At 39.8% G+C, this 144,179-nt stretch overlaps 5 protein-coding genes across 7 annotated transcripts; 3 read left to right on the plus strand and 2 right to left on the minus strand.

Annotated features, from left to right (window-relative positions):
* Positions 1 to 2,523: 2,523 nt before the first annotated feature.
* On the minus strand, positions 2,524 to 41,451 carry LOC146315195 (striatin-like). Of its 2 annotated transcripts, XM_084735335.1 has the most exons (17): positions 41,105 to 41,450; positions 25,135 to 25,238; positions 20,724 to 20,797; positions 16,436 to 16,514; positions 14,746 to 14,916; positions 13,881 to 14,016; positions 13,618 to 13,780; positions 11,480 to 11,590; positions 9,312 to 9,455; positions 9,073 to 9,209; positions 7,843 to 8,018; positions 6,986 to 7,033; positions 6,773 to 6,894; positions 6,511 to 6,678; positions 6,272 to 6,412; positions 4,755 to 4,943; positions 2,524 to 4,183 (listed from the first exon to the last, which is right to left on the minus strand). In XM_084735335.1, exons 1-17 carry the CDS (start codon positions 41,315 to 41,317, stop codon positions 4,014 to 4,016), a joined length of 2,346 nt encoding a protein of 781 aa, XP_084591461.1. In that variant the 5' UTR covers positions 41,318 to 41,450; the 3' UTR covers positions 2,524 to 4,013. The 2 variants fall into 2 exon arrangements, with proteins under 2 accessions (XP_084591461.1, XP_084591462.1); XM_084735336.1 differs by lacking the exon at positions 11,480 to 11,590 and having other exon boundaries at positions 41,105 to 41,451.
* Positions 41,452 to 43,078: 1,627 nt separating this feature from the next.
* On the minus strand, positions 43,079 to 73,558 carry heatr5b (HEAT repeat containing 5B). Of its 2 annotated transcripts, none has more exons than XM_084735471.1 (35): positions 73,370 to 73,558; positions 73,069 to 73,280; positions 71,577 to 71,685; positions 70,851 to 71,000; positions 69,453 to 69,624; positions 68,700 to 68,857; positions 68,358 to 68,607; positions 65,246 to 65,401; positions 64,773 to 65,023; positions 63,802 to 63,913; positions 63,543 to 63,695; positions 62,856 to 62,955; positions 61,646 to 61,755; positions 61,388 to 61,551; positions 60,944 to 61,119; positions 60,417 to 60,522; positions 60,118 to 60,308; positions 59,695 to 59,854; positions 59,269 to 59,458; positions 58,911 to 59,080; positions 58,589 to 58,733; positions 57,781 to 57,960; positions 57,286 to 57,537; positions 54,681 to 54,862; positions 54,513 to 54,581; positions 52,948 to 53,127; positions 52,372 to 52,612; positions 50,513 to 50,749; positions 50,104 to 50,231; positions 48,446 to 48,590; positions 47,358 to 47,630; positions 46,679 to 46,903; positions 46,440 to 46,591; positions 44,919 to 45,132; positions 43,079 to 43,696 (listed from the first exon to the last, which is right to left on the minus strand). In XM_084735471.1, the coding sequence occupies exons 1-35, from the start codon at positions 73,493 to 73,495 to the stop codon at positions 43,389 to 43,391; spliced, it is 6,147 nt and encodes a 2,048-aa protein (XP_084591597.1). In that variant the 5' UTR covers positions 73,496 to 73,558; the 3' UTR covers positions 43,079 to 43,388. The 2 variants fall into 2 exon arrangements, with proteins under 2 accessions (XP_084591597.1, XP_084591596.1); XM_084735470.1 differs by having other exon boundaries at positions 68,313 to 68,607.
* A 1,349-nt stretch (positions 73,559 to 74,907) lies between these two features.
* Positions 74,908 to 78,167, plus strand: gpatch11 (G patch domain containing 11). Its single transcript, XM_084735879.1, has 8 exons — positions 74,908 to 75,046; positions 75,259 to 75,485; positions 75,636 to 75,677; positions 75,783 to 75,903; positions 76,201 to 76,291; positions 76,487 to 76,609; positions 77,897 to 77,978; positions 78,086 to 78,167. The coding sequence occupies exons 1-8, from the start codon at positions 74,997 to 74,999 to the stop codon at positions 78,139 to 78,141; spliced, it is 792 nt and encodes a 263-aa protein (XP_084592005.1). The 5' UTR covers positions 74,908 to 74,996; the 3' UTR covers positions 78,142 to 78,167.
* Positions 78,168 to 79,073: 906 nt separating this feature from the next.
* Positions 79,074 to 114,030, plus strand: LOC146315198 (uncharacterized). Its single transcript, XM_084736537.1, is given in 52 exon segments — positions 79,074 to 79,290; positions 80,558 to 80,935; positions 81,019 to 81,142; positions 82,092 to 82,162; positions 82,248 to 82,397; positions 82,481 to 82,613; positions 82,862 to 82,920; positions 83,005 to 83,095; positions 83,524 to 83,555; positions 83,648 to 83,690; positions 83,774 to 83,850; positions 83,961 to 84,080; positions 84,185 to 84,313; positions 84,417 to 84,633; positions 84,719 to 84,871; positions 86,040 to 86,094; positions 88,637 to 88,772; positions 89,796 to 89,934; positions 90,108 to 90,181; positions 90,259 to 90,417; positions 90,526 to 90,658; positions 91,081 to 91,136; positions 97,506 to 97,697; positions 99,946 to 100,069; positions 101,208 to 101,281; positions 101,361 to 101,507; positions 101,628 to 101,760; positions 102,203 to 102,270; positions 102,359 to 102,449; positions 102,897 to 102,940; positions 103,046 to 103,133; positions 103,231 to 103,271; positions 103,426 to 103,545; positions 103,633 to 103,761; positions 103,852 to 104,053; positions 104,664 to 104,792; positions 105,272 to 105,373; positions 106,530 to 106,592; positions 107,272 to 107,397; positions 109,366 to 109,469; positions 110,476 to 110,608; positions 110,708 to 110,854; positions 111,139 to 111,170; positions 111,280 to 111,322; positions 111,416 to 111,486; positions 111,580 to 111,699; positions 111,808 to 111,942; positions 112,025 to 112,235; positions 112,317 to 112,454; positions 112,765 to 112,866; positions 113,040 to 113,102; positions 113,533 to 114,030. Coding segments are annotated over 52 exon segments (6,000 nt in total). The 5' UTR covers positions 79,074 to 79,183; the 3' UTR covers positions 113,725 to 114,030.
* Positions 91,339 to 95,831, plus strand: LOC146315199 (interferon-induced, double-stranded RNA-activated protein kinase-like). The gene is made up of 10 exons (XM_084735633.1): positions 91,339 to 91,487; positions 91,575 to 91,665; positions 92,096 to 92,154; positions 92,243 to 92,371; positions 92,466 to 92,594; positions 92,684 to 92,882; positions 94,149 to 94,292; positions 94,495 to 94,596; positions 94,923 to 94,985; positions 95,193 to 95,831. Exons 1-10 carry the CDS (start codon positions 91,468 to 91,470, stop codon positions 95,304 to 95,306), a joined length of 1,050 nt encoding a protein of 349 aa, XP_084591759.1. The 5' UTR covers positions 91,339 to 91,467; the 3' UTR covers positions 95,307 to 95,831.
* Positions 114,031 to 144,179: the final 30,149 nt, after the last annotated feature.

Raw genomic sequence — 144,179 nt, forward strand, 5'->3', positions numbered from 1 at the left:
ATCCACAACTGCAGTGTGTTCTGTGCCCCACTGTATCAAATGTACGCTATTTTAAGTGGAAGCATTAAAATGGAGCACAGATGATTAAAATCTAATGAATGCTTTGAGACACTATGCCCCAGATCAGTGGTTCCCAACCTTTTTCCTTAAGGGACCTCATTTCTATCATTAGATGAACTGATGACCGCTGACTAAGTGACATATTTTATGACTATTTCATATTATATTCAGTGCATCACAGTAACAGTACAGAAGAGCTGATAAACAACAGTTAAATTACAATAGTGAACACAATAACTGCAGGAAGTTTGTGTAAAATGAGACATAAGCTTTCCTGATATTTTTGGGAACTTTTTATACAATTCTCTGCCAGTATTATGTCCAACTGTTTTTCCCCCCGATTTCTAACAATCATAAATACTGGATGAGCTTCTTTTTAGATATAAACTTTTAAAAAAAGAAAAGTAAACAGTTAAAAGAACCAAAGAGATAATAAAGCAATGGCCAAGTGACTAGGGAGAAGAAAATTCTGACTTTGTCAAAAAAAAAAAAAAAAAAAGAAGCCTACTGAGTATTTATGATTGTGAAATAAATACATGATAAAGGCAGAATTGTATGTAAAGTTCCTTCAAATATCATGAAACTCATCTTAATGATAGAAACGGGACCTTGATATTGTTAATCCCCTTGGAGCAGATCTCTCAAATGCAACATCTGGACAAACCTTACGTGTTTATTAACTGAAGATTTGAACTTTTTGAACTTCCAGTAGTCGCTGGGATTTTTCATAATGTGGGAACCCTTCAATAAAGCATGGGTAAATTATTTATTATCATTAATAAAACTCTTAAGTACACATTGTAGAAGCTTTATAAAGGCTCACTTATTAGGAAGTGGTATCAAAATGATGAACAAACATAAAGCTACCTTACTGGGATGTGGTGCTTGCAGAGAAATGTAGATTTAAAGCATGCCTAGCACTTCCTCTTATGGCTTAACATACTTCATAAGCTTAATAATACGGTGCTTTTTATACAATTCTCTGTAAAGAGGATACACTTTCTTAGTATTGGTGCATTTTGATCTTCTTAATAGGAGAGATTTGATCGTAGGGACATTGTTAAAGTTCCTCTCAAAGACTATGGTGCTGATAACGGAGTGGCGGGTGAAAATGAGGCTCATGTGCAACCAGCAACAGGCGGACGTGAAAGGCAGATCAACGACGTGGAAGCGAGGAAAGAGGAGCTCGTGTATCTTCAGAGTGATGGTAGATCATAAAATTTGCTTCTCTGGAATGAAAGCATCATCTCATCACTCTTTGTTTTCTAATAGTGTGGTTGCTTCTAACATTGCAGGCATTTCTCAGTTTTGTTGAAAGAGTATTTATGATTTTCTCCCTGTTATGTCCTATTTGTACATATGCATATTAAAAGCCTTTCGCTAATAATGTTCAGATAATTGATCAATATTTTTTTTTTTTTTTTTTTGCAATTTTTAATAAAATAAAGAAAATGAAGAGAATTAAGGCAGATTTCTCCTGAGTCTTTTGTTGAAACAGTTGCTGTAATTTGTGTCAAAATTGCACTTCGATCCTTAACTCTTATCTGATTGGTCAATTCAAAGGTCTGTGATTCATGAAGAGCAGGCCGTAACAATGAGCACGGATCTGATCATAGACTCTGAAGGAGCAATAAAATAATTATTTCAATAAAACAATGTTAAACTGATGTTTTGAGGAGGCATGGTGGTGCAGTGGTTATCACAGTCGCCTCACAGCGAGTGTTTTATTTTTAGTTAGTAGCCTTGTAATAAGCAGGATAATGAACAGTAAGTGGGTTATAATTGCAAAAGAAAAACAAGATAAATAGCATATTATAACAAGAAAAGTTTCTTGTTATAATATGCATGAAAATATCTTGATGTAACAAACTATGACGTTACACCGATCCATGTTTTTCCTTTTTTTGGTGTAGAAGCAATAAGCTGCTGCAAGAACTTGCCTGAAAATAATCAAATTTTTAATATTTCTTCAGTATCAAAATGATCCAGTGATAGTTGTCCGTACGTCCACAGGGACACTGCAAACAGGAACTACTAATAGCCAATTCGGCATAACTTTCATGGTGCCAATTTGCCAAAATGTAAACAATTCTAGAAAAACAAAACAAAACAAAACTCAAGCTCAAGTTGTCGCCCATAGAGTAATTTACTGAATCTAAAAAATATATATATATGATTTTTTGGCCTTCTTGTAAATTCAGCAAGTGTGACACATGAATGACACATTATGTCTTTCTTTGTTCTTTTGTTCAAGCGAACCGCTGTTTAAAAACAAAAACACATTTTTATACAGTGCGAGGAAATAAAACAGCTTCACGAATTCTTAATCAGCTTTGCCTTCTTGTAAATTCAGCATTAAGTGCAAAACATTAAGTTTTTTCTATACTTGTAAAAACACATTGTAATTTCTGTAAAATGCAAACATCTTTCACGTCTGTCAAATGACCAACATCGGAGCCCAGCAAAGATTTTACAGCAGGTTTTATTTTGAACATACTTTCATATACAAACCAGTGACTGAGAAAATGGCTCATTTGAAGCTGTACTCTACATGTACAACATCTTGATTGATTTGTTTAGTTTTTTTTTCTTACCCCAGATCACAGTTTACAGTAAACTGGAATTTGCAGGACATTTGTCTTCCCTCAGTGTTGGATGATTAACTTATTTCAAACAGCCCTACAGTACTGCACTAATTTCCTGCTAAACACTGGACTACTGTAAATATCTGGACATGATACATCACATTGTAGTCGTTGAGCATGTCCACACAACTGGGGAAAACTACATACAGTACAAGCCATTCAATTCAAACAAGAGCAAACTGGCCAAAATCAATTAGTTACTCCTAAAATGGACATCTAGGACCAAGTTTGAATTGCAATTATATAACCAAGATGGTTTACTTTGGACACTTATGTTTGTAATCTTACTTCTGAAGTGTACAATAACTTGAATCTAACGGACAGGCATTATATTAATGGTCTGTATCACTCTACCAGCTTTGCCCTGAAATGCACAAAATTGATTCCCCAACCACACTTATCAAAAAGGAGCACTCAAACTCACGCTGCACAGTAAATTTTAAGACTGAATATATATTTTTGTTTATTATAAGCATTTGTAATTTTACATCCAATGTTAAAATCGACAATATTGTGACAACCAGCTCCGTTTCTCCGCCGTCCCCACCCTCCCCCTCCCTGTTCCCCAAAAACAAGCTTGTTAAAATAACATTTTTCAAGACCTTTTTAAAGCAAAGGCACATTTGTCAATACGTGTTTTTAAAAAGGAAAAATAAAGGCAGGCCAGCAAGCAGAGTCAGTCTGGGAAGCAGAGAAGAAGAAGAAGAAGAAGAAGAAGTGAGAGGCTTCCGCGACAGCTCCAGCGAGCCTTCAGTACCCCGACGTTTCTGGAACAACACAACACAAAACCTGACTTGGAGTAAAGGGCCCGGACCTGTTTTTTTTTTTTTGTTTTGTTTTTTTGTTTTCGTTGTCTGAGCAGGAAGGTCGAGGGCCAGAGGAGGTTTGGGATGAGCGTGAAGTCACAGGGGCAGAAGACCGGCTTGAAACCTCATTTCTCCACTCCACACTCTTTAACACTTGTCCTGAGCCTCCTAGCTACGGAGGTTGAGTTTGAGTCAGTCTGGAGGGGTGGGGGTGAGGGGGGGAGGGCGCTGTGGCCCGTCACACCCAGGCCTGCCTGGATGGTAGATGGGCGACTGGAGAGCAGTTCTCCTCCGGACTGCCCTCCCTGCCGACCCTTTCTATGGAGAGCCCGTTTGAGGCTAGCGGCTACATAGTCTACCAGTCCGACATGAAACCAGTGGGCTGTGAGAGGCGGGACTGGACCCCTGCCTGAAGGTCCTTCCCCTCCCGGGTCTCTATTGGTCCCTGATGACGGGAGGCTGAGTCAGAGAGCGGGGCTGCAGGGAGAGACGCAGTTCCGCGTCATACAAACACTTTGGCGAGAGCGTCCGCCCCGGCGCTGGCGATGTAGCATTTAGACGGATGAAACGCCACATCGTGGATCGACTCCTCAAACTTCTTTCTGTGGGCCGTGAACTCCTGGATGCAGGTTTTACTCTCCAGGTTCCACAGGCGGATCGAGCAGTCGTGACCTGCAGAGGAGACGAAGAGTTACAGCGGTGACTCAGCAAATGATTTCTATAAGTAACTGTGAGCATGAACCAGTTTCTCCTAAAACATGGATTTGACACTTGAGACTTACAGGGATAGTTCAGATTATTTTAAGTGGAGTTGCATGAGGTCCACAGTCAGTTTATTACCTACAGTAGATGGTGGTTTGCACGCCCCCAGTTTGGAGAAGAAGAGAGGAGAACCAGCACGGAAGCTAAGCAATAAACTGCTGTGGACGGGGTCAGCTACAAAAGGTATTTTAGCCACAAATATCACTCTCTTCAAGCCATACCATAGGTAATAGACTGAAAAATGATTAGTACCTCATACAACCCAACATTAAATAATGCAAAGTATGCCTTTAAAGGAGTAATGTGTAAAATACGGCCACCTGACAGCGTCATTGTTGAGAAAGATTTTCACATATCCACTGACACCTTTACTGTCACTGCCAGAAAGGGTCTGAGGCAAACTATCAATGAGCTCATGTATAAAGGAGAAGTTCTGCAGACGTCCTGTAGCAGAAGGAGACGGTGGTTCAGAGGTACTTACTGCCTGACATGAGATAAAGTCCATTAGGATCTACTGCTAAGCTCGTGACAGCATCCAGATGAGCCACCATGGAGTGAATCAGCTTCCCGCTGTTGTTGTCAAAGAACTTGATGTGTCGGTCCTCCTGCGCGGTGATGGTGATGGGGAGAGTCGGGTGGCTCAGGACCTTGTTGATCTGACAGGGAGTGCCTGATTAAAAACAGACGCCACACAGCAGGAGAGGGACGTTAGGTCGACAGTCAATGTGAATGAAAACGCTTCTGATCTGTGAAAATATTAGACTTTCTGGGTAGATGTTTTGAATGTTCACAAGTATTGTTGGTAAAAAAAAACACTGGACATGATTTTATTATAATATTATGATACGCACCATTAGCCTTAAACAGAGTGTAGATATGTATCATCTGAATTAAAGACTTTAATGCCACAGTTTAATTAAAGTTAAGGCTATTTTTAAATAAAGCTAAACATCAAATGTGAAATTGAAGGCATACTCTTATGAATAAATACATATATTGTCAGTTCATAATTTTAAGTGAGGCAAAATGACATACAAATACTTTTATTTTACTTTTATTTTATTATTGAAAAATACATATTTGTCTTAAATGATATTAATCATAAGAGTCTGACTGATTATTTTTGATTGATTAATTAAGAGTTTTTAAATAAAAAATGTCAAAAGTTTCTGATTTTAGCTTCTTAAATGTGACCATTTCCTGGTTTCCTTAGTCCTTTGGTCCACAATAAACTGAATATCTTCTGGTTGTGGACAAAACAAGACATTTCTTGGTCTATAGGAAGCACCGTTTGACCATTTTCTGACATTTTAACAGAGCAAACAACTAATTGATTAAGAAAATAATCAAGACATTAATCGATCATTAGTTGCAGCCCTGATATCAGAGCAGAGTTTGAATTTCTATGCTCAAAGTCTCTGATATCACCAAAGATTAAATGTACAGGCGTTTTGCACTTGAATTTGAGACAGTTTCAGCTTTCAATAAATAAATATTTAAGACATTTTAAGAGATTCTAACTGGCAGCAAATTTGGAATTTGTAAATAAAATCACAACACGGAAGTAATGATGGGTGAGAACATGTTTCCAACAGCTGCCACTAGATGTCACTCAAGAGCCATATTTTCACTCAGCACTTCACTGACTGTATAAAGCTGCCTTCAACATGTGCTGAACTTCATTGTGTTTTATTATTATCAGACGGGAAATTAGTGGAGAGTCAGTTTCTTTTATTTATTCATATATTTTTTGTATCATTAATATTGCCATCTTGTTGTTGGGGCTGTCTAATTTACTGTGGTTCTTATACTTTATATACGTTTGTATTTATCAGGCATTTTGTATGGAGGGTGGGTCTGTTTACAACTGTTTATTGTTAATTGAGTGGTTGCATCTTGCTTTACTGTGATCTCGTGGGTTTGGAGAAAATAAAAGAAAAATAAATTATTGGAGAGTTTTACTGCTCGGATGTCTAAACGCTGCGTTTCAGTTCCTACCTGGCTTCAAATTGGACTCCAGACTGAGGACCAGCTGACGGGTCTCCATGTTAAAGAGGCCAATCTGCCCGTTTGTGAAGGACGTGACCAGGTGGGCCGGTTCACTGCACACCAGGTCTACTGAGGAGGGAACTCCCAGCTCTTTTACACAGAAAGACAGATACATTTATGTTAATTTATTCACTTAAAGCAAAGATTTAGTAAGAAGAAAAGTCATGACAGAAGCTTGAAGTCAGTACTTTTGTCTTCGTTGAATACTGCGAGGGCGGGGGAGGTGGTGTTGGCGTCCCACAGTCTCACGGTCCCGTCTGCAGAGCAGGAGAGGAGGCGCTGGTGTGCGCTGCTGTACACCAAACCCCAGACGGAGTCGGTGTGTCCGCACAACGCTCCGCGCAGCATTGATGGGTCTGCAGACAGAAAAACACGAGACAACACGAGTCAGTTACCTTCACCTGATTTGATATTCTTCAAGATTCAGAAGAAATGCACGGCGTTGGTTACCGTAGGAGTCGTAGGGGTCGATGTTGGGGTTGGGGGTGTTCCAGCACTGTATAGTCCCGTCGACCCCTCCGCTGAAACACTGCTCTCCTGTACTGCTCATCACCACGCTCAGAACAGCCCCCCTGTGGTTCAAATAATCACAAATGATCAAGACTTCTTGTCTATTAAACCAACGCTGACACAGAAAAATATTTTTTTATCTGTTTATTTTACCTGTGGGCCCTGAAAGTGTAGATCGGTTCCACATCTAAAGACGCACTCCTGTGGACAAACAATGTGTATTAATGTAGCGTACAAAACCAAATAACAGTGCCAACTTAACCTGATCAATGGTAGACAATACTCTCTTTCAGATCATATGATCGTATCTCAAATTAATCTTCAGGTTCCCAGCTTATAGATGATGTATAACACTTTTAAGTGGAATATACTGTGAACCTGCTATTTCTCCCAAAGATCTCCTGTCCCCCCCTGAACAAAAATTGGTCTACAGTAAGTAGAGAAGGAGAGGAAGAGGTTAACGTGTGTTGACGATTAGGTAAAAAGCTATAAATGGATGTACAATTTGCTGCTATACCAGCGATCTATTAGTTATCGTCTTATTCACAATAGCCTCGACTCTAAGATGATTTCAGCCTCTAAAAATAAACACATCACATTACTACAGCCTGCATGTGGGCTGCAGAGTTGTGACGTGACATAATGAGTCTTGTGGAGCAGAGTGTTGTCAGTTCTTTGTCACATGGGGACAGTTTCCTGTAGCTGAATCGTGTGACAGTGCAGCAACAAAGACAGACACTCCTCCTTATGGGACCGTAATCAGCAGCAGAGCTTTTCTGTGTGACGATGCTCAGTCTGCTGCCTCTGATGCACAGCGACTGAACCAAACACACTGCTGTCTGAGTATTAGAGACTCTAATGACCAGATAATGGAGGAATGGACAGCTAATCCATACAAAAAGTGAATTTAAAGCTGCTCATTTTGCTCCTTTTGGCTGAGAAACGTAAGAATCAATGACATATTTCTTTGGGTTGTACTGGAAAAGCATTGTGGAGGGAGACGTTCTTACTTTTTGGCAGGAGCGGTCTTCTGCAGGTTCCACATCTTGAGCGTGTGGTCCTCCGAGGCAGTGACGAGGACGGGCTCCACAGGGTGAAAGGCCAGAGCTCGAATCCCATCAAAATGGCTGCGCAGAGTGAATTTGGGGTTCCATGTTTTTCTCATGGCGTCCTTGTTGTTGCCAATCTGAGGAGAAGACATCCAATCAGAACATTTACTTAATAATCAGCAGTCCTACAATGAGCTGCTGTTGAAGCAGCTTTGTAGAATTAAATTACCTTAATAACTAAAAAATAGAGTGTTCTCTTTTTTTAAAAAATGTTTATACTCCATTTATCAATTTATAGTCCTTTACAGTATTTACATCTCTGAGGTATCAAACAACTTTGTAACAGCTACTGTATATCCCCTCCTCCCTATAATCACAGCAAATAATAATCATAACAAAGGAAGAACAATAATATCAACAGTAATAGTGAATAAGAAATCTGAATAATGGAAAAGAAAGGAAAATAAAAAAAAGGGAATAATTAAATAAGAAAATATAAGACAGCATAAAATATGCATTGAAATAAAATAGAATATGTTTGGCTCAGAGAATATCTTAATATTAAAGTCTAATATTTATTTTCTGTATCTGCTTCCATTTCACATCAGTTTAGTTCAATTCCCTCTCCTCTGATTTATTTTCTCCCTTATTGTCTTTTTGTTTCTGTTATTTTGGGGTGCAGTCGGGCTACTCTAAATAACATTTTTTTGTGATGAAAAATAACTTTTTATGATTCTTTTTAATTCCATTTTTAAAAAATTTATGCCAATTCTACGTATGTCTTATGAACACTCACTTACCCACTTTTTCTTTAAAATCCTGCCATCACACTAAAATCAGCCAAGCTTAGAAAAGCATGTTACAACCTTAAGCTGCAATGATTAATCGATTATTAGTCTCTTATTAAACTAATCGCCAACTATTTTGATTGAGTGATAAATTGTTTTGAGTAATTTTCTAAGACAACATCCTATATTTCCCAGTATCACAGTTTCAAAGCAGCATCTATAAAAATAGCTGTTTAAGACACAAAAGGCAAGTTTTCAGCGTGTGATGTGACTGTAAATCTCCTGCAGATTAGAGGAAGAAGGTGGGCTCTGTTTGGCTCCAATGATAACACAAACAGAGACAGTTCTCCCCAGAGAAACAGTCCCCTGGCTCTTAAAATCTGCTCTGCCTCCTAATACTCACATCATATGCCAGACTGTCGGCCTCGTTGGCCACGGTGAGTCCAGCAAGCTCCCCAAGGCCCAGCTCGCTCTCCATGGCATCGTCTGTGCCCATAATGAACGACTTTCCCGAGGTGGGAGGGAAAGTCATCGCCTCGACTGCGAGAAATAACAAATGAATTAATAAAAATACAACCTCTCCAGTCTGACAAAGACATAACAAGTCATTGGTGAAATCTACAGGTGATTCTGCTCGAGCACCTTCATCTGTTCGGTTCGCATCGTGCTCGTTGAACCGGACCGCGTTGGGCCGGGACTGAGGTGTGGATGGAGGCTGCATGTGGGACAAGTCCTCTGCATCTCTCAGGTTTGCCAGCATGTCCTGCAGCTTGGACCGGTTTGGCCCTGTTTAACGAGTCAGGTCAAAGGTGTTACCAAACAGACAAACAGGGATGGAGAATGGAGGGGAAGGAAAAGAGGCAAAAAAAAAAAGAAAAGAAAATGTTTTATTAAACAAAAGTGTGAGTACAAGCTGAAAAAGAGAACACAGGATGAATGTGGAAGGAAAGCAGCACTGAAAGTGAAGATAATAAATGAATAAGTGATGCAAAAGAAGAGAAAATGAAGGGAAGTCAGCACCAGAGTCTTTGTTAGATGAAGTGAAGAGATAGAAAAGGTGTTGAGGCACGTTCATCTTTAAGTGTGGCTGTGTGAAGGCAGAATCTTTTACTCATTCATTATGTAGGCTTTTTTTTGATTATGAGCGTTAATACGTGTAGGTCCTTACACTGCTTCCTAACACACAGCAACCAAGCGAACTCAAGCGTAATAAGGTTGGAAAATGTCCAAATTGTCCAGCGCAGTGGCACTGCTTGTGATTCGTCCCTCTGCAGGTGAGTCAGTTAAAGGTCCAGTGTGTAAAATGTACAAGGATTTGTTGGCAGAATACAGCAGACATTCAATATAATATTGATAAATATGTTTTCATTTCACATTATTACATAAAATGCATGCATTTTTGTTTCTTGTCTTTAACATTTGTCTCTTCTGTAATGTTGTAAATGCTACTGTGACGCAAAAAAAAATTAATATCATCATCATTAGTGTATAACCACCGGAAAAGAAGAATTATCGAGTTTCACAGCTACAATAGTTTCTCCTACACGCTCAGCAGGCAAGTTGGTTGCAGAAGTTGCAGACTGCAACTTCAGCACTAAATGCCACTAAATCCTGCACACTATTTATTTGTTTTGAGGATACTCCTTCAAAAAGGATGCTGGGGATCATATCTATCTGTTGATTTTGACCGAAGAAAATAGGCTAGAGGTGAAGCAAGTGCACAAAACAAGTATTTGACTCTGCAGATTAGGACATTGTCACTGGAGGAAACTGAAACAATGTGATGTTTGTTCACTCGTTCACATTGCTTCCAGTTAGGAAGAGGTGCTGGAGTAAAATCTCAACCCTGCTGCAGAGAAATACAGTATACCAAAGGTACAATTGCAAGAAAAAAAAATCCCTAACAGAAAGAAATCCCTGACAGATCTCCTGCTGATCCTCTCCACACACCCACAGAAGTGATAACGTACCGATGCGGCGTGAAGAGCAAAAATAGAAAGCCAAGTGTAAAAAGTGATGATGCAATCAAACGAAGGAGAAAGTGAGAAGAACTGAGTTACTGAACTCATGATTCAGTAAAAAAAACAAAACAAAAAAAAGAAAAACAGCAGCGATGTAGAGTTTTGGCCCCATAAATGTAAAATCTAAGAGCTCTCAGCCTCTGAATGATGTTTCATCTGAAGTGGGCTGTTATTCTGAGAGCAGTAGTATTCAGCTGAGTCACTTCACTGAAAAAGCCCTTAATTGCCACCAATTTACAACTGCAGCAAAATGACTTATTACTGTTGTATTAACATGGCTGACAGATGAGGACGAAGATAATTATGATATTATGACTGGAGAAGATACTGATGTAGGACAACGATGACTGTGGAGACTAACGCTGGCCCAGATGGGACATGGACAGATGACTAACTGTCACATTAATGTCTGACAAATTAGACAAGATGATGATGTGAATATAAATTAAAACATTAAAACAAGACAGAAACACATGCATCAAGCATTACAGTTTGAAAATAAAAGTGATCAATTTTGCATGTTCGTGTTTTACTAGAAGACAGAGGAGACATTCGGTATGAAATGACAGACAAAAGGACAGAGCAATGCCAAGTAAACGGCATAATAAAGGAGCAGCTAAAGAAGGAGATGAGAGAAAACAGCCAAGATGTTTCTGTTTTTGATTTGAGGCGTTTTTTTTGGCTGAACTCAGGAAAGTCAGGCTCTACAAAGAAAGGAGGAAGAGGTGGAGGAGGAGGAGGAGGAGGAAGAGGAGGAGGAGGGAGGCAGCAACGCCTGACAGGACTTACTCTTCACCCCCTTTTTCCCCTTGCGCTCCTTTTTGTACTGCTCCTTGAGTTTGGTTATCAGGCCCGGGTCCACGTCCCAGGCCTCAGAAATGGGACCTTGCTCGTCCTTCTCTACACAGGGGGAACAAAACCAGACCGAGAGGCTGTTGAGGAACTGCCCTGGTCGAGGTGCAGAGACCTCTCTCAGACCCGTACTCTCCTGGAGGTTTGTCGAGTCTCCAGGAGAGTAGGAGGCCTGTAGGAGCTGAGATGAGCATCTTTTCTTTAAGCAGGTCACTACCACCTCAGTGAAATTAGACTCGCTGTAATTGGGAGCAGGATTCATCTTGTTTAATATTTTTAGGATTTCTATTGGAAGAAGTGGGAGGGAAGTTAATGCCATGTGGGGAGTTATTTCATTTGAACTCTGAGTCATAACCAATCTAATCATAAAACCTTCACTGTGAAATCAAATTATTGTATGACTCAAACCCACGTTCAAATACAAAGAAACACCTCAGCATGACATCAAGCCCATTTTTTTCTGCCTTTTTTCATGGTCTTAAGGACCAGAGAGACTCAAAGGGAATCGGGTTGAATTGACGACACACAGGAGTGGAAGAGACATTGTGGTCACAGGCTGGCTATGGGAACACACAGTGGAAAAGATCACAAACTATGGGTTAAACAGAGAAACTCCAAACATCATGATTTATGACCACAGCATGATATGTGAATGACGAGTACTCCATGAACAGTCATCAAACTATGAGAAGAAGTCAAATTTAGAAAAACAGGCAAATTATAGGATTACAGCATAAAATAATTAGCGATATTATCAGTTCTTCTGAAACTTGCTTATTACTGTGCAAGAGAAAACAAACATTTTGATACTGGTGGTACTATAACTGTATCTGTGGTGTCTAGATAGGAGGGATGTCACAAGAACTAGGGATGTGTGTGATTAGTCGACTATATGACTAAACATTGCTCCTCTCACTATTCAGCACTGGAAATACTAGTTGATAAAACTATTTATTAATATTTTATTAATCTACAACACCAGCTAACTGTTGCCTCCAAGATATATACATCTATCTAAGATAACGCTGCGACGCTGTGATCCTGCTCGGTCTGAAAAGATAAAACATTTGAGTGAGTTGTTGTCACACTTTGAAGAATAATGCGCAATATTCAGAATGCAACAGTCTAAAGTTTCAGCAGCATTTAAATTTCTACTGTGTGTTTTCTTACCTGTACACAAGTCAGATAGTTCAAATTGAAGTTTCCAGTTAACTGACAGGGAAATTTGTTGCAAGGAACATCCCTGATGAAAACATATTCTGAAAAAGTGACAGAACTTGTTTTTGTTTGTTTTTTTAACAGTACCATTGATCCAATTATTCAGGACCTGTCAGGTGCAGAATATACACCTACACACTCTAAAGTGTTCTAGTCTGTTCTGGTAATGCCAGTGGAAGCAGGAAAAAACGCCAACCAGCACAGAAGAACAGCAAGTTGTTGTTCTGGTAGGCGGTGTTGTCAACAGCATTATGAAGGTGGTGATAAATGCAGCTGCGACAGCTCCGCCTCAACTCATAGAAAGGAAAAACAGTAAAAATAGTCATGCATGGAGATACTTTGCATCCGAGGCGGATCATCGGGGTTTAATAATAAATTTGGAAAAACCGGTATGCAAACAGTGCTATCGAACTTTTCACATGAAAGGAGAAAATACTTCCAACTTAGAGAAGCAGTTCAGAGAGTTTCGCTTCATGTCAACGTTTCATTAACAGCTTATCCAAAGTGTTTTCCTTCTTATCCTTCCTGAAATACACATTAACATTATTTTTGTTTGGGAGAGCTGGCATTACTGTGTAGCCAAACATGTTCCACGTTTGCAATGTCTAAACCTAATGGCTTGCATGTTTAAGATATTGTAATGTGACCACAGCTCGTAGCAGTAGGCTACCATCCTAACATTCTGCTTCATCATTCATCAAAATATGTATATGGGATTTATTATTTTGTTTTTTTCCATGGTATAAAGACTCATGGAATCTCACTGTTACTGGTATTGACAGTTACATTTCTGGTGTTGTGACATCCCCACTAGATCATTCAACCCCTGCTCTGTTCTCCACTGATCCATGACTCACCCCAGTCTGTGCCGTCCCCGTTGCCTCTGGACTCCGGCGAGGTGTCCATCTCGTCTGGACTGGACAGGAAGTCAAAGCCCTTCAGTGCCTCCTCTGTGTCAGGGTCCTCACTGGTGTCCATACTGGCCGGCGACAATGACGATGAGGGCTTCTTCCTCAGGATCTGGGTGGGGAAAGGGAATATTAAGGTTATTAACAGTACGGGGACAACTTATATTTAACTTAGTGTGAGTGCAGAAGGTGAAGGCGGACTGTTTTCTCACCGTCCTGGATTCCACATTAGTCCTGTCCCTCCCCTCGCTGTCCTCCTCCTCATCTTCATCACTGAACTCAGCTGCTGCATTCTCAATGAACTTGAAGGCCTCGAGTACGGCGCTCGTCTCAGAGAGCTCAGCTTTCCTGTTTAGGAACAATGATGCATTAACACACAGTTGCACTAACAACGATCACTACAACGCTTACATTCTCAAGTTGTGTGTAGGAGTTGTGTCTGCACACAGCACAGTATGCATCAATTAAAAAAGAAAAAAAAAGTATATAGTATCTGTATAGTACAGTAGCATGAAGGAACTACAACTTTCATTTTGTTATTAAACCCTGTGTTGTATGCTGATGTTAAATTACATTGATATCTTGTGCTGATTCACTCTAAAGTGCAACGGGCTTGTAGTAAATGTTGGTTTGTTTCCCTTTAAGGGCACTTTACACTGTGTGATTTTCGGCTGTCCCAGACACAAGTAGACTAATCAATCGTCGGATCAATCAGGCGATTATCTGGCATTTTGAGGTAATTGGAATTGGCTGATGCCTGTGCTCATAAGGCAGAAGACAAAAATCGTCTGCAGACAAAATCACTGTTATCACGATAAGTAAAATTCGAAACAGTAACACCGATCATCAGGAATGAGTACGACACAGTGATGATGTGTTCTGTCATCTTTCATCTTTCATCGTAGCACATCAGTTTCAGATTGACTTTCACTGCACAATGTGACATGCCTCATAACTGATACTTACTTCTTAGACAAATTGAAACCAAGACACCCCCTCCTGCACACTGTTACAATGAACCTGTTATTGTTTGTTGTTATCTCTCAGTCTATAGTAGCACTGGAGGAGAACACTTACCCTCTGGTGCCCATGCCCTTTGCTGATGTGTCCGTCCCATTGACCAAAGGCTCAGTACCGGTCCGTTCACCCGCCTTCCCGCCTCCGTCCCCGGCTAGTCCTAGCAGCGCTCGGACCCGCTGGGACTTAACATCCAAGATGGTGTCTGTGTAGCCCACCTCCTGCAGGTACCTGGAACAAGGTAAATGAACTTAAGCCTGGTTGCATTTGGTTAACAGTGAATTTAACCTGTTCAACTCCACATGGACGTCCACGGCCAACATTACTCTCTTTCAGAGCCTGTAGTGCCTTCTTGAAAAGCCAAAAGTTTTCGATACACAATAGCAGCAGGGTTTTTTCTGCTGTGTTCCTCAAAGTCTTGGTGTCTTAATGTGGAATTCTGGAAGGACTTTTGGTCATTTTCTCTCAACACTTCAGTCATAATGTTCTAAGCTCTTCTACAATCTAAACTTTCTAAATTTAAATGGCCACCTAAAAACACAATGATTATTACAGGTTTATGACTAGCGAAACTTGACAGGTTCCCAGCCCACCTGTTAACCTCCCATCTCCCCCCAAAACTGGTCTATGGTGGGGCTGAAATAAGTTAAATGTGTGTTAAACATAGTTTATGTTCTTCTTAAAGACCACACTCTCTTTTTTATTTGCTTATATTTTGTTGCTTGTGTTATGATTTTATCAAGTTGATTTATATATACACACATTCGTATTTAAGTCTGTAGTTTTACTCATCACTCCTGTGTTTTTATTTGTTTCCTGCCCGAGTTTCACTTTGTAATCTCTTTGTAAAGCAGTTTGGTAACAGTCTGTTGTTTTTACACATCCTCTATAAATAAACTTGACTATTATGAGAGGAACACAAACCTATGTGTAGTGTAGTATGGAGGAAGTTTGGATAAGAGGATGCAGAGACAGTGTAAATAAGGCTTTTATGCATCAAAGACTCATTTAATGAAGTGTTCCGTATAAATACGAGCGACAATAAGTTAATTTACAACAAAGACTTCAATATGATGAGAGATGAGAAGGAGTCGAGTACTTGTTACTGTCAAAAGTGACAGGTCCTCTGGCAGTTGTCTAGTTGACGGTATCAGCTCTGCGAGGCAAGAAGAGCTACTCATCAAATATTACACCCACCCTGTAGGGATGCAGAAGGAGCTCGAGCAGTTTGAGCACGGGCGACTGACTGAAAGGGAGGGGGTGTCTTAGCACATTATTGATCTGTCCCTTGACACAGAGTCAGGAATAAATTGGCTCCCTCGTCAGTCAGCATGTTGAGGCAGATGATGCGTGAGGCCGCCTGATGGCGTCTGGGATAAAGGCCGCAGCCCGATTTATTTACACAGAATATCTGGAGAGAGGGACGATATGATAACCAAACTTTCCCGAGCCAGCTGGGTACACCAGAGAAAAAACAAAGCAAACCACAGAGCAGGTAATGACTGCTGCTGCCCATGTGAGGGAGCTCTTCCCCTCGCTTTTTTGGTGCCCTAGCACTTCTAGCACAGTCATACACTTCACAAAAGCTCTTAAGTCTGACACAAGTGGCTAAATACTAAAATACTAGAGCAGAGAAAGTCAACCCGTGGCCAGTCAACATCCTGGTACTTTAGCACAGTTAATTTTAGCGCAGTGATTTTGCTTTCTGGGTTGAAGGCTGTCACAGAAGGATTAAATCATGTGCACTTACTGTCTGAGGAGCTGACGGCCTTGTTTCCAGGACAGCTGATTGTTGAGCGATCCAGACGACTCGTTCTCGTTGGCCTCATCTGGAGGAGAAGAGAAGAACACAAATTAGGCCTCCACAAACAGCACGGCCTCTGACATTATTTCCACTCTGTAAACACGACCAGAACATTCCTGCATCACAGCATCCTGGCAACTACATGCATCCGGCACATAGCTGCTTTCAGTAAGTCAACACGGGGTCACTACATTCACTCTTTAAACAAGAGTGAAACAACAACAACTTTTTAATCACTTTAGTTTGATTGTCGTTAAGTTCACAACTAATAAAGTTTGCTGTGTTATCTGCTTATTATAGCATCAACTGAACTGCATCTCAACTGAATCCATTTTTCCCATTTTCTGTTAACCACATCTTTCATTCTGAGAGAATACGTCATAAGGGGTCAACAATAAGGCTTGCCCAATTGCCCTGGGCAGATAAAATGCCATATAAATCTGGCAACTCACTTGCCCAACCAGGCCAGTGATAAAAAAAAATTGATAATCAATGAATCATTAAAGCAATTTTTCATGCAAAATGGCAGATAACGCTTCTTTCAACCTTTCAAATATGGAGCAAACATTTTTCACAGTTTTCTGGTATTTTTTAGTCATTGCAGCCCTGGATTAAATAAAATAATAACTTTAAGTCTTTGTTATTATTTGATTATCTCTAATAACTTTGCACAGGGGCAGGTACAGGTATCCTGGACAGGACGTGACTTAAGGGTTTATTTCAACCAAACCAGAGCTGTTGATCATTGGAACAGTTGAAAGAAAAACCAAAACGTTTCGGGTGAGTTTTATTTAGTATCTGTCTAGTCTTAATGAAGCTAATGATGATGTTTTGTAAGGAGTCTGGTTCAGTTTGGCCAGAGCAAATAATTAGATTTTTTCTGGTTAAACAAACATTTAAACAGACATTTAGGATTACAATCCGAGCCTGTCAGTGGTAATAATAAGCACAAGTGTCACCTGCCCCGTGTGCTCTGGTGTTATCACCTATTACTGTATCTGCTTCCGGCAGAGTTAGCTTTGTGGTTTGTGGTGATTTAGAGACTTAGTTTGTAAAGTTTACAGCTTGTCATTCTGTTTCATTGCTCTGAGCACAATGACAGCTAAAAAGCAAGAGATGAAACTTCTTTACCAACTAACTCTCTCACCAGTTAAACACCAGCGCAGAATGCTCTTTGATAAGGGCGTCAGCTAATACAAAAATAAATTTAGGATTCCCTTTAATTCCTCATCGAAATGTTTTCCCTGTTCATTTTTGTGACTGCTGTTGTTTTATCCTGTAACTGTATTGCACGCAGACTGAGGGGTCTCCAAATTAAGTCAAATCTTCAGGGGGACGACCTGTGTCGGTGTTAATACTCAAACCCTGTCACCTTTTACGGTATTTCATGGTTGGATTTGGACCAGAATTATTATCCTCAACATCCTCACCTCAATCCAAATATTTACATCCCAGTAGGTGATTGTTGCCTTCTTAAAACTGTGTACACAACAACCCCAGCAGTAGAAACAGAGATTTAAAATCCATTAGCGACAGCTTGTTCTATGATGCTAAAACAAGACATTTGGTATTTAATGATGCATTCTGACACCTTCAAAATGGCTGGTCTCTGCTCCAACCACATCTCATGACATAATAGAAAGAGCAGTGGTGTGTGTGTGTGTGTGTGTGTGTGTGTGTGTGTGTGTGTGTACCCACAGCATCCAGAACAACACACACTCTCTATGGGTCAAACAAAACAAACAATGATGAGATTCAAAGCTCACTTTGATATTCAACTACGTCAGCACTCCATTCGCGAGTCAGCTGGGAATTTGGTATGGAGCAGAGAGACGTGTTAATAAGATTTAGATGGGGCAAGTGTGTGTGTGTGTGTTGAAGGGGTTGATTTGGCGGGGCAGACAGACGAGGGTGCCTCAAAAAGTGGGTCATGCCTAATTCAGGAGGGTGAGGAGCGGGCAGGTGCGCCACCATACGAGCAACACCTCCCAACCCTTGTGTCTCCCCCTCTTCCATCCCCTCCACCTAACACCTCTCCCCTTCACCTCCCCTCCCCTCATTCATCAACACTTCAAGGGCTCGGCTGCTTTGAACGGCCCTCATGAATAGAGATGAGGAGAGGGGAGAGGAAATGTCGCAATCTGACTTAATGATGGCAGAGGATTTGAACATGAGAGGCCAATTAAACTACAAAAATATGACAGAAACAGGTAGTGCACCAATACAGGAGTAATAACACTGTAAAACAAAAGGTGAGAGGTGAAATAGTTTCAGCTTCATTTATGGAGGCTGTGTGCAAGCAGAGAGTTTAGCTTTTATTATTCCAAATTTTTAACGTTTGATCAAGAGCACTGTGCTCAAAATCTCACTAAGTTGATAAAACAACTGGAGACACACTAATAATTTACTTCCTGGCGACACACAAAAACTCTTTGTGGACAGAGAGGGGTGTTTATAATTTAAGTGACAAATTTAATTTGAAACAACATCTTAAAGGTATGTGAGGTGATTTTGTGGAACGGACTGGAGTAAATAAAAAAAATCAAACAAATTACATATATCAGACAGATGAAAAAGATGCACAAGGAAAGTATTTTAGCGAGGCACAGAAATGAGGAAGGGGAATATAACACACTTTTAGGGTGATATTGTTATAGTTGGATTTTTTTTCTCTTTTCACATTCTTTATTATGAAATATTGTTGATTAAGTATAAAGAGGACAAACAGTCATGTAATTGTGAGGATGGATGCAGAGGAGGAGAGTGGATTTCTGAAACTGATTGACTTGTATTGTATTAGTACAGAATAGGGGGGAGGACTAGACAAACATGTTGCTCCTTCCTACCCCTTTTTGGACATGAAATGCTAATTTATGTCATCATTTATAGTTTTTTACCCCTATACATACATTTTTTAAATATTTGAAATAAATAAAAAATCAAATCTAACCACAACATCCATTTAGCTTTCCTGGAGCTTTCTAATCAAATCACACAAACGTCATCTGCAGGTGTAGCCGTCATTGCATTGTAGATGCTCAAATTTCCAATATTTGTAAGCTCTTAAGGATTTCATTTGTAGTGCTCACAGCGTTAAAAAAAATTACATTCACGTCTGAAACCAGGAATTACTTTCATTACAAATAAGTAGATTTAGTAAGTAGATTAATCGGACTTTATATTGTCAGAAGATGGTGAAAAACAATTTCCCACAGTCCAAACTGATGTCCTTAAACTGCCAAAAGCCCAAAGAGATGAGGTCTGCACAACATGAGGTAAATCTGAATCACAAATTTGAGACTTGCTTTACTTTGACTAAACTTACTTTTAACTCACAGTGTTTTAAATTAAGCTGAAAAGCTGTATTGTCCACCTTTGTAATTGCAGATGGAAATTTGGCATCAGCTTGAAAAATTAAGTCAGACAAAAATATAAAGTTAAGCATCACAGTGAAAACACTGAGCAACAAATCAATATTGGATATTAACTTTACACTGTTCAAGTTACAAATCATCACAAAAAGCCCCTATGTTACCGAGATTGTATTACATGACTTGTACAGTCATTTATCACTTGCAATATCAGTGGGAGAAAAGTGCCCTGACCTCGCTCTGTGTGTGTGTGTGTGTGTGTGTGTGTGTGTGTGTGTGTGTGTGTGTGTGTGTGTGTGTGTGTGTGTGTGTGTACAGAGGAGCTGTCCCAACACAGAAAGAGAGGGGAGCTTCCTGGTAATAAACTGCACCAAAACATTAAAAAATAGCAATAAAAGAACTGAACTTCAGAGCTTATCGATACTACAGTTCAGTTTAATGGCGGGTTTTGTTGCCTGAGTCACATGTCATGGCAGGCTTCATATTGGGCGTCTCAGCTTTATTGAGTTTCTTCATAAGAAATAAAACTGAAATAATAATTATTCCAGACTTTTCTTTCTTACATGTACCATCATGAATCCTATCAATCTATATTATATTTATAAAGCGCCTTGGTCACATTTATGGTTCACTGACTCTTTAAGTAGCTCAGTACTTGTTCAGTACATCCGCAAGAACAATAGCAACTCTTTCAGAATTCAAGAAAGGACACTGAGAAGAAAGCTATCGAGGCAAACAAGATTCAACATGAGTGCGGCCTTCACATGCGTACCAGTCCCGTCACTTGAGGTATGTGAACTCAACAATCACAGTGATTTAGTATGAAGAGGTGGAGTTGGCTGTTTGAGCCACCGTAGACTTACCAGAGTCGTAGCTCGGAGGCTTCATGTCACCTTGATTTAACTCCGTCCCATATTTTAACTTGTGGTACTTTGCTCTGGAAGTGAAAAGAGAGAGAAAGAGGAAAAAAAAGAGAAGGCAGACAGGGCTGATCAAAAAGGTCTGAAAAGAAGCTATTTAAAAAACTCATTATGCGTGGCATCTGCATAAGCTTTGAAAGTCGTCCCAACAGCAACTTGCTCTACTTCCCACAAACATGTTCGCTTGTTAGACAGATTCACGTCTATGTGCGGCTGTCAGGTAGTGTGGAGGAAATTATTATCACAAGATTACAAGGAATATGTTTTAAATAGCAATATGTATCATGGTAAAACTAACAATTATTTTTGTTATTGTTTGATTACTTTGGTCTAGTCAGAAAACAGTGACAACGCTGATCATAATTTCTCTGTTCAAAGATGTTGTTCTGTCTGATTTTCAGATGAGATGTTAAATTTACAGATCACAGGAGATTTAAAAAACAGCAAATATTCCCATTTCAGTAGTTTGAACCAGTGAATATTTGCCTTTTTTAAATAAATTACTTACACAACTAATGTTCTTTTGATGGAATGATCAATTAATCAACAAAACCTTTCAATAGTTTTCAGAAATGTGTGCAGAATCCCATTTATGAAGCAACAAACTCAGGACTGAACACAAACTTTTAAAAGTGGTTGCCACTGAAGGCAACCAGAGGCCAAGAAGTGATTGCCAATTTCTTAAAATGGTTGACACTTAGAATTGACAGTTACAAATGTTGTGCCTTTTACTTAACCAATAGCTGAAAACATGAACAACTGATTCATCATTAATATTTAATAAGATAAAAAATGCAAATTTTTTCCCTAATTTTCTTTTTTCTCATTTTCTGCCAATTACTGTCACTTCAAGACTATCAATTAATTATCAATTAATTCATGTTTAATCAGTTAAATTCTTAAGGGCAAGTAAATGATCAATAATTAATCATAAACATTGTGATACCAGAACTGCGACACATGAGCAGAAAAGGTCACTGAAACTGCCACATTTCAAGAAGAGCAATAAAGACTGAACTTAAGTAAAGTCCTGAATGAGGACTTTGATAATTTTTTAATAGCTTCGGTACTTTTGATACAATGAAATGTAAGTATTGCATTGTTTTTAAATACATAGTATTGAAAAAGTATATTAGATTCTTTGAGAATTTGGACAACATTATTGCTAACTATTACTGCTGAGCCCTGAACGAATTTCATCACTGTTCTCACATGTAAAACAAAAATGTGAATTCAAATGTGAGTCCACTGAAAAATGATTCATATTGCATTAAAAAATTGCTATAAAACGGCTTACAAGACACAGAAAATAGCGATGTATAGCTTTCATCTGTTTCTGCCCTTGCAGAACTGAGAGGCATTTTCTTCAATTGACTGCACACACACATCCATATAAGAGGTTAAGAGTCAATACAAGGAGCGCTCTCACTCCCCTTAGTTCACACAGCCAGCCCCCCCCCCCCCCCCCCCCCCACCACTACTCCGCCTGTGAAACAACCCCCATCCAAATCAAATTCATTTTAAATTGGGTACATCCTACATTCAGAAAGCCATTTCTAATATTGCTTTCAGATACCCTCGGAGACATGACCTGTTGCTTAGCAACCGGGGAAAGTGATAGTAATCCTGGGTTAAGTGTTGCTCCTGAGGCAGAGTCTACAGCGATCTCACTGGAGAAAAGTAGATAAATATACACTACAAACAGCCAGAGGATGATTCCATGCTTAGCGAACTTAATGATGATGTTCCTCACTCAGCAGCACAGGTAGGCAAAATGTCTGTAACCTCTGAGCTGACTGGAGGGATGACCTAACTAACCCATTCTGACACCTGTCTAACTCAGTTGTGTTCAGGCTCTCATTAGTCTAGACAGTCTCCCACCTCACGAATCAAATTAAGATACCTGCAGCCAGTCCATTCATTTGCTTCTCATCCTGGTTTACATCTTTCTATTCGTAACCTTCACTTATCCACGGAGGACTTTGCCGCATTTCACAACTGCTTTTCTTTGCATTCATAGAATTCCCATCATTCCCAGCTTATAGTCGTCACAACCAGTGTCTTCGACTGTCGACCACAGAGCGGTTTTGTTGTTCCTCTGTGGTTATACTGCTGAGGGAGGAGACGGTGACCGGATTGCCAGCAGCTGCACGCTGACAGCATTACATCACACCTGCATGGGAGCGGTCAAAATGTGATGTGTGATTAATTTGATTAATGTTAGAAGGGTAATTCTGGCTTATTACAACTTAAGTCTGACGGGGCAAGAAACACAAGCTGTCAGACAGGTTGTAAACAGGAAAACCACTTCATTCAGAGGTAAAACTGACAGGGAAAAGCACCTTGAATGTCAATGATAATCCCTCATTACACAGGAAAATGTACTAAGGTACCTGCGGTAGGTGTAGTGGTGAAAATTGGACAAGGCTGTCAGTCCGTACCCTGTGATGGATGTTTATAACAAACAGTTTGGGTAAAAATTTAACCTCTTGGTTTAAAAATGGTCTGATTGTCTGACTGCTTGTATTTCTTGCTCAGTTTTCAGTAATTACATTGTTGGGATAAAACAATTATCAATTAACCAATAAACCATGATAAGATTCCTGACAATTAGCATTATTGGTACAATTTTTAATTATCGTGATGACTGTGTTTGATTCCTGAGCTTTGATAACTCATGCTAAACACAGTCCAGCATCAACTAAAGTTAGCAACGGTCTCCTGGACACAGCAGCAACAAACATTACAAAGGACATGATGCCATTTCAAAGCATTCAGAGGTTTTCAAAATAGAAGTTGATGAAAGTATTCAAGTGTGTGAATCAGTACTTTTTGAACATTTTTAGTAGACTGTAACAATGGTAATTGCAACAGTGATAGTGATTTTGGTCACTACAATTGCTGTGAAAATCAGCAGAAGAACTTTAAGATGAAAGGGAAAATTTTTTATAAGAACAAAAACTGCTGTAAAAATCCGGTTTATTATTTAATCAAATACATTTTTGCAAGTTGTCTTTTTTTTTGTTAGTATAAAAATAAATGTCATGTCATATCTATTTGTCGTGTGCTATTGTACCTTGAGTTTTTGGAATTGTTACATCTCTACTGAGCTGACCCTGACCTATACTGATAGAAACACTTCTCATAAATTTTCAGTTCTGTATAGTTATTCTTAATGATGGCCACCAGGTTGGATTCTCCTGAAATCAAGCATGTGTTTACATTCTCCCAGGCAAAGTTACAGTGAGTGGTTTGTCAGCCAGGTAAAAGGAAGAAGGCAGGGGGGGATTTATATTTAGATCATTTTATTTTTGGTGTTATATTTTGTGGTTAGGGTGGTGGAAACAGTATAGCCTTGTAGTAGCTTTAGCAGAGATGTGCTGAAGTCACACATGTATCTCTGTTCCAGAGTGCAGCCATGCGTCAAGGTGGAAGGGAAATGCAAAATGTATCACCGCTGCTACCACAAGGACCTTGTGTGTGACAGTGACGGGCTAATGTACATGAGCATGAAAACAATGCAATTCTTCAGGTTTACTAGAGAAAAAAAAACAAAAAATGCTGCGGCGGTGAGCTCATCTTAGCCAGAGAGAGAATTCCTCTCTCGTTCTTTACATCCCGTCCTAGTGAGGACGGTGCAGAGTCATCACCATCCGACAGCAAACAAAGCCTTCATGCCAACACATGCTCGTGTCCAGAGACATCACACCAGCTGGACTCGGGGGAATCTCTCTGGCACTCACACTCCCTCACTGCTTCTGCTGACACCAGCTGAGACATCGGACTGGTACATGTAGAATATAAACAAGAGGAAGCTGGGAAGTCTTTTAAAAGGCATAATATGTGACATTTATCCCCCCAAAAACCAATACACAGATCCCTTTCAGTCATCACTTAGATGAGACGTGTGTAGTGGTGCTGTATCTGCAGAGCTCCTACTCTCTGCCGGTATTTCTCATTATTTTCCTGTGCACGGGACGATTTACCAACCCAAAGCGTCTGTATTTGACATCCCGAGAATGAGACACAACAACCACCTATCTTGCTGGCGCATTTACAAACAGCTTGGACAAATCCTAGTGGTTCTACTTTTAATAATCCTTTTTACACATTCTCAGATGTGCAGAGATCTGCACTCTGGTGGTGCTCGCTCTGTGCAGGTGCAGCAGACGCTGATCTGTTGGCCAGTGCGAATGTCACGCCGCCATGTTCTCCTTTTCCGTATCTCTCCAAGGCAGGTATTTATTTTTAGGGGCGTACAAGACATGGAAACACTGCAGTTGCTGCAGACTAGCTGAGGTATTTGTGTGTGTTGTGGGTGGGCTGAAGCAGCAGTGGGAGGTAAGGCACTCACCTCTCTTGCTTCAGCGCGTACTCCAGCATTTTGATCCTCCTCACAAGGTCTTTCTTCAAGTTCTCCTGGCCTTTCCTCTCCCCCTGTAGGAAGGCGATTTGGGCCTGAAAACACAAAAATAGGATTGTCAGGTCACATTTTACAAGAATGAAGAGATTTACAGTAGTTGCTTTTATAAATAGTCTCTGTTTCCGGTGTTTTGGCATATTAGAAATGAGCTAACTAACAACAAAGACTTAACTTCAAAGACAACATCTGAGAACAACTACTTCTGACAGGACTGAAATAGGACGATGTCAAATCAATATGCGTGGCATGATGGGAAATAAAGAGCCAATCTGTACTATTCTATTTTAATCTAACCTATTCACTCTCCCACACACAACCCCCCTCGTCTCCCCCCTCCTCTAAAATCCCTTCCCTCTGCACACCACTGTCTCTCTTCAGTAACAGGCAGCAGCTGTTGACGCACTCAGTCTGAGTCAGCATTACATTACATTGCTGGGTACCACACACACACACACATACACACACACATGCATCCGTGTGTGTGCACATGCTCACTTGTAACGAGAGTGGCAGAGGCTAGCTGACAGTGAGGCATGCAGTCCGGTCCACGAGCAGCAGCAGATAAATCTAACAGGGCAGATCACACACTGAGCAAAGCTGAATCAATCTTACAGCAGGATCAGACACTGTTTGATTGTAATCTTCACAATATATTCCCATCACAAGTATTCTGCTTTATGAAGGGTAAAAAAAAAAAAAGCTAAAAAGGACTACTTTATTGCTGGTGAGATTCTCTGGCAATTCAATTCAAATTATTACTGTCACAATTTGATTCAGAATCAATACTAGATTCAAAACGATTCTTGATTAAATAAAAGGAAAGTGAAACCCTGTATTTTGACTCCACTCCCCTGTTTGCCAAACCGCTGACTCACAATCTCAGAGCTGCAAATGAAACATAACTGACAGTTTACTACAGAGCAGGGATACAATGATTAGTTGATTCATCGATTAGTTGTCAACTATTGAATCAACAACTTTTTTTTTAATGGATGAACAGTTTTGAGGGATTTTTCTTTAAAGTAAAAATGTCCAAATTCTATGATTTCAGCTTCTCAGATGTGATGTTTTGTGGTCTTAATTCAATTACCAAATATGCAATTTCTGCTATTTGGCATTACTACTATGAATGTGTCTAAATTCTGGTTATATGTGGTTGGTGTTCAAGAACAATCACCTAATAATTAATAGGCTGGTTATGAATTATTTATTTTCATACATTTCTATGTTGCACAAAAGAAAAACAAACTTTGTTCTCCTTAAAGCTCAGTGTATGTTGCATCCTTATGACATTACTTTCTTTCTACAGTACAAATAGTCTGAGCAGCATAAAAAAAAAAAAAAATGCAATAGAATCTGTCCACACAGTCCATCCAGTATTTCAGGGGTTATAGCGAGGTGAACACTGCTAAATGACTGTAGAGGCTGCTGAAGTCTTTACAGGCTCTGCTGTTTACAGAAAGAAGGATAAGCACAATGTTGTTTCCACTTCAGCACTTCATCACGATTACACTCTCCTTCAGAGTCCATCTCTGTTGTTGAGTATCACCAGCAAGACAACGAGAATAAGAGGTGCATTTAAGTGCTACTGTGTAGTTAGGAGAAGATGGCAGATTCATTTGAGTGCAATACTTTCGATTAACACGAACGGCAAACAAAATCTGAGACACAGAGGTGCAGCAGCCGGGTGGCAAACAAGGATGAAGAAAAGCACCACGAGCCAGGCTGCTCCTGTCTAACTCGAAAAAGCAACTTCCAGTCTTCTCTTGGGAATGACTCAAATTCCAAACATATTAAAGGGGATGGATATTGACTCGATTGCCTGCATTTCACTCTGCATGCAGAGGATGGTGCGAGTTTGAGTGGGCTGGATCACAGTTTCACACGGAGAGCAAGTAGTGCTGCTGCTGCCTGCAACAATGAGTCATGACAGCACTTCAATCTGCCTCGTATTAATAACAGCATTTCTTAGCATCCACAGTTCTCCGCAGAGGAACTCATAACAACCTGCCCGCTGGAGCTCCAGTGCCCTCAGGATTTAGGGTTCTCAGTTTGACAGAGTAAACAGCACAGAGTTTAGCTGGCAACAGTCGCATGCTAACAGTCTGATGCCAACAATTGATGCTCTTGAAAGGTGGGTCAGCACAGCACATAAATCATTCTACCTATTACATCTAAAGAGTCTCCGATTCCTTATTAACCCTGTTTGATCCTTCTTCCCTCAGCTGGATCTATACTAATGCATTCAGGATTGACAACAATGTTAACAGCGCTTAGTATGCATCTGACTTTCCACATCCTTGAGCCAGTATCACTGAGCACTAAAACCAGGAAGACAAAGCAAGAAAGAAAGGCAGAGATGTTCCAATACAATTTTTCCCTTTCTGATACTGATTATGATACCTGAACGTTGTGTACTGGTCGATGCTGAGTACCAATCTGATATCAGCAGGGCTCAGCAATGAGGCTTGCCCACTTGCCTGAGACAAGTAAAATGGGCATGTAAATATGGCAACTCACTTGCCTGACCAGGAAACTGATAAAAAAAAATAAACATATATATAAATATGTTGATAATCAATTAATTTATTATATTAATGCAAAATGTTGTTTTCAGCCTCTCAAATATGGAGATTTCCAGCTTTTTTTCATTGATCAACATATTAAACTGAATATCTTTTGGTTTTAGATGGACAAAACAAGACATTTAAAACATTTCAAACCAAATCAGGAAATAAATGTACTGTATATACATATTTCAATAACAGTGTCTGTATTAGCAGATCAGTAACAGAGATTATGAACAATATATACAGATACTCATGGTACCAGTCATCAGTCAGTCAGTAACTTACTCAGTCAGATTTGCAGCGTCAGACACAGGAAACTTCAGGAGAAATTACAACTAGGAAATACACAGACTCCTGAGACCCGATTTCCTCAGCCAGGCTACAATAGCGTGGACTTTGCGTCACGATCTGGTGCTGAGATAAAGCTGGTGTTTCTCTCCTTCACTGACCATAAAGTTTGACATACCAGACACTGCTTGGAGGAAACAGGCTGGTAAATTGTGTGATATCAAGGGCTGCAACAATGATAATATCAAGATCAGTGCAGCTTACCAGCTATTCTATCAAACTTAATACAATAAAGGCTATCCTTCAAAGAAGAATTTAATGTAAATGACAGTTGTCAGGGCATATAAATGATCTGTTGATCTTTACATAATACTTCTGCATGTTATTTCTAAATTATATCAGCCACAGTGCACTGAGTGACTCTACCTGATAGAGTCACACATATTGTAAAGATTTACTGCTGCTTCTCTGACACGGTGTCAATTAGTTTGGAGCCATATTAATGTTCAGTAAAACAGCCTGTCACTCAGAAATAAAATGCATCAGGTCTGCACGAACGTCCTTCCCCCAACAATGATGGATTATCAAGAGCCTTTCCTTTTATTATCACTGTCAGCAACTGTCTGACCAATGAGAATTTGGTCAGACAAGATCACAACAACCAACCAAACAAAGGTGTCAGCCCTAAAAACAGGGAACAACCCTGAAGAGAGGTAGCTCCAAAAAAAAAAAAAGGTTCAACTTCACAAAATGCCTCAGTGACAGTAACATGGAGCACAGCAGACAATGACTAGAGAAAAAGCCATTCATTTCTTGCTTGTTGAAAAATATTTGTCCCGGTAGGTGGATTGAAAAGGTTTTCGGATATGCAGTGCAGATGACAACTTGCTCACACTCGATAAAGCAGGGATCACTTTGTGCTGTCTTTGGAGGATGGAGGGAGAAGAGGCACACAAAAGGGGCACAAATAAGGCATTAGGAAAATATTGCATATGGAAAATTATTACTGTTTGGACTGGGCCAGACTGTGCGGCTCCCAAAATAACTTACTCTGGCTAAAGTGGCTCAAATCCAAATATCAGTGAGGACCACTGCCTCGGGGCATTGAATCTGTATCACATGCAACTAGGCCGCAAACCTACAAATACCTCATTAGGCTAATTGCAGAGCTATTTTCCATTAAATGTCTCTTGATGTCCAGCTGAATGTGGTCGATCTTTCTGGCTCAAATGCTAAAACAACAAACTGGCAGGATTTCATCAACACAGAAAACATCTCACTTATTTCAACAATGAGAACTAAAGCAAACACAAACAGCTTGGTAGGTTGTTCATTTGGACGCACTCATGTGCTAACTGACACATCAAAAACTGACTTTTCACTGTGGATACAACTGTACATCTGGACTGATTGATATAGCGAGCAGGCCTTCACTTCCTTGTCCAAAAGAAGCGCTGGCCCAGGGACCCCTGGCGTTCTGCGGTGCCAGAGATAGAGAAGAGTGCAGCTCTGTGAATCTCTGGCTCGCCATCTCTCCTCCATCAAACATTAACCTTGGGAGGAATGCAATGAGTCAACTTGGGCCATAAAGAAGACACAGGAAGCATTTAATTCCCAGCCTCACACTGCCTGCATTATTGGGCTGCTGGATAAGGGCTCCTTAGTCTGTCTGAGTAAGAGACATGTAGCATGGGGCATCCATCTAGAGCGCAGGGCTTTTCAGAGACAGGAAAAGGAGGCAGAGGAGATAGTCAAATAGCTCGGGTGGAAAATAAACACCAGCCACTGGGTAAATCCTGGTCAGCTAAGGTAAAAAAAAAGTTAGTCACAATACCTTCGGCTTTGGCAAACAATCAATCCTAGTTGGGTCTAAATTTTCTTGTCTTAATTAAATTCGTAAAAGAAGGAAAAATGGACGGATATCAGCTTCTAGTTCAACTTCATCAAAATTGGAGACACATTTAAGAGATAAAACTGTGCAAACAAGCAGATATTCAAAAGATATATATTACAACTCTATTCACTTATGGTAAGTTTTAAACATTTTTCAGAATCATTTAGGTTGAGGTCATTTGAGTTTGTCTAAGCTCGTTGCTGTACTACCAGTTTAAATCTGAGCAGGAAAGTGGTTTTATTTCTTAATTTCTCTAGTTGCTAGGGCTGCAAATAATGATTATTTTCATTGTTGATTAATTTGTCAATTTATTTTCATTATCAAAAATGTTCTTCAGCCCAAAATTATATCCTCAAATATCTTATTCCATCACCAACCCAAAGAAATTCAGTTTAATTTCAAAGAAGAAGCGAGAAAATATTCACATTTAAAAAACTGGAATCAGAGAAATCTTTTTCTCCTTAAAATGTTGCTCAAACAAATTAACCGATTATCAACTGAGTTGGAGATTTTTTTAATAGTTGACAACTACTACGTTGGATATTTAAGTAGATATTTATCCTTACATTGTTGGCAGTGGATTACACAGACAACAGGAGCAAGAGGAAAACAATTCCACCTAATTTTAGATCTTCTTTTCAACTTAATTTTCAGTCAGTGAATGTGGGATGACTACAAATGATATCCTCTTAAAGACCTTTAATCTTCTAAGTGAATTCCAGACATCTTTTCTCCCAGACTTGTTCTGCGTCATCGCCAAAGACATCCACAACACAATGAGGCCATTTAATCTAGACAGAGTGAACACTGTGAAAAGTCCAGTAGATCTCAGCGAGCGGCAAGACTGAGCTCACTCCATTTGTAACAGAAATTGAGTGGAAGGATACTCATCCAGCCACTGGGCTTACTCACAAACAAAATGGTCACACTTGCTGGCCCTTCGTCCGCGGTCACAGCTGAAGAAGGCAAAAGGGGGGCTGCAGCAAATCCCACATTTACAATGCAAACAACCTTTCTTTCACAGAACACCAGGTTTACTCTCACAGTTACCACAAACCAATGAGCATCATGATGGCTGACCTGATGACGAGCCAAGTACATTCCACACATGCCATTACACTAGTAGCAAGAGGAAAAAAGGCAGCAAAACAACTGAAGCAAGACAGAGGTGCTGGAGACTACTGTAACATGGCTGCAACAGTGCGTTTTCTATTTGTTCTTAGAAAACTTTCTCACAGATCAGCAACAGCTCACTTCAGGCAGGCTCAATCTTGCCCAGAAAACATTTGTCAGTCCTAAGCATTTAAAAAAATGTATGTACACATCACTTTAAAAAATTATATTTACTTTTTACTTTACTTTACAATTATTAAAAGTTTTCTGGCAGATTCAGATAAATGATGTCGCGACTTTCTCTCTTCAAAAGCTAATGCTAGCCACTGAAGCTACAACAAGGATGATAAAATGATGATGAAGATTACATTACAATGAGCGAGACGAAAGATGTAGTTCATTAAGCAATTTCACACAAAACTAAACTAAACTGCAACAAACCTACCACAACTTGCAATTTTCGTGTCTTGTAAAATTATCCCCACCTGCAGGCCTGTCAAGCTTTGCATTTCTCTACACAGTGAAGCGGTGTGCATGAGGCTGTGAGAAGAGCGATACTTGACGTTTCATGAGTCTGGACGGTGGCATCTTTTTTCTGTCTCTCAAAGATGTGAAACACAAATGCACACGTGGGAAATGGATTAAACTCTGTCTTCATCTGCTCTAACATAAACTGCAAACGTTAGCACGTCTGGCTGTCCAACACTGGCTTACTAGCTGCAGTAACTTTACCTCCAGCCAACCTTGTGTTAGATACCACTGCATCCGCAGTTGTTATGTGGGGGATTTGGGGAGGATGATGTGGGCTGATGCAGAATCAAAGTGGGCCAATGACCATGCATCTCAGTCTGGCTCTGTCTAAGCCGGGTTAGCTTAGCTCTTATCCCAACTCTCTTCTGCAATCGCGGTCCGGCTGGTCTGACTGGTTGACCGTCTCAAGGTCTGCTGCACTAATCTAATCCCTGCGCTTCATTTTCCCACGTTAATGAGTGCATTTCCGTCATCTATCATGTAGATATACCTATTTTATCATCTGACCAATGTTTGCAGAGATATAAGCTAGTTTTAGCCTCAGTCTTTTAGCATTAATGTTAGATCATATACACAGGAGAAGGACTTCTCAGCCTCAAAGAGATAGCAGTAGCTTACATCAGCCAGTAAGGAGTAAGATTTTATGGGACACAACCGAAAAAACTTCACCTCTCTATAAAATACCTGACAAATCAAAGTTCATCACTGTACTAATGCAAAACTCATAAAAATCCAATACTGCCATAAATCCGACCTACTCATTGACATCCAGGGATATTAAAGAGACGGCAACTATATAAGGCGAATTTAAACTGTCTCACAGTATAAAACATCATTCCACTCTCACTTTGGTCAGCTGGATGGATCATCCCTTTGCCTCCTAAAAGAACTTCAGTAACTGCTAACTCTAGTTTCACATCCAGTTGTTTCTTCAGCTCCTTCATCAAAAACAGATTCTCTTTCCACAACCACGTTCAGTCTTGGACAGCATCTGTAAGAAGACCAGACACTGACTGTATGTAGATGCATTAGCCAATCATTGGACTGACTGACGGGTGTGGGTATCAAACAAACTGCTTAGCTTAATCCACTGCTCCATTTGGCTGCTCCTGCGCCTCCTGCAAGTTAAATTGTGGAACACTGAGGACTGGTGATCATGGCTGGAGCTCACAGAGACCCTGCACATCGATCCACTCTGCTCATGTCTGCCGGCAAGGAGTCAGGGTTGCTCTGAGGGTCAGAGTGAGACAGTGAGCTGCTCAAACTGGGATTTAATACACATTTCTGTTCTGCTATCTGGAATGATGCACGCTGTCATTCACGTCTAGTACAATACCCATAAAACAACAGACAATCCTCACACTCCCTGTTTTCTCGCAGACAAAAATACTTCTCTACTCTCCTAACCCCTCACACAGACACAGATTTGTTGTTTTCATCTCATCACGAGTTGCCACTTGAGCTTCGGTTTACACTTTGCCGTCACACAGCTCACGTCAAGTTGTCACTGCAGTGCTACCTCACAGGGCGCAAACAAAGGCAGCAGCATGTTGGGCATCATGAGGAAGAGGGTGCTGCATCCCATGTTGCTGCATTAATATTACATAAGGCTCATGGCGCACATGCACCATACTTGCATGCAGGCTAAAAGGGCTACATTTTTCAACATCAGCATTTTCTCTAACAAATGGGTTGTGTGACTGGAAGGTGCGGCCCTGGCAGAACCGCGTTGAAAACGACATTTACAACAGCTTCAAAGTCAAGAGAGTAGAGATAAACTGCAGAGCTAAGATGATTTGCAGTGGGAGAAAATCATTTAACAAAAGACGCTTATGTGGTGAAAAGCCTTCAAATTGTAGGCCAGACTACAGTTTATTTTAAACATGTGATATGAAAAAGTATTGAAATACTGATAATTTTGATAACCTTAGTCACTGTAAACAAAAACAGTATGACTGACATGTTTTTGAGGAAAAGGTTCCCAGCTGTACCCAGCCACGACAGGTTAACATATGAAAAAGAAAATTAAAAAAAAAAACACTGCCAAAGATGTCAGAGAAGTCCGTATTTCATTTTAACACGTTTCCTTAGCCTCTGACATATCGGACTGATTTATTACAGTAAATATATTGCAGATTTTTCCTTTAAAGCTGGAAAACACTAATGTGCCACCAAAAACAGGGAAAACAACAACATCATTTTCACCATTTGACCTGGTGAGTACATCAGTTTTACAACTCTGACAGATCAGCCACCTCAGATTTACTGTAAAACAGGGGGAGGTTAGCAACTCTGTGGCACAGCCAGGCAGCTGTCCTGCACACCCACGTAGACACAGATGATGGCTGTAAGTGTGAATGGAGGAAGGAGAAGGGAATTAACAGGCCGACAAGGCAGCTTTACAGCACAGAGAAAAGCTCTGGTGTGCGTCCAACAGGGACAGTGGAGCAAAGCTCAGAGGACCAGGCTTTAGTTAATAAACAAGGGTCCCTTCAGGCTCTCCATCAGGAACAACACAAACCCTTTTACACCGTTAGCTTACTGTGAATATTTCATATATACTGCAGAGACTGTCTCTGTGCTGCTTCTGCTCAATATTACCACCATCTGTCTTTAACACACAAACCTTAAAGGGTTCTTCAGCCTCCTCCCATTGGAGAACCCTTTCTGGTTCCTGGTAGGGCCTTTTACAAAGGTTTCACCTGGAACCCTTTCAGAATGTTTGTACCAAGAACCAAACATAAAGGGTTATACCTACAGCAATCTGTAATAGGTTTCACCCAGAACCCTCCATTCTACAGAGAACTCTTCTGTGGTGTAACAGTTCCACACAGAACCATCTCTCGGGGTTCTATCTGGAACCGTTCCATTTTCTAGTGCTAATAAGAACCCACCCAAGGGGTACTATTAAGAACTTTTGTATATTTTAAGGGTTTCATCTAGAACAGACCACACTCAGGGGGTTCTACTGAGAATCTTTGTATATTCTAAGGATTTTATATAGAACACACTCTGGGGATTCTACCAAGAACCTTTTAATATTTCAAGGGTTTTATCTAGAACAAACCCCAAGGGTTCAATCAAGAACCTTTGTGTATTCTAATGGTTTTATCTAGAACACACTCAGGGGGTTCTACTGAGAACATTTGTATATATTAAGGGTTTTATCTAGAACACTGTCAGGAGGTTCCACAGAGAACCTTTTTATATTCCAAGAGTTTTATCTAGAACACTCAGGGAGTTTGACAGAGAACCTTTTTATATTTCAAGAACCTTCCCCAGGAGTTCTACCAAGAACCTTTGCGTATTCGAAGGTTTTATCTAGAACAGACTCTGTAGAACCCACTCAGCGTACTAGATAAAACTCTTAGGGGTCAAAAATCTTTCTTCAAGGATTTCAACAATCTTTGAAGAACTCTTTTCTTCCAAAAGGGTTTTTTGGATGTAAAGGGTCCTTAATGGAGCACACAGTCTTACAATGAACCCTTTCTTCAAAAAAGGGTTCTTCAGAAGCACATGGTTCTGACTACAATCTAAGCCTGACATGAAGAACTCTTTTGGACCCTTTATTTCTAAGAGTTCATGACTGAGGGCGTAGATGTTTCTTTGTGGTGCGGAAAGAACATCTGTAGAGCCTGAAGGTTCTACGTTAATATCTGAGAGGAACACCATTGAGAGAACAGTCCATATATTCTTGGTGAGGCAGCGTGTACTGTTTTTTTGTACTTTCCCACTCTGAGGCACTCACTGAGAGGGCAAACAAAAATAACTGCAGCTTGGGGGTGGACGCAGTTTTGACTGAGGAATGACGGCGACACCCATTTCTGAATGTCCCTGCATACGCATGTGTACGTTTGTGCATGGTTCAGTCATTCTCATTGCCGCACCATTGAGCTAAATACGCCTCGGGCTTTACCATTAGTAAAAGTAAACATGAGATCACAGTAATAAGTCATCTAACTGAGGCAGGCTAATTCTAGGCTGCTCCACCGTTCGCTGTGGTCTTCTCCGACATGGAGATAAGTAACTGAATAACACGAGCCACATAATCTCGCTTTTCCTTCAGAAATACAAGAGACGCTTCTATCCAGTGAAGATACCAGGGTCCACGTTTCAATCTGCACCGACACAGAGCCACCTTACACCATGAGTCACCTTCAACCTTCTCCTGGTGTCAAATTCTGGGTGCTGACAGATACTTCTGGCAAGGAGATACCCTCTGGAACAGGGATTTCCCCATAACTGGAGGGCTGATGAAGCACCGCCTCGCCTGTTCAGGGCGTAACTCGACTCAACCTCAGTCAGTTATAACTCATAAGGCCTGGAAAAGACCTGCGCTGATCAGTACGGCAGGGTGATGTTAGTTAAATCAATACCACAATATGGCAATGCTATAGACAATTACTTAAAATAAATAAATCTTAATTATCATAAATCTGCAAATGAAAAACTCATTTTGTTCTTGAAATTATTTGCACATTAACATAAACACAATGCAGTTCCAGTGATAACTGATTACACTGATTTATCATCCTGCCCAACTAAACAATGTTTTAAAGTCAGTGGCAGCATGCTGTGTATGCACTGCTAATTAAAAATAAACACACTTGACTGCTGGTGTGTGCTACTAATCTAACTTGAAACTCACACAAAACGGGGCTAACCCATCATCCTGTTTCAGTGACAAAATAAAGTGCTCAAATGATTAGCGAAGTAACTGTTCATACATTCAACGGGAAATAAATCAATGGTCATTTAGTTAACAGGGCTCAAAAATAAGGATTGCCTCAGGCAAAATGGTAAAATACCATGTCAGGCAAGTAATTCTAGCAACTCTCTTGCCTGGCCGGGCAAGTCTTAAAAAAAGAAATTGAAAAAAATGCTAACAATCAATTAATCATTCTATTTTTTTTTCTTCTTATTTTAAGTCTCCTTGTTGAACAAATGCCTCCACCAGACAAAATGACAAATAAGGCACAATCACTGCCATTTCTGGACCATTGATTAATTAGATTAATACATTTTGAATCGGTTAAATTCTTAACAGCAATTAATCAATTAATGATTCACCATTACCATCCCTATTTTCTATCATAAATGACAAAGAAAAGCAGCAAATCCTCACATCTAAGAAGCTGGAACCAGCAAACGTTTGACATTTTTGCTTGAAAAATGATGAAACAATTAATTATCAAAATTAGCTGGCAAATAGTTCTCTTTCAATCAACTAATCAATTAATTATTCCAGCTCTATCAACAACTATTTTAACATTCAAGTATGCCTAATCATCAAGGTCTATTTTGATGTTTAATAGATTAAACAATAAACCATTTAATTGTCTATTTTATTACCAAGAACACACTATAGAACGACTAGAGCTGTAACCTATCACTAACCAAGCAAATCAGCTTGATTGAGTCAATCAACTGATAATCAATGACCAGCCAACCGGAGTCTAATCATGAATGACAGCAGGCTGTGTGCATTGGGCAGAAAGCAGGACAAGTCGGCCATGTACAGTACAGTTTCTGTGCTGCTCCAGAGGAGAGGAGTGGCTCTTCGAGCATGACCTAACAGGCTGGCTGGACGACATTCCTACAAGCCCTGGGGTTCGCCTTCCTCCCAGACAGCGACGTAACACACAGCTTCAACTGTCTCCCATTCAATGTCGACACAACCGACAAGACAGGAAAAAAATCCGAGGAGGAGAGCATTCACTGAGTTGTGAAATCGCTTTGTGTACATTCTTACTGGGATTTCATCTGAAGGAACCTTCTGAAAACACGTAAGATAACATGTCCGATTTAATTCTGAATCAAACACAAGCAGAGCTGCAATGTTTAATCAATTGATTGTCAACTATTAAATTGATTGCCAACTAATTTGATAACTGATTCACTGTTTTGAGTCAGAATAAGTGTCCACATTCTCTTATTTCAGCTTCTCAAATGTGAATATTTTCTTCTTTCTTTACTCCTCACTGACAGGCCGTGGACAAAACAAGACATCTGAGAACATCATCCTGGGCTTTGGGAAACACTGATCAACATTTATCAGTATAGGGAACCAAACTGAAATTCTCTGGATAATGGTTTAAAATGGCGCGTAAAAATTAAGAACATCTATAGAGAGCTGAGTCACATTTATGTTTAGATGAATGTCAATAGTTTTTGAGTATGGCTGAATCTTTTAAGTGACTGTAATTGTCTGTGTTTATGTTATCTTATGTTATTACAAAGAAAGGGGCAGGTCATGTAAGATTTATTTTCCTCCTGCTCCTTGTTTAACCACGGAATGTGTATGATTTGTATTTGTGTACTATCTGTTTTGTGACTGAAATGAGCAAAATAAACAAAATTAAACTAAACTAAGCTGGTTACATTTCTAACTCACTTGTTTCCTACTTGCCTTCAAGAACACTGCGATCGTCTGCAGCTGGTACAACTCTATTTTGCTTCACACTTATGTACTGCTTAACTTATTTTAAAATGCTGTATCTTCCTTGATTTTACACATACTATATACTCTATTTTTTATTTCATTTCATTATGATTATTACCTCAGTGGGTTGAATTTTTCATCTTATGTTATGCATTCTCTTCTTATCTTACTTTTTCTGGTATCATCAAGTGGATGCATTCTGTTCTTGTCTTTACATGTGGGTTTTATTTCTTATTTTATTTTACATAAATTAAGGCATTATATTTCTGTTTTTATGTTCATTCTATGTCTTTTTTTAGGTGAAGCACTTGATGCATGTGATTTCATTGTTGTAAAGCACTTTGTGTTGCATTTCTTGTAAGAAAGGTGCTACACAAACAAAGTTTATTATTTAATTTTCCACATTTTCTGTCATTTCATACACCAAACAACTAAGCAACTAACAAAGACAAAAATTGACAGATTAATTGATATTGAGAATAATTATTAGTTGCAGCACTAAACACAAGTGTGTGGACAAGATGATGAACATTATGAACAATGTGCTGCAGAAGGATTAACATACAGATGTTGTACGGCATCATATCTTCCAAGACCTTGTATTTTTCATTATTCATTGTCAATTTACATTAATTTAAATGACTTTCTGTCTTTTCTTCCTCACGTCGGTACCTTCATTGAATGTTAATAAAATAATACTCTCTATGGGTAAAAGAGCTGTAGATGTTTACAATATGTACACATTCCTCAAGGACACAACAAGGTTACATCCATGTACCATATCCATCCAATACTTGAGTCATCATTATTGCTCCAGTATAGCAGTACTCAGTACTGTCACAGAGATATTAAAATAAACGGTCTGTCAAAACAGAGAATGAAAACATCTATTCAGAAAGGTACTGTGTGTGCCACAGTGATTAGAGTACAATTATGAGTAAGCCTGAAGTTTTAAGTGTCTGCTGCAGGTCAGATTGTGCTCATCAACCAGCCTCTCATTTGAGTTGTTAGGTGCAAGAAAAACAAGAACTCAAATTAAGCGCGCACTGTTTTGCCGCCACAAACAAACCACCCAGTATAAGCCATTTAGCAACCTCACTGTGCTTTGCCGCAGTTGCTGCTGCTGCTGCTTCGCTGATAAGCTTGCTTCATGACAGCAGACAGGAAGCTTAATACACGGGCCAGATGAGTCAAAACCCTACTACAGTGAGCAGGGGATACGTCACCGATCTAAAAACAATGCAGTGTCTCCCTCTCGGCTCTTTGTTAGCTGAGGTCAGTCTGTCGATGGAGCTGCCGGCTGTCAAACCCTGAAAGTCAGTGTTGGCTCACCTCTGTGGTCCAACAACGACGGCCACACAACCAGGTCAAAATGATGGAAAGAAGAAAACATTTTCTTCCAAACACTGGTCATGGAGAGTCAGGTTGAACAGTAACAAGTTGCAACAATGCCTTCTCAATTCCTGGATCAAAGAATAATTTGGCACATGATGTCCAGAGTCATGCTTCCCTACTGCAGATACTTAAATTATGAGGAGTTGATCCCATTGGCTGCAACTAATGATTATTTTCACTGTCAGTTAATCATTTTATTATCTGGTCTATAAATGTCAGAAAATGGTGAATGGTGTCAGTGTTTCCCAAAGCCTGAGATGACATCCTCAAATGTCTTCTTTAGTCCATAACCAAAAGATACTCAGTTTGTCATAAAGAAGTAAAGACACTAGGAAGTATTCATATTTAACAAGCTAGAATCAGTTGATGATTAATTTAATAGCTGACAACTAATCCTTTAACCTTGCAGCTCCACTCCATACTTTCATAAGTGCAAGCAAACATGGAGAAAAATTAAGGTTATACAAAGTAGGGCTGCAACTACGGATTATTTTCACTGCCAATAAATCTGTTGATTATCGTGTTAATAATATGATTTGTTTCATCTGTTTCCCAAGGCCCAAGATGACGTCCTCAATGTCTTGTTAGAAACCACAACATATTCACGTTTAAGAAACTGGAATCAGAAAAAAAAACGTTGCTTTTTTTCTTGAAAATGTACTCAAATCAATTGAATATCACAATAGTTGACAATTAATTTAATAGCTGACAACTAATCAATTAATCATTGGAGCTCTAAAACAAAATAACCTCAATGGATAGATAGTTAAAATTCCAGTTTGACCAGACATCGGAACAAAACAAAGATTTCAGAATGAACTTGGGTAACTGAAAGGCATTAGCTCCTAGTTTAAACAAAATAAATATTAAACCTCCCAGTGTCTGTCAGATTCCCCAGTGGAAAACCTACTGCCTTCATATATCTTACAAACAGCTGAATATTTGAGTTGTTTGGCCATCAGGAAAGGGTCATACACACTTTTAAAAGAGTGGACCAATTAGTAAGCCCAATTAAGAGGCACTGTGACCTTTTCCAGAGACAGACACAACACTCATTTTTGATTTTCCCTTAGAGGAGTGGCAGTGACATGGCAGCTAGCTTATGATAAGATTCATAAACAAGACATAATGTTACTGACTCCACAGTGTCTTAAGTGTTAGGTGCTGCCTGTCAGCACTGACAGATCTTAGGAGATCAAACACTTAAGAAAACCACTACCACTCCTTTATGCCATTTCTTAATGGGTTTAGAAGTAAAAAGCAATAAAAATCAAGGCGGGGTGCTATACAATTAGCTATAAGAAGGCAGGTAGCAAGGTTTAAGCACAACACACTAAGTAGTCTCATAGTAAATGCAGCTATCAGTTGGTCGTTTAAATTGATCTAATTTACTATAAGCCTACTTTAAACACGGTCTTCCTCCTCTTACAGGCGTAAGGAAAGTTTAGTGGTTTAAGTCTCAGGAAAGAGGTTGCAAACAGTCGTCGTGCATCGGGTCAGGGGGGCGCTGCAGCTGCTTTAGCTACTGAGCTAATGCTAACAAGCTAGCCTGCTAACCAGAACAATCAAACACATAAACTCAACGCGACTTACAAGACAGGAGCAGCGCTAAGCCCCGGTACCGCCACCAATATGTGGCCGTGTACATATGAAATTTAGTGGTTTTACCTGTAATTCTGCCCGCTCCACCTCCCATTGTGCTCTCTCCACTTCGAAACGGGCCCATTCGTGCTGCAGGAAGTGCAAGATCCCCGGGATACTGTACTGCGCTCGAGCCGCCTCCCCAGCGTCGCCATCGGGCAGCGGTCCTTTCCCTCCGCCGGGTAAAACAGAGTTGTTATTGTTGTTGAAGAACACGCCGGGCCCCGCCTGTTCGTCCATGGCCGGGCTCGGTGGAAACCTCTGTCCGTTGTGTCGCTGATTCGAGCTGCTAGATACCAACGGAAGGGCAAAAACCTGTCGACTGACTGCGCTCTGTCTGCCTGCTCGGCTCCGGGGAATGAACTCACTTTCTGACAGCTAGCTGTCATTGAATGACGTTAGTCACAACGGCCACGCCCACAGCGTGCCGGCTCGATTCGCTCACCCAGACTCCCCGGAGGGTCATTTTACCACAAAGGTAACTACTATGTGTATGTGTATATAAATATATATATATAAAATAGTATTTGTTAAAGGGACAGTTCAACCATGGCTTTTCCCAAAGATTCTTCAACTCGAAACCTAATTACATCTTATCTTATTAAGGCAAAACCTTGGAGTCAAACTGTTTACATGATTTACAAAGCAACAAGCTTTCCCTATTTTATTTAACTTTCTTGTTATATTTTATTAGCTGTTTTAGTAGTACAATAGTTTGCCTGTTTAGTTTTTTTATATTTGTTTTTGTGATGTTTTGTATTCACCTGTTCCCATGTAATGCAATGATCTTGGTGCAAAGTTTGTACAAATGAAAACGTTTTTTAAATTTCCGCCAATGTCAAGGATTAAAAAAAAAAGGATCCTGTGAGTCATTATAATAAGAAACCTTCTCAAAAGTGAGTTGGTGTCTCATTATTTTGAGACAGTTTCTCATTATTTTTACATACCAACTCATCACTTTGAGATGCTCACAAAAATGGGAAGAGGAATCAGTGTGACTAAGAAGTGTTCTGCTTTCTTAACTCCCTCTATAATTATATTCAAGTACAATTGTCCTGGTATTTGTTATTACTTCATTGTTAATTTCACTCAGTGTAAATCTGCAGCACACCTCTGACTGTTTTCATATTTTTACTGTACTTTATTTTTGTATGTCTGTTGTATTTCTATGTTCAGCACCTCGGGAAGACTAGATGCTTCTAATGGGGATCATTAAATAAACGCAAAAATAAACATATTTTGAGATGGTAACTCATTATCTTGAGAAAAGTTTCTTATTATAATGATTTACAGCATCTTCTATTTTTTTCATCACGTTGACTGAAATTGGCTTTCATAGTATTTATTCTGTAGTATTATGAAAAAATGTGTAACCAAATACATGCAACAGCACAACGCCACGAGGTCAAAGCAACTTTATTCTCATTTCAAAGAAATGAGGGTGGAATATTACACAGGGCCAACACATCTGCAGCTGATGCACACCTGTTCATGTAGCTCTTTCACGCAGACAGATATGAATCAAAAATCAGCTCTAAGCAACACAACAGACTGTATGATATGCAGCTCATACATTTAATAATGTACTCGCCCCCCATTTATCTGCTGACCGTCTCTGTGAGAATTACAATTTCTGCCTAAAAACAATTTGAAAGCACAATGCATTTAATTCAAATGATTCTAATAAAAACTAATTCTGGGATCAAAACAGTGATCAAAAGTAAAGTTATGTTTAAGAGCATGTAGTAGGAATGTTTACAACAAAATCTAATTTAAGGAACAAAAAAAAAATCCACACTCATCAGTAACAATCAGCAGATCCTCGGGTCGCACACTGAACCAGATCAATGAAACAAACATGATTAGAATTTAAAGGGATAAAATAACTGTTGTGTTCATGGTGATGCAAAAAATGGCACGGTACACACGTCAACTTTTGGATTGTGAGGGACGACAACCAGACAACATCAGGAGAGAAGAACCTACTGAAAAATAGAAATGTAACTTGTATCCCTTTATAAATGAGCATCAGGTCTGAAGATGATACATTCACACAATCAAAATTTCCTACAGATTTTAAAGTGAGCTTTTTTTTTTAAGTGAACATTCAAAGGCTTTTTAATGATATTTACACATTTGCCTTCTTGACTTCAAGAAGAGTTCCCATCCGTCAAAAACAAAGATGAGATGGAGAATAAATAAATACACTTAGTTGATACAGACATGACGTGTGGTACTGCTCTGATGACAGAAAACAAAATGGACAACATTAAATTAGGCTTCGTGAGAGTGCAGTGCATTTTTGGAGAGTTCAGAAGAAGCTCGTCTTGAGTTTGATGGTGGGTGCAGCTTGCACAGTCGGCTGAGCTTGCCTGGCTGCAGCTTTAGCTCTGCTGCTGGCCTGGTTGGCCCGAATAGCAGATTCCAGACGGACTTTAAGCTCAGGTGCCGCGCCAATTACTATCTTAAAGGCAGCTGGATAGAGGGGACCAATCCGCATTAAGTTCTGAAGGGCAAAATCATGCAGGCCTTTGGAGACTTGGGGTGCAGAGGAGATGGCGTTTTCATCCAGAAGGTAGGAGATGAGAGTTGGTACAAGAAGAGCCAGCAGCTGTACACCTATTAAACACATAAAAACAATGAGACAACGATAATCACTGACAGAAAAAAAACTAATTAGAGCAGTTCAACACAGTTTAACTGAACTGAACACAAATAGACAACAAATCCAGCCTGATACTCCTGGACTAGACATATGGGACAGTGGTTATCAAAAGGCTCAGCGGATAAATTCACCACACTGTCCACACCACACTGAAAGTCTGTGAGAGAATCTCTAAAACATCTGTGTGACTACACATTTTGCGCTTTTATTTGTTTTAAAATCAAGAATTTGTTATTTTATTGCCATTTTATCTGCTTTATATGAAACCATCATCTGATTTGTACTGTAAGAAATTATTTCTTTGTCACATTTTACTTATTTATATATGAAGTCATTTCTTGTATTCTGAACTTGCACTTCCATCTGTTTATGTACAGGTTCAGTGCTGCTTCATTATGCAATCTGTTCCTAATTTACCACATAGAGGGGTATTGGGGGGCTTACATGGGTCTCTGATTTTAATTTCTGTTCTGTAAATCCTTTAATCTGTGAAGCACTTTGGGCTTAATCTTTAAATGTGCTATATAAATAAAATCATTATTGTTGTTGTTATCATTACTATCGTTTTTGTTAATGTTGCCGCCATAATTATTCTTATTATTATTGTTATAATTATTATTGTTATTCTTGTTGTTCTCATTATTGATATTGTCATTGTCGTTATCATTATTATCGATGTTGTGGTTGTTACTATTATTGTTGAGGTGTTAAATGTCGTAAAAAAAAAAAAAAAAAGAACAAGCGTTGTTTGGGATTTTGCACAGGAATAATGTCACGAAAGAGCCATCAACTTCTCTTGCAAAAATGATTCTCTGGGTATCTCTCACCTAATTGAATTGATTAGAGGGAAGCCCCCAATAAATATATATGATGGGGATAAAAACAAGGGAAATAAAAACAAGAGGAAGAATAATACTAACACAATACAAAATTTATAAATATGAATAAATAATATAGAATATATAATAGTGTATGGCATAAAGCTGGAATCAATAGTAAAACTGACAGTAAACTAGTGCAGGGATTCTAAATTTAGCATTTAATGCTCTGATCTTTGACAGCACACATCCAAAGGCGCTGAGCTAAATACTTTAAGAGACCCACTTTAATGGAGCTAAACACTTTAATGGAACAAATACGGTACTGCAGTGGTCCATTAGGCAGAGGCACACTTACGGTTCTGCTCTTCACCCATGCCGACCAGATTCTCCAGGACCCTGATGCCCTCCTGCACCGCCTGCAGCTCGGCAGCGGTCTTTGGCCGACTGCGCTCCACCGCCTTCAGCTTCTCCACCATGAGAGGAGCCAGTGCGTGGATGTACGGCGTAGACAGGGCACGGCTTGAGTGCTGGAACACTGATAACAGCAGCTGGTAACACCGTGCCTGAACCTGTGGCAAAAAAAAAAAGTCACTTATCACACAGCAAAGCAGGGTTTCTGCAGGTTTTTGACATGTTAAGGAGCTAAGACCTTTTTAAGACAACTACACAAATACAATTCAACCTATTTCATGTCCATACTGGCAAAAATAAGAATATGATTTTATGACTGATGTTTAGCTACAGTGTGTAAAGTCCAGAGCTTGTATGCTTTTAATGTTGGCGTAGATCCAAACACTGTCCAGATGTTGCTTACCGGGGTGGCAGGAGTTAAAGTTATTAGTGCAGAGTGGGTCATTAAACCACAAATCCAAACGTAAACGTTTTCTTGCACACGGTGCAGTCTAAATCAAATTTGTTAATTTCAAAAGGCTTTAGCTTCTAAAAGCTCTGTGCTCGAGCCAGATTTCACTGAAGTTGCACTTACACATATCTAATATGGGAGGTAACATTAACACAACCAGTGTTAACTTATTAGTTTTAGAAGCATAATTTTTTTTTATGAGGACCTTATTGATCCGATGAGTTTCCAAATAGCGAGTTGGAGCCATAGATTGTTTATTAAATAGGCTGAAGTTGAAGTGAGTCATTTCCCCCTGCACCCCCTCCCCCCCAGACTCAGGGAAGCTCAGGCAGGCTGCAGGAGCACTGTAGGAGTGCAATATATGTTCAACATTGTAAACTGACAATGACAAGCGACGAGGAGTCCTCCACTTTAAGTTGATCAGCTGTTTATAACTGTCACTTGTCTGTCAATGTAAAGCTAAGACTGTTACCCTGAAAAAAAAAAGCCCATTGCTCTGAAAATACACATTTTGGAGTTTAACCTCAGTGGCTGCCCGTCAGCCTCCATTAACATATTGCTCAATTTAACTGTTATAAACATCTACTCCTCCTACAAGATTATTAATAATTTCTTTTGACAGACACTTATGACTCAATTTAATCGGCCGGTTTGAACTCTAGTTAATATGAAACGGGCATTCTACAACATTTATTCCAGTGATTTAGAGTTTTTGTGCCTTTATTATAATAGGACAGCCCTGGGGAAGACAGAAAAGGGGGAAAGAGGGGCGAGGGGGATGACACGCAGCAGAGAGCCCCAGGCTGACTGAACCCACAGATGCTGCAGAGGACCGATGGCCTCAGGACACAGGGCACATGTTCTACCAGCTGAGCTGCAGGGGCAGTCTGGATCTTAGACTTTTTAAATCCCCCTGGACACCCTGAGGAAGTCTAATAAACCTTTTGATTGGGCAGTCAATCCTTGTCCAGGTTGGGATTGTCATGCTTCAGATGTCTTTGTGTGGGTACTTACCCAGGGATCACTGGAGTTGAGGGCGTTTCGGAAGCGGTCCATGCAGCCTTTCTGTAGGACAGTTACTCCAACAAGTTCGTTGCTGGCAGACAGCAGGAAGAGCGTGATTGCTGTCAACATACTGACCTCATCCATGTCAGGCCTGGACTCATCTACAGAAATGCACAAACAAACATAACATCATCATTTCCCCCTCCACAGAGAAGCCAAGATTCACATGTGGGTGCGCACTTGCTTACCTGGCTGTGAGTGCTCAAGTACAGACGCCAGGCTGCTCCTCACGAGGCCGGTCCACTGCGTCTGCGTGCTCTCCACCCGGGCCAGAGGGGAGGTGATGATGGTCTTGATGCCCTGCAGGGCAGCTGACACTGGCGCAGGCACGGAGTTGTCAGTGGTCTTCAATGCAGTTTCCCTCAACACCCCCGTGATTAGGAAGAGCACCGTAGGTAGGATGGTCATGCCTCCTGCACAGATGAAAAGGAGGGCAAGATTTGAAAAATACAAGTGCCAAGGACATCTGACATGTAAAGTCAGGAATTTGAACTCAATCTCCCAGATTCCCTCTGCTTAACCAGCCTGAGTTAAATCTTTTAAACAACAGACATAACCAATGAGTGGGGTAATTACCCTACTAATAAAATGATTATCCAATAAACAAGGTCATAAACAATCATGATGATAAGGTTTAATTATTTATAAATGATATAGGGCCTGATTAAGGTTGCTAAAGGGTCAGACGGCCAAGCAGTTGAAAAGGTCTGGCATAACCTGAGCTATGCAGGCCGTGGAGGCTATAAAGGTTTTAAGTAAAACTTCAAATTTGGATCAGAGACTTGCTGTCAACACAGATTTGCTTTTGTATGCGTCTTTTTTCATATTTTGCATGGTGCGTGTGTTACACTTTGCCGCGGGCCTCACCAGCAGGCGAGCAGAGCGAGGGCAGCTCTGCCAGGATGGAAACTGTGTTCGCCACCAGGCGTGCACTCTCTTCAGGCAGTCGCTGAGGCCGGACTGGCACATGGCTGGGTGACTCTTTCACACGCGTGTTCAGCTGCGGTAAGTGACGGACCAGGATGAAGACGAGCAGCTCCATGGCTGCAAACACCAGAGACTTGCCAGGGACGAGCTCCCCTGTGTCCCCTCCTTCCCCGAGGCTGGTCTGGGAGTCTTTCTCGCCCTCTTCCTCTTTGCCTGAACAGAATAACAGTGACCTAGATCACTCAAACAACTAAAAAGACTTGACACATCAATCATTACATCCCGTTTAAACTACTGTAACTTGTTGTATTCCCGTCTCACTGAATCCAAACTTCAAGCAGTTCAAAATGCTGCAGCAAAACTTATAAAATCCAATAGAAGAGTCCACATAACACCTATACATACCATAACACATAACACATTTTTTTGTTGTATTTATTTAGTTAGGTATGTTACGAGAACTGATACTTCAGTAGCAAGTCAATGCCAAAAAACTGAAAATGTGACAAAACTTCTTTTTTACAGTGTCGTAGGTACCAGAGATGCACTTTTTCTGGACATGGCAGAAACAGCATAAATACGTTTAAGAGCTGTAGTCTGCTGATAAATGCCAGAGCAAGGACAAGAACCCCAACCAGGACTGAACAACAACTACATGTGTAAGATAGCGATATGTGCAGCTGCCTGAATGAACAGTGGCTGAATTGTATTCTTGTTTTTGTTTTGTTCCTTGGTATCAAATTAGGTATTGAGAACCGTGGAAATTCATTAGTATTGGTATCGACTATTAAATTTTTGGTATCGTGACATCCCTTGTTTTAGTAAGAAGCACCTCAGTTCTACCTAATATGTAATTTCTTTTTGTTGTTTGCCTTCGTAAAGCACTTTGTAATCTGTTTTGATAAGTGCTATGTAAATTAAGTTATTATTTTCCACATGAAGCGAAACAACACTGTGGTTTTTGTGTTTAAGTGTAAAGTCATGTGATGTAAACACGGCCGAGGCTGTCGGATGTGTTAGTTCCTGACCCTTGCTGCTCCTCTGTCGCTGCAGATGGTCCTGTGCAGCCCTGATGGTCTCCTGTACGACAGCAGTGACCTGGAGCTGCACGGCAGGAGGATCCCGGGTCAGCAGCAGTCTGTGGAGCACGTTCAGGAGCTCCACCGCCAACAGCTACAACAAAAACAAGATATGTATGTTCATAATGTCATCTGTTCTGGCTCACTGCCCACAGCTCCACATTAAGTTGTTTTTTATCAGAGTAGTAAATGAGGGAGGTTGTATAGAGTTTCCCAAAACTAAGGAGATTTAAATGGTTATGAGACAGTCTCAATTTAAAAACGATGCCTCTATATGACCTTCATAAGCAAACAAGACCACCTAGGAGAGGACCGGCTATATCTGTATAGTTGTTCTTAATGGCTGCTACTGGGTCAGATTCTCCTTGAAATCAGATGAAACAGATGTGTTTACATTTTTCCAGGCAAAGTTGCAGTGAGTAGTACAGTAGCCAGTTAAAAAGAAGTAGGAGGACATTTTTATTTGGATACTTTTATTTTTGATGTTATATTTTATGTTTATGGTGGTGGAAACACTCCAAAATCTGCTCCAAAAAGTTTCAACAAGTTTAAAAAAAAACAACAAAAACCTTCAAAAACCCATCTACAAATAACTTTCATTTTTTTTTCCTTCTTTCTTTGTTTTGGGGACTTCTGATGGAAACCCAAGAATTTCATTCCCAGCTAAAGTAAACAGGAAAATGTTTTCAAGACAACACAAGATTTTCTGGAACATCTTACTGTTTCACTCATTTTTCATATGTCTTCCACGTTCAACAGTTATCCAAGTTTTACAAGATGCCTGTGAACCCTGATACGTAAAACAGGCTAAAAACGAGAATGATCTCCCACACAAACACTAACATAGCATCTGGTTCTAGTGTGTGACAGAAGACTGTAATAACAGTGTAGCAGCAGCAGAGAGACACATGCTGTGTCCTAATTTAAGGGGCTGGATTCACACTTGCGTCACAGGGCTGGTGAAGACCTGTCCCATTTCAAATCCAGGCGAGAAACACAACCTGCTTTTTTGTGAATTTGTAGGACGTAACCTGTATGCATCCTTTGAAGCCCTCCGGATCCTATTATCCATCATGTGGCAGTAAGTCGTTTAATGGTGCAGTGGAGTAACGCCTGTCAACTCGTAAAGTCAGTAAACATCACGTGAATCTGTCGGATTTACCAGATATTTGCACCAAGGTGCCAATCAGTTGAACTAATCCAATGAAATAACAACTGCAAGATTCAAATAACAGAGACCATAAATAAAATTTCCTATCTGTGGTCAACAAAGCCGGTGTTAATGGAACTTGTACTTCCATTAACACCATGCCCCCCCCCCCCTTCAAAACCTGTAATCCCACCCAGAAATTTTCAATTGATCATTAATTAAAGATCGAGCTGTGACTGTTTTTTTTTTTTTGCAGAGAGAAAGAGGGAGACAAGCTTACAGCGCTGACACAGAGCTGTATGCAATAAATGGTTGTTCCCTGCTGTACCCGCCCCTAATTTTTGTTTTTATTTCAAAAGCTGTACTGAAGGTGCAAACCAAATTCTAGGATAGTGGTACACATCTTCTACTATAACTCTCTTCTTTACAGGAGTAATTTCTGCACTCGTGTCTTTACCTGGTCCCCTGCGATGTGGGCCTTTGCACATGGAGATTCTAGCAGAGTGAACAGGGCCTGCAGGCAGGACATCACATGTTCAATGGGCTCCTCGGGTCGGGGGAAGCAAAGAAACTCTATACTGACACCTGAGAGACACAACACAGAAGAAAGGCACTTAGGGTGTGTTCATGATATTCTCTTTTTCTAACCGCCACCATCCTTTCAGTGTCGGCACATGAGGTGGATTCATGGCTGTAAGGTAAACAAAAAGCAGGTGCTGTGAAAAACTGCATTATTTGCATCTTTTAGGACAATCAGATGATTTGTGAAGAAGAAAAAAAACTACATCAGGTTTTCTTATTGAAGTGTTCATGAGGAACAAAAACACACTAACATGAATATTATTCACCACAAACTGTGTGTTTACCCAGCATTAGATGCATCCTGTCTTCCACCGACTCCTCAAAGGTCTTTGCGGGGAAGGAGGCTCCTTGAGGGAGGGCAGGAGCCTTGGAAGGTGCCGAGGGGGCCTCCTCTTTCTCCTCACTAGCTCCGAAGCCGGTGCTGCTCAGCCACAGGGCCACAGCGTGCAGGACGGGGGCCCACGAACTGCGATAGTGGAGCCTGGCTGTGTCTATCGTCTCTGGAGTATAAAACGCCCCACCTGAACATGGACACACAATAATTGGAGTTTTGGAAATGGTGTTCTGTGAGGTACTTATCAATAGTCAGTGTATTTGCTACAGTAGATGGTGGTCGGTATGCTCCCAGTTTAGAAACAAAAATGGAAATATTAAAAGGAAAAGACCTGTCGAGCAGATCAGCTTACAAAAGCTCAGCTGCAAAAAATCCAAAGAACTCCGCTTGCAAGAATACCAGTGGCCTAAATGCCGTCTCAGCCTAGAGACCCTCTAAAATGAATGTCTAAAACCATCTAAACGTCAGCATCACTTAAAACAAAAGCACTCTACAGAGGCCAAAAAAATGACTTTTTTTGGGACAACTTCCAAAAGGGGGGACCAGCCATAAGCTAATGCTATTTGGCAGCCTTGGCATGGAAAAGTTTGGGAACCTCTGAGCTAAGACATCAAGGCAGCAGTAGATATTTGGTGTTTTGTGAGGCAAAATGACTGATTTCTCCTATGGAGTTTTATTGATTTAGAGAGAGCTACACAACAGCGTATAGAACAGCGGTATCCCATCAGAAAAGGCTGTTTGACGGCAAAGCAAAGTGGCGAAAATATTCTAAATACAGCATACACTTGAAATGTGGTTCTGATTTTTTTAGGTGGACCTATCTGAAGTGGCTAAATACCCTCAGTTTGCTAACCTTGCCCACAGCAGTTCATTGCTTAACTTCCATGCTGGTGCTCCTCCCTGCTTCTCCAAACTGGTGGTGTGCCGACCACAATCTACTGTAGGTAAAACACTGACTGCTGGTAAGTACCTCATCAAGGTAAATCGTCATAAGGTAAATCCCACATCAAATAATCTGAACTATCCCTTTAAAGCACACTCATAGACATGTAGATATGAATCATTTTTTACATTTCACCTGCTGATAAATGACAAAATGATTCTAATTTAAGTGGTCAAAGACAGCCCCAAAACTGTGCTGGAACATCTCTTCCAATCAGAACAACTATTTGACAGTAATCTAAGAGATGTTTTTGTTGATGATTTTATCAAAAAGAACTCTCCCAATCACAGTCAAAGTTTTTTTTTAAACAGAGTTGCTCTCTGGAGAATTAAATCACGTCTTTTATGGGACCAAAACTGGAGCAAAGAACTCAAAAACTAGTGCTTGAAGTGGGCTTAATATCCCATGTACTATTAGAAACACTGCAGGTCTACATTGTGTCCTTGCACATTTGATCCAGACTTGACTACAGGCATTAAGTAAAAGAGGGGAAAAGTAGAAAATATAGCATACCAAACAGGGGTGTTACAAGATAGTGGTACTGACGATTACTGTGGTATTTTATCACATAATAATACTGTGTAAATAATCCAGCACCTCCACACACTGTATGCTCTTAAATTATATCCATTTCTTTCTGGTATTGTTTTGTCTCCCTCCCACAACACTACCTACACACACCTTTTCACTGTCTAGTAAGTGTAATTGCACTTTTTTTATGCCTTTGTACAGTCATGGTTACAGACTATCTTTCCACCTCCCTTTGAGTGCAATTCATTTGCTAAAAAGCACAACAAAACAAGGTTAAAGGTGATGTTTTTTCTCTGACGGCCCTAAACAGAAATAAAACAAATTCTGTCTTGTACCGTCAGGAGGCAGCTGACTGGAAAACTCGGCAGGCAGAGTGAGCAGAGCGTAGTCCCGCAGCATGGCCAGCCACAGGCGGCTCAGCGAGGGCAGCTCTGGCTGCACCAGAGTGATGAGGCTGTCGGGCGGAAGCACGTCGGCGCCCAGGTCCTCCTCTTCATCGTCGTCGTCAGCGTTTCGGACTGGTTTGGCAGGCTTGGACTCAGCCTCTTTCTTGATCTTCATCGACACCACGTACACCTGAGGGAAAAAAAGCCAGTGTAGAGTCAGATTTTAAGAAAAAGAACGTACTTTATTAAGCCTCCTTTAGGAGAAATCCATTTTAATCACTCCACTGTTAATTATTTACACATATGTAGGCTTGTATACAGACATGCACATGCAATTTCTTTTCACAACACTCAGTAAGTGAGCGTTCCATGACTTTCCTAGTCTCCTGTTGCCCTTTTTGTTCTGTATTCAATTGAATACAAGTTGAAAAGTAAATGCAAATTGCTGCATTCTGTTTTTATTTACGTTTTACAAAAACATCTCAACTTTTTTGCAGTTGGGTTGCACATCATCTGCGCTCTCACCTCGGCCCACGCCTTCAGCACGGCCAGTTTCTCCATCGTGGTGGCACTCTCACTGTACAGCTGACTGGATGAGCCCTTCCCAGCCTGCACCTTGTCCAGCGACGACACAAGCAGGTTGTGGACTCGCCGCAGGTCGTTGAGGTCGCTCACCACCCCGCTGCCAATCCACGTACTACACACCTGTGGTCACATAGAGGTAATAAATGGTAAAACTAATTGAACATTTACAGCGCTCCATGCATGAAGGAAAATTAAAAACCTTCATTACATGAGTGTGACCAAGGTTGATTAGCTCACACGTGTCATTAAAGAGGGCGGGGGTGTCAAAGAACAGTTATTAATAAATAGCAGTGACCTGTTGGGGCTGCACAAGCGGAGCAGACATTTATATGATTACATCCTTCTGAGGGCAACTGCTATTAGAGAGTCAGGCAGCCAAGGACAGGTGTCTGAAGAGACTTTAGGGGATTTACAAATGAGTTATGATGCAAATGTTCTTAGAGAGACACCTTGTTACCTGTTTGCTTATTCAAACTATAGTTAAATTTCTCTGTGGGGCAGAGGACAGTTCCACAGGTATGTATTTAATGCCATTTTAAATGTACTACAAGGAATTTTTAATTGGCTATGAGTCTCAATTTAATACTGATGCCTCTATATGACCCACATAAGCAAACAAGAACATCAGCAAGAAGATCAGCTATTTCTATATAGTTATTCTTCATGCCTCCTTGAAATCAGATGAAAAAATTTACAGCATGCAGACCAGAAGCAGAACTGCAAAAATTACATTAGCCAGTTAAAAAGAGATTTTGCTTTAGATAATTTTATCTCTATGCAATTTAAAATAGTACATAGATTACACATTTCCAAATAACAGATTAAAAAATGATTCCTTTCCGTTTCCTCTCTGTGAGATAAGAGTCAATCTAATGAAGCTGCTCTTGTGTAATGTTAATCTCTCTTTCTTTCTACTGCGTTAAGTCTGAGCAGATTGCTAATTTAAACAAGGAAAGTTCCTATTTTGTGTGCCTTTGCTGCAGTACCAAAGAGTTATTGCTTTTTAATACTGCTAATTGTTAAAAGTTAAAATTTCTGGTATTGTGACAGCTCTACAAGGTATTATGGATATTTGTTTTTTGTTTTGTTTTTTTTGGTTGTTGTTGTTAATCATTCTATTTAGAGAGGAGAACACTGAGTTCAAGCCCTTCAGAAAGAACAGAGGGCAAAAACCCTGAGCAAAAGACACAGAGGGGAATGTCAAAGAGAAAAGGTTTTTTTTTAAGAATAGTGCTGACAGGCACGCTTGTTATTCTCCACTGTCATTCATTCTTCACATCAGTCATATAAGTCAAAGGGCATTACAACAGAAAATCTGACTGGGTTCTAAAGGGATGATGACTCACTGTGTAGCGGCAATTAGCATGGCTAGAAAAGCTTCTAATGTCATCAAAATATATAAATATATGTTGAGTAGAATGAATGTTACAGTACAAACAGAGCTGGCTGTTCAGTGCTGATAACATCTCTGCAGGGCACACCTCAAACAAAGCAGGGACTCTCACCTGGCAAGCTTTAGCTGTTATATCAGATGGTGTATCAGGTGAGAACGCAGGTCTGAGTGCAGCTCCAACCTAAACACACACAGAATCAGTACAAGGTTCACTTCCTCAATTCATTTGCTGTGTCATTATTAATCCAGCATGATGCACTTTAATGTGTTTTCGACTCACGTTGGCCTGGTACTGCTCCAGGATAACGTGCCCTGGGAACTCGGGCTCTGGTACGGACGCAAACTTTTTAATGATGTCCTCCAGCGCCTGCAGGCCGGCCATCCTCAGCTGGTTACTGTGGTCCGTGGCCGCCATGAAGGCCATGCGGATGAGGTCAGACAAATGGAGCACTAACTGATCTCCTGGATGGACAGACATGGGAAGAAAAACAACAAGGACTGTCAGTCATTCTTCTTTTGTTGGTGCCCACTGATTTCTAAGATTCATAAGATTTGGTTTTCTTAACTTTGCTCAAAATCAATCTTACCAAGATGTTTATATACAATAATTGGTTAGGATCATAATTAAAACATGTATAATTGTATAATAATAAAAAAAATATCATGTGATTCATCTAGGGGGGGGCACCTTTAATTGTCAACAGTGTTTTACGAGTCTTCCCACATCTACTTCCTGCTTCACAAATTTGCTGCTTTTATCTAATTTATATCATCTTATGTTCAATATTTTGGGGGTTTTAGACTGTTGGTCAGACAAAACAAGTGATTTAAAGACGTCTATGCAGCCCATAAACTGACATGATGTAATAAAAAGTCAATCAAGTCATTTATCAGTCAACATATTTAAACCACAAAAAGAAATCTAAATCTTTTCCTTTAAACTCTGATCAGTTGGTAAAAAATAACAAGATGTGTTTGCTTTCCTTTACCACAAACAATTTAATAAAAAAAAACAACTAAACTTTAATTAATTGTAAGTCTTATTCTTTAACTCTGTCATTCTCTTCCTTCAGTCACTTTGTGCCCCTCTGCTGCCACAGCACCACAATATGTGGTTTTTCACTACTGCACTTCCTCTGTACTTCTACTCTACTTCTTCTTCTTCTTCTTCTTACAACATGTTGTAGAGGGCGTTACCTCTGCACATCACAAACAATTTGATGATCAAGTGGGATTCATCGTTCAGCTCACCTTGGTAAGAGCAGATTTGGATGGTTAAGAACATTTGGGGCATCTTTTTTATTTTTTTCTCAAAATATTAAGAGAAAACATATGAGACAAATTAAGAGAATGTTGCTGCATGAGGCCCTTTATGTCTTATTTTCTTTAGTAATCCTCTGATGGTGGGTTGTACGTCAGCATCAAGGTACAATTGTTGCCTTCTTCAAGGTTTCTCTGTTTGCTTTTTTTAACACCCTTCTCTTCATGAGAATGAATTGAGGATTAAATATAGATGAACATAACAAACCAGTTTTTAAAGTTTGAGAGTGTCTGTTGCAGCGACTCAAAAAAAAAATCATATATCAACCTTGAGGCTGCAATTTAATTTAGTTTTAGCTGAATTGCACCTTTCAGGAGATTAGTTGGTCTCACCAACATGCAGGCCAACCATCCACTCAATCCCAGTCACTAAATTCTGACTGAGCTGCAAAATCACAACACTGTGCTCTTATTTGTGTAGCCTGTAGGATGCTTCCTTAATTCAGAGGAGTGTATATAAATACCAGCTGCTGTATCTGTCACAATGAAAAAAAAGAAAATCCCTCCCACTTTTGCTTACTCATCTGTAGCTTTGTTCCATTTTGTCTTAAAAAAAAGCACATGAATGAGCTTTTTTCAGCAGCAGATGCTTGAACTGCCTGGAGGTCTCAAAAAAAAAAAAAAAAAAAAAAAAAATATATATATATATATATATATATATATATATATATATATATATATATATATGTATATATATAAATATATATATACACATGTATATACATACACCAAAAAAGCTCATTTACATTTAATTGTCTAGCAACCACAACAGTCTGTGCTAAACAAACAGCTGGACTATTGGTTCTTAGAAAAAAACAACTTTACAAATTCAATCTGAAGCCCTGACCAGAGATCAAGGTTATTACAGTTACCTAAAACTGAACTAAAAACTAAAAGTAGATGTGAAGAAACATTTTACTTAAAGCTGCTACGAGGAACTTGAATATTTTGTTGATTTTGGAGGCCCATGTGGACAAAAGCGGTAATGTTCCCACTATAATAATCACAAAATATAATTTAAAAATTAAAATTATCAAGATAAAAATCTCTTCCTGTTTTGTCTGGCTAACATATAACCCACAGTAACTGTTTCATAACCAGTGAAAAACTCTTTGAAGTAGCTTTAACTGACATTAAAATAAAAACTAGACTTTAGACTATCTGAATCTAACTGAAATAATAATGTGCACAGTGCTTACACCATTAAAATTAGAGCTGCAACAATTAATTGATCATAAATCAACTACAACTATTTTGATAATCAATTAATCATTCTGAGTCACCAAGTAGAAAAACACGTCCAAATTCTCTGATTTCAGCTTCACAAATGCGAATATTTTCAGTTTTCTTTCCTCTCATGTGACAGTAATCTGATTAGCTTTGGTTTGTGGACAAAACAAGACATTTGAGGACGTCAACTTGGGTTTCGGAAAACAGACGTCGAGATTTTTCATCATTTTGACATTTTATAGAATTTTACAGAAACTGGACTGAATTGAAAAAAATTAAATGAAATTGAAAAAACTACTGAATACTGCAAAACTATAATAACATAGAAACGGTACCTTTAGGGTTCTTGGCTTGTGCCGAGCGGGCAGCTGCCAGGTCAAAGTGCGCTTTGTCATTCTCACACAGCAGGATGATGCGACACAAGCAGTCCGCCGCAAACACCCGTGTCACCCAGCGCGGCGCCACAGAGGGCTTGGACTTGTCATCCTCGCCCAGTCCTGTGAACATGGTGTCGTCGTCCATCTCGTCTTTCTTCTCAGAGTCCTCCTCGTCCTTCTCCACCTCGAACACAACCGCTCCTCCTACATCTGAAAGGAGACGGACACATCCATGATTACAAGGATTTAAAAGAGCAGATTCAGTCCACCGTGTCAAGTATCATCCACTTCATTGTTAGCGCTTGTTTGCGCCGTTGTCAGACAGCCTGTAAGGCTCACATTTAAACTGATACAAACTTCAACTGATTTCTATGAGATACTTTTGTTCTGGCCTTAATTTCCTTAGAGACAGGAAATGGTGAAGTGTCATGTTTTGTAATTTTGTTGATTTACCTGTAGTTGCTGCCAAGACATCCTTGCAGAGTTTCAGCCAATGAGAGAGCTTCTCCACAGCGAGAGACGACAGCATGTGACCCAGTGTATCGTGGATGTCAGAACACAGTTTCCTGTCTGTCTCCCGATCCAGCATGCCAAACAGGACGCCCTCCAGACCGGTCTCTGTGATGTTCAGGTCTAAACCAGGGACAAAGACAACACAGAGTCACGGCATCTCACTGAGGTATATAAGTACTATATAAGAGGTAGAGTATGAAATACACCTCTGATTTATTATTGTTTTACAATTTCTTTAATGTTTTTGGTGATATGGTTATGTCACTGTTTTACTATTTGTGCTTATGCGCTTTCTGTATGTTGTTATGTGCATTAAAAATACAAATAAGGGTATATACTTTTTAATATTTTTTACATGCCACCAAACTGCTTTTGTTTTTGCTAACGTGCTTTTTGAGCTGCAACCATTAAATTGATTATTAACAGACTTAAATTAATAATTACTTGACAACTAGTTAGACTAGTTAGACAAACTCTAACTTGACCTTTGGCAAACAGTGATCAACATTTTCCACCATTTTATGACATTTTTCTGAAATTTTATGGACACAACTAATCTATTAATCGAGAAAAGTCTTGTTAAAGTAATCGGTAACTATATATTTTGTTTGCTTTGACTTTTTAGTGTATTTCTATGCTCCTGTAAGCACTTTGCCTCGTGTCTGAACGGTGGTATATAAATAAACTCCCCTTGCGTTGCCTATTGAGTAAACAGAATGCTCTCCTCAGGTCCACAATTTGTACTCACTGATTGTTGTGTCTTTGCTGTCTCCTGCTCTCTTCGCCAGGCTCATGGCGTACTCGCAGACCTCTGCAGCCTCTCGCTGAGCGAGCTGTCTCAGGCAGGCCACGGCAGCACGACGCAGCAGCAGGTGAGAGCTGCACAGGTGCACCTGCATCCCACAGTACAGTAGGAAATTAGGATTAAAGTTAAAGGGATAGTTCAGATTAATTGATGTAAGGTACTTATTGATCGTCAGTGTACAAGCTACAGGAAACGTAACGATTTTAAAAAATCCAAACTATCCATTTAAGACGGTACTTGTAGTCTGAAACTCATCATGTCTTACACAGAGACAGGGCACCAGGCTGGACAGGTTGACGTGGCGTGGAGCAAACATGTGCAGCTGCTGCAAGCATGAGATGGCAGCTGCCTGCACAAGGGAGTCAGAGTGGTCCTGCATTATGGCACAACCGACCAGGCAGGACGAGCGGATGGTAGAGATAGTGGCTCCATTACCTAACAAACCCAATGAAAGACATAAAAACCAGCAGTTTTAGCAGTTAAAGAACACACAGGATGTCTTCAAGTCTGCTTCAGTAGACTTTAGTGAGTTCAAATTGATTACACTGCCACCTGCTGGCTGGGAAACAGTATATTAGAACAGCTTTTAAAGAAACGAGCGTCACAATCACAGCCACAGTTACCCTGTAATTCTGGTCCCACAGTGGTGATGAGAGCCCCCAGGCAGCGGCCCAAACACTGGTGCACCTCTGTGTGAGACGGGGGCACAGTGAGGAGCAGGGTGAGCACCAGGGACAGCGTCGGCTCCACATAGCCTCGGTACATGGGACCGCTGGAGTCAACGATCAGAGCCAGAGAGTGCAGAGCCCACGTCTGATAAAGACAAAGGTAGAATATCTGAATTAGTCATGTGCAACAAGTATGAATGACGAAACAAAGATTTGTTTTCTGTACGATGAAACGAAATGAAAAAATCAACAAGTTCATCTGAGTAAACCAGTAAAACTATAATCCAGTTTAGTTGAAAAAAAAAACAACTCTAACACTCCTGTTCACATTCAACTGTGAGCAAATTTTTATATCTATTCCTCCTGAGTAATTCACTGTACCTGGACCTCGTGAGACGACCCGTCCTGGGCCAGAGCCAACAGGATGCTGACGCTGGTCTTTAAGTGCTGCCCTGAGCCAATTCCTCCAACGTATCGATGCAGACAGCCGAGAGCCAGTGAATGGCCTGTCCTTGATACGACATCACGGGCCGACTTCAGTCTGGAAATAAGAAGAGAGATATAAATCACATGATTTAAGCCAAGGATAGAGAGGTGAGCTAGATTCATTTCAAGATAGATTATAAGGACAATCAAAGACTGAAACATTTATCATTCTGAAAATGTCTCTGACCTACAATAAAATGTTCAAACTGTAACTGATTATAATGGAGCCTTGATCTTAACAGGAGAAAAAGAATGAAAGAATAAAGAGACACTAGAGAAAAAAAATGAGCACAGATGATACAGATATGAGCTGCTTACTTATCGAAGCTTGTCTGTGCCATTCTGGCGATGAAGGTGGCCTCTCCCACCACCTGAGCCATCCTGCCCAGAGCCTCTCCAGCAGCACAGCGCAGGATGGGGTTGGGATTGTCCAGCGCTCCCATCACCAGAGCCAGGGCCGACTTACGCACCTCCTCAGGACCCAGAGTGCTCTTGTTCTCGGCCAAACCCTTCAGTCAGAGAGGCAGAAGGAGATTAATTATTCCTCTTTTTATATACTTCAAATACTGAACCTTGATATTCTTTTCTTCAGGAGATAATGAAACAAGTTTTCTCACCTTGAGGGCACTAAGCACTGCAGTGAAGATGTTCAGTTGGACCGCCTGCTGTCGAACTCCTTTAGCCTGCTTTATACACTCTGCAAAGTGGTCTAACATCTGCAGCCTGCAGACAGAATTTATTACAAACAAGCATGTCACAAAGAACTTAACGACAGAACAAGGTTATTATAGCTGGCTAAAACTAAACTAAAACATTTCAGTTGACTGAAATAAAACTAGAGTTTAGGGGGTAAAAAAGGAAAAATAACTGAAACAATATTGTGACTACTTTTACTAAAATAAAGTAAAATAAAACTGGGATGTCTGCATGACTCAATGTGTCACTAAATTTGCCAACTGCCCTCACAATTGAAAAAAAAAATTAAATAACATTAAAACAAAAATTTAAAAAATGAAATAAACACTAATGAAAAATACAAAACTATAATTAAACTCTGCAGGAAATTTACACCAACAAGAGAATAAGCAGATGTTGACATGTTGCAAATATTACAGTCACTTGTAAAAACAGCTAAACGTCTCACCTGTGTTTGAAGGACACGTGGGGGAAAACCACACCGAACAGCGCCACTGAAGCGTCGATGACTGACACGCCCAAAGGGAGAGGCCCTGGGATGGCCTCGCCTACAGGGACCCGCAGGTAGATGGAGGAGGGATCGTGTTCAAGAGCTCCGCTGCCAGACGCACTGTTGGGCTGCAGCTGTTAAAGAACAAACGCACAATATTTTTATTTTCAGTACTAAAGTGATACAATACAGAGACTGACAGTAAGTTTACGACATATAATTATCTTGTAGAATTAACCATATATCTGTATTCCTCCTTAAAGAAATAACTTTAAATCATATCTTTTCCAATAGATGTACAAGTACAAAACATAATGAGAATCCAAACCAACCACACATTCGTATTTTTATTCTAATCGTATTATATTTTGGGTTTGTCATATCATTTATGATTCTACTGACCTGATCCTCTATGGACTTGTGGTCAGTCTCCTGTAGCCACGACCCCATGAGCACACTGTCGTCATAGTGACAGAGAGAGCGCAGCAAAGAGGTGGTGGTGTTGGCCGAGTTGTCGGTCAAAGTGAACTCTGCCACCAGCTCCCTGAGGAGGGCGTTGAAGCTGCCTGCAGAAGAACAAGATTACAGCTTTTAAAACACCATTAAGGTTCTTAACTTTTGTGAGGAAAAAATAAATAAATGCAGAAGTGACGGTGTTACCTTCGTAGGTTTTAGGAGGCAGCAGAGCGAGGATGTCGTACAACCTGAGCCTCACCATCGCGGCACTTGCTTTCAGGTGAGCACCGTGGACCTTAATGATGGCAGGGACACTGACAGAAGGAGAAAACATCACAATCGTAAGACAGAAAAATGAAAGAAACACAAGAAATAGCAAGCACACCAATACATAACTAAATATAGCTGCAAGTGGCAATGCAGCAGGTTGAAGCCCTTTTTCACTCAAGCAGAGCAATTGGTCAAAACTAAAGCTGCAAACAGCAACGAGCATCTATCAGGCTTCAGAAAGCCAAGCAAAGTCAGTTTAGCAAGTTTCATTCTGTTTAAAGGAGCGAGACCAATCACACACTTGTTTTCTCATCACAAAGTCTGCAGCCATTTGCATCCCTTTCATCGGATTTTGAAAGAAACCTGGTGTGTCCGTTCAGCAGATGGGTCTATAAGCAAATATATGATAGGCCACATCCACTTGCACCAATCAACATGGCACGTAAGATTTTAGTCAATACCCCTACCACACCAAAATTTGTGAAACTCCAGTTTGTAGTATTTGTCAAATCTCCTATGGGCGGGGCTCAAAAAGTAGAACTATTCCCAATAACGGCCTGAAGTCGTGTGTTTAGTTTTATGTTTATTGGACAAATGTTTAATGAATTCATTCCAATAAGCCCAGCCCTTTGCAAATACATTTTGACTTGTGGCAGCCATGCTTTTTGTCTGATTTTGCTAATTTACAACAGAAATATGTATCTCAGTTCAACGATGTTGTGTACCCAATTAAGTGTTAATAGAGTCGAAATAAAAAGGAGATGTCACCTTCCTGTTTTCCAGTTCATGCTAATTAGCATGACTTACATTGTGAGGGGTGTGGCCTTCCCAGATTTGCATTATTTTGCATTAATTATAGGGTCACCTTGTAGCCAACTGGCCTCCTACATCACGGCAACCAAATGCACATGATTTCTGGTGACTGGCCAGAGTTCCATGTTTCAGTCTCATTCCAGCTCAAGGCAATTTGAGTCGTGGCTTAAGATAAATACTAATAATAAACTGTCATGAACTCAACAGGGGTCTAACCCTTTGGGCTTGAAGCCTAACAAACTGTCTGTGTGAAATCCTGCAACAAATTTCAGAAAACCTCTGTATCTTTATACTGTCAAAGGGAAATCATACTTAAAAGCATCACACTCACTGAGACATCATAGTCATGGCACATTCGATGGGAGTCATCAGTCGACGGATCACGTCCTCTGTAAGCAGCTCAGGACAGTGGGCCACGAAGCTGCGCATGGCTGCAGAGGAAAGGAACAAAGTCATGTATAAAACAAGAAATAATTTACTTCCTAGCAACATACAAAAAATGTTTACGGACAGAGGGGGGAGGGTTTAACTTAATTCAATTTAAAACAAACTGTTTTTGCACCAGTCTTAAAAGCGTGTGCATATCATTTGATGAAATCAGATTAAAAACATCAGTTTAAAAACGTGTACAAAAAATTATTTTTGCAAGGCACAGAAGTGAGGAAGAGGAATGTAAAGCACATCAGTGGTGATACTATTGTTCGAGCTTAAAGTGCTGTTGATTATCGGAGGAACACGCTGGTTTTGTTGTAGGGATGGATGCTGGGAAGGACAGAGGGTTTACATGATTTATAAATGCATTGGTATGCATGGCTAGAGGGGTAGGACTACACATGCATGCTGCTTCTAACAACTCTTTTTCAAACATGATACGTTGATTTGTATTTCTCACTTTTTATTTTTTTAATGTTTGAAGCAAATCAAATCAAAATCAAACAGGAACATTGGTCAAACTTGTGTCTGCTAACACTACACTACATTAGCATGCGTTGGTGTAGAGGGAGGTGTGTTTCTTTACCACACAGAGCTCCAGCTCGGCCCTCCAGGGTGACCTGCCAGGTGAAGGAGTCTCCTCTGGCCTTCTCTGCCTCCAGCTCCTTCTGGGAGCGAGGGAACACGTTCCTCCACAGCAGCAGCATCTTGGGAAGGTGATAGCGCACAAGGGAGGGACCTGCACAGGAAACGTGTTGTCAGTGTTGTCAGGAAGAGGAAGACAGTGTTGTTGACAAACCAAAGATAAGAGATAAGAGAGAGAGAGAGATGTCTGGGAGACTCACCCAGAGTCATGAGGGCACCCAGCAGCAGCCATCCAGCCTGTGTGCGCTGCAGGGACAGACGACTGTTCTGAGCAGCTGTCCTCAGGAGGTCTTCAGCTATACTCACCACCAACTACAAGAAAACAACAATCTTTAATTCCATACAGGGAAATCATGTGGAATATCGATAATTCACCTGTGCAATGGTGTAAATTCAACTGTTTACTGTTTATTTTGTATATACTGCTCCTATATTTATGTTTCCTCTTGTGCATATTGTACCTTGTACTTGTTAATATTGTTTGTTTACTTATTCATTATTTTATTGCTGCTTTGTTCTATTTTTGTTATCCAATTTGCTTCTGTAACACTGCAGATTTCCCTGTTGTGGGACTAATTAAGGATCTTATCATTAAGGCTGGTAAAGAAAGTCAAGACATTACAGGGTGTCTACATGTACCACCAAGTTAAATATAGTTTTTTTTAATGAGACTGTTTAATTAAATTTAAGGCCATTTTTGTAATAAAACTATACTCTTCTGAGTAAATACATATATTGTAAGTTCAAAATGATAAAAAAATCAAAATGACAATAACTGGTTGAGCTAAATAATATTGAAATTATTGAGATTCTCTATTTTATATTATTTATTTTTTTATTTTTTTATTTTATTCTATTTACATATGGATTTTAAATAAATAGGTAAATGCTATCATGTCTCATTAAGCTGACAGACAGCCTGTTGTCATAGTAATTCTAGTCAACTTCCTTGTGCAGATTGGACAGGTGATTGCTCCATTTTTTTTACAGCTCATCTTTTTGCCAAAACATTTACTGAATTCCAGCGATCAACAAACATATAAGACACTCCAGAACACAATTTAAGACCATTTAATTTAATATTAAATGTGAATTGTGATATTTTAAGAGGTCTTCAGGACCTGTAGCCGCCCTGAGGGAACCAGTAAGATTATATTCTGAGGCTGCACACCTTGCCCTTGGAGTGAGGGATACCCAGTGGACACTGGTGCACGCCTCCCAGCAGAGCAGCCATGGCAAAGCTGTAGCCGCTCACTGCCTCAGGTGAACTCTTCAGGTTGTTGATTCTCTCTGCACAGCGGTCCAGCAGTGGGGTCAACTGATAGGGCAGCGCCACGGCAACGCAGCGCAAGCACCACGCAGCCGCCAAACGAGCCGCCATGCTCGGGTGCAGCAGCACCGAGGTCACGGTTTCAAGGAGGCCTGAGGAAGAGGACGTGGAGTATGTGAAACGAGTAATCGAGTATTTAGAGTAATATGAAACAACTGCATACACAGTGAGTTCTTTATTTATTTTAGTCAGTGAAAGAAATGGATTTAAGATGTTTGTTTGGGTAAAAACATGAAAGTTCCATAAAAAGGTTGTTTGTTATCAGGCTGAGAGGACTGCATCGAGCCTCCCAGCTAACATGCTGTGTGTCTCACCTATAGAAGGCTCCTGGATGAGCGGTGAAGCTGTGGCACTCAGGCTCTGAACAAGACTGCCGAGCTCTTTCAGCGCACACACCATCACGTGCTGACTGGCCGAGACATCAGCTGCTCCTGCCTTGTTCTCTCCACTGATGTCATTCACGACAGCCTCTGGAAAGAAAAACACGTGGCAGAGACAGAGAAGCAAACAAGGAGGGTTTGTCAGAATAAAATGCAGAAATGCTCGAGTCAGACAGGATCAAAAATCCTTAAAAACATGATTATATACTAATATAGAACGGGTGCAGCATTAATGGATAAGGTGGTCTGCACTGAACTGCAATTTAGGATTGAGATTTTTTCTCATAAACAAGGCACTTCTTGTTAGATTTACAAAGTTAATTCTAATCGCCAGACATGTTACAGAAAAATACACTGTAATAACTGGCCGGCCACATTAGTCCATGTACATGCTGTCACACATCTTTCAACTACAGAACTAGGATCTACAATCAAAATACTGAGGAACACCACGCTGCTATATGCCACAAACACAGAGCTCTGAGGATTTTTTTCAAACAAGGAAGATACAATGCCAAGAAAAAATGAGTATGTTTGTATTAAAGGATCGATGTGACTGACAAAGAAAGACTAAGACTGGGTTTACATGGTCAAACTTTCACACAATTTGTGGCAAATTGCGTGAAACTTAATTTCCGTGCAACCTGAAGTTTACGCGATGCACTTGAAAAGTCATCATGGTGTTATGCAACAACACGCAAAAGTAAATTTCACTAAATTTAGCTGGCTATATTGTTTTTTTTTTCATCTGTTCTATTGCCTTCTTGCTTGATTGTATCAAGTACTTTAGCATCTTTGTTCTTATTTTGTATAATTTTCTTTATTTCTATCGTTAGTTGCAGCCCTAGTTGACAGCACTAACACCCTGTATAAAGTCTACAACGATCATCTCCTTAAAAAACCATCTTATTATTTTGGTAATAATAAGCTGCCAAGTTTAAATTAATCAGTTGAAATGAGTTGGAATCACTCTGCATCATACCTTGATATCATCATTCAGATAATCAATACTTTGATTGACTGTTGCGTAAAACTAGTTTCACAAAGTTGAGAGTTTTGCAACTTTTGCAGCCGAGGTTCAGACAAGTTTCAGGTGTGTTGCACTGAGATTTACAGCATGTAACTCAGTTGCAATTTAATTCCACCTAAGCTTCAATCAGCTAAAGCTGCGTCAAAGTTTCACTGTGTAAAGCCAGACTAAAACTTCATCTGAATTCAGGTAGCTCGCTGGTAAGCCTGTCTGATGGTAATTTATCAAGAACTTAAATCCTCAGAGCTCTAAAGAGGAGACAGACAAGACAGATCACACACAAGGAGAAAGTCAATTTAATGACTTCAGGAAGAGATTTAAAGCTGCTTCTTGAACTGTGGCAGTCATGTTGTTTCATTAAACTTAACAAGATAGAATATACTCATAAGGGGATCCCACAGCCATAATGGCTCCAGGACACATTTTACAAGTCACTTTTTGCATAAATATTCCACAAAGTCTAATTTCAAGAAGTCTCACAGATCCAGCTGGTTGGAAAAGCTACAAGCAGAAAGTACAGTGAAGAGCCCAGGACCACATTCAACATCTTTTTCAAAATCAGTTTCAACATCAATATCAACAAAAGACCATATGTTTCACACAGTTTACAAAAACCCAATTCCAAAGAAGTTGGGACCCCAAGTAAAACCTAAATAAAAATAGAATGCAATGATTTACAAAAACTTTTTGACCTATAATCAACCGAAAAAACAAACTGTGTTTGTCGACAACAGTTTTCTTAAGTGTTCCCAAGCACATGTAGTAATATCTTTTATAGAATAATGCCGGTTTTTGATGCCGTGCTGCCTGAGGGGTCAAGAGTCATGGCCATTAAATATTGTTTTTCATCCCTGCCACTTAGATGCAGAGATTTCTCTGAATTGTCTGAATCTTTTAATGATATTATGGACTGTAGTTCCTGCAGTTTCGTGTTGAGAAAGGCACTTCTTAAACAGTTTTTCACAAAGTGATGAACCTCATCTCGTCCACGAGCCTCTCGAGGATGCCCCTTTAACACCCGATCGTGATACTATCACCTGTTACCAATTAACCTCTTTACCTTTTGAATGTTCCCAACAGGTGTTTTTTGTGCATTCAACAATTTTCCCAGTCTTTTGTTGCTCCTGTCCCAACTTTTCTTCAATGTGTTGCTGGCATCAAATTCAGAATGAGTGCATATTAACAAAAACAATAAAGTTTTGGTTTGAACATTAAATATTTTGTCGTTGTACCATATTCAGCTGAATAAAAGTTGAAAAGTTTTTTGAATATCATTGCATTCTGTTTTCATTACCATTTTATACAATGTCCCAACTTTTTTGGAATTGGTGTTCGTACATCAGTTTAAAGGTTGCAAAGCAAATCAGAGTAAGAATCATCCTTTGTGAATGACGTAAAGGTGATTATAAAAATGATTGATGTGTTGTTGTAAGGCTGAAAAAAAAGGAAATTTGGATGAACTGAAATCAATAAAACTGAATGATGGACAAACTTGCAAATATTACATCTTGTTGCTGTGGGGGGAAATGGCTTGTTCCTACTTTGTGTCAGTGAATTTAGTGGCACATGCAGTTTTTCCGATGGTGTAAGCCTGATGTCAACAGTCAGAAAGAGTTATGTTATCTGCTCTTTAGGGACTGTAATGCAATAACAGAATGTGAATTCACAGGCAAACAGCCACGGAAGGCGATGCAATAATGCAAGTGCGAGTAGCTCGAATGCTGAGCCGGCAGTGGATAATGTTACTGACATGATGATGCTGCTTGTGGTTAAAGAAAGAGCAGAGTGATCCAAAAGAAGCAAAGGCAGAAAGCAAGAGGGAAAGCAGAAATAGGGAAAGCCATCTCCGCACACAACAAAAGGCAGAAAAGAAAAACCATCTCCATATGCAACACAAGCGCAAACCATGCAAGAATTTTAGAGACTGAATGAAGGGTGAATTAAAAGTGGTAATAATGGATGAGTACTTACTCTGTAATGCTCTGAACCGTGATATTTCCCCCCCATCCTCCTTACCCACAGCCCTCATTTGCTTGCTGATGGCTTGGCAGATTTCTTTGCCGGCTGCAATTTGCGCTTTCTCTCCGAGCAAGCCCCCCAGGGTGGCACGCAGCATGAAGGAGACACAGCGACGTGAATACACCGCCTCAACATGTGTCTGCGTGGCCCGTGGGTGAGACACCAGGTCCAAAACGTGGGACAGGAATGTGGCAAAGTTGCGCTCCAGCCACTGACCACCAAGCGTAGTCACAAACACGACATAGGCCTGCGGAGGATGAAGAAAGTTCTTGTGTGAAATGGTTGAATCAGACAACGTGGGCTCAGATTCTTGTTCTTGTTCTCCAGATTTCACCTCACCTGTGTGACGCCCACCCGCACCTCCCTGCTGACAGAGCCTCCACCCTTCAACATCTCCCCTCCGCTCTTCAGGAAACCAGATCCACCACGCAGAAAGCCCGTGGCCATCAGCTCCAGCACCTCCTCCAGAGTGGCCCGCTTCACGTTCTGACGCATCACTGAGGAAAAAAGTATCAAGATCATGAAGAAACTGAAATAGAAAGAAAGTGGTGAGTCTACTTAACGGAATATTTCACCCCAAAATCCAAAATACATATTTTTCTTCGGGCTTGTAGTGCTGTTTATCCATCTAGATAGTTTTGTTGTGAGTTGATGAGATATCAGCCAAAGAGTGGCTGCCATAATGGAAACAGATGGCACCCAAAAACTCAACAGTAATGTCTCTTTCCAGAAATCATGACGCAGTTACTCAAGATAATCCACAGACCTTGTTGTGAGCAGCTTCATGTGGGAACTACTTTCTTTCTCCAGTAAAATCTACTGGGACTCTTTCAACTAAATACAACTGCTCACAACAAGGTCTGTGGACTATTATTTCCCTATTCTTTGGCACTTTAAGCACCACAAGCTAAGTGACATCTAGTTCCATTATATTTGAGAGAAGGCAGACATCTCAGCAGCTGATATCTCTAAAACTTGGCACACCAAAATAATCTAGATGCATAAACAGCTACAGATACAGAAAACCATACAGATAAGAAAAACATGAAAGAAGCCAAACATACTACACCAACCAACTCTTTTTTTTCTTACCGGCTGCTTGTTTGGGCATCAAGGCAGTGGCCATGACCGTCCCCAGCAGTTTGGCGACTGCCACCCGAACACCGTAGTTGGATCCTTCCAAGGCTTTGAAACACAACGTGGCCACGTTCTCCAGTTCTGTGGTCCACATGAATACGGCCTCGTTCTGCAGCTCCAACAGGCACTGAGCAGACAAGAAGAAGAAGGATGGAGTCCTGTTATTAACATCCACATTATGCATGTACAGGAAACAACTAATAATTATTTTAATTATCAATAAAATCTGGCGATTATTTTCGCAGTTAATCGATTAGTTGCTTGGTTGATAAAATAAAAATCTGAGAATTTAGTCATTTTTTCTTAAAAAATGACCCAAAACCTTTTATCAATTACAATGAATTTGTTGTTTGTTGTTCCTGAATCATATGTTTTGCTTCTGGATGCGTCTTCTTGAGGGTTCAGGACATGGGTTTTGAGCTTTGACATGGTCCGATCTTAAGTCCTGTGTGTGTTGACTAATTTAAAAATAATGACTCACAACCTGATACATGTATTTTTAGGCACTGACCAAACTGGCACCCAAAGCAACCACGGTCATACCATTACAACATGACATACTGGACACACAACCTTTGCAAAATCTATAGTACAATTGTCATTGTTTCAAAACAGGAAATCATCTTTCGCAACTGTCAGGAGATTTGAGCAACGCATTTGAGCTTGATTAACATAAATGACATCGCAAGTGTGTGCAAATGTTTTTTTTTTTTCTAATGGTGGAAAGTTGTTCTACTGTCATGGCATTGCTTTACTCATTTCTTATAGGGAAAAATCAAACTGTTTCCAAAACAATGGTCGCAGAGGGCTTTAAAGTCAGTTCTATTGAGGCTTATGGGAGATGCAGTGTCAGTCATGCTATTTGAAGTTATTCTCTGAAGTGTCTTCTTTCATTTTTAGAGGCATTTCTTCATCAAAGGTTATACAATGTAAATATGGTGAGTTTTAGCGAGTTTCTTCCATAGGTTTCAAAAGAGCTGGTACCAAAGTCTGGCACCATGCAGAGCACAGATTGTTCCATAGTGATGTAACGTCCCTTCTTTCTCTTTTAGTTTCCTTGAACAGAAGCAGGAAGTGCAGCCTTGAATGTTGCTGGAAGATCCCACAAAAGGCCTCAACAAAAGCTGCTAATATTTGGAGAAACGTTTGTTTTGGGGTGAAAACATTTGAACATTATCTTACAGTGGTGTCAGGTCTTTGTAGGAATCCTCCGCCAGTGAAAGCAACCTTCACAAACATTCAGCAGGCTGCAACATAATAATAATACTTCCTTTTGTTTGACCACATCTACTAAATCTAATATACTTTTGTTCACTCCTTCACAGCTACATTAGGCATTTTTCTGAGACCAACCTTTGCTACCGCACAGCGTACAGCCATGGACCTGTCTGTGAGCAGAGAGCGGGCATTCTTGTAGATATCTCTGTGACATGAAGCTGCAGCTCCACCCAGTCCGCTGAGCACCTTCTGCAGACTGAGAAGAATCTCCCCTCTGCCTTGGGACTAGATCAACAAAGTAAAGGTGAAAGCATGAGGATTAAAATAAATGTCCCGTCTAGAGATGTAACAATGGAAAAACTTGATACAACAGGATATTTATTTAAAAAAATGTCCTTTATAAAATAATAAATCTGCATTTTCGTTTGTATTACATTTGCTTTTCCTTTTAATTTAAGGTGCATTTTGCTTTCCTTCTTTAATAAAATAAAAAATAAAAGTTGCAGCCATGACCTAAGCACGTGCAAAAAAGTGGCATGAATTATTAGTGGCTCAAATTATGTTTATACAATTGCAAAACAAAAACAATGCAGCAGTGAGTAAAATCTAAATAAATAAATCAAATAAAGTCAAATTAAAATGATAAGATAAAATAATTAACCCTGTAATATCACAGTAGATATTGTATTTAGACGTTTTTAGCGATATTGCAATGTTGGATATATTTTTACATCCTTAGTCACATCAGATTCTTAATAATAAACCTCTCTAGATATGCATTATTGCTCCTATATTCCAATATACATTTAGACCAAATATATTCCTGCTATAAGAAAATGGAAAACTGCATTCTGGTCATACCTCTGCACTCTTTAATGCCTTCAAAAGATTATTAATGGTGTCTGGAAAGGAGCTTCCCAGCATCCTGCCCATCTTCTCATAGAAAGCTCCAACACAGGCCACTGCAGCACTGCAAGAAAAGTTATTGTATGCATCAAAATGAAAGTATACATTAGAGTTTAATAAACAATGCAGTGCAAGAAAAGAAGAAGTTGAGAACTCAGAACAGGTTAAATGATGATGTAACATGAGTTATGTTTAACCTCAAAGTTCCAGACTCATTCTTATTGATACTAAAATAATGCAGGGAGTAGCACAGTGGCTTCGGGGTTAGCAAGGAGTTCTTGACCCTCATGTGCCCCACATCCAAAATGAATGGGGACAAAAATAAGCAGCTATAAAAGAATGATGAATAAAACCCTGCAGGACATCACTGATGCAGCTGCAACTACTGTTTCCATTAACACAACAAGAATCACAACAAAATATCTGCTCATGGATACTTAATCCGCCATTTTAAATGTGAAATGTCATCTGCAGATTAACATTTGGCTTAACTGCTAATACCCTTGAAGGTGGACCTATAGTATGTGACTGAAATATTGAAAGCGGTTCTTAGCAGCTTACTGTGTACGTTAATGCCAGTGATTACTTACATTACATTACATTTCCTTCATTAAATGTAGTCGGGTAACTTTTTTGAGAAATTCTATTTATCTGAGTAGTTTTAATGCAGCATGCTTTTTACCCTTACTTGATCAGTTTTTTTTTTTTAAAGAGAAAAATCATCACTTTTACTGTTAGAAATAAAGGGGATAACTAGAACCATAAAGGGTTCTTCAGCTTGTCCCCATAAGAGAATCCTATTGGCTCCTCGATCTGTGAGTTTGTTTGTGTTATTGTGTGACGTTGGTGTTTAAAAAGGAAAGTTCAGATTCACAAAAGTCACACAATTACACAAACAAATTAACTGATTGAGGCAACAGTAGACCAGCACCTCCTGTGTTCTGTGAGGTAAAATTACTGATTTTGCATATGGAATTTGGTTGATTTGGAAAGAGCGATATTTGGCTTACATAAGGGCAGTTTCTGTCAGAAAGGACTGTGGTGAAAATATTCTAAATATTGTGTACATAATGCGATATTCTGGGATCGCACTTAAGAGATACAGACTGGGGATAATTTCCTGCTGTATATGTGGCAGATTATTTGTCACTTCACCACAAATAAATGCAGTCATGTTTACTTATTTACCTTTACCAGAGGGAGACCATATGTGGGTGAAATAATTTATTTCCACATCAGATAAAAAGACTTGGGGAAGATAACAGTGGAGTATCTATGTTTTTTGTCGCAACTCAAGTTTAGTAAATACTTTCGTACTCTAACTAGAGTACTTATTTCGAGGACTACTTTTACTTCTACAGGAGTACCAGAGTACTATCAAGCAGATTATGTATATACACTGTGACTGTTACGTAGCACAGTGTGAAGTGATTAAATGGGATCTCACAGTTTTGTTGGCAGGTATGCAGGTGTGTCATCTTTGCTTTTGATGATCTCGTTGCATTTATCCAGAGTCTGGAAAACAGTGAAGGTGTCGCCGATGCTGTAGAGGGTAGCGAGGTTTTTGGCCAGCAGTTTTCTCGTCGGTGGTCCAGGGGCACTGCTGATCAGTCCTGTCAGCTGCTCCACCAGCTTTTTCTGCTTCTCCTTCACATCCACCTGCCAATCAAGCACACAGTAAAGTCACGAGCTGCTTTTTTTATGGAAACCTACTCAGAAAAACAATGCCTCTGAATCTGAATATTCACCCTGTTTGCTGCCACAAGCACTTTATCCAAGAAGCGGAGCCATTCAAAGATGAAGACAGGCCTTTTTGCTTCGGTGATCTGGGCCAAGGCATCTTCATTGAGCAGCAGACTGTGAGCCAGCTCCATGGCGAGGTCCTTCTAACACTGTTCACCCTCGCCTCTGCAATTATGTATCAAAATATATATTATAGCAGAGTATCTGACTACCATGACTGATGAAACTCTGAGAAAGAAACAAATTTGTTTGTTTTGGAGATGCAATGATAAATTGATTATCAATTAGCTACTAAATTATAGTGATAGTTAATTAACCGTCATGTCAAAATTCTCAGATTTTTTTACTGCTTAATGTTGCTATTGGCCTCAAAAAATCCAATATCAATCAGGTCCTATTGGTTTGCTTGTTGATTGATTGTAATATTTTAGATCCAATGTCTTATTTATTAGGATTTGTGATTGTACACATATGCATGCATTTATTATTGTTGTTCTTGCTCTTAGAATTCTTAATGTTTATTTCCTTTGGCAATAGAAGCACTGTCTTTTCATGTCAATAAAGCATGAAAATTTAAATTGAAATATTAGGTGTGCCTTGTCAGTCTGTCCCCTAATATTTAGCCAATCAGATTATGACCTAAAAAGCATCATAACTGCACTTTATGAGTCACTTAAGATTTGTAGACATTTATCGTCCTTACAATGACTTTATTATGTTTTAAGTATGCATAGAGTTATGGGAGCTGTCACTCATTTAAACGTTTTTAAATCTGTCCAAATTTGTTGTACAAAATGTATTGAAGTAAGATAACAAAGCTGAGAATCGCTAACACTTTGTTGTTCTGTGTTGACAGCTGCCTCCTGCCTCCAGCTGTTGATAAGCGACTGTTAGCATGCTAAGCTAGCTGGATCCTACGAGGAACCAGCTAAACTCCGGCGGTTACACACTGTCGCCCAAACTGAACGATAGCTTAGATATCTGTCGACATCTTTCTAAAACATTCAGCTGTTCAAAACCACCTAAGCAATGACACCTTTATGAAATAAGAGACGTTTTTGACCAAATTGTTCATCCTACCTGTGTTTCGGGAGCCCAGGATGAATGACGTGACGACGGAGTATCGGTGGTGTCGCATTAATGTTCATCCGGCGTGAAACAAATCTAACGTTATGTTGGAGCTGGCAAAATCTACTTATTATTCAACAGGATATTGTGAGAATCCTCCCAAAATAAATTAGACATATTACAAGACAACGTCAGTCGTTCACTCATAGTTTTTATAATCGTCTTTTTCTTTAATTGAACAAACTGCATATGTCAAATATTCTGACAATAAAGAAAACATATGTACGGTACGGTTCAAAACAATAGGCACACAATCAATACATTTATAACATATACCTTTGCGTCACGTTTTCTGTCATAGTTATTCACTCAAAATAAACACCTTTTTTTGCATTATTTGTCAAAGGTGCCGGAACTGAATACTTCGTTTTTCCTTGTAGCTACCCGGAAGATATTTTTGAACGAACCAAAACATCAGTGGAGCAAATACAAACGCGTAACTAGATAACAAATTAAGCGCTGTAGCGGTTGTTTTTGACATTTTTTCGTTTTTGCGCGGTTATAATGTCTGACGAGGAGGAGGATTACATGTCTGATGCTTTTCTCAGTAAACTGTAAGCGTTTAGTGTTTCTATTGTTTGTCTTAAAACCTGGCTTTGTCAACATTGTTACTTTAGGAACCACAATGTAGTTCATTGCCCTGTGGAGGCCGTACTATTAAAGTTAACTTGAGGGTTTTCAGTTGTCATTTGTGAAAATTAATCAAATAAATAGCTACCACACTGTCACGCTGTTATCTTAATAACTTTATTCTCCTGTCTATCAGACAAGATGTGAAACCAGGTATCAGCATGGTGAGGCGGGTGAAAGAAGCGATGAAGAAGGAGGAAAAGCAAAAGGAGAAGAATATCAAGAACCGTCAGAAGACCCTCAAGGAGCAGGAGAAAGAAAGCAGAGAAACAGCTTTACAAAACACCATCAGCAATGAGAACAAGGGATTTGCACTCTTGCAAAAAATGGGCTACAAAGCTGGTCAAGGTCTCGGGAAGGAGGGTAAATTTCTTCATCTTACATTTTAAAATACCTTATTTTTTCCAAAACTGTTTTCATATATGCGTCGTATCTGCTTTCAAATGTACAGTTCTTAGTGACTTCATTTGTATTTGTTGCGCATCTTAATGCTCATCTCTGTTCCCGCTTCAGGAGCAGGGAGGGTGGACCCAATTCCTCTAAATATCAAAACTGGTAGGTAATACATCTTAACATGTAAAGTGGATTTGATAACAACATGTGAAATCTGACTGACGTCTTACAGTGTTTATTATGTATATTTTTTGTGTGCTAAATAAGACAGAGGTGGCATCGGACTGGAAGAGGTGAAGAAAAGAAAAGCCGAGGAGGAACTTGAACATTATCGGCAGAAAGTGCGAGCCAAACAACAGAATGAGACCAAATCTCTGGAAGATTTTAGGTGAAGTTTGCAGCTGTCTATGAAATACACTCTGCCTCTAAACATCGTCCCCTTCCTTGATACATACTTTCCAAACTTGAGCTGTTAAATATATGGCTGCAACTAACGATTACTGTCATTGTCAGTCAATCTGTTGATAATTTTCTTGATTAATCGATTAATTAATCCTGTCACAATATTGTCACTTGAAAAATGAGTCCAAATATGTGGAGCACATGACATTTGGACCTATTTTTCAAGCCTGAAAAATGTTTCATAGTCTCTGTGTGTGTAATCTTGTTTTTTTTATCATTCTAGGTCAAGAGTAAGGACAGAGAGAGAGGAGCGAAAGATCGAAGGAGATCTTGGAAGGAGTCGGCGAGCCTGTGAGCAGCTTGACAGTCAGAAGGTTGGGAGAATTATGGCTAATTAGTGTCCCTCTTCATTCTCTCTAGAGTGAGAATAAATGCAAACATGGCTTGAAAATTACCATGCATTAGTGGAGAAAACAATAATTAACTTATTCTGATATTTCACTCTAAATCAGTAAAACAGCACCCTGGGTTTTCTGTTTGTGAATCCTTTGTCTGATGTGTCTTTTCAGGGCATCACTGTTCCCAGGGAGGACTGGTACTGGCCTAAAGCTGACACTGATGAGGAGGATGACGGTCCTAAGGAGGAGGAGGAGGAGGAGGAGAAGGAGGAGGAGGAGTTTGTAGAATTAACCGTAGGTGTTTCATTTATCTTGTTTATTTAGTGACATAATGCATAATCCTAATATATGAACATGAATTTATTTTGTTGTCAAATAAATGTTTCATTTTAGTCTAAAAACTTACAAGGTAACATACTTTGACAGATTATTTTAAGTGGGGTTGTATAAGGTTATTATCCATAGTAAATGTATTACTTACAGTAGATGGCGGTCAGCACGCCTCCAGTTTGGAGACGCTACAGGAGAACTGATGTAGGAAGCTAAGCAGTGTACTGCTGTGGACAGGATCGGCAGCAAAACCTATTTTAGCCTCCTAAGAAAATCAATATCAGTTAATTGTGCGCTATATTCTGAATATTCTCACCGCTTCACTATGCCGTCAGACAGCTTTACTGATGGGAAACCGCTGGTATACAAACCAAATATCCTTCCTCCCAAAACCAACCAAACTCCACTGGCAAAAACAGTCCTTTAACCTCACAGAACACAGAAGTTGCAGGTCTACTGCTGCCTCAGATTCCCGTCAGAAAAGGCTGTTTGACAGCAAGGTAAAGCGATGAACATATTCTAAATATAGCGTAAACTTGTAAACTTGTAAACTAGCGTAAATGTTTTTGTTTGCCTTTTTCATTAACTGGAGTTTAAATCAATGCTGAATGTTTGCTGAATAAGCAAGTGTCTGTTTACGAGTTGTAAGAAATCATTAATAATCTTGTAGAACACAGAGATGTTTATTACAGTTAAATTGAGCAATATGTTAATGCAGTCTGGCAGGCAGTCACTGGACTTCTTCTTTTCAGAGCAGCAGGCTTTTGTTTTCAGGATAACAGGCTTAACTTTACATTGACAGATAATTGACAGTTATAAACAACTCAACTTAGCTCAACAGATCAACTCACAGTGCAGGACTCTTCCTCACTTGTTATTGTCATTTACAATCTTGCACTCATTGTGCACTACTGCAGTGTTCCTGCAGCCTGCCTGAGCTCCCACAAGTGTGACGAGGAGAAACAACTCGCCACAACCGTAGATCCTATATTAAATAGATTTTCATCCTATTTAATAAACTATATACGGCTCCAACTCTGTTTTGACTGCAGTGCTTATTTTTGCATGCGCAATTGCTGAACTGATTGCTCCAATACTCCAATACGTACCTCATACAACCCCACTTAAAAAAGTCTAAACTGTCCCTTTAATATACTGGCCTAAGGTACAATAAATGTGTCTCACAGGATTCTGTGGTGATTAATTCAGAGTAAAATTAAAGTGTATTTGATATGTGCCTCTCTGTTTCAGTCCTTTGACAAACTGCAAATTTTGACATCCTATTTGAGAGGAGTCCATTTTTACTGCATATGGTGTGGGACCACCTATAATGGTAAGACTGATAGCAACACGGATGTAGTTTTATTGTTGTTTTTATTGCCTTTGTTGATGTATATATTTTTCTTTTCTTTTCTTTCCTTTTTTTTTTTTTTTTTACAGATGAAGAGGACTTGTGCTCCAACTGTCCCGGGGATACAGCAGCAGACCATGAATGAACGCGAGAAAAACAAAATCTGACAGGCTCGTCACACTTGTTTATAAGAACCAGTTGAGATAATAATGTGATCAGAATAGATCCCATCGCTAGAAGAACATCAGTGTTTATTCTGTTTGTGGGTGACGGTCTTGGATTTTTATTTTTATTTTGAAATCCTGTGGGAAATTTAGGATATCGTTTTTAATATTTATATTTTGAAAAGATGTGCTAAGAATTTTGTGACATGTTTCAAGAGCAAACGCATACCTGTGTTCTCATTAAATGTTTTGAGAAATACATTACTTTGTGTTTAATTTACTGATTACTAAAAAATAAGATGTAATTGAATGAATTGCATTAAATGTCTCTGAAGTGCTTGAACATGATACAAAATACTTATAAAATACAAGATACTGATTCCCAATGGGGATCCACACTAGGGGTTGCTAAAGCTTCACACTGATCTCTGTCCCTAGGAAGAAACAGCACGTACAAATCTCGCGAGAGTTTTTCAAATCAAGGGTTCCTTTCTAGACATGAACATATACGTGTGCACGTTTTGCATCATGGTTGGTGATTGCTAGAATTTGGTTCCAAGTACGTTCGCTGAGGGGTCGCGTTTAGATGGGAATCCCATACCCGCGACAGATCTCGCGAGATTTACAAGTTTAACACAAAACATATCTTTTTTTTCCCCCCTAGCCCTAACCGAGTGATTTTGTCTGTAAACGTTATCATATTTAATCTTGGGGTTGTCACACTATAAAATATATATATAAAATATAAATTTGTAAAATGCGCACAATGAAGAAATGTCGTGTACAAATCTCGCGAGAGTTTCTAAAATCTAGGGTTACCAACTACGTGAAGGCGCCGTGACGTGTGACGTTTACCGAGAAAACGAAACTTACTGCGGGTGAGGCTGTTAGTCGGCTCGGACGGGAGAAAACATGGGAAGAGAGATGAGATGAAAACGGAAAACATGCACTCTTCTGACATTCGCACTCTGTTGTCTTATTTTTATGTAATTTGAGTTCCGCCTGTTGGCTATTTCATTTATAATGGACACTGAAAACCACATCGCCAAACTGAACGAGTATGCACAGAAAACACGCTCGGTGGTTTCATATGAGGACGTCGGATCAGTCGGCCCCGACCACATTAAAACGTGAGTTGCATGAATTCTGTGGTGGGATTTATGCGAGAGAGAAGGATTGAAAGAGATCTGGATCTTCTGTATGACAGAACCTGACTGGATAGTAGTTTCACATGGTCTTAGCTCGAAAAAAGTTTAATGAGCGTCATTCTGCATGTTGCTTTAGGCCATTCAATGTCCCCAAGTGTTTTATTTTCACTAATCAATACACTGAAGCTGTTACCACATACAAACAGATCTATGTATTGCATAAAGCATTTAAGGCCTCAACTAACTAACTTGTGATTGATCGATTAGTTTGCTGGTCTATAAACGTCCTCAAATGTCTTGTTTTGTCCACAACCCAAAGAAACTCAGTTAACTGTCATACAGGAGCAAAGAAACTTGAAAATATTCGCATTTTGATGAATGAATTGATTGTCAGAATAATTGGTGATTAATCGTTGTAGCTCTTATAGTATATCCCTATTTTTTTTCTTACTTAATTTATTTACGGTATTTTGACCACATGTCCCTTGTGCTACTTTGTTAAATTGAATTTCCTTTACAGGTGATCGATCAGTAAAGGTAATAATTATCTTGTCTTATCTTATGACATACATGCACTTGAAGTAACATTGTATACCAGTGACACTCAACTTGTGGCCCGCGGGCCAAATCTGACCCCAAGCATTGTGCCTGGTGGCCCTCCAAAAAGTTTTCCAACTCACAATGCAAATAAATCGATTCATACTGTTTTCATGGGAAGGAGAAACAGATATGTCAGGCAGTATGCAAAACAAATAACTCTGAGCAGGTCCATCTTAAAAACATGAGCCTTAAAAATGCGACATGACTGAACTTATTTTACATAATTAGTTCAAAGTTGTCTAATGATCGTGTTTCTTTTGAAACTGGGAGACATTGGATTTCTTCCCCAAAAATCAGAATCTATCTTGATTAATTGATTCAGCTATATATATAAAAAAAAAAAAAAAGAAAAACAAGTCACAATTTAATGGTTTCTTTTTCAGAAAGAAATCCAGTTTCGCCCTCCATGCAGGAAACATTTGGTATCATGGCACGCTGGTGCAGTGGTTAGCAGTTGTCGCCTCACGGCTGCAGGGGGCTAAAGACACTGTGTCCCTCCCAGCTGGCTGTAGGGTCACGATGTCAAGTTAATAACTTTACCTCTGTGGATGTTAAACAAGTGTGCGGGTTCATGTATATGGAAGGCAGCATCTGTCACACCACATTTTTGCATCATCTTGCCTGACAAAGTTGTCTGATTTCTCCTCAGATTTACCATTAGAGCGTTGCTGAATGGCAAGACGTATCCTGATGGTCTGGGGAAGAACAAGAAGGAAGCCAAACAGAACGCAGCGAAAAATGCACTCAAAGTCTTGTTGGAGGAAGCGGTTGACTCTGTGAGATTATTGAACATCTTTATTTACATCGTTGTGCCAATATTTGTACTCCAAAGCGTACATCTCCTTGACATACATTTGTTGTCATCTTGACAGACTGAAAATGCATCACAAGCTCCGCCTGCACCGGTTCAACAGACTGGTATCACTCAAACCAACTATGTATCTTGGCTCAATGAATACAGTCACAAGAATAGGGTGACTGTAAGGGCTGTGGAGTCTACAAGAGTGGGACCAAATGGTGCTTCTCAGTAAGTCTGCACACTGCATCCTGATTCATTCATAGTTATTTGGTCACCATTTTAAATACGTTATTATGTTTGTGTGATGTTAGATGCTGCAGCTTTGTGGTTGGTGAGAGGGACTATCCAGCTGCCAGTGGGAGGACAAAGAGGGAAGCCAAGGAGGAAGCAGCCAAGCTTGTTTATCATGAGATATGTGGGAGCAAAACTACAGAGGTAAGTAGTAAAACATCCTAATTTCTCCTGGCTTAATATTGTCGTTATTTATATATTATTTATTATAGACCTGTCCTTAAAAACGTCCGAGTATTATTCTATGAATATTTCCAAGACTACAAACCACGATTTTACCAACAGGACAGTTTCCACTAAAACATTTCTCCAGCAACACAATCACGTTTTCATTCCCAGAGACTGCGTTGTGACACACAGGTCACCAAATAAACAAAAGACTATGCAAATTTTAGATTCAAATCTGCAGTACAGCTTTTATAAACCTTTGAAAATGTAAATATTGAGGAGAGGAAAGAACACAAGGGCCCATCAATTCCACCTGAATGCACTTATTTTGTCTCATTTATGCAGTAGGCTAAAATGTCCAAAATTGTTTTCCTAAAGAAAGAGAATAAAAACATTGAGAATGCCTGTTAACTTAGCATAAATGCATTTATTTCTCATTATAAAATATTTAATGTATGTATGTTTTCAATGACACAGGCCAAGATAATATAAGGTGGCGCAGAAACAGCAGTTCATTTATGCACAGATTAAATCCTCCAAAGATTTACTGATAGTGGTTTGATAAGGGAGGAAAAAGTAGGTCCCCAGGAAAAAAAAAAGTTTTGGAAACACCTCTCTAAATTTGCAGTGGGAGCCAGTGTGCCCTGGACCCCTGCTTGTGCTGAATCGGCTCTCAGATTTACATCGCTTTGGATAAAAATGAAATGAAATTGTAATTTGTAACAATCTGGATGGATAAATATCTCTGCAGGACAGAAAATATGTATAATATGCACTGATAAATCCAGGGTGCTGTCTGTGGGCTGAAGTGGCCAAAAGAGTTCAAAATTAAACTGAACAAATAGTCCTCTGAGGTACGAACACAAGCCGCTCTCCAATCAGTGAGTCATAATAAATAAAAAAAAATGTTTGTTTTGTTTTGCAGCCTGGAGAGGAGAAACACGTTTCATTCATTCGACGAGAGGAGGAGCTGAATCAAAGTGTGTCGTACATCAGGTGAGCACAAACCTCCTGACTCCAGTTGGTGTGTGTTTGGCTATTAATAGTTTCAATCATTCTCTGATTTGTCTTGGTGTTACAGTGATAAGACAAAGAACCTGAGTGTGAGAAGCAAAGACGAAGGTTTTGCAGAGATAGATTTCATTTCGCTCGTCAACATCTACTGTCAGAAGACGAGGCGCACTCGTGCTTTCGTCCTTGAGAACAAATGCGGTCCAGATCATGTCCCTCAGTGAGTATGACTGCTCTTGTGTGAGAACTCTTGGTAGATATGAGAGACACAATGATCTAATTATTTCCTCTCTGCCGTCACAGGTTTTTCTACAAATTAGTGATTGACAATAAGGACTATCCTGTGGGAGCAGGTAAGAGCGTCAAGGATGCCAAACAGCGAGCAGCTCAGCTGGCCTGGGCTGCTCTTCAGGAGCAGTCGGACTTTGACAGCAAGGTATTTAATATTTTCTGTTGTTTTTTATTCAATAAATCGGTGACTCTCAAACTTTTTTTTGACATCGCCCCCTTCAGACGCTGATTTACAATAATAATTATTTACAATAATTGGCGAAGCGACTGACAGTTATAAACAGCTGATTGACGTACAGCGGTGGACTCATCGTCGCTTGTTTTGCCGGAGAACATCGATTACTACAAAACACGGTTCTGTGTAACAGCTGAACTCCTCCTTTGTGTTCTCAGGTGTCCGTCTTGTCAGCTCTGTCTGATGATGCTGCCGCAGCCAAATCACCACGCAAGCTGTAAGTCACCGACCGAGGAGCTCAACAGATGTAAAGTTTGATGCTGATAATAATCCAATAATGTGTCTCATTTTATTCTCCAAGGGAGCCCCTTGACACAAAATCAACAAGCGTGTCCACGACTTCAAGTGACTTCATTGTATTCGCCAATTCATCGATTCAGCCCAAGGATCAGGTCTGTTATTTCATATATGATCCCCTGAATCTGTTATGGTCCATCATCCTGTAATGTTCAGCCTGTTGCAGAGGTTATAACCAGCCTTGATTACTGACTGATACCCAGGCTGGGATGCACCTACAAGGGTTTATTTTTAAACCTGATTAAATAATGGTTAAATTTAAAATTATGTTGCGCCAATCTGTCTTAAAATTAAGAAAGTTTCCACTTAAACTTCTCTTTAAACCTCAGGGTTTTTTTCTCTAAACCTAAATTCAATTTAATTTTGTTGCACTTAAGTTAAAGCATTAACTTTAAACTTAATCTCCAAATTAATCTTTGTTCAATTGAAATTCTGAGAAGTAAAGTAGGACTTCTTTATGTAATAGATTTTGAATGTGTGTATGCTTTAATATAATTGGCTGTATTTTTTCCATGTTGCACAGATTGAAAGTCCTAATGCGAAGTCCAAAATAAAGTAAGCCATCATTTGTGACCCGCTGTAAAGCTGCAGTACATGAATATTTCTTTTGATGTTGTTGCTGATTGTAATTTCTCTTGTCTTGTTAGAATTGCAGCAAATTTCCCAATGGTCGACAGACACAGCAAAGAGGTAAAATAAGAAGATATTAATCCTGCAAGTTTATCTCGTTGGTTTTTTAATTTCTATATCATGACTTTATGTTGTTCATCAAGGATGGAGTGAATTTCAATGGCAAGAATAAAGGAAATAGTCCGAGCAGGAAAACAACAACCAAGTCGGTCATGTCAAGGTATGGAAAATGAAATCATTCAATTATAATATTAGCGTGAATTTTTAGTACTGTTGTCATAGTATATAGTCCCCTCTTTGCCTCAGTATTATTTGTATTAATGTCCACAGGTTTACGTCTGAATTTGACTCCATAGTGTGCCTCGGAAACGGAGCCTTTGGTCGCGTTTACAAGGCAAATCAAAAACTGCTGAGGAAGAACTTTGCCATAAAGATCGTCCGCTGCAAACAGTGAGTCAAGTTTTCCTTTTTAAAACGAGCGCCGCCGTCAGTCACAGTCGTGTGTAAAGTAAGTTTCATTGACTGAGCCACGTTCTCGCTCTCCTTCGGATCAGGAAAGCTCTACGAGAGGTGGGGGCGTTGTCAGACCTCCATCATAACAATATCATTCGGTACTACACGTGCTGGTTGGAGGATTCTGGATACCAGTGGGAAAGCGCAGCAGAGAGTGGCAGCAGTTCACAGTAAGTCCTGTCCTCTTGTTAAAATCCTTTCTGAACTGTGCTTTTTTACTAAACATGAAGGTATGTCATGTCACACTTTTTACGTTCCTGTTTTTCTACGTAGGTCGACCGGTGATTCGTCGATAAAGTATCTCTACATTCAGATGGAGCTGTGTGACACCAAAACACTGAGAGTGTGGATTGATGAGAAGAACATTCAGAATGTGAAGAAATCACGGAAAGACTCAAAGAGACGAGATGAAAGTCTAACTATTGTCAAACAAATAGTCAGTGGAGTCGAGTACATTCACTCCAAGATGTTCATCCACAGAGACCTGAAGGTGGGACGAGACGAATCAAACCATGTCATTTACTTCACGTCAGTCGCAAAGCTACATGTTTGTCTTATTTGTTTCCCACGTTTAGCCTGCCAACATCATGTTTGGACAAGATGGAGAAGTGAAGATCGGAGACTTTGGTCTGGTCACGGATGAGAAAGATGACGCTGAGAACCTGGTGGAGAGAACGGTGTATAAAGGAACCCCGTCCTACATGGCTCCTGAACAGGTGAGCTGGTTTTTAACTTAACAGATTCTTCTGTGTTTTTACATCGCTGGTGCTGAAGAGTCTGCTCTGTGCTGCAATAACAGTTTTTTGATGGGTGGCCCGAATGAAACACTGCTTTGTCAATATTGTGTTTTTGTTTTCCGACAGAGGAGCAGGAGCAGCACTTACGACCGAAAAGTGGACATATTTGCTTTGGGGTTGATATATTTTGAACTCCTCTGGAACGTATCTACCAGCCACGAAAGGAAAGCGGTGAGCTGTTCAGAGATTTTTTCCAAATGCATGTTATAAATGTCAGTATTAACCGTTTATTAATAAATGCTTGAGTTTGTTTCAAAGACAGTTGATCAGATCACAGATGTTGACTGACTTTCAAATTTCAACAGAACATTAAAGGCCTTTTTCATTTGACTTGTCATAGAGGGAATATTTTGTATAAAGATACATAAGGGATAATCAAACAGTAGGTGTGCGTTAAACAGTTTGAAGGCATGAAGTGGAAACAAAGAACCACCCAAACCATTGAGCACACACCTACAAGTTGATCATCCGGCTTATATCACGGTCATTTTCCAACAATATGAAATAAAAGCATTCAGCCTCTGTAGATGAGTAAATTAGGTGTTATTTATTCATCATGAGTTTTGACAGCCATGCTCTTTAATGTTGCTATGTTTACAAGGTAGGTAGCATATGAATTTTCGAACAGTGATTAAACTTGAGCAAAACTACATGTGCATCAAATGGTTTGAACGCACACCTGCCGACCAATCAGAAGAGTATTCACCTATAATATTATTTACACACATGCTTTTCCTAATATGACATGTTCAAATGTTTATCACACTAATTTAATGCTCTTAATTCCTCCCTTTTTTTTTAAATCACTGCACGAATTCCAGATTTGGGATGACGTCAGAGACCAGAAACCTCCTCCAGAATTTTTGCAATATTTCCCCCAGGAGGTATGCCAGCATTTTTCTTTTAAATGTACTTGACACATTAAACATGTATGTGAGTATGTGTGCGTATAATTTAATGAAAATGTCAAATATCAAGAGGACAGATTGGGGAAAAATCTGTTTTGTCAGGTTGCCCAGTGGAGCCTCAAACACACTGACAGCATTTATTGGTATTATTGAGATCACAGTATCTGTTCCTCTTGTTGTTTTTGTTGCAGAACCAAATTATAAAGTCGATGCTGTGTGCGAAGCCAGAAGACCGACCTGAAGCAAGTAAAGTAAAGGTGGACTTGGAGGAGTACACAACTCGCAAACTTGCACTTAAAAATATGCAGACTGTCTGATTATTAAATGGAAACACACAAACAGTAAACAAAAGCATCACAAGCTTGAGTAGAAGAAGTGTTTTTTAATATTTCATGAACTGACAAGACACAATGTATCAGAATTATGTGGTATTGATGAGAAAAGGCTCACAAAACCTTATTCCCTTTTAACAAATAATCATGTCCTGGATAGTTACTTTGTCCACTGGTACTGAAACACTGTATTCTGTGCTGGAAATTGTTAAATCTGTTTAAGGTGATGTCACATTATGTCCTTAATAGTCAATAAGATGAACTGGAAAATAAAACATCAAAAACTAGGGTGTAATGGTCCTTTAACTTCTGTAAAGTTTGTATATATGCTGTTGTATTTTGCACAATTTGTGAATTTTAGGTATGCATGATAAATTATCCTCTGATGATGGGATCTATTTGCATCATTATTTATTATTTTGATCATGAAATTATAGCAGATACATGTTGGCTATAATAATGTCTGATCTGACATATTATGTTAAAACATTAAATTTTAATTGTTTGGCAAATTCTCCATAAAAACCAAAGTATATTTGTGAGGTTTTTTGATGCACTTTACTAGAAAAAAATAAATGGAACATTTGAAGAGTGAGAAGTAATCTATGGAATATTAAATCATCTATCAGTGCCCACTACATCTGAGGCTTTCCTAACCCTCAGGTGTGCAGAAACTACAGGTTATATGAAATTGGTGGTTATCTTATTAGGATCTGCTATGAAAAGCAGGTAATTATTGGTATCAGCTGAAAAAAATATTGTTAATATTACCTCTAAGCAATGTGTGCAAAATGTTTACAGTTTTCTTGTAGATCTGGCCATGATCTGTTCTGTATGAAAACAATATAGTGAAGTAATAAGATGGAAATTTAGGTTTTGTAGTAAAAGCTGCCATCGCTCCAACAGAAACTATCCCAGGTGCCTCAGCTCCTATCTCCACTGAGCCTTGTTAAGTGCATTCACCAATGGATCCAATGAATAAGGACATTGCGGCTTAATTTGTAGTACATAACTATTATATGTAAGTGTGCATCAAATTTTCTGTGTGCACACTGTGGAGATGCTGACAGTGTCGTCGCTGCAGTGGAGGTAAGAATAAACCAGGAAATGCCTTGAATATGATTTGATTCCAGTTTCTGTTTCCAGTAGCCTGCGGTCACTGCACCAACTACAGCAATCGATTACAGTATTCAAGATATTTTTTTTATAGGTGCTGAAGGTTTGTTCCAGCAAGAGGGTCCTCCTTAAAGGCAGCCAAACAATTTCAGGGGAGGCTCAGTGAATGGAAGTGAAGAAGTATTAGATTAATTATCAAAAGGAGATTGCAGAATAGCAGGGGTGGAAGTAATTAATTACAAATACTCAAATTACTGTAAGTAAGTAGTTTTTTGGGGTACTTAAGTATTCATTATGCCATGTAATCTACTTAGTTACTTTTAAAATCATAGTTGAGTACTGAGTACAATTTGAATTAATATCCACACCTTTCATCTGCATTTTTGTAGCAATAAAGTGATTTGATAGCAAAAAAGCCTATGAAAACCAGGACATATGGACAAAAAACAAAACAAAACAAAAAAAAGTATATTTAATGACTGATCTTTAATTGATTTTTCATTAAGAAAATGTTAAAAATATGTTCATGGCTATTTAATCAATAGTTGTGGCAGTAACTGCACCTCATCTAGCTTTGTTTTGTCTGCTGGAGAGATTTGCTGAATAAGGAAATAAAAAAGAGACAGCCAATCAAAATCAGGGGAAAAAAACACTTGTTTTGTATCAAATCAATTATTAATGATTAATTGATTGTTAGTGTTTTAACTATTGGTAAAGCAAAATACAGAAAATTTAGAGCCCTAGTCTGGAGAGGTGATGGTGACATCAGTAATAGTTTTTTTGACAAATACTTTGCACTTTTACTTAACTATTTTTCTAACACTAGTACTTTTACTCATAATTGAGTAATATTTTAGCAATATAATAATACTTGTACTTGAGTACAGATTTTCAGTACTCTTTCCACCATTGCAGAATAGTTAAGTTTTGCTGTTTTTCCTGCTTTCCTAAACAGCGATATTAGATTATGGTGGATGTAGTTTAAAAAGCTATAATAAACCTTTTTATGGCAGCCATGATTGAAATGAGATAGTGGGATCAGTCGTGCGGAGACTTTGCTGTCACCCCATACAAAAAATATGAGCCCTGATCCATTACATATAAAGGGTGCAGCTTCTTAAAATACTCCTCCAGCCTGTGTGCGCGCTGCCGCAGGAGGCGGACCCGTTGCGTAAATTACGTTGGAGAAATCGAAACTTAAAGTGATCCACAGTAAACCGGGAGGGACATATCGCGCAGATACACGGAGGAAAAGACTGGACTAAAGCGAAGATGGGAAGCGAAAAGAGAGAAATACTATGAACTTTGTACTTCGTTCTCACAGTTTTATGTAATTTAAGTAGGAAATCCGATAGCTTCGCCATTTGCAATGGAAAATACCAACTACGTAACTGAATTACACCATTATGCACGGGCAAAACGCTGGAAGCTGGACTATGAGGACGGCGGTTTTGTCGGGCCTGATCATGAACCAACGTGAGTTCAATACATTTCTGTTACCCGTGGATTGTACATAACTGCACGGGGTTCCTGAGACTCTTCTGTAGGGTGGCATGGATGATGATGGCGCTGATGGTGGTTTATTAAATTAAATAATACCCGCTGACATAACAAATGCATTTTAAAGGAGGCATGCATATCAGAAAACTGTTTTAACAACTTGTAGGTTAGAGACAACCAAATACAGAGCAAATTAATTTAAAAAAAACCCGGCGGTGTACGATATAACAGCATATTGCCTATACAGACTTGTTATAACATTTGATGGGCATTCACACCGAACATGTAGTTTCACCCTCTGTAGCAAATAAAGACACCATTTGTCCAGTGTAATTAAAATTTTAAAATTTCTGGTACTGATTTTGAGTCATGTGCCACATTACATGGAAGCTACTGAAGAAAAAGGCATTATTTCTTATTAAAATGCATCAACAAACTACACATGAGCAATCAAAATAAGCTCCAAAACCACGTTGTTGGAACACCTGCAGAATATGTCTTGCTGAAATAAGCAAACACGTCTTCTGGATGTCAGCATATGTTGCGTTCACAGATGTGACAGTTACCCATGATGCTATGGGCACTGACACACCCTCATACCATCACAGATGCTGGCTTTTGAATTTAGGATGGTCCTTTTTCTCTTTAGCCCAGAGGACACAACATCCATGATTTCCAAAAACAATCTAAAATATGGATTTGTCAGACCACGGCACACTTTTCTACTTTGCATCATTGCATCTCGGATGAGCTCAGGCCCTGGGAAGTCAGCAGCATTTCTGGATGTTTTTGATATGTGGCTTTCTCTTTGCATGGTAGAGTCTTAACTTTCATTTGTAGATGTAGCAACAAATTTGAATTTTGTGGGATACTGATATACATAAATGATCAGACAGACAGATCAATAGGCCCACCCTAGACACTGAATATGGTAATGTGTAGATTAATATAAATTAAAGCAAATTTGCTTGTGTAACAAATGCAACAATTCCTCTACAGATTCACCCAGAGGGTGGTCCTGAATGGTAAAGTCTATCCTGATGGTGTGGGGAAGAACAAGAAGGAAGCCAAGCATGATGCAGCTAAAAATGCCCTGAAATGCCTGTTGGAGGAGGAACATCAGGCCTCAGTTGATTCTGTAAGATTATTCTTCCGCTTTGCTTAACAAGAGTATGTTGGATTGTAGGAAAAGTGAAAGATCAATCATAGGCCTAAAAATTCCTTATGTTGTACTGTCAGGTGTCACATGGTCAGCAGGCCACAGTCCACTGTTCAAACCATCTAAAAATTGTACTTTTCTATTTACTGCAGACTGCAGATGAGAATTACAACCGTACATCATCTTGGCAAAAGAAGAAAGTGAATCTACATGTTTCTGATGTCTGGTGAGCAAATCTCAACGGTAACGCCCCGTTTCATTTTCATGTCTTCATCACTGTAAAATGTTAATTGTTTATTACAGTAACAGGATAAGACTCCTCGATGTGAACGAGCCTCAAAGTGACAAACAGAGACAAAGACCGACAAATTACATAGGGATTGTTGATCACTACTGTCGAAGAAAAAATCTCTGCCATACATACATTGAAGAGAGGAGATGTGGTCCATCACATAACCTCAAGTGAGTATGAATCTCAACCTCTGCAACCTCAATCTCTATGGTAACTATTGATTGATTAATCATAATTAATGATCTAAACTTTTTCCTTGTTTTCAAAACACAACACAGATTTGTCATCAAATTATTAATCGACAATAAGGAATACCCTGAGGCTGAGGGTAGGACTGTCAAAGAAGCCAGACAAAATGCAGCTCGGCTGGCCTGGTCTGTTCTTCAAGAGCAGTCGGACTTCGACAGCAAGGTATTTAATATTGTCTACTCCTTTTATATCATCAAATATACACTCATTTGCCAGTTTATTAAGTACATCTAACTAAAACTAATGCAGTATGCTACAAATCCTATTTTAATGAAGATTATAATGTTTAGTTTTTCTTGAAACTGTTTAACACGTCAGTGTAATACAATACAATTCAACAGCACCATAAATTACAAGCATCTCTCTAAAACACTTTCAATAAAAATTAAAAATTATAACCTTCATATCATTCCAGGCACTTTTTTCTATTTGTTTCAGGCAACGTCCTTTTCATAACTCTAACTCAGGCTGTTGATATTTCCTGGTGCCCCCAGCTACTTTTGAATGAAATGGTTCCACTGAGGTGAAATGTAACATTAAATAATTGTGTTCAACATGTCAAACACCTTCTCTGTGCATCTTAGGTGTCTGTCAGATCAACAGTGTCTGTTGATGGTGGACCAACCAGATCAACCACACTGTAAGCCAATTATTGTCATTGATAGGAGAGCATGCTATGAGGTTAAATACTCAGCAAACTGTACTCATGTCTCTTATTTTAATCTAGTAGGAGGTCTCTGGACTCAACATCAGAAAGCATGCCACTGAGCACAAGTGCCTCAGTATTTCCCAGCTCATCAAAACCTCCTGAGGCTCAGGTCTGTTCTCTCATAATCATAACAATCTTATGATATTTAAATTAATTGTTTAAATAATTTGGAGCATGCTATGTAATGTTACAATTAACCACTTTTTTTGAATTGTAGACGCTTCAAATACCAGGTGTGCCTGAAGACGATGCACCAACCAGGATGTCAACTCCAACTTCACTGTAAGGCTCTTGCTGACAGCAGCTTTAAAACATTGTAGAGCTTTACACTGAAAACATTTTACTTATGTTTTTATTATATTCTTGCAGGGAATCTCTTGCATCGTCACAAAGTCTGTCATCGGGTACAAGTGGCTCAGAAATTTTCACCGACTCGTCAAACTCTTCCAAGGATCAACAGGTTTGCACTTTCTATCAGAATCATGATACAACTTGTGATAGTTAAAAGAAAAATCCACCCTCTTAATATTCTGCTGGTTTTAAGTGTGACGACAGCAAGAAGCGTCCATGGAAGCGCTGATCTGATTGGTTGAAATTAGCCCATGTTAGATATGAAAGACAAATGGTTCATCCACTCACATGCCAAGTGTTTTTTTTTAAAGTGCCTGCCCTTTTCCAAAGAGTTTCTAAGGACTTCCCAGATGGTTCAGTGTAACAAACATCTGTGTCAGATTAACCTACTGAGGGAGTCACTCGAAAAGACAATACACGACTTGGCTGTTTTATATGTTGGACAACACATTGTATGTCATAGTTCTTAATGAGTATACAATTTATTAATCAAAGCAGCTTTAAAAATTTCTAATCCGTTTTCTTCTTCTTTTTTTTAGCATGCCATCAAACACAAGAATATGAGAAAAATTCAGAATGAGACATCGACCCTGTCATGGTATGAAAAAAACATTTATTTGCAGTGTAGCATGAGTGTTTTATACTGATATGATCTTAAATTTCTTTTCTGACATTTATCTCGACAGGTTTACTTCAAATTTTGATCCCATGGAGTGTCTGGGCAGCGGGGCGTATGGTTGTGTTTACAAAGCGAGGCATAAACTGTCAAACAAAGATTATGCTGTAAAAATTGTCTGCAGAAAAAGAGAGGAAGAGTAAGTTGTAAGGTACCAGTGTGCACTGTTTCTTGTACAGTATTTGTGCAAGTACTTTGTTAAGCGATTAATTTTTTGTTCTTGTCTGAATTAGGAAATGTCTTCGAGAGGTCGGGACATTATCAGACCTTCACCACCCTAATATCGTCAGATATAACACATCTTGGATGGAGGATTCAGGATACCAGTGGGACATTACAGCTGGCAGTTCCAGCTCTTCCCTGTAAGTCCCATGTACTTTCCTTAAGTCTAAACTTTTAATTTTAAGTTAAAGGAGAGTAATTGAATATTTTTTTCTTCTGACTTTTCTAGGTCCTCAGATAATTCATTGCCAAAGTATCTCTACATTCAGATGGAGTTATGTGACACCAAAACACTAAAAGACTGGATTGAGGAGCAGAACTGTCTGCAAGACTGCAAGAGAAGAGAAGAAAGCCTAAACATTGTTCAGCAAATAGTTAGTGCAGTTGAATATGTTCACTCGGAGAAGCACATCCACAGGGACCTTAAGGTGAGAACAGACTCCACAGTGTATAACTGAGGCAAAGAGAGGCTACCTGTATGTAACTTTAGGAACATGAGCAACTGAAATGACCTGTTGTCAGCCCTAGTTTTCCATTCTGGTAGGAAGTCAAAGTTAAACACAAAAGGTGTAATGTCTCAGATTAATTGCAAGCATGCATCCATCGGATTAACAACTTGAGATGTAAAAAGACTTGTACGCTAATCTCTAAACAGACATTGGCGTACGAAAGCAGATACAATAGCGAATGGGTTCCTCATGATCCATCCAGCTATCCATTTTCTTCCACTTGTCCGGGGTCAGGTCATGGTAGCAGCAGGCTAAGCAGAGTATTCCAGATGGCCTTCTCCTCATTAATGCTTCACAGCTCCTCCTTGAAGATCCCGAGCCGTTCCCTAGCCTGATAGAAGGTGTAAGACCCAGTGAGTTCTGGGTCTACCCCTGGGTTTCCTCCCAGTTGGATGCATCTGTAAAACCTCTAAGGAAGTCATGCAGGAGGCATTGTAATCACATCCCTGAGCCACCTTACTGTTCCATGGCCAAGGCAAAATCCACATTGTTCCTCCAGAATCTGAGGTTTGGCAATTAGTTTGAGCCTTCTTTCTAGCACCCTAGTGTACACTTTCTTGGGGAGGCTGAGCAGTGTGATACTGCAATAATTGGAACACACCCTCCGGTCCTCCTCTCTGAATATCGGAGCGGCCAACCTGGCCTCCCACTCCTCAGATACTGTTCCCGATCTGTACACAACACTGAAGAGGTGTATCGGCCCGACAGCATCTTAGGGCAAATTTCATTCACAACAGTGCCTTATCTCTTGAGGAACCGCAGACACTGCTGCCAGAGATATGGATTGGATCTTTGTGGCCAATCATAAATCCTTAAGCATAGCCTCTCTGAACTCCTCCCACACCTGGATTTTTGCATCAGCGACCACCAAAGCCCGAGCCCCTCTGGCCTCCTGGCACTTGCTAGCTGCTTCAGGAGATCCCAACCAAACCCGAGAGACCTCCTCAGCCAATCTTCAAGTCGACCATTAACCTTTGGCCTAAGGTGTTCTAGTACCGAGTACACCTATGAACCACCTTACGCTTATACATAGTGTGCTATGCCAATCCATGACTAGCACAGAGGTCCAATGAAAAAATACAACTTTGGTTGCATGAATACGTGGATGCATGCATGCACATGATTGCAGCTACTACAAATTCACTGTTTTTGTAACAATTTCTGTTTTTGCTTTTCAATGTCAAGCCTGAAAACATCTTGTTCGGACTGGATGGAAAAGTGAAGATTGGGGATTTTGGTCTGGTCACTGTTGACATTGATGACGATGCTGAGAACATGATGATGAGAACAGGATACAGAGGAACCACAACTTACATGGCCCCTGAACAGGTGGGATGCCCTATAATAACTTTTAATTCTTCAGTATTATTGTGTCAACTAGGATGTTCTTCTAACAGGCTTAATTCCTGAAGCTCAGCCTCACCTCTCTTCACTGTTGGCAGTGAAAGCTGTAAAATCAAAGGAAAAGCAAAGGAGACCTTAAGCTGCTGAAGGCGCCTTTTGTGAATTCTGCTTTTTTATTCTATCACAGATGAGGGAGAAGACCTACGACCGAAAAGTGGACATATTTCCTCTGGGGTTAATATACTTTGAACTTCTCTGGAAACTCTCTACTGGCCATGAAAGAGCAAAGGTGAGTCTTATAAACAGAACATATAACTGTGTTATTATTACAGTTTGACAAATGACTTGTCTAATATGTAAAAATAAACAAAAGAACAGCTAAGAATGCACCAGCCATTGATTTATTTTCTGTATGGTACGCAGTAAATTGTAAAAGAAATGCACTTGATAGCAGATATGAAGGAATTTTGATGTTCATATTTTAATCTTTTTTAGTCTATTTTTTCTTGTATTTATTTGCAACATTTGACAGAACAAAATTTTACTAATAATTTGAATTATTAGTACATTTTAAGCTGAGTAACCTTCATCCTTTCATTTCTGCCTGATGACCAGGTTTGGGAAGATGCCAGAAAACAGAATCTCCCTGAAGAGTTTTCGCTGACTTTTCCCCAAGAGGTACATTATCATATTCTTATTATCCAAACTGAACTAACTTGTTACTTGAAACCGCATTTCCCACAAGGTGCCAGTTAGTCATAATAGTTTCCAAAAGAGCAGCAGGGAGGCTAACGTACAGATGTTTCAGAGCTTCAGTCATACGTATCGTATGCCAGCATTTATTATTGCTGGTATAAAGATTGTTTTTGTTTTTGTTTTTTGCAGAACCAAATCATAAAGTCGATGCTGTGTGAGAAGCCAGAAGACCGACCTGACGCAAGCACGCTGAAGTCAGAGCTGGAAAAGCTGGCTCAGATATTCAGCGCAGAAAATATTTAACTGTGTGATTACCACAGACACTGAAGGGTGTGGAGATTTTGTCTATTATGATATGTGCAGTTTACCGGAATGGTTTAATGTACTGTTATTTATGATTTTGTAGGTAAACGATTACCATATTGCACTTATAGCGCTATAATCTGAGACTTGCACAAAGCGCTACTCAAGACCAAACACATATGGCAGAGGGGGGCAGTTTGGCTTTTCAGCAGTCAGACAGGTCAAATCAGTAACCATTCAATCAATGAACAACCTAAAAAGGGGATCATATATTACAGTTTTTTTATCATTGTGGAATGAAACACAAAATCAGATTTTATTGTGACTTAAAAAGTAACTTTTAGCCATCTGTCAAGCTTTTTTTTAAACAAAATAATCACGTGCAGACATTTTATTCTATGCAGGAAATGATTGAATGTATTTAAGTGGGAGGAGTGTCACAATACAGCCTTTATTTTATACTCAGTGAATTAATAATAGATATCTTAGGAAGAATGGTCATTGATCTACAATCTAAATGTGGAATACTGTCTTATTCTGTTTTATATGGTTTAACTTTTGCTGTTCTCCCTGTACATTTTGTTGTCATTGAGAATTGGTGGTGGAAATCTGATTCTGACACCATGTAATACAAGCCTGGAAACAGATACTGATAGTAATATTTTATAATATTACAACTGGCTTTGTTTTATGAGAATGGTTTTTTTTTTAATAAAAAGGCTTTTGTATACCATTTACTCTTCTCTGTTAATGATTTAATTGATTGCATGTTAAAACTACCATAGCTGTAGGCCTAATAACAGCGATGTCCTTATCTACAATCATGCAGAGTTTTGGGAACATCAACAGCAGAGATGTCGGCCTTCTCTTCAGTACAGTGGCACTAAAAGGAACTCAGTTTGTGGTGCTCAAACAAAGTTACTTAGGATACTTGGCAGACCTTGTTGTGAACAGTTTCATGTAGGAACTACTTTCTTTCTACTGCATAAAGAAATTAGTTCCTATATGAAACTGCTTACAACATGGTCTGTGGATTATCTTGAGTAATTGGGTCATGATTTCTGGAGAGAGACGATGCTTGAAATGTACTTTTTGGTGCTTTGAGCACCACAGGATTAGAGCCACATAGTTCCGTTATATATTAGAGAGACATCAGACATCTCTGTGGATGATTTCTTAAAAACTAGGTAAATTTAATGAAAACAGTATAAACAGAAAATAGACGAACAAACAAAAAACCCTAAAATGTCTCTATACTGCTTGTGTGGTGTAATTCAAGACTCAAAGCCCCAAATATGCTGTTCACTTGCACATGTACAAAGTCACACCAGAAACACCCAGTTCAGACAGTGAGCATGTGCACGTGGATGTGTCTCCAAGTTAAGGATCTACACTGAAGGTTTAGACTATAAACATGGCATAAATTACATCTTTCAAGTCAAATTAACATGTCAGGGTTGAAGGAGACTTGGATTACACCGGACGAGCAGTATGGATGCATTTTATGTTTTTATTCTGTTGCCTTTTTTTTTACGTTTGAAAACATGTCATCCTTCACTTCCATTGTTTGGGAGATTTTTCCAGTGAAAATCCAGCAATGTGGACTAAAAACACTAAACCCAACTTTCAATTGGCATGAGGGTGAGAAGATAATGACTGACTCTTCATTTTTGAGCGAACTATCCCTTTAAGATATATTCATCACAACAGGCTGACATGAAAATATCACACAAGCACAAAACCTTTATACACACATAGTCCCATGATACCAGTCTGTCCTGTTCAGACACTGACTTGAGAATCTAAGACACACCAACACACACCTGTGTGTTTCAGTGCCAAACATGTGCCCATCCCCCACATCCGGGTACAGCGCTGGGTGGGTCAACTGAGGTCACAGTCACCGGCTAAAACAAATATTACAGACAATTTTTATGATATTAAGTGATGTAGGTTCATGACAGACCTCATAGGACCTGTCAGGAATCAAAGCATCAACACCACTACTTGTTAGCTCTTATAATAATAATAATAATAATAATAATAATCATCATCATCATCATCATAATGGTGATGCCGAAGGCCACAGCCCGAATCTTTCGCCTCAGGTCGTTTCCGGTTAATTGATGCTCAGTTTCAGTTTTGATTTCTCGCAAATGATAAAATCACGTGACCTACCGTGATCCATGTATCTGAGAGTGAGCAGAATCGAAACAGATGTGTGAGGAGCGCAGGAGAAGCAGCAGCAGCAGAAGAAGAAGAAGAAGCAGCAGAGACCTTCACGATGGAAACTGGAAACTTCGTAGCGAGACTGAACGAGTTTTCACAGAAGAGACGCGCTAAGCTGCAGTTTGACGACCTCGGCTTTGTTGGCCCTGATCACGACAGAGTGTGAGTTTAAAATTTTATTTCATTTCATTTCATTTTTTACCGTGGATTTAACAATGACAGGGTAATGATAAATAACTAGATAAACAGAAATAGTTAGTAATCCTCACATTTTATTTTAGAAAACTCCCAAACTACCATGAAACAACTAGTATAGAGCGGTAATGCATTACTTACTGATATTATTACTTTACCCAGTAACAAGTAGAGTAAAGGGTTTACAGTTTCCAAAACAACTGTATTACTTTAACTTATATTAGTGATATAAATTGATTATATTACACTTACTACTCCAAAATACTCAGGTTTTGGAAATCATGGATTACATGTAACAGGATTACACAATGAGGATACCAAAAAAAAGGGAACTATAATTTATTACAGTCACAGAAAACAATATGTAATCAGTTTACAGATACTTTGAGTAAAAATGAGGATTACTAGCAGGATAATAATTTTATAAAACATAATATTAAAGATTATAATAAAGAAAAAAAAAAAAGAAACTGTTATAGGCCACTACCATGTACAGTAAGAATACATTACACTTAATGAGTCTCACAACACCACTTTAATCTGCAACTATTACAGCTAAAATTAGTGTTGCCAGATTGGTTTGCTGTTTTCCAGCACAAAAAATCCTTAAAATCTTCACAAATTAATTAAAAAAACACCCAAATCATTTTGACAACAAAGACTACAAATGAATTCATTACTCTATCAATATTATTGTGATTCATACATTTTTTTCAATATGACATAATAATAAAACAACTATTACTTCTACTGTAAAACTAAAAAAGAAATACAGAGACGGCCCAAATAGCATAAAATAATAGGTTTTATCTAACTTGGTCAACTGCAACAAGCTTGAACAGTTTGCCTGCACACACACATGCATGGAGAGGGAGAGACAGAAGTGCAGGCAGTACAAACAGCCAAACCAATAATCATATTGTAGTGTTGCAAGAGGTTTCTGTTATAATGAATATAAGGATTTGATAGCTGCAGATCTCCTCTCAGCAGAATAAATGAGAATAAATCAAAATATAATAATAACAAATAAGATTTGTGTCACATCAAAGTTGTACTGTTTATGTTTATATTTTTAAGATATTGTAATTCTTATTGTGTTTAAAAACCACAAACCACAAATTCTGTCCACCCGCCCAACCCCATTTTGACCTGCACAGTGCAGCACAAAACATCCCAGTTGGCAACACTGGCTACAATCTTAAAGCTTCCATTATCGTGACCTCAAGTGAAAAAATGCTTCACTGGGTGGAAATTTCAACATAATTCTGTCTTAAACTAAGAAAAGATGAACACAGTACAGTGGAAGTGCTGTCATCATCCATTTACCAGACTGACAGTGCGAGGCAAGACGCCCCCTTCTGGGTGAAAACTTACAGTTTCATATAAAATGGGGGAGAAAGCAGTGAGAGCGGTAATGCAGAGATCATATAGTTGCACTGAACATTAGCCTGCACATATTTCAAAGCTGTACTCATGTGCAGTGTTTGACTAAATGTACTGCTACAGTTTCAGCCACAGTTGAACAAGACTTGTGTGTTACCACCATCTACAGGCTGAAGGTGGTAGTGTGCAGAAACAAGAGCTAAAATATTTTAACCATCATATCAGTAGTACACAGAAATGTAGAAAATAAAAATAGTGTCATTGTTGATAGAGAAATGTCCCAGCTGACAGCTCCTCTCCTCCCTCACCTTGACATTACACACAGAAGTTTTCCTCCACGTTGTGGTGCATACAGGCACGTTATTGATTAGTGCCCGTTCCAAAAAAGCTGGGACATTGTGTAAAACTTGCATAAAACATAATGAAGTTATTTGCAAAAACTTTTCAACTTGTATTAAAATTAATACAGTACAAAGAAAAGATTTTTAGTGTTGCATTTATTGTTTTTTGTTTGAAAATATACCCTCATTCTGAATTTGATGCCTGCAACATGTTTCAAATTAAGTTGGGACAGGAGAAACAAAAGACTGGGAAAGGTGTGAAATGCTCAAAAACACCTTTTTGGAGCATTTAACAGGTAAACAGACTAATTTATAACAGGTGATCATGACTGGGTATTAAAGGGGCATCCTTCAAAGGCTCAGCATCTTCAAGATATCTGATCCAGTGATTCTGGGCGGTATCCGATTGATGCCGGTGCCGAGTATTGGATCAGCCATTTGTACCCCAATGCCACCAACGTTATTTCAAGTGATCTTTGCTTTCTCTCCAGATTCACTCAGAGGGTGGTCCTAAATGGTAAAGCCTATCCTGACGGTGTGGGGCGAACCAAGAAGCAGGCCAAGCAGAATGCTGCTAAAAATGCCCTGACATGCCTTGAGGACTCGAATGACTCGGTAAGATTGTTGTTTCTTTTTATTTAACCTTGTTGGATTGTAGTATCTAAAGGCACAGTTCACCCCAAAGTCAAAAATGCATATTTTCCTCTTATCTGAGGTCTTATTCTTATTCTAGACTGTTTTGATGTGAGTTGCAGAGTTTTGGAGAGCTACTTTCTCTCCAATGTAATGAAACTAAGATTTCCCAGAAATCATTACACGGTGACTCAATCCACAACATTGTTGTGCAAGTTCACACTTGAAAAGAGCTACCTCAAAGTTTGTTTCACACATTTTTTTTTAATCTAAATTGAAATAGAAGCTCCTCATAGGGATGCATACTAAGTGGTGCATGATAGTCACATTTTAATTTGAAGTCCCAGGATTATTTAACAACAATTTGAGAACATTTTACATTTTTTAAAATTCCAACTTAATCCAGTGCAAATTGAATGCCCCATAATACATGAGAAGTGCAGGGAGACAGGTCTGTTTTTCACTGTAACACAGTCAGAAACAGACTTAAGTGTAGTTCATACACTTCAGGCAGTTGATCATGAACCGCTTAGTTCACCGTTCACAAAAAATATGAGCACGTTCAATGAACACCGCTCTTTTAGTGCGTTCATGCACAACAGGCCATGTCGTGAGCAGTTTCATGTAGGAACTACTTTTTTCTGCAGTCAAATCTACTGAAACTGCTTCCTTTCTGCTAGAAAGAGAGTAGTTCCTAATGAAACTGCTCACCCACAAGATTACTGGATTACCTTGAATAATCAGGTCATGATTTCTAGAAAGAGACACTGGTTCTGAATTTTGCAAGTGTATTTTTTTTAGCAAGTTGAGCACCACAAGCAAAGTGCAGTTTAGTCCTATCATATCAGAGCGAAAGCAGACACCTCTCCGACACTTCCAAAACTCTGCAGCTCACACCTGAACAATCTAGATGGATGAATAGGACTCCAGGTAAGAGGAAAAATACCAATTCATAGCGTATGTCTCTATGTGGCAGTGAAACTGCTGAAGTAAGTAATAAATACTAGTTTCTCCTACATTAATTATCAGCCTACAGATTTATTACTTTTTTATAAATAAGTGTGAGGTGTAACATCCATCCAACCACTGTAAAATTGTACTTTTTTTTTTTTATTTCTAGACTGCAGATGAGAATTACAGCCGTTCATCAAGTCAACAAAAGGAGGACCTGAGTCGAAGACTTTCTGATATCTGGTTTGTAAATCACAGTGGTAATGCATGGCTTCATTTTCGTGTCTTCATCAGTGTGAGATGTTACTTGTTTTCATTACAGTAACAAGACAGCAAGTCTCAGTGTGAACTCCAACAACAGCATTACGGAGATAAACTACATAGGCATCGTCAACCACTACTGTCAGAAAACAGGCAGCTCCTTTAGATACATTGAAGAGAGGAAATGCGGTCCACCTCATAACATGACGTGAGTATAAACCTGAACGCCTGCAACCTAACACCACAGACACTCAATATTAACTCTTGATATATGTTCAGTTGTAAACAATTTTAAAATGCCACCTTTTTCCTGCTTTTCCAAATGCAGATTTTTCTACAAATTAGTGATCAATGGTAATCACTACCCTGTGGCTGAGAGTAAGTCTATCAAGGAAGCCAAACAAAAAGCAGCTCAGCTGGCCTGGTCTGCTCTTCAAGAGCAGTCAGACTGGGACAGCAAGGTATTTAATATTTTCTTCTCCCTTTATATAATTAAATATACACTTAGTCACTAGTTTCTCAGGTACAGCAGCTTGCGAAAACTAATGCTCACGCAACAGTCCTGACACAAATCCTCCCTTCATGAAGGTTATAATGTTATAATGTTTTTGTTGAAACTGTTTTAGAAAGATGTTTCTGTAATTTAGCCCACCTTCACTGATATAAATGGTTACAAAACAATACAAACATAGTATTAGATATCAGGCACTTGCAAGGCCTCCATGGAGCTCCCCACCGCATGGCCTTTTTAGCAGCCTCCAGGATGTCGGATGTTCCTTTGAGCGTTGAGCGAGTTTGAGCGTTCGCATCAATGAGTGCCAGATCTCAACCTCGGCTACTTTGGAAAACTTGAATAAAAATTGTTCACTGAGTTGAAACATTATGTTTTCTGTGGATTTTTAGGTGTCTGTCAGATCAACAGCGTCCGAAGATGGTGGACCACTTATGTCGTCAACGCAGTCAACTACATCGTGAGAAACTTTTCATTAATAGCAGAGAATACAATGCCGTTAAATACTGAGCAAACTGTACTCTTATCTCGTATTTCTTTCCCTACAGGGACACCTATGACTCATCATCACAAAGCATGTCAACGAGCGAAAGTAGCTCGATAATATTCACAGATTCATCAAACCCCTCCAAGGCTCAGGTCTGTTCTCTCATAACTGTAAAAAAAAAAAAAAACGTTACTAAAGCAAGAATCTACAGTTGCAGCATTGAAACAGCAAGAACGTTTAGTTTGGGTCCATATTTGTGGTTTAATGTTGAGTAAGTTTGGTACCCGGCGCTCCTTTCCCTGATGCTGATGTTAACAAAACACAAGCTAACTGGGTAGCTAATAATTGGTTTACATTACCTAGCTAGTTTGCTCGCATTTTCAAGTTCAAGTCAAAATTTATTTGTACATCCCAATATCACAAATCACAATTTGCCTCAGGCTGTTCAGCATAGCAGGTTGCTAAGTACAGGAAACAGGAGAGGAGAAAGTTGACCAATATACCAAAGTTGCTCAACTCTCATCGGCGCACAGAGTGAAAAGGATCAGGACTTGGGAAGGCTTAATTAACCACTGTTTTTTTGTTGTTGTGAATTGCAGATGTCTCTTGGGTCGACTGCATCTGAAGATGATGCACCAAGCAGGTTGTCAACGTCACTGTCCAACACTTATCGAACGTAACGTTAAAACAGATTGCAGAGTTTAACAGTGAAAACACTTTACTCATGCCTCTTGTAATGTTCTTCTAGGGAATCTCTTGATTCATCGCAAAGCCTGCCAAGGCAGACACCGAGTTCAGGAATATTCACCGATTCATCGAACTCTTCCGAGGATCAGGTCTGCACTACATATATGACACGTTGTATGTTGTATGTCCTAGTAAAGAGGAGAAGGGTTTAATATTTTAAATCTTTTTTTAAATTCTTTTTTCAAGAACGTGGGAAATGGTCACAACAAGACATCGACTCGGTCCAGGTATGAAAAGACAAACATTAATTTGCAGTGTCGTATGTGTGTTTTACACCAACATGGTCTTAAATTTCTTTCCTGATAATTAATGAACAATCAAGAAGACATTTGTATGTTTTTTTTAACCTTTTTACCTAAAAAATTGCGTTGATCTCGACAGGTTTACATCAGACTTTGAACCCCTGAGCTGTCTTGGCAGTGGAGCCTTTGGTCGTGTTTACAAAGTGAAACAAAAACTGCTGGACAAGTATTACGCTGTTAAGATTGTCCTCTGGGAAGAGTGAGTATGCAGTAGTAATATTTCATGTGCAGTTTTTGTGCAGGTGCTTTGTTTACTGATTCACTGTCCTGTTCTCGTTTGGATCAGGAAATGTCTTCGAGAGGTTGGGACTTTATCAGACCTCCACCACCGCAACATCGTGAGATACTACACATTTTGGACGGAGGATTCAATGTACCAAGGGGACGATTCATATGACAGTTGCAGCTATTCCCAGTAAGTCTAACACACTTACCTTGAGTCTTGACATTTTATCTCAACTTAAAGGAGAGTAACTAAATCATTTTTCACCTTTTATTTTTCTAGGTCTAGAAATAATCCATTGGCAAAGTACCTCTACATTCAGATGGAGTTATGTCAAACCAGAACGCTCAGAGTGTGGATTAACAAGAAGAACAAATCTCTGCAGGACTCCAAGAGAAGAGAAGAAAGTCTGAACATTGCTCAACAAATAATTTGTGGAGTTGAATACATTCACTCCCTGGAGCACATCCACAGGGACCTCAAGGTGAGACCAGACTCTGCAGTGTGGAGGACCATTTCATATGTCCTCTGGTCTGCGCTGACAAGGCTCCACCAGTACACTGAGACAGATCTTTGTGTGAACCCGTAGCAATTAGTTACACATTTATCTAATCAAACAAAACAGAACAGCCCTTCCCAATGAAAGCCACACACAGAGTTTAAATTTGAGGCTGGTTTCTGGTTCAAAGATGCCTTTTAAAAAATCAATTTCAAGCTCTAAGTTCGTTTGTTACTGGCCATAGTATGAGGTGCTAGATGTTCATTTGCTAACGTCAGAAATTGGTCTGCATAGCCAGTGTTAGTCTGTGTAGCTAATGTTAGCGGTTGTTTTATGTGGCTAACTTTAGCAGTTGGTCTGTGTTGCCAATGATAGTGGTTGGTTGTACTTGTGGAGTGTATCGGTTTTTTTTATGTTACAATGCATCTTAAAATTGTAATCCACATTTTTACTAAATTAAACTGCAAACTGATTACTGTAATGGATTACAGTTACCTTTTTTTGGTATCCTGATTACATAATCCCATTACATGTATCTGTTACTGCCACGGCTGTTCGTTTGTTTCAGTTTCTGTTTTTGTTTTTCACTGGTCAGCCTGAAAACATCCTGTTTGGACTGGATGGAGCGGTGAAGATCGGGGACTTTGGACTGGTCACCAGAGACAGTGCTTCGATGGACAGAACAGTGGGAACAGGGACCCCGAGTTACATGGCTCCCGAACAGGTGAGATTACCTGGGCCAAATCCCGCCCTTTAACAACTTCAGTCCAGCCCTTTGATCATTTGTAAATATAAAAAAAGAGTATATCATTGTGATTTTATTGAAACATCCTGTTAAGATTCCAACTTTGTGGCCATTTAAATTGTTTAAAAGAAGATTGTCAGTGTAGTAGTAGGATAATTAGTCTTTGGAACTTTTTAAAAGTCTGGCCTTTCCAAAGAAGTAATCGAAAAGACCTGGCCCACAACTTTTAGCCTGTTTCTTCTGTATTATTGTGTTATTTTAATTAGGTAGATTACCTGTATGCTTACAACACTTTACAGTGCTCCTAGATTTCCTGAAGCTCAGCCTCACCTGTCTTTACTCTTGGCAGTAAGAGCAGCAGAATCAAAACACTTGGACCTACATAATTTTACATAATTTTCAAAGTTGAAGGATAACATTCAGCAGCTTTTTTCAGTGCTGTTTTTATTCTATCACAGGCGAGAGCGAGGAGGTATGACAAAAAAGTGGACATCTTTCCTCTCGGGTTGATATACCTGGAACTCCTGTGGAAAATTTCTTCTGGCCACGAAAGAGCAGAGGTGAGTCTTACACTACACAGCTTTCACAAGCGGAAAGAAGTGCCACAAATTCCTTTGATAAACCCCGTCAGCCAAACAAAAACCAAGATGGCTGCCATTTCAAGCCCAGCAATGCAGTTTAGGTTCCAGTATTCTGTAGAATTGTCCATTATGAATGGTCTTTCTATCAAATCCACAGAAAAGCCAGATTTACAACCCCAACAGGTGGTCGGCAACCCTTAGAAGGTCCTTAGAGTTACTGCAGGGGGACCACCAAATTAGTTTTTGATAAATTGTTTTTTAGTTGAAAATGTACCTTAATATGTATCCAACATATTATAAGCAAAGATAAATAGGCCTATTCATCAAAAAAGGGCTACAATATAAAATAAGATGAAATGAGTTACCTTAATATAGTGTTTAAGGGCTGCAACTAACATTTATTTTATAATCAATTAATCTGTCAATCTGTCACTCTGTTAATCAATGTTGTTTGGTCCATAAAATGTCACAAAATGGTGAAAATGTTGTTTCCCAAAGTCTAAGATGATGTCCTCAAATGTTGTGTTTTGTCCCCAAACCAAAGATATTCAGTTTACTACACAGAAGCCTAAAAATCCTACGTAGGGTAATAACCAAAGGATGATATTCAGCTCCTCATACACTGGTCAATGGTCAACTAAAATTACAATTTTTGTGAATAATTTTTAATAAAAGTTTTAGAGGGAATGGCAGAGGTGTAAAATTGAATTTTCCGTAGTTAGAAACTTTTCATTCGACACCAGAATCCTCAAAATCACCTATATGATACAATTCCAGTGAAATATAGGTGGCTGATGGGATTTTTCAAAATAATTACACTCACTCAAATTTTAGAACTTCTTTCCACAATTTTTTTTTTTCACTTATCTGCTCCACTGTTGTTTAAGTTTATTTGCCATGACAATATTACCATATTATGCAGGCCTATATATATTTTTTATATATATAAATAAGAAACCAAATGCATATTCACCAGTAGTAGTTAATGCAATGCACTGTGAGTAGCAGATAAAATAAAACTTATTTTTTTATTTAAAATTTTCTTCTTTTGATTTGTAACATTCGACAGGGGTTAATTTGAATTATCAGTAAATTAAAATGTAACTAATGTTCTTTCATCATTCTGTCACTGCAGGTTTTGCAGAATGCCAGGCGTCAGATGTTCCCCAAAGAGTTTGAGAAGATTTTTCTCCAAGAGGTAGATCACCGAATTCTTATTACTCTAACAGATTTTTAAATTGCCGCTACAGATGAAATGTTCATGATAAACCAGATTGAAGATGACGACTGGTATTACCGTTTCAGAATTTAAAGGGACAGTTCACCCCAAAATCAAAAATACACTTTTTTTTCTTACTATTTATCTGTCTACAAGGTTTTAGTGTGAGCTGCGGAGTTTTGGAGATATTGGCCGTAGAGATGTCTGCCCTCTGTCCAATATAATAGGATTAAATTGCACTCAGGTTGTGGTGCTCAAAGCACCAAAAAATGTATTTGAAAAACTCAACAGCAATGTCTCTTTCCAGAAATCGTGACAAGGTTACTCAGGATACTTTCATGTAGGAGCTACTTTATTTCTAGTAGAAAGGAAAGTAGTTCCAGCAGATTCTACTGCAGAAAGAAAGTAGTTCCTAAATGAAACTGCTCACAAAAAGGTCTGTGGATTATCTTGACTCATGATTTTTGGAAAGAGTTGTTGTGCTGTTGTTGTTGGTGCTTTGACCCTCGCAAGTCAAGTGCCATTTAATCCCATTATATTGGAGTGCTGTTGTAAATGCTGTGGAGTGGAGCTTCAGCCATATTGTAGCATGTCAACATTTATTTTTATTGTTGGTGTAAAGATCTCGTTAGCAGTTGTTTTTGTTGTTTGTTTGCAGAAGCACATCATAAAGCCGATGCTGTGCGAGAAACCAGAGGACCGACCTGAAGCGAGCACGCTGAAGGCACAGCTGGAGACGTGGGCTCAGAAACTCGGACAAAAAAAGAATCAGGAAAATTTAACCGTCTGATTATCACGAGGAAGTGCGATAGGTGATAGGAGTGTGTGGAAATCTGTTGTGATGTCTGTAATTTGATTAAATTATTTGATATACTTTATGACTTTGAGGGAAAATGCTTAACAAACAGCACCTTAACCTGAGACCTGCACAGATCGCTTCAGAAGACCGTCACCTGACACACACACACAAACACACACATGTATGACAGCTGTTCGCAGTTTTAGGTTTGTTATGTTGCTTCAGAACAGGGGATGCAACGTTATATTATAGGCTTTTTATAATCAGAATCAAAGATGAAATCAGCTTTTATCATGATTTAAAAAGTGTCTTTTACATTAATTCTCATCTGTCAAGCTTTTGTTTTAAATCATCATGTGCTGGGAAATGTATGTGTCCCAAGTTGTATTTTATTCTATGCTGGAAATGGTTGAATGTGTTTCAAGTGATGTTATGATACAGCCTTCGCTTTGCACTGAATATGTTAATGGTTATCTTGGAGAGAATGGTCATTTATCTACACACTCAATTTACATATACAAACATATATCCAATAATGGGAAATGACTGAAATATTTTGTATTTCTGTACCATCCAGGCTAAATACCAACACCATGCTCAGCCCTGTGAAAAGGTATCAAAACCTTTAAACAGAAATGATGCTGCGTTGTTCGCAGGCGCACTGCGCTCCAAGGCCTTTTTAATACAGTGGTGTTGAAGGAACAACATGAATAAAAGCCCATTTTTAAAATGCACCCTGCCTGAGACATCTGTTTTTTTTCTTCTTTAATTTTATTGTACCATTCCAGGCTATACAATCAACATATTCAATATTCAGTCTTGTTACTAGTATTTTACAAAAAAGCAAACTATACAATTGTTTACACAGAGGGTGTCATGAAAAGACAAAAGTATCGTACAAAAATATTTAGTCTCACAAATGTCTAGTGTTTTCAGTGGCATTTTTCAGTACATGTAATAGACTTCTTTAGGGTCCATTTATACTTGTTAATATATTTCCAATACAAAATAAAAAATATTTCAAATAAATAATGCTTTCAATTGCATTTCCATTTTTATTGTAAAAAAAAAAAAAAAAAAAAACTAAACTAAACAGCTGAACCAGTCAATGTTTCAAATTCATTGTTTATTGGACACTATTTACTATAATATATAATGATGTATGAAAATAAATCAGAATTCCCAGCCAACAACAATAGTATAACAAGTGTAATATTGTTATATTTTGGAGGAGGGAATACGCAAGTGGTTGTTTACGAAGAATGTAATATCTCTTCTTTATTATGATATTGTAAAATTTGGAATTCTTTTGCAAAACAAATAATACGATTTTTTTATGGAATAATATTTTGATTACAGGTATTCTTCGCAGCCCTGTCTTTTGTTGCAAGTAAAAAAGACCTAAAAATCTCTCTTAAACTTAAAACCCCCCTGAAGAATAGACGTGCCTTGAGACTATCTGATAAACTTGATTATAGTTTATTTAAATCCCCATTGGAGTTCATTCAAGTCATCTTACTTGTTATTATTCTTGTTTATTTGAAGTGGACTTTTACAGTGTATCGGACAAATCGCTGGAACACGTTTTTCTCATGTCCTGTGTCCAAAACATTTTGATAAGATATTTATGTCCCATGTGTTCAAAGCCCCTCTTCTTCAATGGTATTATTTTATTCATTTACTTATTTGTTTTATTGTACATTTGTCGTAAATGTCCCCTAAATGTTATGTTATATTTTTCAAGCGTTCTCATAACGTTAATAATAATAATGTCGACTGTAGTGTATTTAGGTGTGTCCTTTACGAGATCCCGTATGCACGTAATTTTTGTCGCTGCTTTCGTCACAAATGCGGGAAATTTAAGCGTCCGTGAGGTGCGGAAGCTGCAGCAGTCTGAGTGACAGTGAAGTGCTGCACGCTGTCACTGATACCCTCTGATCGGTGATGGAAAATACGAGAAACTACCCGGCTGATGTAAAGGATTTCTTTCGTAAAAGACCGTCTGAGCTGAAATATAAGGACGGTGGCTCTGAAGAGAGACCCGACATCAAGAATATGTGAGTTTGAACCGTGTTGTTATCGATGTGCAGAGCTGGAGAGCATCGACTGTTTGTGCGGGATTTGTTCGCTTTGTTTGTTTGTGCACCTTGTAGAAATTAATTACGTTTTTTACTGTAGCTGGGCTAACAGAAAATTATCGCTCTCGCCAGATTATGTTGCAGAGCTGGCGCATGCGCTGTAGGCGGCTGTGGCGCCTTTTCGTGGGAAACATCCACTATTTTTCCCGGTCAACATTTTGACTTGTCACACCAAAGGCACTGGTGTTTTTTAATAACATTAACAATTTCTCGGATCTCTGTGAAAATATTATTTTTCTCAGTTCAGGCTGAATATATGCATATATTTAGCTCTATTTGTGTATTTTCTTCTTCTTCTTCTTCTTCTTCTTCTTCTTCTTCTTCTTCTTCTTCCTTTTTTTTTTTTTTTTTTTTTTAATTTGTAGGTAATTATAAGTATCAAAAAACAAACAAAAAACGATAAAAGTTTACAGTTTAAGTGACCTGATATCGTTTTGGACAATAAAATTTATTTTTAAACTGTAAAACCTCATGCCTCCATTACAAATCTTGCTCACAAACCTTAACCACATTTGGGGGATCATTGCAAAAAACATGCTTTATTTTGTTTTTTGTGTACATTTTATAGTCTTTATAAAGAATATTGGCTGATTTATCTATATTGGAATATTTTTACTCCTTAATATTGGCCAGTTTTGGTCAGGCTCTAGATGTGATGCTCATAAATGAATTCTTAAAGGGAAAATCTGGCACTCATGTACATGTCAAGTCAGTGTTTATGAAATAAATGCAATGAATCCCTCATTGTGTGCTTGCGTGCAGTGCATCCTGGTACATGTATGCACTGCTGGCATGGATCAACAGGCAGGAGAACTCTGCTTTCATGGTCCAATATCTGTATCAGATTACAGATCCATGCGCTAAATTGTATACATTAGCCTTTGTGCCAACACTGTCTCAAGTTGGTTTCATAATTGTTCATCAGATTGTCTGAGAGGCCCGTGATCTATGGTGAAGTGTTTTCCGTTGGTGTGGGGAATGCGGAAAAGGAAACCAAGCAGAAGGCAGTTAAAAATGTCCTGAGAGGTTTGAGTAAGAAGGAGAATCAGAGACCAGTGGTAAGATTATTCTTTGTGATATGGTGCATGTTGTATTCTTGACTCCGATTTACAGATATACAGATCATGTCTATTTGATCGGTTTCCTTATCCTGACAGATTGAAGCAGACTTTCAGATAGAAAATGCAGTGATTGTGGTTGGCAATAAGGAGAACCCAGCTACCACTGGAACAACGAAGAGGAAAGCTGAGGATGAAGGAGCCAAGCTTCTAAATTATGAGATATATAGCAGTAAAACTTCAGAAGTAAGTAATAATACACACTGGTTTCTCCTGGCTAAACTGAAATGCTAGAAAATTATACCTACACAGTCTGCTAATTAGTTATCAGTATTGAAAAAATATTAGTCTGCATGTGAAAATGGAATTGGTAATGTATTCGGTCCTGACAGTGAATGAAAGAAATGAATCAAAAGATATACATTAATTTTTGATTTACCTTTACAACATATCATACAGTTTGATATGTCTCTGAAACTGCTGCTTAAATTTGACTGGCATCATTTTCTGTTTTTTTTCCAATTATGAAGGAACAAAATCCTGCTGTGAAGCCCAAAAGACGGTAAGTCAGCTTAAGATCCATTCCAAAAACTATTAATGTTCATAATATTTCACAAAATATTAAGTCACAAAATCATAATCGTTCAATCAATCGAAATCATTTTTGTTAGGTTTGAAACACATTTCGAAGATGCCTGTCAGATCAACAGTCAGGTACAGTGAGCCTGTTGGGGATTTAAATAATTTAGTGATTTGGTGTTTTTTTCTAGTGTGAACTCTTTTTCATGATTTATTTTGTTCATGAAGGATGAAATGATTCCTGCGGGAGCGAGCACAGGAAACTTTGAGATGAGTTTATCCCAATCAAACACCTCCTGGTATGTAAAATTAAAACCTTAAATCGCAATCTTTACGTGTTTTCTGTTTTTTCGTTTGTGTTTGTCTAATCGACTTTTCTTTTGTTTCACTAGTTTGACATCAGACTTTGAGTTCATAGAGCTCCTTGGCAGAGGAGGCTTTGGTCGTGTTTACCAAGTCAAACATAAATCGACGGAGAAGGATTTTGCTATTAAGATCGTCCGCTTTAAAGAGTAGGTCAAGTTTTAAGTGTATTAGGGTTTTTAAAAAGCATTTAATGTCATTTTAGTTGTATATGTCGTGCAAAACAAGTTTCAACTGAGCTGTTTTCTTATTCTTAGGGACACAAAACCTCTTCGAGAGGTGAAGGCACTGTCAGACCTCCGTCACAATCACATTGTTCAATGCTACACGTGTTGGGTGGATGATAATGAGTACCAGGGGGACAGTGTACCTGACAGCTGGAGCAGTTCACAGTACGTCACATCTTCCTCCTTAAGAGCTCATTTACACTGGAGCCACATCCTTTATTTCATTTGTCTTTTCTTACTTTTCTAGGTCTTCATCCACCGATTCATCGACAAAGTATCTCTACATTCAGATGGAGTTGTGTGACACCGAAACACTCAGAGACTGGATCGATGAGAAGAATTATAATAACAATTTGCAGGGCTCTAAGAGAAGAGATGAAAGTCTAAGTATTGCCAAACAAATAGTCAGTGGAGTTAAATATATTCACTCCAAGAATCTCATCCACAGAGACCTGAAGGTGAGACGTTAGAATCCAATAATTTATTGCATCACATCAGTCATGAAGTTACATGTTTGTTTATTTCTTTCTTGAGTTTAGCCTGCCAACATCATGTTTGGAAAAGAATATGGGGAAGTGAAGATCGGAGACTTTGGACTGGTCATTGCTGAGAACGATGAGAACCTGGTGGAGATGACGGCGTCCGAAGGAACCCCATCTTACATGGCTCCTGAGCAAGTGAGCTGATTTTTATTGACAAAAACCTTTCGGCTTTAACTGAGTTCAGTACGAAGACAAAATATGCTTTAAACATTCGACAGATAAACAGGTTGATTGATGGTGACAGTATCAGCACGTCTGGTCTTCAATCAGCCAAAAACAGCACGTCACCCTGCTGTTCAGATCACGCCACCGGCTTCCAGTCGCTGATGTTTCTACAAACAGAATGGCTTCATTTCTTTTGTATGGATGTCATGAGTATAACTGGTTAATGATTAAGAGACAATAAGCTGCCTTTTCTTAATGTCGTGTTCTTGTTTTCTGACAGAAGAACGAGGGGACTTATGATCGAAAAGTTGATATTTATGCTGTGGGGTTGATATATTTCGAGCTACTTTGGAAAATTTCCACAGTTCATGAAAAACAAGAGGTGAGTTGTTCAGTCTGAATGTCTAAGTTGTGCTGAGTGTGCCCAGTATCAGTAGTTAATAACCTGCTGGGTTTGTTTTCGTAAATGCAATCAATGGTGCCAGAGACTTTTTTATCAGAAATGATTTAAATACATATTGTTCTCCTTTTTATCTCTTTTTTTATTACTTACAGGTTTGGGGTGACGTCAGAAGACAGAAATTTCCTCAAGGGTTTTCAGACAGTTTTCCTCAAGAGGTAAATTATTTTCTATCATTTGTCAGTGTTCATGCGACATGGATCAGTCAGTGTGTTCACATGCACTTAATAAACCAGTTTAGCCAGAGAAACTGGGTTCCACAGGTAGAACATGTTAATGTGCACTGTAGTTACCTGATCAGTCTAAATCCATGTACACATGCAGCACTTCAGTAATCAGTGTATCTTAGATCCTAAATGTAAATCAAAGTGTCACAGTGACCAAAAATACATTTTTCTATATTTTTTTTCTAACATACTGGAAGTAAAGTTTTTTTTCTCATAAAAAAACATCCAGCAGAACAGATGTCAGTAGTTGAGGAATATAGCAATCGGTGTTGATCTTTGCTGGTTGCCTGCCTGAGTAGCATTCATATGCAGTTTGTTACTGTAATATAAATCTTACTGGCTGTTTTTTTTTATGTTGCAGTACATGATAATAAAGCCAACGCTGTGTGTGAAGCCTGATGACCGACCTGAAGCAAGCGAGCTCACGACAGAACTGGAGGAGTACACTCGCCGAAAAAATATGCAAGAACTTGTGCATTAAAACAGTCAGACTGTCACTGTTACTGCAATACGTTTATATCATATCCCATACATGAAGATGGAGATGGTTTAAATATCTAAAAAATAATCTCCAGAGTTATTTAAATATTGTGCATTAGATGCAGCTTACAATCTAAATCATGTTGAGTATATCTGTGATTTTAGGTAACAGTGCAGGATTTTTTTAAGAAGGATTTTTAAGGGATTTTATTACATGGCTTTGTGGTCAATTACAGCTTTCTAAGGTCTGTTATTTCTTTAGAGCAGACCGTTGCTATGGACACAGCTCTGATCATTGACTCTGGACGAACGATGAAGTCGTCGTTAAATCACCAGAGTCATTTTAAATCGATATTTTGAAGTAAACGCCTTCAGGATGATGCGGGATCATCTCTCTTTTCTGATTGGCTGGCAGGTGTACGTTAAAACCCTCTATTATGTGGTTTTGCCATTCAATGCTCGGCCAGAGGCATTATGTTTTTGGGTTGTCCGTCTCTTTCTTCTGAATTTCTTCCGACTTGTTTTAAATGTCCTCTTGGACTCGGTGATGAGCTGATGAGATTTCAGAGGTCAGAGTGATCTCACTAAAGATATTTTTGGCCCATATCTCAAAAACTCATACGTTACTCATGACAAAGTTAACACACAAATATTGAACAGGATAAGATGAGATTTTATATCCAAAATGCCAAAGGTCAGCTTCACTGTGGCATCATAATATTTACCTCTCCATCAGTCCTCTGTAAAAATAGTGAAGTTTCTCACTGGAAATTATTCACTGGAATCGCAAATGTTTAATGAAAACTTGACTGGTGAGGCATTATTTAGTTATGCTAGTTTTTTTTCTGTCTTTTTTTTATTATGATGGGACAGCTGTAGAGAGACACAAAAGGGGGGAGGTTGCGTGACGGGACGACACAAAGCAAAGGTTATAAGCTGGAATCCAACTTAGCTTGTTGCAGAGGACTTACAGCCTCTGTACAAGGGCTGCACACTACCAGCTGAGCTACGGGGACGCCACGTCTTTGTTTAAGGCTTACTGTTCAACATATGTTGTATGTTTTGTTTTTCTGAAGTCAATTTCATTTGTTAAATGATATGAGACAATTACATGTCCAAAAGTGAGTACTGCCATCCAAATAGTGAGTTGGAGCTGTAGATGGTAAATTAAATGAGTTGAAATTCTGTTTAACATACAGTTTATGGTTGAAGCAAGTTGCTCATTTCTGATGAGCAATAATGTCATTTTTTAAAATGTGTTTAAAAAGGGGAAGACTCTGAATAGGCCTTTCAGACCTCTCTACCGCACTCTGATTACTCTTTTCTGTTGTCTATATATTTTTTTTTTTTTTTTTTTTTTTTTGCAAATAAATTGTAGACATGAGTTCTCTCTGATTTCTTGGCTCCACATTACTCCGTTTGATGAGTTTCAGTTGTAGAATAATTTTTCACGGGGACCAGGCTGGGGCCAGATGTGTTGGCAACATTTCTGTTTGTGAATTCAAAAAACTGCCTATAGAATAATGAAATTAATAAAAAGCACAGTCATCTACAGACTGTTTTTTTTTTTTTTTTTTAATGGCCTCTGGGGTTACCTTGTTAACCCCGTGTAAAATGTGGGTAATTCCCTCGGGCAAAGTCTGCAGAAATGCGGACTCACAGAAAGTGTGCACAACACAGGGACACCCCCAAGCCCTGAACGTCCTACAAAGTCTGTGAGACTGTGAGAGGGGGGCACTGGAATTTGTTTCAGTAACTCAGTTTCAGTTACTAGTTTCAGTAACCTGGTTTCAGAAGCACATCATTGCAAGAAAGTTTTTATTATTATTTTAGACTCTTGGATCTTCACCGAAACCAAACATGGCAGCATGTTTGTGCACTGACACCTGTTTAATAACTGCTGCTATAGATATTCTGATGAAAATTTGGCTTTTTTGAGACATGATTACTAACAGTTTTCCCATGATCAAATGTCCATATAATTTGTAGTTGGATACGCCACATGAGAGCAGTCTTACTTCTTATTTTTTCATTCATATCAAACAGTTCTATATTCTGAAGAAGACTGAGGACTTGTTTCCTTGAATGCCACATTATTAGAAAAATAAGACAAATAGAAGCAACAAGTGAATAATAAACTGAATTACAGTCACGCTTTCTTTTACAGTACACTAATAAGAACTAACAAGCCACAATTTGTATCAAACTAGACAAAAATAAGAATATTATATTCCTTATTAGATGGTAAAAAACATAACATTAGCCTAATAAGAGCTAACAAGCCATACTTTGTATGAAATTAGACAAAAATTAGAAATAATATATTTTATTAGACACTAAACACAGAAGGCTTTACACTAATAAGGGCTAACAAGTCTTAATCTTATATCAAAATAGCCCAAAACTAGAAATAATATATTTTTTTAGACACTGATTACCCCTAATAAGGTCTAATAAAGGTCTAACAACGGACAATAATACACTTTTAATATGGTTCTTTTGTCATGTGTCCCTTATTACCCTGTAATAAGATCTAAGGTCTTAACAATAATAAAAGAAATATTATTTAGTTTTTGTCTAATTTGTTACAAAGAATAGCTTGTTATGTCTGATTAGGGTAAAGTTGTGTGTATTTACTGTCAAATATATTTCTTCTAGTTTTTGTCTAATTCTCCAGAAATTACAGCTTGTTAGCTCTTACTACTGTATTTCAAAATAAGTAACTAACAGAACATACAGTGTTATGTGTTTTAGGATTATCATCCAAAACTAATATGCATAATAATACAGTTTGAAGTAAAACAGCAGAGTTTTCTGATGTGACTGTTGTTGTGTTTTGCCGTGTGACCAGTAGGGGGAGCTGTGGCTCTGTGCAGCTCAGGCTGCTCAGCGTGTGGCTGCAGACTCCAGGCCTCCTCAAGCCTGTGGGTGAGGAAGGTTTATTCACAGTGAGAGGGCCAAAACCGAGGGAGCTGTGTGACATTTAATCATGCCTCCGGCGCATGCTTGATGATTAGCATCTCTGTGGAAAACAACAGTAACAAGCGCCAAATGCAGGATCCCACACAATCACCTGGCCGTGGTGCACGCAGTCACACAGGCCCCCGGTAATCAGCAAAAATCAGCTCCCGCAGCTCAGTATGTTAACTCAACAATCACACTGCACTGCTAAAATCTGCTCAGTGCCCATGGATGGAGGCCACAACTGTAGGTGGATCGACTGCCTTCAGGTAGATCGAATAACCAGGTGATAATTTCTGTCTTATCACAGACTCACTGTAAAAACCTGATGGTGACAGAAGCTATGAGGAGAGAAAAGCTGCTGAGATAAACAGTTTGTAGATCCAGGATTACCTGACTGGATGTTTTGAACCTCGAAAACAATAAAAAGTAATTTAAGACTTGCATAAAAGGTCCTGTGTGTAAGATTTACAGGATTTAATGGCAGAATATGGCAGAAGTGGCAGAAATGATTGATTCATTTTATCATGTGTCATTGTGTGCTGCCTTCCCATCATTAGGACTGATTTTCAGCCTACATGAAAGGGACAATAACACGTAGAAAAGTCAATTCCTTGGTGTATCCAAGTTCAAATGACATAACAAGATGAAAAAGATGTGCCAAGACAAAAACGACATGAACGAGGTGAAAAAGATCCAAAAGACGAAAAACAATGTAAAAGATGTAACAAGACAAAAAAAATATGTAACAAAACGAAAGAGATGTAACAAGATGAAAACAAAATAAAATGTCCAAAATTCACACATTCTGGCTATTTAGCTACTAAATGCTCCATTATGCTCACTAGCTAGCTGTTCTGCAGGTAGCACGCTTTAGCTAACTGCCGTTTGATGCTGGGCGTTTATTACAGCTGATGAGAACAACTTAACTGAAACATTAAAGTTAACCAAAAGTTAATATTTCCATGTTCAATATAATCATATTGATTTAATGGTGCTTTAAAAGACCAGTTTGTAGGATTTAGCGGACAGCTGACGAGGCGTCCGCTTGTGGCACAAAGGTTTGGGTTCACTTTGAATAAATTAAAGCCCTTGCGCTTTGAGCCATGCACTTTTTAATCGCAGTAAGATAGGACCCCTTGTTTCTCTCTCCTCTTCCGAGCATGTGGGAGAAACTATGGCACCTGCGAAACTTGCGAACCAGTTGCATGAAGAACCAGTGTTTGTCAGTGTTGGTTTGTCTGTTTTGGGCCACTGTAGAAACATAGTGGTCCAACATGGCCGCCTCCATGGAAGACGATCCGCACTTATTCTTATGGGCTCATTCTAAGGTAATAAAAACACAACTATTCTTATTTTCAGGTGATTACACACGAAACAAAAAGATACTTATTATTATATTATATTCCATTCCTACCATGTTCTGCCATTAAATCCCCATGAATCTTAGACACTGAACCTTTAAATTAGTGAGGTGAGAAAAGAATAAAATGACTTTTTTTCTGTGATTAGCAGGTCAAAGCGTTTAATGTCCAAGATAAAAGTTTCCTCAGTTTTGTTGCTGTATTTATGCAATGGTCAAATTAAATACATTATGATTAAATATTTTTTCTTCAATAATTAAACAGTCGCCAGCTGAATTTTCTTTTTTATTTAAAGATGTCATTTAGATATCAACTGCATGAGCAAACTTTGAATCATTCTTCCCTTGACATTTACACCACCAAAACAATGTACTCCTTCATTTTAGCAGTGTCTAAGATAAGAAACCTGGTATGTTTCCAATCTTCCACAGCTGTCGCGCTTGTGCGAGCAGGGTTATTGGATGTATTGAGGTCACTTCCTCTGAGAGCAGTGTGGGCACTGAAGCAGCGCTCCAGTCAGTGGCCTGGACCATGTAGCCGGGGGTAAAATGGACTCACCAGTCAGAAGCACAGCAGCCGAGTGTCTCCCCGAAGTCCCCCGGGGTCGGAGCAAACGATTACTGTGTGTGCAGCCTCGCTGCAGTTTGTTCTGCTCTGTGTGCTTCGAGGAATCATCCTCGCTGCAAAGACAAAACTATCGCCCACAAAAAGGCATCAGAATCAAAACGACAGCTGAGGAGCCACGTAAGTTGTCAGATAGCGTTGTCATCTCCCCCGCCTGTGCATAGATTTCAGAAGTTTCTGTTGTTAAGATATATTCCACTTAACCTCTGGTGAACTCCAGTTAACTGGAGCATGACCACATGCTGTGTCTCGCCGGAGGCCCCACTTGGCTTTTATTCCGGACTTTCCACTTCTCCAGAACCACATCCTGCCACTGTCCACTCCGCTTAAACAACACTGCCAGAGCTGTTTATTCATATAGATTGTTTTAGTGCGAGATATCTGCTGAGATGTCAGCTGTCTCTCAGATATAACAACAGCAGACCCTGTTGCGAGCAGTTTTATGTAGGAACTACTTTCTTTCAAGTGGAGAGAAAGTAGTTCCTACATGAAACTGCTCACAGCAAGGTCTGTGGATAATGTTGAGTAACCAGGTCATGGTTTCTGGAAAGAGACAGTGCTGTTTCCTGATTTGATTCAATTTCATACAAATCAATTCTTAAAGGGATATTTAGATGGCAAAATCCCTAAATCCCTGAACTTTTGTGTTGTGTTGCTCTCAAACTGTTGTGAAGTGCTCGAGAACGCAGGCTTGTTTCATCTGATTTCAAGAAGACTCCGACCCGGTGGCAGCGTTAAGAACAACTATACAGAAACAGGCAGTCTAGATTCATCAGTAATAAATTAAGACTGTTTCATAACCAGTTAACCAAAAATTTACACTAAAATTTGTATAATCGCAACAGAAATCAGGGAGAATATAATGCTGGGTGGATGTGAGGCACAAATTCACAGTATTTTAAAAAGTAAATCTCTTCACAGACGACTCCAGGTTAAACTACAGGACAATGTTTCACCAGATATACTTTGCAGTGTTTTTCTTCCCTCTGGAGAGCATACCGAATATAGGACAAAAAGTTCTGCTTTCACTTTTCCTTTGAAGCCGTTACAATGAAGTGCGACCTGTGTGTCTGAGCTCCTGTTTTAAAGAAAAACACCATGTGTTCGCTCACATCCGCCTGATTCAGCTCCAGTCAGCGGAGGAGATCAGATCCTCTTCACAACACCTACAGTACATCCTCCCCCAAAGCCCTTGTACCCTGGTTACATAAAACTCATTTCATGTGAGAGCTCCCAACTGGTCGATGTTAAATACACTGTAAATCACAGACAACAGACTTGGCAAACTTTGCTCCAAACCAGCCAAATATTCATTCTCACTTCGTATATTTACTCCTCAAAAGTACCTCTCCGCCGTCTCCTGAGAGCAGGCCTCTCAGATAGAAGAAATAATATTTTCACATCACAGGATTTCTTTGGTTAGCTGTTGTTGTTGTTTATCACTGCTGGAGAGACTGTGGCAGCGGCTGCTTCTCTGCCTTTTTCTACTCACACTGCTGTCTGAGTTTGTCTTGTCAATCTAATCCGTGTAAACACATTTCCTCCCACTGCGAGACATGTTTACTCTAACGTATTTTAAATATAATGTAATTTTCATGAAACCGGGGACGATGCACCATTTGATGTAAAAAAAAAAAAAAAAACACTAAATGAGACCTTTGTGTCTCCCTCTTCTGATGTGTATAGATTAGAGCTTGAGATCTGAGCCCGAACCTGATGGGACCCAACGGGTTTGGGTCGAGTCGGGCCTTAGTTCTCACATATTTCCTGGGCTTACATTGGGTTTGGGCTGTATTCTTCTTCCTCTTCTTCTTCTTCCTCTTGTTATTATTATGATCATCTGTTTGGTACATAGAAGGAAGCTTGTTAAGAAAAGTGTCGGGCTGGATTTGGACTGAAGTATGCTAATGAGCGACGGGTGTATACGACTGCGAGACAGTTTTACTAGTTTTTGAAAAGCTTCTAAAATCTCCAAAAGTTAAAAATTACCAACTGAAAGTAGGGTTTCGCTCAATTTAAGAAAAATATTAGAATTCAGGTTATGCTCAAGTGTGATAATTAACCAAATATTCTGTCAAATTTCAAATTTTAAGTGTTTGGATCAACAGATTTCTGGTGGAGTTTGTGGTGCTTACTGTGTTGGTGTGTGTTTTGTTTTGTTTTCCTGGCACATGTGGGTAAAAGCGTGGTACGTGTCAGAGTGTGTGTGTGTGTGTGTGTGTGTGTGTGTGTGTGTGTGTGTGCAGTTTTCTTGGCTCGCTCTGTGTGGCAGCTGAAGGAGCTGTCAGAACAACTTGACTTACGCTGCCTTGTGTCACTTTGTGTGGGCTGGTAATTTACTACAAATGATATTGCATTCTCTCTGCGTTGACAGCCTGCCAACGCTGTCAATTGGCAGAGCCCGAAAAAGTCGTTTGTCAACTTCTTCTTGGCCTCCTCAAATCCCCGGCTGCCGCACCTCCCGGCTTTAAAGGTCAAGGGCACGACGGCGGCTTCACCTGGTAAATCTTTAATAAGTCAAAGAGTCGGCCCCATCTGGAGTTGAGCAGTTCACAGCAGAGCAGCAGGGGAGGCGGCCGTGTGTCAGGAGGATCCTCTGAAAGCTTCTGCAGCCACTTATTCCCCTGTTTTCTTGCAAAAATGACACCTTCTGACAGGCCAGCTGTTGTGCCGATTTCATGCCCACAGGAAAGACGTGTGTGAGGTGATGCAATCATGATGCTAGTGTGGATTTCTCAGGAGGAATATGCAAAGGGAAAAAAGGAAGAGACTTTGCACTTAAAAACTATAAACGGCACACTTGGTGTCAGAGTTTGTGTCTTTATCTGTGACAGGTGTTAGAGCTGAAGGTTACAATATGTACCCACTGCAACCACCCACACTAATGTTGTTTACGGCTTCGAAATCAAGGACGGAGACATCTGAACATCCTCCTCACTGCTGTCATAAATATATCATAACCGTGGTAAATACTAGGCAACAGGCACTTCTCTGAAAGACTGTGAAGTAACAGTTTTATTTGCTTTTAAATGATTCATAAGGAGGTGTCTACTTCTACACCTGCACCTGCAGACTGAGGCTCTGAGATAGGATTCATGCTCCGTGTGCTATTAAAGGCTCTATAGTGAAGTGTTTATCGTCAAGAAATTAGAATATTCAGCACTGGCAGAATGAAGCAAGGTGACTTCATCACATAATTTAAATGATAAGTGACAGTAAATTCAAAAAGTGTGCTCGCACACTCTTAGAAATAAAGATGCTAACTATAACTTAGTTAACTAGCCAATCAGAGGCAGAGTAGGGCGGGTAATGACTTTCACCTCTTGGGGAAATTTGGTATCTGTAGCCCTGTGTGAAATAAGCATAATTCAGTGCTGAATATATGCCTTTTTGTGTTTTTGTGTTTCACATTAACATATTTTAAAAATTTCTTCTGTATGTTCTGGTGATGCTCTTGTTCTGAAGTACTGTGATCGCCATCTTGTGGTGTTTGGTCTTTTTGAAGAGCTTCTAAAATTTTCTAAAAAGAGAAATTCCCAACAAAAAGTAGTTTTCCCCTCAATTAAAGATCAGTGTGATAAAATAAATTGTGATGATATATGTAATTTGTTACTTTGCATTTAAAGCTGCGTTCCCACTGCAGGAACTTTCCTCAGAGACCAGGAACCTTTGGAACTAAGCTGCATTTCCACCACAGGGGCCAGAGTCTATATTGAGTTCCAGAATCCTCTCTAGGGTTTGTATCCAGAACCTTTCCACCTTCTAAGGGTGCAAACAAGAACCTACCTTGAAGGTCTACCAAAAGCCCATTTTTTCTGGTTCTTGAACTGGTTCTGTTCAAGAGATTGAGTGGAACCAGTGTAATCAATGATGCGTCATCAACAGAGGGCGCTGCACACTGACACGCCCACTTTAGTTCCCAGGAAAACCTGCTATTTTTTGGCTCTGACAGAGAACCAATTTATTTTTGGTGGAAATGCTCCAAACATTTCAACATTAGGTGCTTCAACCAGAAGCTGCTCTTGTTGAGGGTTCTACAAAGAACCAAATGATATGCTACAGACGAGGTTAAAACACGAGAAGTAAAATTAATCAATAAAGGAGATTCCAGATTTATCTGCGTTTAAAAATACTTTTTGAAAAATTTATAAACATTTGAATATTTGACCGTGACGATCTTTTAACACACATGCCTTCAACTGTCCTTGAAGAACTCTTTCTGCCATAAAGTGTTATTTGGATGAAAAGGGTTCTCAATGGATAGAACCCCACCATTTTGGAACCCTCATTTCTAAGAGTGTAGCGTTGATTAACTGAGCCCAAAGCGCTCAGGTTGTGGAGAAATAAGACAGAAAAAGGCAAGCTCATCAAACTGGCAGATGAATTGGAAGATAGAGTGAATCGACAGGAATGAATTACTTTTGTAATGTTTGCGGATTCATGGTTGCCTCTTCCTCTTTGTGTCAGTAGTAATTACACAGGCACCTACGGGAGAGGCAGGCAGGGAGATGAAAGCGCTGTGAAAACCAGGACATGAACAAAGCCAGAAACAGAAAGAGGGGGCCAACGCTTGAACACCAAGCCATGACAGACAGCCTTTGGGGCTGTTTTATTCGGCTGCCAGGAGCTTTTTAGGATTCGTTTTATCTGCTCTGCCTTCCCACCCACCCACACGCCCACCCCTCTGGATGGTGCTCCAGATGATTTGTGTCCAGTTTGGCTTCACTCGAGCCAACACAGCCTCTAAAAGCAGGCACACTCTGCCTCCTTCTCTGCAATCAGCCCGCCTGTCTTGTGTTTGAGAGGCTGTTAAACCTCTTTTCTGCCTGAGTGGGTTTGTTTGCATTTAAGTGAAAGGTCACTTCAGGTTGTGCGTTTTTCAAAGATGAATTTGAAAGTATATTTTACTCCTTACAGCTTGATCTTTTTATCTGGATTCTGCTTTTCTTGGACGGGGTCTCGTATGAAAACATTCGGTGACTGGTGAGAGCAGCAAATCACGTCTTGCTTAAACACGTTAAGCATATTACGTTCCAAGAATGAAAGAGCCCACCGCAATAATTTGGACAGGATGAAGGAGGTAAAACCGCTAGTAATTTCCATCATTCAGTCGCATACTTGAACATTTCTTCCTCTTTTTTGCCAGCAGGTAGGGGTTTCTGGCACAACTTCACTTATAACCCCAATTCTGAAAAAACAGAATGCAATTATCTGCAAACGCTTTTTGACCTATATTCAAGTGAACAAAGGAAAAAGACAAAATACTGATATTGATGGCAGCATAATGTTGCTCCAAAACCTGTGTGTACCATTTCAGTATCGGTGGGGCCTTCATAGATGTGACAGTTAACCATATTGTCACACATCCATGATTTCCAAAAACAAGTTGAAATGTGGACTCGTCAGACCACAGCACACTTTTCCACTTTGCGTCAGGTCATCTCAGATGAGCTCAGTCCAAGGGAAGCTGGGAGTGTTTCTGGATGTTGTTGATACATGATAGAGTCTGAACTTGCATTTGTAGATGCAACGACAAACTGTGCTCACTGACAACAGTCACAGAGCTCACTGAAGCAAGCACTTCTGCATCCTGCAAAACCACCTGGGCGAAATACCAAGTTCTTAGGGATTTCCAAGCAGTGCTGCTGATAAACACACAATATAATTAATTAATTAATTAGGGGACTTTGGGGTGTTTACAGACACCTATATTGATCCTTATCAGGAAAGAAAGCCTATTCTGTCTAGTTCTTTAAAAAAAATCAATACCAGTCTAAGTCATTGAATTCTTCTGTCAGGCAAAGTTCAACCTGTCAGCACTCAGCTGCCTGATTAGGGTATATGACATCATAAAAATAAGGAACCAATCCCGTTAATCGAGGGGTATATATCATTAGCGGCGATGCTCAGCCCACAGGAGAAGCCGGATGTTGCTAGTTACCGTGATTAGCCAGCAAAACAGAGGAGAAGCCAGGTGCAGCTGTGCAGGGATAGAGGTGGGGGATCAGGGATGTGGAGAGGACAGGGACTGTTAGAACATTCATGAATCCTCGAATACCAAATGAAGGCAAGGTGTAGAGCTGTATGTAAGCCATTTTAACAAGGTGTTTGAATGTATATTTTAAAAAACGTATCAGACACAATTTATTGCTTCTTGCAGAGTTTAAAACACGACTGGAGGTGGACTTTAAGCACGTTTTTGGCTGATGTAATCAATATTTCAGTGGTTTTCAAAGCATTGATAATGGAACTGGTGCAGCGACACAGCAAAATCACTTTAAACATTACAGTTGTATAAAAAAACCTGTCTATATAATGTATATAACCTGATAAGGCATCCTTTTAAAAGCCCCTGCAGGGATAAACACAGTTGAATCAAATTCAATGCACGGCACATCTGGGCTCTCAGAAATCCTTTTAGGGACGGTTGAGAGTCCCCATCGCTGGCACGTGGCTCCTGAGTTCTTCATCAGACCCAAATTTGTGGCATTACACTCAGAGAGCCATCTCATAAATGGATTTCTTGTTGTGTGTGAAGCCTCATATGGGACCCGGTGCACCATGTGGCCATCTGTCTCCGTACTTCCAGCCTCCTGAGCCACTTTCCCAGAAATCAACACCCTGTGGTCTGAGTCACCCTCGCCATCCTGTCGTCTGCATTTATTTATTTATTTTCATCAAGGTCTGCAAGCACTGTCAAGTGTTTTTTCCCCCTGATGAGTGCATGCTGCGCGCTGTCATTAGAGGCATGTCATTCTGCAGAACACATTAGAGATAATGCCGTCCCTAAGAGCTTTTCGCCTGCTGTACATTATCTCCACTGGAGGACATATAGCAACACGAGTGGGAAATGTATGCACTTTATTTCACGGCTGGGAGATGCTGGAATCAATGGCAGCCTATTGATTACTGACATCACATCCATTTCTTGACAATATTTCAAGGACCAGTGCGTCTGTGCCTTCTTTTATCTCAGCATCCTCTTCATGACAGCGCTGTGCGTGATAAAATCTTAAGACTACTGAGGTGTGGGTGGCAGGTGTACAGTAAGTGTCTGAGGATGTGGAAAGCTGATGCTTCTTTCCTTTTAGATAGTTGTACACTGAAGTCTTTCACGTATTTGTAGTAATTCAACTGCGTCGTTTCAGATATTGTAGAGACGCCAATTCATAAACCCAGATGAATACACCTTTTGTGCTGCTGAAATTAGAGCCCAAATAGTAAAACCCCAGTTCCCAAAAAGTTGTGACGTTCTGTAAAAACCTAAATAAAAACGGAAAGCAACGGTTTGCAAATAGTTTTCAACTTATATTCAGTTTAACACAACGCAAAGACAAGATATTTAACCTTCAAACTGATAAAGGTTATTGTTCTTTGTTCTTTGAGACGTGCCTGCTTATTTCGGCAAGATGATGCCAAGCTAGCAGTTCAAACTGACGGAGACCCCGGACTGTTGAGCACCTGAAGTTGTACATCAAGCAAGAACGGGAAACAATTTCACTTTCAATACTTCAAAAATTAGTGTTCTCAGTTCCCAAATGGTGATGTATCACAGTGATAAACTCATGTACCAACTTTTCTGAAACATGTTGCAGGCATCAAATTCAGAATGAGTCTATATTTAGAAAAGACAATAAAGTTAATCGGTTTGAGAATTAAATATCTTGTCTTTGTACTGTATTCAATTGAATATATGTTGAAAAGTTTTTGCAAATCATTGGTTTCTGTTTTTATTTACACTCTTGTCTTCTTTCGTGATTTTGTGATAATATTATTGTGAATTCTAAAAACGGAAAGAAACTCACCTATCTGTGACAAAACCTGACCTGATCTGAGTTCACTGCACAGTGTGAGTGATGGAAGATGATTTCATAACATGTTTTAATTCACAATCATGACTGAATATTAATACTGATATGATGATATTATCACTCCATCAGCGACTGTCCTTCTCAGCACCTGGCCACGTTTCTCTCCCATCTGCCGGCTGTCTGGGAGCACAATGACTGGCCTCGCACGCCAGTGAAGTCAGTGGCCAAATTGGCCAACTCCATTTGGAGCCACAGACCAAGTTGGCCTCCCCGTGGAGTGGCACTTGGATATTTGGTCTGCCCACTGTTCTGTTGCTAATTGTGTGGCAGCAAAGGCCGCTCTGGCAAATGAGTCCCTCCATCACTCCATTGTGTTTTCCTGCTTCGCCACTGACAGCGCCAGCCTGGAGGGACGAGGCCAGGGCACGCAAAAGCATATTTGGACTGTATGACTTCTGCTTTTTTTTCCCTCTGGCTTAGTTATATATGACTTTGACACATTTATCATTCAGTACAGCATCTGGTATTTAGAGGAATGCTATTTTCAGTCTGTAAAAACACTTGTGTTTGCTCTTGGTTTCTTTGAAGGGATAGTTTGGATTATTTGATGTAGAGTTGTACTTGGCGATAATCAGTGCATTAAAGGTATAATCTGCAACATTTTTCTAAATCAAACAATGTATACACTTACATAATCCTTTTCAATGATCACTTATCACCCACTAGATGTGTGTAGTGGTGGCTGTATCTGCAAATACCCTGTCCTCTGCCTGTGTTTCCTTATTTTTTCCCCTTATTTTATGCTGTGCTTGGGATGTTTCACAGATCCAAAATGTTGGTATTTGACGTCCTGGTGCGTTAATGAACAGCTTGGACAAACGCTACTGACTCTACCTTTAGCTATCGTAGTTGACGGTCAGCTTGCTCCCAATTTGGAGACGTAAAGAGGTGAACCACATCAGAAGCTAAGCGATGAACTGCTGCGGACAGGATCAGCAGCCAAAGGTACTTTAGTCACTGGATAAAGAAGTCCACTTAAAAAAAATAATTTCAGTGTAAGTGTACGCTATATTTAGAATATTTCCACTGCTTTACTTTGCTGTCAGACAGCAATTACTGACAGGAAACTACTGACATAGAAGCCAAATATCACTCTCTTCAAACCAACCAAACTCCATCAGCGAAACTAGTCATTTTACCTCACAGAATACGGGAGTTTGTGGTCCTGCCTTGTTCTGTTGATTTGTTTTGTGTTATTGTGTGACTTCACTGTTTTTAATAGATGGTTTGGATTCACTAAAGTCACACAATAACCGGTTGACTCCACCAAGCGCGGCACATCTGTGCCATGGTTCTGATCTGTCCTCTGTAAGGCTGCAAGCCCCACCAGCAGCAGCAGCTGATTATGTTTACTTGCTCAGATTTTGTTGATTAGGTCCTATCTCCTTGCTCTTTGTGCTTCTACCATGGATAAGCAGGCTTTTCTGTCTGTCTTTATGATCATGAGTCTGCATGGGGTCCCTGCCTTTTCTGTGTCTGACTTCCTGCTCATTTGATCTGCTCTCTGCTAATTGATGGTGCATCCGTCAAAAATAGACCTGGCACATATTTGACGCGGAGCGGAGAGCCATTTCTGGGATGCGCCAAGGCGCTGCAGGTGGCTCCTGTGTTCTGCAAAGTAAAACGACTGATTTCACCTCTGGAGTTTGGTTGGTTTGGAGAGAACAATATTTGGCTTCTACAATGGTGGTCTCTTGTCAGAAAAGGCTGTCTGATACTAAGGTAAATCAGCAAAAATACTCTAAATACAGTTTATACCTATACTGATATTGATTTATTTTAGATGGGCCTTTTTAAGTGGCTAAAATACTTTTTGTTGCTGATCCCATCCATAGTTCAATAAGCTTCCGTGCTGTGGTGCCCTTCTCTGTTTTGGTGACATAAAATAACAAAATAATAACAAAAAGAACACTGCAACAGCATTTAACTTTTAACTTTTACTTTTAAGGAAAGAATACAGAATAATTTGCCCCCCTGGCATGAACTCAGCATAAAATAATACTACTAATAACAATACTAATAATCAGTTTTCTCTCATGGATTTATTTTTGCCTTTCCCCTAAAAGAAAACTGACGCTGTAGATTTTGCAAAATGCTTGCCCCTGTCTTTTAAAACTTTCCATGAGAAGTGGGAATTCTTCTTTCCAGGAAGCCTGGTTTGGTGCAGCTGGATTGTTGTGGTAGAATCAGTAAACGTTTGGAGTCGTGGGGGTTATACAGGCAGTGCACTGCCAGAAACAGGCTGTGATAATGAAAGGGAAAAAAAGAGTGAGAATTTGTCATAAATTAGGAGAAATGCAGGAAAATTGTGATCACATGAGGAATGAAAAACAGGAGTCTCCTGGGAAAATCAGGATCAAATACTGCAAACTGTCCCTTTAAGTTGACAGACATGCTGACTGACCACAGTGTGTCCTCCAGGGGGCACTGTTGCATCAGGCTACATCCCACTGTAAGCACCGAAGGAGGAGGGAAGTGGCATGGCTGTCTACCACCCTATCTGTGTTTGTGTTCTCACTTTGTAAGACAATGGCACTATATTCTTATCCAATCTAACCTCCACCTGCAGAAAGAGACGGATTGCGTGGCACTTCCCCTCCTGCAGCAAATTAAAACAGAATCCCATTATAGAGGAGCAGATAACACTCCCACAATTCAATACTGCCGTTGTATGACCAAAACAGGAAATATGGCACATGTTGACTGCAGGGTATATATCACTTCAGAGTGCATTAATCGATACCACGCGTGATTCTGAATGATGGCGGCTCTGCTAATAGAACTGACGAGCTCATTTGAATTACGGCCGAATTACTGCAGGAATGTTGATCCCTGCGAGAACAATAGGTCTGGTCCACATCCAGGGAACGCAGCAGCTTTATAAGCATGTGTAATTAGTTAGAGGTTACATATGTTGTCTGTGTTTTAGAGACAGAGCGAGAAGCTTTCATATAATGCATAATGTGCTGTATAATTTCCTTGACCTTGCCCCGACTATTTTATTGCGCCGCTCTCCTCAAAAATCTTTGATTGGCCTGCCCCTCACATCTCACCCCCACTCTTCCCAGCTACACCCTCGCTCCTCAGGTATTTGAATATGGATACCATCTTTCACTGTGTTATTGGCCTCCTTCTCCCCTCCCGTCCTTCATTACAAATGATCTCTCAGCACTAATGAGTACATGTCTAAAAATACCCTCCTTGTCCAGAGAGCTGGATGTGTTGTGGTGCGTATTGGGCTTTAACAGATGTTAATGGTTATGGAACATCAGAGTGGTGTAATGAATAGAGGCACGGCTACGCAGACTTCATTTAGAGAAGAATATTTTAATATTCAACACGCATCCGCACCCACCTACTGAAATTCCGCAGCCGTGTCTTCAGTTTTGACGCCCCCCCCACACACCCCCACCCCTCCTGGCTACCTTTTTAACATACTGGTGGTGTTCTCTGTTGCCATGACAACACCGCATGACCTTTCCTGGGAGGTCGAGCTCATGTCAGTGTGTTGCTCCGAATAGATTTCATTCCAGCCCTCCGTCCCGTCGGTCGGTCTTTGCAGTTGGAAACGCTCTCCGGTTTGACGGATGAGGGAAATGTTCCAACTGGACTTGTCTCGGGGTGAAAGAAAACGTAAGGTGATGGATGGAGCCGTCGCCACCCTCGTCTAATTAACTGACAGGGTCCCCTCATTGCCCTGCATGAAGTTCCAATGACTCAATTCATGGAGAAATGTGTGGACATGGACATATTTGCTTTTGCCAGCCTCATCCACATGGGAAAAAAAAGAAGCATACTTGAATCAAGTTTATCTTCTCTTGAGATAATTTGATTCTAGAAGTGACAATCAGGCTTGGGGAGTGATGAATTATGTGTACTTAGATACTTGGATACAAAAAAGGTAACCGTAGTCCACTACAGTTACAAATAAAGGCATATTCAAATTACAGATACATTTAGTAAAATTGGGGATTATTAGCAAGTTTACAATTATAAAATACATTTTAAAATAAAGAACAACATACTACTATGCACATTATGACTTTATGAGTCTCACAATACATCTTACAGTTGTCAGTTCTTTGCCATTCAAACCAACTGCTAACTTTAGCTACACAGAATAATCCCTAACATTAGCCATACAGGCTGATTGCTAAAGTTAGCTACACAGAACAACCACTAACATTAGCTTCACAGACCAACTGCTAACATAAGCTGATAAGAGCAGTATATAAGTAGCATATAGTATATAGTATATAGTGTTGCCATGACAACACCAGAAGACAATGTGAGCGGTCTTCAATATGATCGTCAAGTAATTGTCTCATGCAATTATAAAAGATCTTTTAACTGTAATTTTTGGGTTAATTTGTGAGTTAAACGTATTATAATGTTCACTTTATTATATTCATTATAGTCAGTAAGGTTGCTGAAAGTCATAGGGCCATGGCCTGGAAGTTTGAGCGAAATTTTCTTCATCTACAGAGTTATTGCGTGGGCTACTGGCGCCGATTCTCAATCTCCTTTCATGATCTAAGTTGTAAAGGAATGTCTTTTTCAGCCAAAGAGTGAAACTAAATGAATAAAATCAACGAGACACCTGTTGTGGACAAACTAGTCATGTCTTAGTCTGAATCAGACACAGTTGATGAGTCTTTCCACGGGCAGACAGCAGTAATATCAGGTTACAAACCTGGATATTACAAAGTGATGCATGATGACTTTGTGGCCACATGTGGAGAAAGTCTCCGGATGATTTCATCAGGCTCATGAGTTCATTATGACCGGATCAGAAGTGCCAACCCAGCAAAATGTTTGAGGCATGAGAATCAGCTGTAAGCGGGACCCCACACCCTTTTCTCCCTCCGTGAGAAACCGAGGGGAGACGAGGAGAGCAGGCCTCCCCCTGTTCCTGCCCAAGGGTTCGAGTCTAATTCAGACAAGATGTTGGATGTTCAACAGCCTCCTTTTCTCATTTGCAGCGCAGATCTAGATGAAAAGGTGGCGAGCGGCAGGAGCAGGCCTCTCTGGAGGGGTTTCATTAGATATTACAATCTAAGCTTCCTCCAAGGCCAGGGTCAAAGATGGCTCCTATTTGCACCTTATTTCATGGCCAGAAAGATAATCGACCCACGCAGAGGCCATCTGGTTCACATGGAGGTCCTGTGTAGGAATGGCCCTTGTAGCACGCAATGCAGCACAACTCGAAATGAGAGCCAAACAAGAACTGTGAGAAAGGAAACAAAGAAAGACAGAAAGCAAGGTAAAACGTTTAATGAGTGTTACTATAAGTTATTAATAAGTACTTCCCTGATACCTCTTGGCGACTCCCAGAAAGTATCTCACAACCCCAAGGCTGAGAACCACCACTTTACAGGACAGAAAAAGAGTAAGTAAACATAAGGTAATGAGTAACTACTTAGTAACTACTCAGTATTATAGATTGCTTTATTTAAGCGACACAAAAACATAAGTAATCACAAGATAACGTGGGGCTACTTAGTAACTACTCAGTGTCATGTACCATTCTACTTTTGGGTACACAAAAAGCATAAGTAATCATAAAATAATGAATGACTACTCAGTATTTTGTATCACTTTAAGGGACACAAAAGTAATCCCAGGTAATGAGGGACTGCTTAGTAACTACTCAGTACCATGTATCACTTCAGTTTAGGCGCCTACTTAATAACTACGTAGTATTATGTGTCATTTAAGTTCAAAGGACACAAAAAGACTAAGTAATCATGAGGTAATGAAGGACTACTCAGTATCTACTTAGTATTTTGTATCCCTTTACTTTAGGGCACACAAAAAGAGTAAGTCATGAGATAATGAGGGACTGCTCTGTAATTACTCAGTATTATGGAGCACTTCACTTGAGGGGACACAAAAAGCAAGTAATCACAAGGTAATGAGGGACTACTTGGTAACTACTCAGTATTATACATCATTTTAATTTAAGGGACACTAACAGAATAAGTAATCATGAGATACTAAGGGACTACTGAGTAGTTACACAGTATTATGTATCATCTTACTTTGGAGAGCACAAAAAGTAAGTAACCACAGGGTGATGAGGGACTACTTAGTTACTAGTCAGTATTATATATTATTCTACTTTAAGGTACATAAAACAGTAAGTAATCACAAGGTAATGAGTGACTACTTAGTAACTACTCAGTATTATGAATCACTTTAGTTTAGGAGACACAAAAACATAAGTAATCATAAGATAATGATGAATTAATGAGGGGTAATGTTCAAGAATGAATAATTAATGGCTCATTACTAGTTTTGTGCCATTCATAAAGAAAGTGGTCAATATTATTGATAGATCTTCATCAAATAATCATTACCTAATGATTAATTAATGTAGGATCTTCCAGTCTGTGTTCTAGTATCTGTTTTAGTCCTCTATTATAGGAATTATTAGGGAAGTACTTACTAATGATCCATCAGTGACCGAGTAGTTCCTGATTCATTCCTCACTTGTTTCTTCACTAATTAATCATTAGCAACTCTAATCAATTTGATTAAGAGTGACTAATGGTTCATAAGCCGTTAGTTCCTTGTTTGCTCCACACTGGTTCCCTGGTTAATACTCAGAAATTTGTGTACCTTATTGCAAAGTGTTAACAGAGAGGAACTTCAGCGTAGTAACCAAATGAAATCAAAACTTCACGTCTAGAAGTTTAGTGGGTTCAGGTTTGCAGACTGCAACATGTGACAACCTCATGAGTTTCCAGGCCCTGGCTATCAGTGAGTCTGTTGTCTTTGTACAGTCTTGCTGAGCGTGATAATGCCAGCGTAACCTCCCCTTCTGTCCTCATGGTCTGCTTTGTGTCCTTCACAGGCGGTAATCAGATACAGTGGACTGATTGTGGAACAAACGACCCGGGGCAGTCCAGCTGCACAGGAGTATGGTTTCAACCCTTAAATGATGATGTCACCATTCCCATGTGACAGGGCTCAGTTTCACTGTCAGATCAATTATTCACAGTGTTTAATTGGATCAGCTGAATCCAGATCGCTCGAGGGATCCATTTCCAGTAACAGCAGCTGCAAATAAACCCTGAGCCAGCACACAAGACATAAGGCTCCAGATCAATATCCTCAGACTGCAGCACACCTCACTGACTTTATAAAATCTGCCCAGATGACATGCAAGTTTGCCTCGGTGGAAGGAAATGATCCATATGTTCAAGTGTAAATTTCCTTTTTCAGATTAATCTTGGCCGCTCCACACTGTAACACAAGAGCAGGAGTGGAGGTGATGACCTCAGAGCGTTGGGGGAAGGCCAGTCTGTGATGATGCTGCATTGATTAATCACACAGTCGTGTACAGTGGCGTTCACAGCCTCTTAGTCATCAGATATTCCCCTGGCCTCTGCTCTGCTCCCGCCTCCCGAGTCATTACAGGCCTCCCCAGTCAAAGGTGGCCTTTGTGCAGGGAGGGGGCGAGGGGGGTTGAGAGCTGACCAAGACAGTCCAAGTCCCCCCATGGGTCTCAGGATATAGAGTATACTGGAGAGAGCCCTTCATTCACAAGGCAGGGATCAAAAAACAAGGCCCATATCTCTGTGGAGAAAGAGAATGAGCAGCCCATTCATCTTCGGTCGTAGGATGGTAATCACACATGAGAAGGTCTCGGGAAAATCGCTTTTCCAATTGAACACAGTCATCTCTGTTTTCACATGAAACCCACAGTGATTATCTTGTTGTTTTTTCAAATGTTCACCAAAGGTTACCCAGCTCACACTGTTTTTTCCCCATGGGCCAGCGTTGTTTTTATCAATTGTTCTCACTGGGGACAGAGCATATGTCTTTCTTGTGCGGCCGCTCTGAGCCATGCCTGTCAACCCTCCTGTTCTTCCTGGGATTTCCCTTATTTTCCTCTCTCCTCCACTCTCCTCCTGTTTCAATATTTTCCTGTAAATCTGCTCATTTAACTGGTGAAACAAGGGGTGACTTTTATTTTGAAGTAGTCGCAGACAATACAGTGTCTTTGTCGGCGAACTTACCTTTTCTGCTATTGTTCATGAAAAGTGTGTCAATAAAATGGTCATTTTGTGCATTTTTGACAACATATCAGTTTGAAATTTGCAGGGATTAATGGAACAAGAAGGAGCAGCCACAGTTAGCTGTTAGATGAAGAGCTGCAGGCGACCAACCTCCAGTGTCTAAGCACGGTAACCAACTCACGCCGTGTGCAGCATAAAATCAGATCACGGTTGCTCACAGAATGATGGAAGGTCAGTTATTTCTTGCCTTTTTTATCAATACAATAGTAGTTTGTTTGTGTCACCTGCACAGTAATGGCTCATTTGTATAATAACCGGTTGAAGTTGGTTCATGCTTCCTGCCCATCAGATGCTGTAGTCAACCCTCTGTTAATGTAGCATGAAGTTAGCTTCCTAGCGAGCTCCCCTGCCAGCATTTTTCTGCCAGAAAACTTTTATTTAATTTATTTTTTATCCAACTTGATCTTATAAATAATTATACAGGAATGGAAACAATGGAAGCTGTTAGGTAATCCACTGTACACATCAGTGAACGGTTATGTTAGTCACTGAAAGCCTGTTGCTGAAAGTTACTGATTGAAAAGATTTATTAGGCCCCAAGTACCCATGATCATGAAATGACCCTAAAGGCATGAATACATCTCTTTCATTCGCTCCACATATGCAGTCTTACGCCACCTGTAGAGGCAGAACTCACAAAGTCCTGAGTGTCTTTTGGTAGACATGTTCTCGGGTAAAAAGGTAACAAAAATGAGCCGAGCTGTGACTCCATTCATGTCATAGCCATTGACTGGAGGACACTGCCTTCTTTAAGACCCGCCATCACCTCGCACCTCACTGCTCTGCCTCAGGCGTCCGCAGAAATAGTCTCAAATGAAGGCTTATTATTGAACCCACTGACCTTTAAAACACCAGCAGCAAATTTCTGAGGCAAAGCTCATTGTAAACATATTCTTAAATAGATAACCATAACCCTAACATAAATAGAAACAGAATGCAAATCATTTTCAACCAATAATCTGTTGGACACAGTGCAAAGAAAGACATTTAATGTTCAAACTTAATTGCTTTTTGTGAATAATGATAGTAATATACACAATATGAATATGATGCTTGCAAGATGTTCTAAAAAAGTTGGCACAGTGATACATCACCTTTTCTTCTAACCCCTTTCAGAAAGCGAACTAAGGACACTAATTATTGAAGTGAAAATTAATTTTTTTCTTGCTTGATATACGATTTCAGGTGCTCAACAGTCCAGGGTCTCTGTTGTCATAGTTTTTGCTTCATAATGCACCACAGATTTTCAGTGGAAGGCTGGTCTGGAGTTTAGTTCAAAAGTAAAAAATGTTGTTGTTTGGATGGCAGTATTTGTTGCACCAAAACCTGCATGTATCTTTCAGCATACTGCAATTTTTCCAGCCTTTTTTTTTTTGCTCCCATCCCAACTGAAGCTTATTAGTTTAAACATCGAGTATTTCGTCTTTGCACTGTATTCAAGTGAATACAGTCTGAAAAGGGTTTGCAAATCATTGCATTCTGTCCCGACTTTTTTTGGAATTGGGTTTGTACAAATGTAAAGGTTAGGTGGTTCCTTCAAACGTTGGTGTTAGCATTGTTCTAAAAAGGAGCTAAAGATGATTAAAAATCAATGGGATTTCTGCATGGATCAGAGCCAGCACACAGAGAGTGCTGATCAATGTTTCCAGGAGTCTAATTCTATTAATCATATGTGCTGAGAGGGTGAGAGCTGCTCCAGCATACACAACCGGCAGCTCCACGGGCCACAGTGACCTTGTGACTGGTGACCTTTCTTGTGTTTCTCTTCAACCTGAGGCGACGTGCTGTGGAGACTCAGCTAATCGGCTTTGTTCCCCACTCAACTGCAGCTCTAATAAGCCTATTGATCTGGATACGCATTGATCCAGTGTTCAGGCTGGAGCCGTTCTGGGTTAGCAGGTTATGTGGGTAAATGGTGAGGACAAGGAGAAGAGTTTGGCCATTTAGGAATTGGGATTTGCTATTTAACAATCAGGTCATTCCTTTTCCTTTGAATTGGTATTTAGGTTATTTTTCGGGAACAAAGCAAAGAGTCTTTTATGAGGATTAGCTGAGGTTTAAGAAAACATGGGCTCAATAGGCCGTATAAATGCTTAACATCATGCCTTTATATGTTAGGCCTTGTATGCATGTCATTGTTCCTGTCTATCTGCATGCAAGCGAGGACATCCCAGTGATAAACAGCTCACGTTGTATGGCTTTCACATTATTGAAGCCGCTGAGAATAGTAGGCGTGGGGCAGTTTACATATTCAATATATGTATATGATGAAAGGGGCATTATGTTACGTCAGCAGAGACACCCCCTGTGCAATTTACTGGCTGGCTCTGCAATAATAAAGAAATGCTGCGTTTGTCAGAAGCTGCTGTTCATTCATGTTATGAAATATGTGATTCAATTTTGTGCTTGACTGGCCACAGTATGCAGCATAATGTTTAGTAAGTCATACGGGACATCATATATGGAATGGCAGGCTTGCACTGCCATTGCAACATTGCACTGTCAACATTTTCTTGGCTTCCTGAGTACATGCCCTGAATTTTTAGTGGTGCGGTTCTTGTGATGTCGAGCTTTGTTTGGTAGTCGGTTGTTCCGTCCACAACTTTGATCCAGACTGAAATATTTTAAGAACTATCAGATGGATTGCTGTGAAATTTGGTGCAGATGTCTGTGGTCCCCAGAGGATGAATCCTACCCGACTTTGGAGAACAATGACTTTTCATCTGGAGCCACTATGAGGTCAAACTTTCCACCTATTCAGGGAAATATCTCAGCATCTACTGGAAGGCAGACATTCCCATTGTTGTGTCCAGTCACCAGGTTTGTCAAGTTTTCAAATTAGGCAGTGCAGATCAAACATGGATCAAGATTCTGTTACTGCACTGTCTGTTTCTTGCCTAAGATGTTTTCAGACATACACTCTAGTGAACTGTTCAGTTGTAATAAGGCAAAGATTGCGACCAGGTGTGTGAAGGGTGACCAGACGTCTGGTGCACTTCCCAGAAATGTTCCAGTTTTTAACTGGAGGAGGAAAAGGAGGAAAAGTAAAGATATGATCACAGAGTTGGCCGATTTCTTACTCCAAACAATGCGTTGGAGATAAAATACAAAAATGAGAACATGGGAATCTGTTAGGCCTAACCAAACTATTTTATGTAATAATGTTTCATTTCAGAAATCGGTTCACCTTAATTTTGTGCCCTTTTTTGGCCAAGTTCTGCTACACCACACATTTCATTGCTCTGATTGGTTGTAGGTCTATCCAATTGTGTCCAGAGGCAATCTGGTCTGCGTGTGTTGATAACGCCCCTTGCAAATCAAAAATACAGTGAGAGGTTTCAGACTAATTCACATTTGCAAATTAGTTTGGTGATTCTAGCCTAGGTAGCATCATCATCAGGTCAGAATACTTTCTGTTTACCGCTAATCTCCAAATGTTAGCATGCTAGCATGCTTATCTAGGATGGTAGTCTTTCTCACTGGGTGTGCACTGTGGGTATTAGCCTGCCATTGGCTGCTTATTTCAGCCGGCATTCACTATCTGTGCTTTCAAAGACTCTGGGAAACATAAACAACCTCCAAGCTAGCAACTGACATGCTGAAAAAAGGCATATTAGCACCTGGATTGCTAACAGTATGAGCATAAACAAGCAAGCAGCTGTTATCCTTTCTTTTGCAGTGATTTAGACATTTTAATGCCAGGACTCGCCACATGCAAATGTTACCCCAGATGCAATTTAGCAGGGGCACTGTTGCTGCGTTTTGAGCTGAACACTACCCAAGACGATTATGATTGGTTTAGAGTAAACATAAACAAGCCAGAGTGTTTTTAAGCACAGCCTCAAAGAGACGCTAACATGGCTGCAGAAACAAAAAAGTGAGGGCACACTGAACAGTCGCTTGATGCTCTGCTGAGAGAGTTGGTTCGCTCATGACTAACGTTAAACATGACAGAATGCGCTGCCTATTTTTGACCACTTACATAAACATTTTCTGTTGCGCCCTGAGCCCTGACAAGTCTATTTCAAAGCATCCTGCCAGAAAAGGCTCTGGGACCGGGCTGCTGTCAGTGCTGCACACAAATCCTGGGAGAATCCTCAGAAAAACAGAGTGACTCAGAGGCTGATTGGTCAGGGAAATGAACTTCCTCCTGAAAATCATCTGAACCGAGCCACACCCTGTTTACTCATGACTCTGCTCCTCTCTTATGACCGGCATTTAGGGGGAAGATGATTACTGCCTCACATACTGTAACTCAGTCATCATCATAGCTCTGATGTTAACAGCACTTCTCCAGACATAAAAAAAAAAAAAAGAAAGTAAAAGCAAAAGCACTCAAGTCTTTCGTAACAAACATGACCTGACAGGAGTAAAGGCTGAGATAAGAGAGCAAGGGTAGTCAGAGCTGACATTGGGTTAAATACATTCGAGTTGCAGAAGTGAATTAGGGCAAAAAGGGAGCTCAAATGGAACAGACAAGCCTCGGTTCCTCCAGGGCGATTATGAAACGAGCCTTTACAGTGAAATGATTCTCCATTCTGATGTTTTCATGAAACATTTCTATTTCTGGACTATCCTCCCCTCACCCTCGCCAGCCAAACACACAAACATCAGAACATACTCAGCACACTGGACATCACCCCGAGCATTATTCTGGGTGGCAGATGTAGTCAGCCAAACATGCAGAGAGAACGTACACTCTTGGACATAAGGGTTCCCAAAGGGTTCTTCCTGAAGGGCTGACGTTTTTTAAAGTGTTCTTTGAGGGCTGTAGGGATCCTTGAAGAAATCTTTCATCAAGAGTTCTTTTTTTCTTTTACCATAATATAAACATGTTCTGGTAGAACCTGGTAGAACCTGCTGCGTGGGTTCTAAATAAAAGTGTCCTCGGTATATAAAAGAGTTATCTGTAGAACCCCCTGAGTATTTTCTAGGAAAAACTCATGGAATATTAGAGGCTGTGTGTTCTTGATAAAATTCTTGGAAAATAAAAGGGTTCTTGGTGGAACTGCTTGAGTGGATTCTAGATAAAAACTCTTGGTGTACAAAATGGTTCTTGTATATAAAAGCGTTCTCTGTAGAACCCCCTCAGTGGGTTCTAGATAAAACATTTAATCCCCTAAATCGGTTCTAGACAAAACCTTTGGAATATTAAAGGGTTCTCAGCAGAACCCTCTCAATGAGTTCTAGATAAAACATTTGGAATATAAAAGGGCTCTAAGTAGAACCCCCTGGGTGGGTTCTAGATAAAACCCATGGAGTGTAGAACCCTCTGAGTGGGTTCTGGATAAAACTTGGAATATAAAACGGCTCCTGGTAGAATTTCCTGGGTGGGTTCTAGATAAAACTCTTGGAATCTCAGTAGAACCTCCTGTGTGGGTTCTTTTGTAGCACCCTTAGAGGATGGAAATGTTCTGGATAGAATCCCCAGAGATGGTTGTGGGTGAAATCATTAGACCATAAAAGGGTTCTCTGTATTGGGAGTTCTGGGTGAAACCTTTCACGGATGGTTTAACCCTTTATCTAGGGTTCAAGGTAGAACTCTCTGAAAGGGTTTTAAGTGGAACCTTTATAAAAGGTTCTACCAGGAACTAAAAATGGTTGTCTTATGTTCCTAGTCAGCACCTTTGTTTCTTTAAGAGTGTGAGAGTGTGTTCCTCTGATCGGGGGACACACACACTCTCACACATCAACATGCCTGCACACACAAAGTGAAAGTAGAAAACAGTTGAGGTTCTTTCTGAATCAGTGAGATTGAGAGGATTTTTTTTTTTTGTGCAACAGCAGATGTCGTTTATAATTTGTCTCTTCATCGTACACACACACCCTGACACACAACACAGTCCTCTTCCTGGTGTTCACATGAAAACACTGTAATCAGGGTTGAGTAACGTTTGCATTGCGTAATTCCTCTTTGTTTTCTCCGGGACCGATGTGGAAACTGTACTGAACAAAAAGTCATACAACAGCTATGTCTAATTCCCACTCCCATCTCCCACAAAGCACAACAAATCACACACACACACACACACACACACTCTCTCTCTCTCTTGGCCCTGTGGCAACAAATACTTCATGTTCGCCTTCCCTTACATAGTGAGATCATCAGTCCGTGTGTGTATGTGTTGCAAATATTCTCAGCTCCCCCAGCCAAGTCTGCCCTGCCCCCGTCAGACGGCAAAACGCTTGCATGTGTAATTTTTGGCCCGGAGGGTTGACGAACGAAAAGTAACAGTTGGTGTGCATGTGTGCGCCGTCTACTTGTGCCAACATGTTTTCTGTTTCTCTTATTTGTAGATGTGATGTGTGTGTGTGTGTGTGTGTGTGTGAGAGAGAGAGAGAGCCTGGAATGCTTTGTGTTTTCTGGATAGCAAATCTCCGAGTGCTCTCAGAGCCGCCGCCTCTGAGCAGGGTCAGGGGTCACGGCGCATATTGTCCCAATATGGAAACCGCTCTTCCAGCTCTGCTGCACAAAGGCTGGCCACACTGAGCTCTTTGTCACGACTGCCAAATACCCAAGTCAGGTCAACAACAGTGCCTCGGAGCCCATTAACAAAGCATTTTTCTTTTGTGTCCCAAACACACACATTTAAGAATCAGAAGTGGGAAGTAACTAAGTACAAATACATTTCAGGTATCTGTACTTTACTTGAGTATTTATTTTTCTGACAACTTTTCAGTTTTTCCATAGATTTTAACACAAATATCTGTACTTTCTGATCCTTACATTTTCAAAACAAGCTACTTATTTTTGTTTTAATGCATTTGAAGGGAATTATTGATTGTCCTTATCTTGCATCATTGTGTGTAAAAGATGTAACAAAATGAAAAATGACACAACAAAACAAAAAACAATGCCAAAGACGTAACAAGATGTAACAAGATGACAAAGATATCACTACAGGAAAAGTGACATAACAACACAAAAAATGACATAACAAGACAAAAATGATGTGACAAAATGAAAAACAGTGTAAGAAGGTGAAATGACGTAAAATACGTAATAAGCCAAAAAAGAGAAATTACATAACAAGACAAAAAAGACATAACAAGATGACAGAGATGGAAGGTTCAGTTAGCTTTGTGCAGAAACAGCCAGTAGAAAAGCTCTTCAGAGGTCGACTTTTCACTTTTATACTTTGAGCACGTCAGAGCCTGTAGTTTTTCACTTTTACTTGAGAAAAGAAGCTGAATCAGTAGTTCTACTTTTACCATCTTTTTTTTTTTTACACAAGTAGCTGTACTTCTACTTGAGTGAAGACTTTTGCTGTTTGTGATAATCATGCATTTTCTACACATGTTACAGTGAAAACATACAAAAATACCTCTGAATCCTTCACTCTTTTGTCTGTCTGTGATCTTTAGCATCGGAAATATCTGGCTCAGCTCCAGCTGTTATGAGAGGATGGAGAGGAAGAGATGGAGTTGCTAGGAAGAGGGTGGGTGGTGGTGGTGGTGGTGGGGGGGGGGGGGTGCATAAAAGGATGGAAATGGAGGGAGAGCCAGGGAGGAGGAGGAGGAGGAGGGGTATCTGCTGTAAAAATCCTGTTATGCAACCCCCTTTTCTGTGGCTGGCGTATTGCATCTGTTAAAAATGGAGGAGAAAAACAGCTTTGCAATTAGTGCTCGGTGTCCTGAGGGTCCTGGTCTCCCCCAATCACGTCGCTCTGTCCTGCTCTCCCCGGCGTGCGTGTTGCTAAGCAGATGATGTGACTCAGGAACACACACTGCTATTCTTATAGTGTCAGCGTGGAGCAGACACACTGATAGCAGCGCTCTGACTCTGCCTGCGCGCTGCGGCGGTGATGTTTACTGGAACAGACCAGTCTTGCAAATTAAACCGAGCTGGGTTGTTGTGTTTTTTGTTTTTTTTTTGGCTGTTCCCATAACTGCTGTGAGAGTCGGAGATTTGGACGGAGCCTCTTTTTTGTGCTTATATTTTGGGCACATTTACAGCAACTTAGGGTGTGGTCTCTCCGTGCACGGGGGCTTCCTCTGTGGTGAGTGGGGTGTTTATGGGTCTGGCCCTATTTCCTGACAGATAAGGACCACCCACCAAGGCCTCATCACTCCAAACCCGTCAGCAGCTAATGATCCTTGGGGAGGCTCCAACATTCTTATAGTGGAGCAGTGATGTAATTACTCAGCATTTATCAAAGTCTGCACTAACATCATGGCTTAGAAAATCATAAACAGTCATATATTACAGCTGAGAAGTGTTTCCTTCTGCTTGACGCCTTGTTAACATACCATTTTATATACTGTGGTAACTGTTTTCATAAATACAACATGCGTCCCCTCAGGGCACGCAGTTAAGAGGGGCGAAATATGTCAGGTTCAGACAACCTCGCTCAGGCAAGGCCTTTTATCTTCATTGTCCCACTAATTGTTATAGAGTTCTTTTCAGAGGTTAATCCGAGCTGAAACTAGGCGGGTGTGTAATAAGAGCCTGAAAAGATTGGATGTTGAGGTTGTTAAATTAGGTCAGGCAGCACTAAAATGATGCCTCGCAGAAGCACTCAAGAGAAGGAAAATGCTCTATCTGCTTGTTGTATAAAAGGAAAGAGGACGCAGCGGCTGTATTTCATTGTTCCAAATGGCCGCAGCTAATGGTCTTCATCCCCGGTGTGAATGGAAGGTATTTGTGCGAGAGCGTGATGCATTATTTAAGAGTAAACACGGTGGAGACAGAGAGGCCCAGCGGTGGTGGGGTAGTATTGATTGTGACAGGCCAGAGGAGACATGCACACCTCTCTTAAGTGTCTGGGGCTTCTCACAATGCCCCCGCAAATCAACTTTTATTGCTCCGGCTTTGGAGTCTCCACAGTCAGCAGCCTATCAGGCAAAGCAGCTTAGCAGAGATAGCCTGCGGCAGTCCCACAGTGGGCCTTAACGCTATCAATCGATCATTCATCACTAGTCCCTAAGAAACAAAAACAAGCAGCCAAAAGACGACCAGGGGAGGGGGGGTGGTGGTGGAGCTGGACTGTGTCACACAGCTCTTGGCCGGGTGGAAAAACCCTGTCAGGTTTTATTTGGGAACAGTCCATGTCCTGTTCTGCGCAGCGCAAATTGAAACATTCGAGGAGGAGAGGGAGAAGAAAAGTAATGAGAAAAACTTTCTGAAAGAGGTCGAATGAAATGTGGCCCCCCGGTGCCCCCCGCTCCCTCCCTCCCCCCGGCCCTCCTGCACATTCCTCTCCCCTCAGCAGATCTGGCATGCCCCACAGGAGGCGGCGGCAGCAGCAGCACAGTAATCTTTTCAAAAGGGCGGATTTGAGCGGCCGCCAGGGCAGCCGGCCAACTATTTCTCATTTGGAGCTGGCCTGGAGATGACCCTCCTGTTGGAGCCCCACTCTCAGGAAAAACAAAAACGCCAGCGCCGAGTAAGGGAGCGCCTTGGCAACGCTGGAGAGCCGGGAACAGACTCGCAAAAGGAAAACAGGGAAACCGCAAGCCTGCTCTCAGGAACATCTGCACCGCCTTCCTGTGTAAAAAGAAAAAAAATTAACTTAATACTGTCTGCATTCGCCCAGGGGACTTAACAAAAACATGGGAGGGCTGTGTTTCATTCTTTTTTTTTTTGAAACTCTGTCTGCATGTCTTTTTTTTCCTCTTTGTCCA

This window comes from Lutjanus erythropterus, chromosome 14 (assembly GCF_056507025.1).
Source record: "Lutjanus erythropterus isolate fLutEry1 chromosome 14, fLutEry1.hap2, whole genome shotgun sequence".
Classification (NCBI taxonomy): domain Eukaryota; kingdom Metazoa; phylum Chordata; class Actinopteri; order Lutjaniformes; family Lutjanidae; genus Lutjanus; species Lutjanus erythropterus.

Excerpts from the sequence above, each read along its gene's own strand:
- LOC146315195 (XM_084735335.1), bottom strand. The coding sequence starts at position 41,317 with ATGGACGAACAGGCGGGGCCCGGCGTGTTCTTCAACAACAATAACAAC. Across the intron at positions 14,017-14,745 it reads AAGGGCATGGGCACCAGAGG|GAAAGCTGAGCTCTCTGAGA; the intron begins GTAAGTGTTCTC and ends GTTCCTAAACAG. Across the intron at positions 4,184-4,754 it reads ACTTTATCTCATGTCAGGCA|GTCACGACTGCTCGATCCGC; the intron begins GTAAGTACCTCT and ends TCTCCTCTGCAG.
- heatr5b (XM_084735470.1), bottom strand. The coding sequence starts at position 73,495 with ATGGAGCTGGCTCACAGTCTGCTGCTCAATGAAGATGCCTTGGCCCAG. Across the intron at positions 60,309-60,416 it reads CAGTGCTTAGTGCCCTCAAG|GGTTTGGCCGAGAACAAGAG; the intron begins GTGAGAAAACTT and ends CTCTGACTGAAG. Across the intron at positions 48,591-50,103 it reads CCCACATCGCAGGGGACCAG|CTGTTGGCGGTGGAGCTCCT; the intron begins GTAAAGACACGA and ends TTTTTGTTGTAG.
- gpatch11 (XM_084735879.1), top strand. The coding sequence starts at position 74,997 with ATGTCTGACGAGGAGGAGGATTACATGTCTGATGCTTTTCTCAGTAAA. Across the intron at positions 75,047-75,258 it reads GATGCTTTTCTCAGTAAACT|ACAAGATGTGAAACCAGGTA; the intron begins GTAAGCGTTTAG and ends CCTGTCTATCAG. Across the intron at positions 76,292-76,486 it reads AGCAGCTTGACAGTCAGAAG|GGCATCACTGTTCCCAGGGA; the intron begins GTTGGGAGAATT and ends GTGTCTTTTCAG.
- LOC146315199 (XM_084735633.1), top strand. The coding sequence starts at position 91,468 with ATGTCAACTCCAACTTCACT. Across the intron at positions 94,293-94,494 it reads CTTACATGGCCCCTGAACAG|ATGAGGGAGAAGACCTACGA; the intron begins GTGGGATGCCCT and ends ATTCTATCACAG. Across the intron at positions 94,597-94,922 it reads CTGGCCATGAAAGAGCAAAG|GTTTGGGAAGATGCCAGAAA; the intron begins GTGAGTCTTATA and ends CCTGATGACCAG.